This window comes from Diadema antillarum, unplaced genomic scaffold, assembly GCF_040938485.1.
Source record: "Diadema antillarum isolate AM-2024a unplaced genomic scaffold, OU_Dant_1.0 seq00000243_RagTag, whole genome shotgun sequence".
Classification (NCBI taxonomy): domain Eukaryota; kingdom Metazoa; phylum Echinodermata; class Echinoidea; order Diadematoida; family Diadematidae; genus Diadema; species Diadema antillarum.
Window position 1 is genome coordinate 1233084 of NW_027271287.1, and position 118901 is coordinate 1351984.

At 39.0% G+C, this 118901-nt stretch overlaps 5 protein-coding genes across 8 annotated transcripts; 2 read left to right on the forward strand and 3 right to left on the reverse strand.

The window, feature by feature from the left end:
- Window positions 1-6069: 6069 nt before the first annotated feature.
- On the reverse strand, window positions 6070-16261 carry LOC139729466 (V-type proton ATPase subunit E-like). The gene is made up of 7 exons (XM_071640389.1): window positions 16106-16261; window positions 15022-15087; window positions 11045-11154; window positions 10420-10645; window positions 9389-9483; window positions 7786-7873; window positions 6070-6662 (listed from the first exon to the last, which is right to left on the reverse strand). The coding sequence occupies exons 1-7, from the start codon at window positions 16136-16138 to the stop codon at window positions 6600-6602; spliced, it is 681 nt and encodes a 226-aa protein (XP_071496490.1). The 5' UTR covers window positions 16139-16261; the 3' UTR covers window positions 6070-6599.
- Window positions 16262-19600: 3339 nt separating this feature from the next.
- Window positions 19601-24901, forward strand: LOC139729467 (nucleoporin Nup37-like). The gene is made up of 7 exons (XM_071640390.1): window positions 19601-19770; window positions 20467-20591; window positions 21221-21293; window positions 22201-22386; window positions 22840-23021; window positions 23484-23619; window positions 24775-24901. The coding sequence occupies exons 1-7, from the start codon at window positions 19624-19626 to the stop codon at window positions 24886-24888; spliced, it is 963 nt and encodes a 320-aa protein (XP_071496491.1). The 5' UTR covers window positions 19601-19623; the 3' UTR covers window positions 24889-24901.
- Window positions 24902-28380: 3479 nt separating this feature from the next.
- LOC139729468 (large ribosomal subunit protein uL23m-like) lies at window positions 28381-31617 on the reverse strand. Its single transcript, XM_071640391.1, has 4 exons — window positions 31604-31617; window positions 30489-30611; window positions 29861-30017; window positions 28381-29174 (listed from the first exon to the last, which is right to left on the reverse strand). The coding sequence occupies exons 1-4, from the start codon at window positions 31615-31617 to the stop codon at window positions 29022-29024; spliced, it is 447 nt and encodes a 148-aa protein (XP_071496492.1). The 3' UTR covers window positions 28381-29021.
- Window positions 31618-35319: 3702 nt separating this feature from the next.
- On the forward strand, window positions 35320-104000 carry LOC139729480 (uncharacterized). 4 transcript variants are annotated; one of them, XM_071640401.1, is made up of 8 exons: window positions 35320-35444; window positions 68192-68274; window positions 90991-92718; window positions 93803-93982; window positions 94815-95048; window positions 95716-95780; window positions 96335-96598; window positions 102708-104000. In XM_071640401.1, exons 3-8 carry the CDS (start codon window positions 91053-91055, stop codon window positions 102765-102767), a joined length of 2469 nt encoding a protein of 822 aa, XP_071496502.1. In that variant the 5' UTR covers window positions 35320-35444; window positions 68192-68274; window positions 90991-91052; the 3' UTR covers window positions 102768-104000. The 4 variants fall into 4 exon arrangements, with proteins under 4 accessions (XP_071496502.1, XP_071496505.1, XP_071496503.1 ...); XM_071640404.1 differs by lacking the exon at window positions 102708-104000 and adding an exon at window positions 98546-98612; XM_071640402.1 differs by lacking the exon at window positions 35320-35444 and adding an exon at window positions 64443-64548.
- On the reverse strand, window positions 53973-54773 carry LOC139729491 (uncharacterized). The gene has a single exon (XM_071640417.1). It carries the CDS (start codon window positions 54771-54773, stop codon window positions 53973-53975), a length of 801 nt encoding a protein of 266 aa, XP_071496518.1.
- Window positions 104001-118901: the final 14901 nt, after the last annotated feature.

Genomic DNA, 118901 nt, shown 5'->3' on the forward strand with positions numbered 1-118901 from the left:
AACAATTCTGTACTGTTTACTTCAGTGCATTGTTATATGGTATGAATACCAAAGATGTTTATTGTGTAAGTTGTTGTTTTTTTTCTGCAAAGGTGCTTTATGATTGTTTTCAACACATTGATAACATCTCATGTGCTTTATGATTTTTGTTCTTAAAGTTTCAGTGCATTGATTGTGTGTTGTCATAAAGGTACGGAACAGTAGCTGAGCTTATTTCTTTCACATGACCCAAACATTGTGTAAAGGATGCCCAGCAATCGAATCGCTGAAGACCAGCAGAGTGGTATCCAGGGGATCCCCAGGGTACTGACGAGTGTGCGAATGCACCGTTTGCCCTCTGCAGAGATATCTTGGCGAGGGGTAAAGAGAGGCATATCGTAATGAGGTGACTGCCTCCACAATCTGACGTACAAGACCTGGGGGGTGTTTCATCAATTTAGTCAGCGCTGACAAGTTTGTCAGCGCTGACTATTTCAGCAAAATCCTTGGTTTTGATTGGCTGAGATGCTCTGGTCACTGACTGTTACCATGGTGATTGTCAGAGACTGACAACTTGTCAGCGCTGACTAACTTGATGAAATACCCCCCAGTTCCCACAATGCATTGCGGAGGTCAATGAGATGTCTGTCATTGACTTCCTTTCAAAAAGCCCCTTGATTGGAAGAGGAGCACCATTCATTGCAAATACCTTGTCTAGTATTGTGAGACTTGCAAATTCTATATGCATATGTGTGGAGCTATTCTGACAGTCCAAATCTGTCCATTGCACAATTAGACCATACTAAAGACATTTTAAATCCTCATAAATTGCTGACCAAACAGTTTGTACTTTTCAACACTTTTATAAAAACTTTGTCACTCATAACACAATCATTGTTTAGGTAATTAGATTTTAAGTGGACATTGGGTCAAATTATTTCACTTTTTCTCTTGTTTCACTGAACCTAATGAAGATTCCAAGAATTATGAATGCATGTTTTATTGAATATGTCGTCGTACTAAATTTTCACCAATGAATCTGTATTACCAAGGTATCTCTGCATAGAGCATTTGCTGGGCAAAAGGAGAAATGTGGGTCTTGTGGCTTATGTGGCTCAGTAACGCATATACGAAATCACGGTATATTTAGCGCCATGTGATCAATTGTTGTGTACATAAGATGTGTTAAAAGTTATGATATTACTGTAGATAAACACAAAGAGATGTGTAAAACACCAGTTATCGTTATATCGTTATACATAAATGCAATACAAGTACTATAACAGTTAGCAGAGCTTATCAGAGGCCTGCCAAAGTGTTTTGAGATGTTTGCTGAATGTTATCAAGTGAAATGTCTGTTTGCCAGTGTAAATGCAAAGCATGACGCATTGTTGTGATCAGTATTTTTTTGAAATAAAGATGACATTTTATTGTTATATCTGACTGACTGATAAGCGTCCTGACTTGATTGCCAGCTGTATTCCTGCTTACTATCGGGGGTATCTAAATTCACATACATGTATTTGTGTGTGTGCGTGTATGGGTATGGCTCTGTGTGTGTGTGTGTGTGTGTAGCAAATGAAAATTCAATTGTAGCAAATGAAAATTCAATTGTAGCAAATGAAAATTGTTATTTTTTTTCTATTACTTTGAATGGAACAGAATAAACATCGTTGAAAAACAAAAAAAAGTGTGTGTGATATTGTGTTGCTGCTTTGTACAGTCACTGTAGAATCCATCCACATCACATCCATAACACAGCTTTTTGCCTCATACTGTACATGTACATGTATTTCCCTTCTTATGTTCAAATTTTTGATCCAAAACAAAACAAGTATATTTTGCCCTATTTTCTGTTTCTGATTAAAACTATGAGCCTCGGTGCCTCCAATTGTACTGTTTGCAGTCGTATACTATGTACCTGCCCATAGTTTGAACCAGAAAGGCAAAGTATACTTGCATACTATTAAATGATAGAGAACCTTCAAAGTGGTTGACCCCCCTCCTCCTTCCATCCCAAATAACCAACATACATATGTATGTGTGTTGACATCTTTGGGTTTGTTAGGAGTAACTGGTACATTGTGCAAATTGTACTGTAAAAGTGGAAATTTCCTTGTACAGCATAGAAATTTTTGCGGACTTTGTGCGACCAGAACAAGCGTGAAAATAAAAGGCACATGAATATTTTTGTTTCAAAGACCCCGTTTACGGTACGGGGCTGGGCCGAGCCGCGGGCGAGCCCAGCCTCAATTGCGGGGCCGAGCCCCGCAATTTTGTCCGTTAACACTGCTGGGCTCGGCCGCGCTTTTAATTCAAACCTTTCAATATTTTGTCGTAGTGGCGCTCTGCTTGTAAACAAACGCAATTTGGTATAGTCTGGTTTTCAGACCCTTTGCCAACTGGATTCCGTGGCGACAAAGTCGCCGTTCGGGCAAAGGCCTTTGTCGAAGGAAAAATCCTTTGCAGGACAAAACCACCTTAAACTATATTAGTTTTCGACGTTGAGGGGGTTAATATCCTGAATAACGAAATAGTACGGGCAGAGGGTTTGGAAGCCAGACTAAAATTGGCCGCGCATTTGGCCCAATTTGCGTTTACACTGAGAAAAGGCCGGGCGAGACCACGGCGAGACCACTTTCAGAGCGTGGCCACATGCGCGGCCAATTTTGGCCCCGCATTTGGCCTTTTGCGCGTTTACACTGAAATGAAGGTGGGCTAGGCCACGGCCGAGCCTCGCACTGTAAACGGGGTCTTATATGTACCAGCATGTAATGTCTTGATTCTGTGGAATTAAAAACACAGGAAATTCATCTTACTTATAGTGAAAGCGAAAGCGAAAAATTACTCTCATGAAAACATCTATTTTTACATTACATTGTGTAGTTGCGTGATGCCATCAACTATGCTTCTAAGCCAGTTCACAGTTACAATCTGAGCATGTACAGATTAAGGCCATTGTAAACCTTCTCTTGAAACTGATGTGTAACAGACACATAAAAAAAAAACTTGACAGGTTCTTTATGAAAAAACAGCAACTATGGTATAGTACAGTGTCTGTACATGTATAATATATTTAGTTTTAAACAATGTGAACATTAGAATGTACCATTGAATTTGCACTCATTTCAACCAAATTGACAAAAAGTCATTAATGCAGCACTTAAACATGTGAATCACCACTTTTCAGCTTTGCTGTCTACAGTGTATTCTTCTAATCAAAATATTATTTTGAAAATTCTGTGGTTCAATTGCTAACCATGTGAACTAGCTTATTTTGCTTTACAAATTACTGAATGAACACTCCTGTGACAGGCTAGCACTGAACCAATGACTGTACACTTTGTAATACTGTGCATGTCATGCAATTCAAGACAGACACTTGTGTCACTTGAATTGCACATTTTAGCATTTAACACATGAAAATGAAGCAACGTATTTCACACAATTCCAAATCAAAATACAGGAGGGTTTCATCATAGTGAGGTCAGATACGAGGAGAATTTTGTTTTTAACAAGGTATTGAAAAACCTTGTTGACCGATAGGAAGGAATTCAAAGTTTCTTCTATTTTACAAATTTAGGGAGAAAAGGATAAAGAAAAACAAAATGAATACGTAAAAAGGAAAATGTTGGTCCCAAAGCAGACATGAGGCAAAAATTCACACCATGTCAAACCAGCAAATCATTAAATAACAACTCTCTATACAAGTTGTACTTGTCTACATTATCATTACATGCTTGCAGTAATTGACTACATATGTGTTGTAGAGAAAAGCACCACATGTGTGTGCTTCCATATTATCTGATCTCCAATTGGCTTTGTGTATTAGAATGTAACAGAAGGTCCCATGTGCTACATGACTGTTGTCAAGTTTAAAACATTTGATATCATACAAGATTTTTTTTTCTTCTTGAGAACACTTCCAGCACTTTCCTGTCGCATTTCCCGTTTTCCTGTTCATCAATATTGCATCGCACTATGGATATTATTCTATCATAGCAGAACATGTTAATACAGTGTGCATTTGTGGTTATGTTCTAAGTGTGAGGATAGGAGATTCTGGATATGACCAGGTAACCTAACTGGACCCAATGACCTCATTTTAACAGGATGCCCCTGTAATACGATGCAATCTTTTCATACATGCTCTCACTCTAGCAGATGATACCTTCCATGACCAGGGGCGGATCCAGGAATTCTATAAAGGGGGGGGGGCAACTAATATTTCTGGTGCCACTTCCGGGTTTCATTTCATTTTTTTTCCCTTTTATTTCTTTTAAATAAGGGGGGGGGCGTGCACCTCTTACACCCCCTCTGGATCCACCACTGCATGACTAACAATCAAACTCCATAGAGTCAAGACAAAATACACTTTGCTGCACCTGCATCTTCTCTTTGACAAGGAATATATTTCTCACATTCAACACTTCTTACAGCACCAACATAGACAGTCCAACAGTCTTTAAGAAGAAAACAAGCATTACTATATACTACTTCAACATTTCCATTTAAAATGTGACTACACATGGACCATGTGTGTAAACAAGCGATTGTTCGTTCTATCAAATGACCCTACACACAAACTTGATACTAAGCTTAAAAATATGTCCCCTCTATTCTGATATTCGCCTTTACACAAAATTCACATTTCTGCATGATATATACCCATTTATGATATCATCTTCCAATATCTTAGTAGTACTTATATTGCAATAAAATATTTGTATGCATAATATACAACTTCCACGACACTCATCTTATAAGTTGCTGTCATATCCCCATATTGTAATTTAACGTTCGTACCAACACCATACAATCACTGGATAACACACTCTAACCAGCTGATGGTAGTAAAGAGGGCTGGTCTTCTTAAGTCTCCTGTAAGGAAATCAAAGAATGGATACTTGCAAATTGTAGTGCTTTTACTGACAAGCAAACAGCACAGAGGAAATATGGCTTAACCACCTTCCTTGTTCACCTCCAGTGAAATGCCTGCACGCAGTATCTGTGTTAATTTGTGATCACTGGAATGACGGTGAGCTTCGAATAGATTATCACGAGCACTGTGCTTCAATCTATAAAATAGATGATCCGTCCCAGAAATATGCAGCTCAGCAACCCTAAAGGAACCTGTTCTTATACATGTACAGAGACTCCAACCCAAAGCACCTTCTGATCTGGAGATTCTCCCGCCTGAAACCCCTAGCAAACGGGAGACTCCAAGTTGATGTGTGCGAAGCGCGAAGTTCCTAGGGTTCTTGATGCTCTCTGGTGCTATTAAAGGCTTTTTTTTTCAACATACAAAAGCAATAAGTAAGAAATCCTTTCCAACGGGAGACACAGAGCCAGGGCGGGAGAAATTAAATTTCAAGCGGGAGAACGGGAGGTTTTACAAAATTGGTTTTTGACGGGAGATCGGGAGAGTTGGAGTCTCTGCATGTACTGTAAAAGCCTTAATTTTTGCAAGGGTTTAATTTGGGGGAATCACCGTTGGAAGCGAATTTAACAACATGTGAAATATCCCCAACTGATCTTGATCGCATTAAATTTGCGTGATGAACACACATGCATTTGTGAACTATGATAGCATTGGTGTCTAATCGCAAAACATCTTGCAAAAATGTCTGTGACCTCTTAATTCAAGAAAATAATGGCTTTTCCATCAGATAAGACTTTTTAGAGAGATGGGAATATCTAGTGCTCTGTTGTACACATTTGGACTATTTGCCATGCCAGCATCACCTGAGACTCATACACTTCCAAAAAGGCAACATGCTATTGGTATATCTTACCACCAAACTTTGAAAATGACAAAGATATGGATTAATGCCCAGGTCACCGGTTACACATTACTAGCAATAAAACTATGATACGCTGACAGTGTATCACCTCATGATAATGACAAACTTCACTGGGCATGACATTATCAAGCCACCACACATGTCTTTCCACTGTTGATTAAACATCAATTGATTGGGAAAATTGATAAGCTCATCTGGCACATTATGCACAACCTTACACAGAATACTGGTACCAGTGTACTTTTTTTATGAACCTTCTAGAACTTAAGAACAGTTACATTCGCAGATATGGAACGACATGACTACTGTATAAGCTGTTATTTTCGCGTACAGATATTTTCGCGAATGAGTAGGTCACAGACAGTTTTGTGGGATGTTATTTTCGAGAGTTTGTGCACATGACTATCAACTCAAGATATTTTCGAGTGTTGTTAAATTTGCGATCCAACAGTGATTCCCAAAATTTGTGAAAATTAAACCCTCGCGAAAATAACAGCTTATACAGTAGTATTGTACATGCCCTTATATGTCCCAGGCATGTGATGTATGCACTTGCTTTATTTTGTGCACTGCACTCTGTAGTTGCTTATGTTTAAATTATTGCTTTATTTAAACAATGAAAAGATATGATCATATGTCACAAGCAATCTATTCAACTCATTCAAAGGAGTTCAATCTTTATAGTTACTCTAAACTACACATCCACTATCCCATTAAATCCCCACATGTGAATGCATGGCTCGGGCAAATGAGTTTACAAATCTTCAATAATATATATAACTCTATATTGGGATGTCCCTGGGAATATATGAAAAATTAGTCCATGAATTTCCTGTTGTTGTTGGGCCCAAACAGCTTGGTTCGTATTTCAGGAAGCATCTGAAAAAAAGGAAAGCAGACAAAAGTATTGGTCATACTACATGTATGTGTGGGTTACAGTAACTATTCGTACAAAACAAAAACTTCTTCACATTTTCAAACTGTCGAATCAGCAAACACATACACACTTTTCATTTCTTTTGTAAAGGGTTCTTTACCTGTAAAGAAAGAAATATTTGCAACATGAAATTTTTGCAAATTGCCACTAGCCTCCAGTGCATTACAGTGTAGACAAGAACTTTTAATTTTAATTTAAATCAAAATGCACACAAAAATTTCTGGTTTTACAGTATGCCACAGTCTACAGTATTTCTTATTTCAGGTTGCAGGATGGTCCATGGAAAGTTTTAGCATGCAATTGTATTGCAGGACCTTGCCAGAATTTTGGATGCCAGCTTATTCGCTGGATTCAATATTTAATACTGAGGCTACATGAGCACTAGAGTACATCCAGAACTGTGTAAGGGCTGCAACAAAACATTCATGCATAAATATCCAGACTTTTCCCTGCAATATTTCAAAGTTTTGAGTTGTGGAGTGCTTGTGTTGGACTTCTGGCTGTTCAGATCTTTCTGGAGGTATGAATGTGTCAGACTTGGGCATTTGTTGTCATACAGATCTATCACCTGGTAACAATTTCCCCCATGACGTATCATCAGTGGTCAGCCCTCATTTATGTAACTAAGGTGATGACATCTTTTGTGATATTTTTAAAAAGTGTCTGAATTATTCCTAGTCATTTGACCGGGATCATACATTTAATATCCTGAGCCAAGTGCATATACCTCTACTCCATTATTCACCAATAAAATTGAAGAAAAAAAAAAATAGAAGGAACAAAATGTAAAATACCTTTTGAGTTCAGGTTTTATTCTTTTACACAGGGCAATTTTATAGAAACCAAGATTTGAAACTAGTGAAAATGCATTCATATCTTGCTAACATATTACTTTACAAAAAGAGATAAAGAGAGAAAGAATTAGGATAGAAAGACAGATGGATAGATAGATACCTTTAGATAGATAGATAGATAGATAAATAGATACAAAGATAGAGAGAGAGATAGAGGAAGAGAAAGAGAAAAAGAAGGAAAGAAAAATGTGCAATGCCACCTGTAACATACCTGTCTGCTGAGAAGATCTAGTCTCTTCTCCAGGGTATTTTCCACTTTGATCTTCCCATTGGGAGTATACATATCTACACCTCCGCTCCTACAGGCAAAGAGAACCATCAGAGAAGAGAAATTGAGTAGCTGCGTATGGATGCTTTCATCTTGCTAAGTCTACACTCGCTACTGTCTAAGGCATTTGGAAAGGAAACTCCCAAATCATCTGTGTCTGGTGTTTGTGTACCTCATCAGAAACAACTGTCATCTCAGGTGAAATATTTGCATCCCGATCCAAAATTCATCAAGAAATGATTTATCTCTGTAAGACACTTCCCTTTCGAAACAGTGCTACAGGACACATTCATATATTTCTCGGTGGTCTTATTTTGGCAAATTTCACAAGCCAACTGTACATAAGCATACAATGCGCCAAAATATTGCTTCCTGCAACACAGATACACTGCATATATTCTCTAAGTGGGGAAGACCATCAACTCTACTACAGGCGACTCCTATCATAACAGTCTTTGGGACCACCAGTTTTCTTTTGTTATATCAAATGTTTGTCATAGTCTTGCAATAAAGTATATATAATACACAATATAGAGGTATACAAAGAGGGACATGAATTTTCACTTTGCTGGAATGAGATTTTTGTCATTACCATGTTTGCTATAACAGGAGCGCCCTCTATGTCAAAAGACAATATATTCATATTTCATTTCATCCCCATGGTCCTAGATGCAAAGATAACAGATTACAAAATTGCCTTTAAAAGTCATGAAATGTAATGCTTGCAAAAATACTTGGCATACACATAAATGTAATGCACGCCATTGCTCCAGACTCTTACATCACATGACACTTTTCAAGCTAGTTAGCATGTTTCTATGACATCCTACTAGTTTCATGTGAACACTTCATCCTAGGCAATACATTATTCAAATAATTGCAAGAGGCAGATTACAAAGTCAGACAGGCTAGTCAAAGCCAAGCTAGCTACTTCATCTGACTCGTCAAAACAAAAAGTTCTAAGCTTAATCTCAGCAATTTTTTTTAGTTTTGTAAGCCATGCTGAGGATTTATATAATGAGGGTGAGTTTTACCAGGGAGGTGGGAAGATCCCACCTCCCTGGTTTTACACAGGTTTAAATCACTGCAAGAAAAAAAATTGGTGGCTGCTGGCTGTGTTAGCAAGGTGGCCAATATACACAGTGTTTTTAACATGCCATTTCTCCCTGGGGATTTTTCAATGGTAGCATATGGCAGGTAACCGCTAAGGCAGGTTTGACTGCTTTTTTGTTTTGTTTTGTTTTGTTTTTTTGGTATACATACCAATTTATGTATGAGAACATCATATTTTATTCATTTATACATTTTTTTTTTTTCAGTTTGCTTATTATAATAAATATTATACTTTTCTTTTTCTTTTTTTGCAAATGGAGGGCAAATTTCTGTATCTTTCCAGCTGATAAAGAATCTTAATTCTCGAATTACTACCCTGCTCACCTCAGACTAGTTCTTCTTCAATACTTGTAGATGAACAAGCTCAACATAAATTTCATGAAGCAATATTTATCAAAAATTTCCAGCCTGTCCTCTGTGCCTGCATACTTACACTTCAGGGGAAAGGAAGTTCTCTTGGTCTACAACCACATTGCATTCTTTCTTGGTTGCCTCCCTGTAGCTCCTCACTGCATCAGGTACTGCTTCCTGTGGGTGTGAGATGGAACAGAACAGCATATAACAATGGTGAGGAAATATGACAAAAAATGTATGAGAAGATAGACAACAAAATACAGTGAAAAGACAATGTAACACATAATGAGGACAATGGAATAAAGAGAGAAGTGGCTAAGCAATGTGTTTCATTTTAATACACTGTCAAGAAACTCAATGATTCAGTAAAGAAAAAGCTTAAAGAACTCAACATCACTTAAAGGAAGGCTGCACACTGGCACTGGTCCGACAGTCCCTGACCAGTAAAAAGCACTGTTGGACCAGTAACTTTTTCAGGAATGGACCAGTAAAAAATTGAAAAACTGGGTACCTACTGGTTTGAGAGACAGGCTGGACTAGTAGAAAAAAAGTGAGTTAGTGTGCAGCCCTGCTTAAAGATCCAGTATTTTGGGAATACCTTGGAGTAAGAAGGTTGGCCCAGCTTGGATATATCTGAGAACCCCTTTAATGAATTGTGTACAGCTTTGTCACTGATCTATATGTAAGTACACACACTGCTGAAGAATCTTGATTGTAGTTGACCATCACCAATGAGCACACACTACGATGCACATATCTGCTGACCTTTGCTACTTCCGTTTTCTAATGTACCTCGGTGGGCAGTGAATGAATCAAAGCTACTCATGAGTCCCCATACTACTAGATCTTTAATGAATACCTCTTAAAGATCATAAATCAATACAATTTTGTAGTTTTCTTAAGTTTTTCTTTAAGTTTTATGTTTTCTTCTAGTTCTATATTCTTATCTTTGCATTACTAATACCTAAATCACACTCCTAGGATCAAATGGGTACAGAATGACCTCAAACAGAGTTGAATGCTACTGTGACTAGCATAAGGTAGTGGCAGAGGTAGAAAAGCAGTTGCAGTCTGGATGCTGCTCTAACATTCACAAGTTTTAAGACTTGCCTTGACAAGGCTGACATCACACTCCTTACACCTGACGACCACATTTGGTTCCAGGAGCTGGTACAGACCCTGGCTGAGCAGGCCCTTGATCACCTCCTTGTACTGGGACCTGTTCTTGGTCAGTTCCGTCAGCCGCTCCTGGGCCTCATCCAGCACGGCTTGGACGTGGTCTTCGCGGCACTTGAGAACCTTGAGACGAGCCTGATTCAGCATGTTGGACTGCAGGCTGAAGTAACAGAAATAAGACAAAGGCAATCTTGAAGACACATGCTCAAACTTACTGAGTACAGGTCAATATATTGTTCCCTCACTCTCATCAATGTACCTCTTCAACTGCCTTCTTTGATCTCTCTGAAATCATAGTCATCTCCAGCTGACAACATCTTGGGCTTCTGTACTTCTGTACAGTTTACTTTATGAGATGACAAAATTATTGGACAAGAAATAGTTCATATCATCTCCATAATATTGACTTTTGAAAGTGATGCAAACACAGTAACCATGAGGGATCCGTAATAATGTTTTATACTCCTTATGATAAAAACTGGAATAAGTGATAACAAACAAACGAACAAACAACTACTACAACTTGTAGTAAAGCCTTATGTATTCAAACTGCACTTACATTTTCTTTTGCAGATCCAGATTTTTCTCCTTCCTGCCATAGAAATCTGTGATCTTTATCCTCTGCTGCTGAACAAGACGTCCCTTTTCAATTTGGAATTCTTCTTCGGCCTATTTCATGACAAAGTTACAGGATTCAAAGAGAGACAGAAAATGGGAAAAATAAAGAGCAAAATATACACAAGTAGTAAAGGAGGTATGTTGTATACACAATGTAAGATAAAGATAGTGACAGAGAAAATAATAAATAAAGTAAATGGCAATGGAAAGACCACCATACAACCAGTCAGTCCGCAGCGTGAGCGAAAACGCACATATTTATTCAAGTCGTATGCACGGCTGAGCGGTGCTTGCATACGTAATGAGCAGATACATGGTCATGAATAAATCCGTGTAGAACGAGTATTTCTTGTCAGTTTTCGACACTTTTAATATTGACTGAAAGAGAAAACATTAGCAAATATGCTCATGATCAAAATAAAACGGAAAAGAAGAATATAGAATATCAAAATCTCTCTCGAATTCGGTATTGTATTCAAAAATATTCCTTCACGTTTGACGCCAAAAAACTAACCTGAAATCTTTCATGCCCCTCTAAAATATGGTGAAGACAATGTCCGCTAAAGTATATAGTATCACAATAAGGGCAAGTTTTCTCATCTTCACTTCAATACGGGTCAGGAACTAGCAAAATTCAGAGACATGTCTAGCGTCGAGTTTAAAAAGATTATCCTCGCGTTCGCACCGGAATTCTGGGTCTGTGATTGGTCGAAATCTGTCGCAAGACGCGGCGTGTCGCATCGCGTAGTATCCATTGGCTGCTGACTCAATGCTGTGAGTTCAAAAACTATGTATCAGATAGAAGTGTCATTGATATGAGTAATAGCTGAATAGTGTACAATTGAGTTGGAGGTAATTTGAAAATGAAAGCCTATATTAGTTTCATGAAATCCATGATTTTCTTTAATGTTAGGTTCCAGATTGTGATCGAATTTTCACTCTCTATACAAAACTTGAACTTTACACAGAAACCAATGATGTGTATGTGAGTGTGCACTTACAATGACCGTGAACAATGGACCTGGCTACCACCTGTCTCGAGCTCTGCAGCAAGGCACATGAATGCTTTATCAATTATTCATGCGGATTGCCCTGAGCACTGCTAGTCTGAATTCTTGACACAGGGTGAAATGCATGCACATGAAAGAAGTAAGCACATGTTTCCATGTGCTTGCACACACCACATTTCAGAATGAACAAAGACTAGCTGCGATAGTGGAATTCCTCATGAAGCATTCCAATCCTGGTCATTGTCCACGACCATATTGTCTGGGTATCAACAACACACTCCACGCGTGTTCATTCACTACCCCACTTCCGGTAAGAAAACATAATTTGCCTTGTTTTCAACAGCAAAATTCACAACCTTAAAAATGGTGCCCCTCTTCGTTTTTTAATTGATCATACTCGCTCAAGTTTCACGATTGTGAAATCGAAGAAATTACCGAGATCTATTTTCAATACCAGTCAGGAACTAGCAAAACATCAGACTATGATCTAAAAGCTTCTTGAACACTGGCAAAATAATAGTTTACTTTGATGCTAAAGTGGACTACTATATTGAGATGAAAAATAGGGAAATTAGGTATCAAATTAATGGGCATAATCAGCTCTATAACCTACCCAACCATCCTGGGTCAAACAATGCACTGCGAAAGCTATGAAAGCTGTTATTGTGACCTCTGCAAAAACTCTCGCAAAGTATCGCGAAATTTCGTCAGTCTCAAGGGCACAAACTGCGCAAACGTGATTCTGAATAAAATTGTCGTTCGTGCCTCATTATCGCACGCGCTGCGGACTGACTGGATACAGAAGATTTTTATCTGGGGTGGGGGTATCTCCCCTCCCCTACCCAAACTCTTTTTGTTTTTTCAAATAATATTTATTCACTTCCATTCAAATAATACCAGAAACATCAATTCACTTTAGTATCACTGTACGTAAATGTAACAGAATCATTTCTTTAATAAAGGTGACAACATTTTTCAATATAACAAGTAAAATAACAATAGTACAGCTGTACTCCCAACAAATTACTTTCTCCAAAATGCAATTATATTACACTGTATATCTACAATAAAACACATCCCCCAAAACAATTATCCCTTCCTATGTTTCCAAACAATATACAGGGTGTACCTTTGAACTCCCCAAAAACATAAAACCCTTCCATATTGAGATCTCCCCTCCCCTTTAAAATCCAGCCCATTACCAGAATGGCATCAATCTGTCTTCTATCCTTCCTTTCATCCCCTTAATTCCCAGTCAAAAAACAAACAAAACAAAACAAAACACAGACACACACATACAACATGGACAGACAAAACTGTTGCATTTTCGTCTGTCCATGTTGCATACATTTGTTCATTACACACTACTGTATGTCTAGAAATGGTAAGAACAATGTTCAATAGAATTTTAAAGAGCTCTGTTTGTATCTTTTCTGATCAAATAATTACAAATTTTGAAGGCCATTCAGTTGAAAAACAACAAAGTTTGAATAATTTAACCTTCATATGTGCAGATGTCTGTCCAGCATTGCATACACTGTTACGCTGAAATTTTTCATTTTGGCAAAAATTCTGGCACAGTATTACTAGTACATTGGAAACAAAAAAATAAAGCTACATCCCTGAAATGCCCTTTTTACTGTAGAAATGCTCATCTATTTTTGCACACTAGCCCATCACATTATCACACTGACATCAATGAATCATTTCATTTATCACCTTATCATTACATACAGTAACATAGAGAAGATGAAAAAATCACTCTCTTTTCCAAACACCGTGAACTTTACTGGTAAAAGAATACTGAGCGTGGCAAATAGAGCAAAATATGGTTTGAAAGGCCAAACAAATGATGATGTACTTGTATGGGCCACAGTGATAAGTCATTCCTTTTCACATCAACATTATGAAATGAAAGGAAAGAGTGAAACAACTCTTTGCTGTGTTAAAAAATAAAATTGTGGTGTGTACCTGCCTCAACAATACAGTCTGATGCTGTCAGCAGGCCATGCCACCCAACAGTAATGATTGAATCTCATATTCTAAAAACAAAACAACTTCCTAAAACCACTGACTCTATGGATGCATTCTACTACTCCTAACTACTGTACTATGCTAGCATATTCCAAACTGATGATGAGGAATATCAACCTACATGTATCTACATACTGTATGTACAAATTGTAGCTTGGTTGCGACTCCTGGATGGTGTATACTACATTGAGGAAGTGACTGAGAACCATCGTCCCTGGCTTCCTCTGCTTCAGTTTTGATCTGACCGCGTCAGTTGTGCGGCATGTTACATTTCTGATCTAACTCTCTCTCTCACAAAAAATGCATTATCAGACACATAGAGTGCAAAAATAAATGTACATAATGCTTTTATGTACCTGTTTAAAAAGTAGAACTAAAGCCATCCTGAACATCATTCACTTTTTTTTTTTGGTCTAAAACAATAATCTTTGGGTGCATATAATGTACTCATAGTTGAGTGTATGCAAAAAAAAAAAAACTCACCATACCAGTACTCTAGAATTATTAGATTATCAGCATTCATCTCCCAATGACACCACTACATTTATATATTGTAATATCACATTTAACATGCACTGTGGTATGTATCTGGAAAGAATTTCTAAGTAAATATATTTTCTTGCCTTGTAGTAGGTACAGGAATTTACGGCATAAATAGGGGAGTCATCGGATCAGATGACGTCATAATAACATACAGTACTACTATTATCATTTTGTGATCACTGGTTTAATTTCCTATGAGTTTTCACTAATTAGGCATGTTACTCTTGTTAACTGCTAGGGTTAAATCTCTCCTTCACAAATATTCCATTGAGACAGTATCATCTAAATCAAGGATATATTGGTAACTGGATAAACTTAGAACTAAACTTACCTTTGCATCTATTTCTTCTGCTTTCTCCTTGGCCTCCTGATCGATGAAAGCCATCATATGCTGGATCTGCAAGTGATCAGAATGTATCAATGCTGCAGTGAAATTTTAATTTTAAATGTGATATGACAATGGACACAAGTAACGAATCAAAATAAAAACCCTTTTGAAGATACTGTTACATTGTAGAACCTATTTGTCAATTCTGTCAACATGGAGCTGGTTTTAAACTATTTACACAGAGAAAGTCATTGACATTGTACACTATTGCTTGGCACCAAATCATGTGTCCAAAAGTATTGAAAGTGATGTACACATGTAACATGTAGACCTCTTCTGGCTCTAGTACATTTTTGCGGCTACAAAGTTATTTTCATAAACATGCTCATCAAACATCAGTTTTTGCATTTGTCCTTATCCCTACCCTACCTAGTCCGACCAGACGCCGTGCTTCGCACCAGCTCGCGACACTTGTGTACAGCGACAGGGCTGTGTATACTGTAAAAGTGGAAATTTTCGTGGTGTTGAAATTTTCGCACATTTCGCGCAACCAGAAGGTAGCGCGAAAATAAAAACACGCGAAAATTTTTGCATGCCATATGGATAGACTATGTCCCAGAAGTTGATGTCTTGATTCCATGTAATTAAAAACACGCGAAACTCTTCTTACCCGGCCAGGAGCGAAAAATTAGTCGCGCGAAAATATCCACTTTTACAGTATTTAGTTATCCAAACAGTGTAACGTCAGGTAGAATAAGCAAAAAGTGACAAAAAAGGACTGGGCAACATACAGTCTTGTTACAGTTGTATATGATAATGAAGAAAACAACAACAGCAATGATATCCAGATTTCTATACTAAGACTTTTTAGGCCTGATACTATATCCTATACCTCACCACATTTTATTCTAGTTGTGAAATGTGAACTCCAGATCGATTGGCTTCATAAAAACATTGGTACTACTACTAGTAAGCACTGTTCATTCTATTACAGGCGAGGCGCAGGCTCTACCCACAAACAGATTTCTCGAGTTCTTGCACCTGCACAAGTAAAATATTCTACGTCAATGGAATCTTGAACATTTACCTGCTTTTGGACATCTTCGTCACTTAAGGCCATGATGAAACTCAAAATGAGAACAACCTGGGGCGGATACGAGAGATTTTGTGGGATATACACTGCAGAGAGAGAAAACTAGTAGATCTAATTGATGCTTTCGTACGCCACAAAATGCACTTTCGTCACGTAACTTCAGCGGCACACACAGTGTACAGCATCGCAGAGCATAGAGAAACGTAGGGGTATTGTATGGAGGAATGGTAGCCTTTCCATCAAACCGGTCTCGCGTACCGGTCATGTGCTTTCATGCAGCTCGTGAGCGAGAAGCTGTAAGATCGAGAGCACGCCAACGACGCGCGCATGAGTAATTACACAGAAAATTCATATAGACCAATGCGGATACGTGCGTGTACATCCCATCAGGTGACACCGCCACTCACTCTTGTTTCAACCAGGGAGGTGGCACCTTTTAACCAACACCCCACCTAAGCACCCCACCGTCTCCTTTAGCATCGGAGACTATAATGCATTGCAAATAAAATCAAAGAAGCCGACTGGGAGAACTTTCTTTCAAATCGGACCCTAACGTTAGAAGTGAAAAAAAAAATCCCATTGACCTGTGTAGACTCTACAAAAGGTCTTCATTAGGTCTAAATATTTCTTTATGCCAAATATGGAAACAAACACCCACACCATCTTTCGTATCAAAGTATCTATTGTTGCAAGAACCTACTAATGACACCCTTTGTAATACATTGTAGTTGGTAAGACTTCACGCTAAAACATGCACGCATGTACACATGCTACAGCAATATCAAAAATGAGATGGAGTAATGACGTCACAGTTTAAAATTCTAGACTTTTGTATAATGTCTATGATCATTTACCCTCTCTGGAAGAAATAACAACAACAACAACACGAAAATCCTTGTGGTAGGCATGGTACATATTTCTTTTCTTTTGTATACTCAATGTCTTCTTTAATTAGGCGGCTACTATTTGGCTTGTTACATGTTTATCCAATTTGAACGTGCCGTAGTGGCATTGCCTACTTTAATGGTTGCCAATAAACTCGAGCTATTATGCAATGGATTGGCATCATAGTTTGCATGACACTTTCCTAATTCGAAACAGAACTATTTATTGTTACGGATAGTTATCATTCTCTTTTGAGGATGTAGCCTAACCATGGCAGACGGAGATCTTGTGTGTAGGCCTATACCATTACCGTTCCCTCTAAAATAGGCACTGAGTAAGGGGCAAAACACTTTTGAAATTAGTTTTCTTCCGTGTCTCCCTCTGCAAATGAAATTTGTAAGATCGCTACTGCTTATCTAAAATTAGCAAATCATCTGTACAGTTCGAATCCCACTGGTTCCTTTTTCCCAACATGTTTGTTAAAATTATAGATCAGTAGTTGCGATCTTATACATTTCGTTTGTAGAGGGAGACAAAAAATGAAGAAAACTCACACCTTACATGGCCGGCGGAACCGGGGGGGGGGGGGGGGGGGGGGCTCGGCCCCTCCCCCCCCCCCACTTTTTGTGCACCATACAAAGGAATACATAAGCTGTCATCACTTTGAGCCCCCCACTTTTTTTTTAACCCGAAAGTATTACGTGAGTGGCGCTAAAGAGATCTTGAAGTGTGAGAGCGGTAAGGTTATGTTTTTCCGCTGAAGACCCCACCCCCCTTTTTTTTGGCTTGTTAGCTGAAGAAACCTGGAAATGGAAGGGGAGAGATGAACTAGGACTTTTTTGTTGAAGTGCCCCCCCCCCCCCAACTTTTGAAAACGCTCTGCCGACCCTGCCTTAACCTTCACCTCTGCTTAAATCTCTTGCTTTCAACTTTTTTTTTAATTAGGTGTTTAACAACCAACTATAACAATAACAAAAAACAAAGATTGGTAATACAAACTTTTGAAACGTTGCCTAATCTATTGTGCTTAGGAGAAATAACATTGTTATCAGATTTAACAAAAGAAAGAAAAGATTGAAGTACTGGGCTTCTCTTTTCTAAACCTATACATCAGCAATAAATATAAAAGCGGGTACACAAAAGAAAATAGTATAGTTTACACAGAAATAGTTTTGGTGGTCTTTGCTACAACCAAATAATCTTAGGAAAAATGACAGTTGTATTCCTCTCTTAAGTTTTAGGCTCAAATACTTTCCTAACTGGTGACTCTTGGAGTGTCCCTCGGACTCGGAGGACATATCAAAACAGAGGTCCCGTGTGTGAGAGAGTCACAACTCATGCAGAGGTCCCGCTTGCATTCATTCATTGCAAAGAGCAGGGTGCATAACCCGGCGAAGTGGTCCGTCTCACATCCAACTGGATTAGGGCAAATTATTAGGGCTATCCAGCCATCTTCTCAGATGGAAAATGAACTCACCACATCATTATATGGAGCCAGCATGAGCGGAGTTATACGGAATCGTGCAGGTACACATGAGAAATAACACAAATCATTGAAGACGGTCAGATATTTCAGTGGAAGGTGATTTAACAATGTTAGGCCTATGTTGTTCACTTCAAGATTTTGTTGAGGTTTTAGTTAGTTCAATGTTAGTAAAGGGATCTATAGTATTGGTGGATCGAGGTGAGGATTGGGTTTTAGAGTTTTTGCGAGGACCATGAAGGTACTTATGAAATAGAGAGCATACCATTTTAAGAGGAATTCAAAGTTTATTAGATTATCCATTTTTGATAGCCGAGGCATTAAAAACCCCCCAAACAAACAAACAAACAAACAAACAAACAAACAAACAAACAAACAAACAAACCCAAAGTAAAACAAAACGATCCTAATAACGGGTACCGTGGGTCCCATCTTTTCTTAGAATTTCCTCATTTTGGATATCTCGGCCATTTCAAAACCCATTTTCGTCAGACAAACGTTGAATCCCTCTTGGAATTGCGTGCTCTTTTATTTCGCAAGAGGTTTATCATTATCTCACCAAAACATAATTATTATAGAAACCTGAAGTAAGGTGTCAACCAACTACGATGCCTTTGAAATATTGTGAAAATTATTTCAAGAATTCCTTGAGGTTACAATAAATGCGTTGCATCTGCGTTTGGAACAAACCAAATGACTACACATCTATACATATTTGTCATATTTTTTTATAGTTACACATTTCACAGAGTGACGACATTGCTTGTGACATCAAAGCTCATCGATCTTTGGTGACACAATTTCACAAATTTAGTGCACTATTTGGAAAAATCGCCAGAGGAATGTCTTGATCCAAAATACAATAGAGAACTATATAAAAAAAAAAGAAAGTCCTTTGAGTAGGCATCGAGTCTTGTAAGTGAATATGTATACTTATATAGTACAACTTGTATCATGCGATTTGGAAGTGTCACTGCCCTGCGGCGCCTCAACGTTGCCCTGACTTTTTACCACCAGCAACAAACACGGCCACGGGCCACTCACTAGCGGGATATTTGGAAGCTGTTGTTGCGTTTGGAAGGGCGAGGGTAGAACGGATTTGCACGCGCTAATCACTAGCATTCTCTAATCTCTGGAGTGGAAGATGGACACGTCTGTGAAAAAGTGTGACTACACCTTTGATACAAGGGATAGCGTGACTTGTGTTGAATTTTCACCGTTTGAATCGTCATCACCTTTGATTGCATACGGCGGCAATTTGAGAGTAAGCGTGGGAACATGCAGATTTCAGGTATGTTTTGATCGCGTTGCCTTGATGTGGACCCATATACTGAAATCTGTGTAGTGTTGAGGTATTAATGTATTGGGCCGAGTCCATTTATCCAACAATATCCTTCGTCGGGTCTAGCTTCTGTTGATACGGTAGGAAAGCTTCAACTCAACTCAGAAGTTACTATAACTATTCTGCATGGGATTGTTCTGGAAGTCGAAACTTGACCAGTGTATGCTTGCAGGGTATCGGGTGTTTTCTTAAAGGCGATATGCACGAACTCACAAGTCACAAACAAAGGCAAAGCAACCTCTGTTGAACCAGATAACCATGGCATAACACTAACAGTACAATTGACTTGTATATCAATCCCAGCTAACAGTAAGCACCATGTGCTGTGTGTACTAATTGTAGTGCAGTGTGTCCTGATGCAGCGATGGATGAATGCTCTTTTTAATTGGTATAGAAATAGTCTACCACTGTACCAGTGCTAGTAAATTTTTACCAGTTTACAACATGTTCATCCTCACACAGGAAACTCAGTCAATGTCAATGACAATGATTCCAGTCATTTCTCAGTATTAATAATCATAGACCCAGTCTTCCGTGAATGGGCAATCATTGTATTATTGATATTAGATTTGACATGCATTTATTCTAAATTTATTCCTACTATGAGTCTAGTATGATTATGACTGTGCTTATTTTAACATACAGGAGGAAGATAAACTTCTGTCTGGTTGTGAGTACAAGCACATCAGAGACTTTCATCATGGGACACGCGTCACATACATCGCATGGAGTCCTGTGTCATCGCTAGATATCTTGCCAAGATGTCTCAGGTAATGTGAAACAACCTTTGTGTGGAATTCATGATACTGTTACAATATATTTTTGTGACTGATTTTATAGTGCAAGCCTTAGTTTGACTCTAAGAGTCTAAGTTCTACTGTGAATATTCAAACTGCAAGACACCAAAGTAACGTTAATAAGATATTCTCTACTGTTAAAAAACAAAAAAAAAACCATGGAGAAGTAGAGCTAAATCAATGTAATGGCCACCTGATTAGACTGTCAGTGAAATCACTTGTTTGTATCAAATCATACATCATAATATACACAAAGAGACCTTAAACTTGGACAACTTACAAGTTTGTGAGAAAATTGTAAATTCATCCAAGATGTTAGGATCAACTTGACCATAAATCTACTGCATAAATACCATGGTTTTCTTTCTTGTCAACTGGCAATATCTGATAATGTGAGATGACTTTTGTTATCAAATATATATTTCATTTCCTTAAAACTTGAAAGATAATTTCATGTTCCTACTTGCCATTTTTTTTTTATAGATTGTATGTGACACCACCATAAGAGATGTGTTATTTCTTTAAGTGTAGTTTATGCTACCTTAATTGGAATGTTTTGTTTTTTATGAACAGCTAAAACTTATCATTATTCTGCTGTTTAGATTTTGTACAGCTGGAGCAGATAGCAAAATACGGGTGTTCAGCTCAGACTTGAAAGACCAAGACACTGTTCAGGTAGGAAAGATTGTGGAATATAACCTTCATGGCAGTACTTACAATTTCTGTATTTTCATATAATATTATTCTATTGCTGAAATTTGTCAGAGGAAATAGTATCAACTACATCATTCCTTTCCCTCAGTAATGTAGTTATCATTTGAAACTTTAAGTGACACAGTGGACTCCTGTTATAACGAAGTCCTCGGGACCGGCAGTTTTCTTTCGTTACAATCGAAATTTCATTATAACCGATCAAATAAACAATAAGAATACATAAAGTGGATAATGTTACGGCCCAAAGTTTTACTTGGCTATAACCGTGTTCGTTATAATGGGAGTGCACTGTAGTCTACATTTTATCCCCATTGACTTCTTCCTTCAGCTGCACTCATTGTCAATTGTACTGGAATAGTAAAGTTAACTTTTGAATCATGATTTCTTCACAATGAAGATATTCTGTTTGAGTTTGCTTTTTTTTTTTGCTTTTGTTTTGTTTTGTTTTGTTTTTAGAAATTCAGGAAAAGGACAACAACAATGACTGAATGAAATAAATTTTTGTACTTGATCACATGTCACTGAATTCAGTAAAATTGTAACAAAGCTAAAAACTGAAGATAGATGTAGTATACACAATTTTCTGTGAAGTATTGAGAATGCTAAGTTGTTAAGGAATAGCTGACAGTTTCTCTAGTTTCACCATTGGCTACATTAAAGTAGTGAAGTTGACTTAGAACTTGAACATTTGTGGCATGCAGTTAGCACAGAGATTGCTGGATTTTTTTGTTTGTTATTAATATAATTATTTTAGTTTGTTACTAGTGATACTTGAAAAGCATTCAGCTTTGTGGATTGCATCACATTGTTGGCAGATTTGGTATTTCAGTAATGTATGTGATGGAACATGCTTTTTTCCTTTTCCTAGGTAATAAAGGGCCATAAAGACTATGTGAATGCCCTAACCTTTGAACCAATCAAAGGGGAGATCATAGCTAGTGTAAGTGACGATTACTCATGTCGACTGTGGGATCTAGACGGCAGGCAAAGGATGATGTTTCCTCTAAAGTCAGCTGGAATGTCAGTATGCTGGAACCAGAATGATCCAAATAAGGTATTCTTTTCATGATCATTTGTTGGAAGAAATTTATTCACCGTTTATTCAAAATGTCATAATACGGTGTCAGCTATTGCATAATTTATTTTCAAACGAGGAAATATTGCTGGGAAGTAGGAAGTGTATGTAGCAGAGCATTTAAATTGATACAGACCTGTTATAACAGTTGACCTGATATTTCATCGATGCATTGTTTTGCTTTCTTTTGCTTTGTTTTTGCTCTGTATTGAAGCTCAAGAGGTGTAGAGCAGTGGTAAGCTAACATGAAACATTCTAATAGTAATGAATTCATAATATTTTAGAATGAATTTTGATATGAGAATTGATTTGAAATTGGGGGTGAAGATAAAGCTTCACATTTTCACCATTTACATGATTACCACTTATGGGTACTTGAGAAGGATTGGACACATTTAAATTCACTTTGATGTCACTTTCATTTGTCTGCAGCTAATGGTTGCTGAAAAGAATGGTACCCTTCGTTTCTACGATCTGATCAGCGAGCAGCCTTTCATGTCACTGGAGACAGGGCGGCCTAGACTGATGTGTGCTGACTGGAGTCTGTGTGACCCCACCAGGGTGGGTGCCATCGTTGGTGGGGAATGGATGGTTTGGGACATCACACGCTCCAGGTACAATAACAGCAGGAAAAGGAAAATATCAACAATAAGGCTGACAGCCTTTTTCGTGGCATGAAATTTTTGCGAGTTGCCTCTAACATTCAATGTGTATAGTGTAGACAAGAACTTTCATGTGCAGTTTAATCTTGCGAATCTTGGCTCTTGCGAAATTCACGAAATCAAAATGGCCGCAAACATTCCTCGCTTTACAGTATGGTAACTGACTCTCATGTAATGGCATCGTAGTCTTAATGAATGAATCAAAGACCATTTTCTTTGTGAATTCTGAATAGAGCAATTATTTTTAAAATTTAGACCTAACAGTTATGATATCAAATAAGCTGCAAATATTGTATTATGATTGAAGGCTAAACAAAGTTGATTTCATGTACTCGCGTCATAATTTTCTTGATAATGATATGACAATAGGGGAAGACATCTTGATGCTATTGACCATATTCTGTCAATCTGCAGCCAGCCGCAAGACTCTGAACTGGCACATGGGGAAGGCGGAGGCGAGTTCAGGTGGTGTCGGTCTAGTGAGAACCTCTTTGCCACCACAGGCAGGCCCAACAATGAGATCAAGGTCTATCATCTTGGCCATCATCAGGTCTGTAAACCGGCTTCAGATCCTTGGCAGTCATATGGATAAAATATCCCTTCAGCATTTTTGCTGTGTTGTTTTCTGCACAGCACAAAAAACACAACAAAAACAAAACAAAAACAAAACACAAGGAAACAAAGAAAGGCTATACATCTTAAAACTTAAAGAAAATGATTTACTAAATGAAATCAATTTATAAATTTCAAGAGATTTTGTTACAGATGTGCTTTTGGAATCTCAAAATAGAATGCATTCAGAGCAGCATACACTGTATGGGGTCTCAAATTTTTGCCATGTTTTCCATGTAAAGTATTGCTTGTAAAGTATTGCTTGTATATTCTTGTGAGTTTCCTATCCAAAGGATGTTTTATTTCAAAAGAGGCTTGGGAAATACTGATGCAGTTCCCTAATGCTCCTACAGACTTTTATGATCACTCCTGTCTGCCATTTCTTTGGAGTCTTGAGACATTTGTGGCCAATTGTATGATATCCTCAACACTATCTGTATACACTTACATCCAGGTGCCCCTAGAACAGAAAAGATTAAAGGAGACCTCCAGATGATTTTCAGATTTTTACATTTGAACAACTGTAAATTAGTTATACTGAAGACAGAGTTTAAGAATTTATGATAATTGAAATGAAGAATAAGAATATTTTCAAAATTTATAACAAATTGCAATGAACAAGGATGATGACATGGCAGGGTTGCCATAAGAATGTGCGAGTTGGGGCTCAAGGAAGCAGGACAAAAGAAGAAGGCATGCATAGATTGTACACAGGTGAACTTGCAAGCAAGCGGTATTGTAAGGGAATTACACTTCTACATTTCTGAAATATGTGAGCCTCCTATGTCATCATCCTTGTTCAGTGTAATTTGTTCCAAGTTTTTCAAAGTATTGTTTCTCTGCTCAAGAACAACTATAAATTCCACAAATCTATACATGGAGCTGTTGATTTAGGTACTACATGATGTAAAATTATGAAAATCGTTTGGAATGCCCCTTTAATGAGCATTTGCCAATGGTACATGTACTACAGTTTTAACTTGTTTGCTACTTTCCTGTGGTGAAATCAAATTTCAATCAAAAATATCAAAAATAAATATATAAATATCAAAATATCATCTTTTGATACCGGTGTATCATTTTCCAACTCCAGGTACCAGTGAGTGAGAGCCTGCCCATTCTTGGGGGTCTGTCCTGGCACGCCTTCCTGCCTGTGTGTGCCATCGGTGGCGACAAGCGAGTACATCTCTACCCAGCAGAACCTTGATATTTGTAATCCCTTTAATCAATAGGATATATTTTTCTTTCTTTGTATGTATTTAATACCATGTTTTCAAGAGATGTTGACATGTATAGCTGTCTGCATGTATGTAAGAAATTAATTTCACTACGTTACCATTCCTTTTCATACAACCAAATCGCTATTTTGCCCAAAAGTGCTGATGATCTTTTATGCGTGAAGTTGTACTTTTCACTTGTAATTGCAGCTGCAAGCAGTCTTTTGGTCGTAATGGTTCTGTTTTTTTTTTTTAATTTAGCTTGGTAAAGTTGATAATACTTAATTATTGAAAGAAAATATATTTGGACTGGATGATAGACTATTCACATTTTTGTAATAGCCTCTTAATGGCCGGAAAGACGACAAGAATTTTTGAACTACATGATTGCCTTAGGATGCAGCAAATCTGCTTGTCTGTGCTGTTCTCTGTCTGGAGTATACCTTACAAGCAAATCAATGTTGCAAAGGTGTACTGCATTGCTAGTCTCATGAATTGCCTGCTAAAAAACTAGAAAGGCATTACTGCCATTGAAGGTCTGGAGAATAAGATCCTCTCTTCTGATGTGACATTTAATTCATGAGACATTTTGACATTCAATTTCGATTGGAAAATGACTAAATCACTGTAAAGCTTCAATAATAGTTGGTAGTTAGTAAAAGTGGATTAAATCTCACAATGTAAAATGTACTGAATCTCTGCAGAAATGTGTGATTGGCCAGCATGTTCTCTGTGCTGATAATCATACATATGCAGTGCAGTTCAAAATGGCAAGTACCACGGTAGGTATTCTATGCCTCTACACACACAAATGTTGTTGTCTTGTACATGTACAACTCTGTTAAATGTAGAGTAGACAAGCAGCTGTTGGACCAAAGGAGATGCAGTGATTTGTGTAAAGCTCCAACTTTCCTGAAGATGAAATACTGTATACGCCGAATATTTCGCGAGGTTTGTATTTTTGCAAATTTTGAGAGTCAGTTGCTATTTGCAAAATTAAAGACGCGAAAATATTGACTCTGATCCCGATATGAATGTGACGTACACGTATACATTTCTCCATTCAGTTCAGTACTCCATGATCGCGAATTTAACCACTCGCGAAACTGTCGGGAAGTCCTGATTCGCGAAAATGTAGACTCGCTAAATATATGGCGTATACAGTACTTGTTCAGATTACTGGTGGATCTCAGTTGAAACAAGACATGGTGTGTGGGATGAAATCTGACTAACTCTGCTAACCAATGCAGATGAAGTTGTCATGCTGTATTGAGGCTCTTGACATGATAGACTTGCCTTTCGTAATTCAAATCATGAGGACAAGGTCATGCAGTGTCTGAATGAAGAACCTCATGATAAAAAGGACCTGAAAACCATGACACTTACCATAGCAGGTTTCTCAATAGGTCAGGATGCAAAAACAAGAAATAGAAAGAGCTTGGACTGGCAGAATCCCCGACTTATCAGAGGGTTCTTTTGATCCACTCTTAATCACATGGTTCCACTGTACAATATGCATGCAGCGGAGTTCAACCTGTGCATTTTGCATCAATGAAAGATACACACTGTACCATTATATATGTACGTGTACTTGCACTGCATCTGTCCAATAGCTCACACTTGTGCACAACTTGTTTGTACTATGCAAGGTGACTCTGCTTCCCCTGTTTGCTGTGATAATAGAAAAGGTTTCTCAGTAAAATTACTCAAATATTTTCAGGGCATTTAGTGGTGTGCACACCACTGTAGATGCATGAAACCTACTTAATGCTGTGGACTGTAGTTCTACTAGTAAGACATATCTGCCAACAAGGTCTTTCTTGTACAATGACAAAGAGAAATGCAGAAGGCACTTTAATTCGTTTTTCAGACGTAGGAAATGTGTGCCTGGAAAAAATAGCAAAGACATAGCAATTAACCTCAGAGACCAAATACAATTTGTATTAGACCTGAAAGGGAACATTGCATGCATTTTGACAGAGCTACAGTATTTTGCATTCTGTGTTATCAATCTCCTTTCTGCCAATGTGTAAATATTTAGAACGTTTCATTACATGTGAAAATGTACTGTAAAACACCAAAATAAAATCAAAACCAACAGTAAATGGTTTATAAATATTCTACAGATACTTGATGTCAGTCTTCATTCCTGTATGATTTTAGTGAATTTACAGAAATTGAAAGTGCATGGTACTGTATGTAATTGAGAGAGAGAGGACTTAGGAACAGCCAGTATATGACTGGAAGGGTGTGCCTGTGTATTTATGAGTGTGTGTGCATACAAGTAGTATAGGAGAAAAGATAACTGAAACAGTAAGCATTGTACAAGTCCAAAGTAGGCTAATGGGGTCATGTGAAAGTGACTATCCAATGCCTACATAACATACTCTGGGTGAACACACACACACACACACACACGCATTCACATACTAAATGTACTTTTACTAGGTAAACTGCAGTGCTCTTGCCTCATCACCACTGGAAATTTTTACATGAAAAAAAAAAAGTGATTTAATGTTTTCTATTTAGCCTACAAATAGACATGGCTTTGAAAAAGCTTCACAAAGATGTGTCCAAATGGATATGTCGGTGTTTTTCCTCCATTTAGTGGTGCATTGTTTGATCAATGTAAGATGGCTCTGACTTCCCAGGATCTAGTGATATCACACAGTACTGATTCTCAACCAGATTTTACTAATAATAATAATGACAAACACACAATCACATTGGCACACAAGTAACTACACGTAGAGTCATACCTTGACAGGCATGTCGTGAATGTATTTCATTACATATGCCACTGCCATTTGCAACTCGTATGAATATGGTAATCATACTGTCATGTCTGACCCCTCAGACACCAATTAATAAGTGAAATAGAAATCAAACATACATAATAAGAACGCATTTCTAAGATTGGAGCAGTAATGCAATAGAACCGATTTCTAGGTGTGCTCACACAAAAAGATGGGAGAGGAATTCTTTCCGACTTCCAGACACCATTTTTTTACAAATTTTCTGTTGAATGTTGTACATGTACTGTGAGGAGGTTTCCTGCCTGCAGAATCTATACTTACAAATGTTGGTGCAATATGAAGTGATTCTGAATTTTCAATCATTATAGCAATAATAGTTATCAGTAAATGGTCATACACTTTTGAGACTCATAACTGGCTACTCATGCACTCAATATACCTCATTCGTTCCAACTCGAACTCCACTTTGGTGCAGTGTGCCTTCTTGTATGGCCATTTTGTGCTGCTTCAAGCAGAAATTACACATCAAATGTAGTAAACACAGCATTGAAGAGGTGCAAATACCATCTGGAAATAGTATCTTCCAACTACAGCTTTTGCATCAACAATACATGTATACACTTTTGTCTATTTCTGGAAAGGATTTTGTATGACTATGCATAGAGTATGAAAATCATAAAATCAATTTGCCGTTAGCTATTTGATAAACTATTCCCACTGTGAAAGTGTCGGTCCCTGCTGCAGCATTGGACTTTACAGCTGTAAAAAAAACTGCTTCATCTCTTGCCCCATCTGACCATAAGTATGCACTATTCATGGTCTATTCTTCACAGCTGGAGCCCTAAGTTGTCATCCCCAAGAGCCCAGTCTAAGCAAGCAGTATCGTGACTTTTCAAAAGCATATTGAAAATGACACAATGACTTCATTTTGACCTCAACATTCAAAGAATCGTTGCTTACCGGGTAATACTCACTTCTCTAATGCAGAATATCGTACTTTAAGAGGTATATTTCTTTGATATGAATATATGTGTGGCAAATGCTTCTGTACTATTGACTTGCAGACTGATATCAGCAGATAATCATGTTCAAACCATGCACACTTTTACATTGCACATATTGCATCACAGGCTTGAAGTCGCAAGCAGACAGGTCATCTAAAATCCTCTGCCATCTATGACCAGTGACCTTTTCCAGCATATCCGCACTATCGGCATGTCACCTTTTCTTATCACTTTCATAATACTTCTGGTGATAAGTCTTCCTCGTCAAGTGTTCCATGCATGAAACGTCAACAAGGTCGCAAATTTTGCAGCAGGAGATCCAACAGATTGTTTCATGCCCTCAGCACATGTCAGTGTATGATGTCAAATGCTAAACCAGTTAGGAACACCACCTCTCCGTGATAATAACTTGGCGGCTTTCTTCTCCTTATCCTTTAGCTCCTCTGCCATTTCTTCGTTCTTCTTCTCCTCCGTGTCAGGGAACAACTCTGGGAATTCAAATGTCTGTCCTTCAGCCTACGTGACCAAAACATAAAAAGTGTACACAAATGATACACTGCAAGTTTGGAATTTCAAATTTCTGCCAAAGGCACATGTAATCACCTTATCAAGTTAAAAACATATCTACTTTATCTGTGCCTACACTTGACAATACTTGTATATGATTGCATAACTTTTTAAAGTGTCTGAAACTAACATCAACAATCATATCTTATACAAGGAATGTGTCTGAGCAGCAGAGCACTCTTACATAATGTGTCACTTTTATACAACTACACAGTAATAACGAATGATACATGATTTATTTCACACTCTATATTCTTTAGCTGGGGCTTACACAAAATGCTTTGCACAATTTGTATTAGTTTATCTTCCAACAACTTGTCAAAACAAGCTTCTGAAAAAACAATCAAACAAACAAACAGGTGTGATGATTTGATAGATGATAAAACTATGCTTTCATTTGCTTATACCCAATATTCCAAGGCTTCCAACAGTTTAAAAAAATTGTCTGTAGAACAAACATGTGTATGCTTCGTGTTTTAATAGATAAGTCGGGGAAATTATTTGAAGTGATACTGTGCAAATGTTTTATGCCAATTATTCAAGTTATAATTCAGTAATATGATGTATATGTACCATGTATGCCTGCCATAATATTCATCTTTGAAAAGACCAAGACGAAACAAAATGTACTTTACCAGAGTGACATAAGCCAGCTTGTAATCTTCCCGCAGCTTGACCCTCTGGTTCTTGTGGTTCCGGTCGAAGGGCACATAAACTATTCTGGTATTAACTCTGGCCACAGGAACTTTGTAGATGTTTTGAAGGTAGTTCTTGATGTCAAACTTTGTCATCCTGTAGGAGCATGGGAACAAAACAACACAAAACACATCGATGGTTTATTATGGCTAAATGTCACTCCATACAGACAAAGTGGAATGTGGGGTTTAGAAATAAGAGACAAAGTCTTCATCAAATATATCATGAATAACGCCATCACAATGAAAATATGTACAATGCATATAAAGTAAATATTACAGAGGGGGACTAGTCTTCATAACCTTATTTTGTTTGCTTTCTTATTTTACTCAGAGAAACCACATGATTGGCCAATTAAAACAAACACCTTTTGTTGCAGGAAATGACAGAAAACAAAATGGTAGTTAACAAACATTAGAAGGTACTTAATATCAGAACAAGTTTTTACACTTCCTAATTATGTAACAAATACTGACGGTGTTTGGCACTATTCTAATCTTAATGTGGGATGTAACCTAAGACAGTTCGTAACAGCAGGTCGCAATCAAATTTACAATGTGGACTTACTGTAAATCACACTCAAATGTGACCATATTCGGTGGCATTGGTTTTTTGTTCTTTATCAGCTTCATGCAGAAATCTGTGAAGAACACTCTTCGCTGTGGATTTCCAAAGAAGTACAATGGGTATCTGTTTTAGAATTAAGGAAAAGTAAAGAAAAACAAGTAGAGTTTATCACATTTATCAGAAAATAAACAAATTACTTCTGCTTAAACCATACAAATATGAAAACTAAGATTGACTTCATATTAAGTGACCCCTTCTCCTTAAAAAAAAAAAAAAATAATAATTGTTTTTTTTTTTTGGGGGGGGGGGGGACAAAAAACATAATCTGAATCCCTATCTGTAAGTACACAAAAGTGGAAGACTTTCATATGATCAACAACAAAAAAAATCAGCTAAATGACACTGCTTTAAGATATCAACATATTTTCATACTTACTAGGCACAATGCATGATAACATTCTTTAAAAATTCTCTCAGGGCTGTACAAGCAAGCACAAGATTTCACATTCTTTTGAATTTTGTGAATAACAATGCTTGCTTGAAACAATAAAAATATTGAACAAATTCTCATAACTTTAAGCACTTCTAAAGGCAATTTGCATGTGACCAGTAACATGATGAGTGACACTACCCAATATTGTATCTCTTCCTTTTTTCTCCTTTTCTCTATCTCTTTCAGTTAACAGTACACCCCTGAAATGATAACGAGAGTATTTTACTTGCCAGGTACAAATTGATAAAATTATCTGCAGTGGTGTTAGCACTTCCAAAAGTAACTCTATAACAATACTCCATGGCAGTTCTCCCACCTTACTCAAAGCTTCTCTGCTTTTAATTTTGAATAATCTGGACAATATGTTTCACTGCTTTTACTTTAAAGAATCACTATCATCATTTCAAATCAGGTGACAGTTTATCTCTTCATTCATATTCTGCCTGCAGTGTGAATTCTTCCTTACTTCATGAAGTCACCAATACGTCTGGAAGGCAGGCAATGATTACAATTGGTATTCCTTTCTTGTTACATAACACAACTGTTATCCAAGTAAGCATTTAATCTCTTTCACTTGAAATGAATAGGGGTAGTAAAGAGAGAAAAAGATTGAACATCATACCTTGATTTGGACATCTTGACAATTCACAGAATGTGGTAATAATGAAATTGATAAATGCTGTCCTGGAGCGATCTGTAACTTCCAATGTTCCTGATTGGTTTGTGAGTGGATATAAGTTCAGTCACACATGGAGGAATCTTCTGATGTTCAGAGCCTGCAAAAAAAAAGGGGGGGGAGGGGAGGGAAGGGGCATAATGCAATGAGAAAGTTATTAAAACAATTCACTTTTTGTTGTTCTGTGAGGAGATCAACTGCTCCAAAAGTAAAAGCCATATGACATCAGAGTATTACAACAAATACAGTATGTCTCCCATTAACCTGAATGTTAAACATGGCAAGGGGCCCACACTCTCTCTAAGCAGGTAAACTTTTTGGCAAACTTCAACCAACAGCAGTGGTGAGCCTACTTAACTGCAAAACACAGCCCGAACGCCAAAGGCAAAGTGCTCCCACAGTATAACTGTGTGCAAGGAGCGCCCCAGGGTTATGGTGAGCCCAGTGATGACTGTTTCGTGTACACACAAACAAAAACTGCTAATTTAAGTACTCATTTATTCCACGAACTATGACACTCACAACACAGATTGGAATGCACTACCACGACCAGGGCCGGCGGAGCGATTTTAAAAGTGTGGGGGCCCACTTCCGGGTTTCATGAGCAAACAAGCAAAAAAAAAAAGGTCCTCAGCTCATCTCTCCCCTTCCATTTCCGGGTTTCTTCAGCTGACAAGCAAAAAAAAAAAACATAAAAAAAGGGTCTTCACTGGAAAAACATAACATTACCGCGCTCACATTTCAAGGTCTCTATTTCTTTTTAGTGCCACGAATGTACTTCCAGGTTAAAAAAAGTGGTGGGGGGGGGGGCCCAAAGTGATAACATCTTATGTATTCCTCTGTATGGTGCACAACCCTGGTTCCGCCGGTCATGACAACTACCAACAGTACCATGGTGTTAGTCACTGGCAGCACAAACAAGGACTCCTTCAAAACAGCAACCCTCCACTACCAATGACTAGTACATCCAAGACCAAAGCAACTTTTAGATCTAACGTTGGTTTCTAAGCTTCTCTCTCCGCACTATCAACATCAGCGCACCCCCTGTCCGGTTGGCCCCTTAGCCTTACTTAGGGGTGTTACACAGTACATGTATAACATAGTAGAAGAAGGAGGAGGTCACTAACCTGGCAACTCCCTCTTAACTCTCAGAAATGTGAAACCCTTCACACTGGGCATAACAACATACACTGTTCCTACTCAATTGAGAATGTTACATTTGATGATGTCAACTGTGAAAAGGACCTGGGTGTTTTGATTGATAATGTTGATAGTGAGCTCAACTTTCGCCAACACATCTCCTCATCTATCCAGAAGGCTAACCAAATGCTAGGCCTTATTAAACATCTTTCATAAATGTCAAACCAGGTATTTTCCTGCCACTGTACAACTTACAAGGCTTTGGTTCGACCGCATTTGGAATATTGCAGTGTTAGGGGTTCTATATGGAAATCCAGGTTTATGACGGATGACAGAAGGATCGAAGCTGGACTCAGCACCCTTTCTTACAGTGAGAGACTTGTGAAGCTTAATCTTCATTCTTTGCATTACCGGAGGGAAAGAGGGAACATGATCCAGAGGTCTTCAAAATACTATCTGTAAATTACATGGCTAGACCTAGACGGAATCAACCCACACAGTCTTTCTTTGTACAACTACAATCACAGCATCGGGGAACAAGAGAAGAGGCTATCCCTTCAAATAATTTGCCACCCATTGTCGTTTGAAAATCCGCAGCAACTGTTTTAGCAAAAGAGTCATCCAGACATGGAACAGCAATTTGCCTACATAAAGTGCATCACTTGTGACATCCACTAGAGTCTATGTCTATAAGCGTTAGAAGGCGAGTAGTAGTAAAAGTAACCCCGGGACGCTCCGTATACAGTTACAAACTGTGGGAGCGTCCTGAGTCAATAGAGTGCTATATCGGTAAGCTTGAAAAACATACACAGTCTGTCACAGATTTTCGCACCTCCGTAAGTTTCGAATATCATGAGGAAAAAACGTACTTTTATAGTATACATAAGATTCTTATCTAATTAATACCCTTCGTTCACCTTGTTCTTGTTCACACTGGTCCAATGATCTTGAAAAAACGTTTTTTTCACGGCCATATACGGGTCCGTAGTCCTAGCTCCCCATCCCATTCACCATTTTCGAAATCTGTATGCAGTACACTGCGCACGTAAATATTCATGTGCTGGCGGAGTCGCAATGCGTTTAGCCTTCTGACAAGGCCTGCGCGCGCGCACCCACCCAGAAAGCAACGCAATATACAGCGAGAGGGTTTGCCAACAGTATGATAAGGCCTTGCCACAAAGCTACACGACTTGACGGCCAGCGCATGCGCACAAATCTCAAATCCATTGACTGTATAAGATGTAGTTCTCCCGAGTTCTTCTCGACCGAGTCGCATTTAACTCATCAAACCGAGCAGAAAGGGACTATTGCCAGAACCAAAAGTTGAACGCAGTCAGTCTTCAACATTACATCTTCACCTGTAAGTCTTCATATTGCAGAATTTTTGCGATTTCATATTGATTTTTAGGCGCTATACTTCGCCTGTCATGATCATGTCTGCTACAATGCGCAGCCCCAACACTGCGTGTTGGGGCTGGTCGCAGTTATAGTAAAAGTATCTCTACACTGACAGTGACACTGTAGTCTGTACAGATTCTTTCAAACACCGTTTAACGTTACACGCCCACGCCACGCTTGACTGTTACTCATGCCACCAAGCGCTGACGACCGGGAGACTTGACAGGACCTACCTACACTCCCGTACAGATGACGATGATGATGACGAGGAGGAGCTCGCTCATGAGCTGGCCTGGTACTGGAGGAGGGAGGATGTGTCGCAAGTTACAGCTCCCTGTTCGAACTCCACAAACGGGAAATCAAGCACATGGGATTACGCAAAATACTATGGCATAAAACTTACCTCGCTCGCTACCGGTCGACGAGGTCTGATAATATGTTAGGTACCAGTACCGGCGACAGACAAGCGCTACCATCCGCCTCTTGGCTCCTTCGCAGTCCCAAGAGATTGCTAAAACTTGCCGGTATATCACAAACTGACGTGCTTTCCTTGCCTTGAAAGTGTGTAAAGTTGTTGGAAAAGACAGCAGCTTGGTCGGTAAATCGTGCACGGCGTAAAGCCAGCATGCGCGTAATGCACTGTATTGATACGGCTGTTAGAGGGCAGTGTTCATCCTATGCAGAATCTTTTATTCACGAATTCGACATCGGCGACATGCACAACACACACAACAGTTCCGACGACGCGTAGAAGCTCCCATACTCGATACCACGTAAGTAGTGCACGCACGTACCCGAGAAGTTACCCGAAAGTGGAGCCCCAACTTCACCCCAAACCCCCGCGGGGCACGCCTTCAACCTCTTCGCTAGCTACCTAGCCTTCGTGTCAGCTCAATCATCCCTCCCTCCTGAAAGCTCAAAGCTCAACATCTGACTGATTCTGAGCCAGTTTCTTCTGTACCAATAACATTGACTCCAGCGGTCTGGGCATCAGAAAAAACAACAACAAAAGCAAGCAAATCTACAAAAACTTCAACTCAAGTTTATGCATAGAATTAGAAATCAGTGACAGAGCAGATCTGCGTTGCGTAGTAGCCGTCACTTACGGCGTCAGTAAAGAAAGGCGCCTGCTAGCTGCTTGAACCTTTCTATATTTCTACTCTAGACATCTAACGCTAGAACTCTGTAGTGGATACGGCAAGGAAACAAACTTCACTACTCAGTGCTGATTGCAGACGGTTGGACTGTGGTAAGTATACTAGTTTGTTCATAGACCACTTAGACCTAGATCTAATTAAAATAGTAAACCAAGCTTTTTGAGCAAATTTCCAGTATAAAAAGAGGAGTAAATTTTAGACTCAGACTTGGAGTCTGGCATAGTAGTAGAATCTAATTTATCCACTAATTATTTTTATAATAATTATAAGTTACATTGTCACATGTCAAACAGAATAGACTCTTTTCAATTTTAAGAAAGTTGTAGGAGGACTGTCCCAAGTAGAGAACAGTAACCATGGTAACTGCAGAGACTCCAACTCTCCCGTTTTCGACGGGAGATCTCCCGCCGAAAGCCCAATTTTGCAAAATCTCCCGTTCTCCCGTTTGAGATTTGATTTCTCCCGCCCTGGCTCTGTGTCTCCCGGTGGAAAGGATTTCTTACTTATTGCTATCGTATGTTGAAAAAATAAGCCTTAGATAGCACCAGAGAACATCTAGAACCCTAGGAACTTCGCGCTTCGCACACATCAAGTTGGAGTCTCCCGTTTGCCAGGGGTTTCGGGCGGGAGAATCTCCCGATCAGAAGGTGCTTGGGGTTGGAGTCTCTGTAACTGTACATTGTACTCTGCGATTTAACCCCCTGGGCGGAGGTGCTGTAATCAGCAGGCTAAAAAAATGAAACTGACATGAATGTCATGATGTGTTGGGGTTGCTGTAAGTGTAACTGCGACCAGCCCGAACGCAAAGCGTTCGCACACTATCTATAACTGTGTGAAGGAGCGCCCTGGGGTAACTTATGGTTGCCAGTGCGGTAAAATATGTGAGCATAGACAGGGTTGCCGGTGCCGTAAAATATGTGAGCATAGTCTATGCTCACATATTTTACCGCACCGGCAATCATAACCCCAGGGCGCTCCTTCACACAGTTATAGATAGTGTGCAAACGCTTTACCATAGACCTCAATGACCTAACTGATGTTGGGCCATATACCACAGGTATAGATTGTGAGTGAGTGAAAGTGGTTTGCCCTGCCCTATACCAGACTGTAGATCATCAGGACTCGCAAAAATGCTCGTTACCTCATCACTTGCGAAAATATCTGTACGCAAAAGTAACGGCTCGTACTGTAAAAATCATGATTGACTTTGGCTTTGTTTATCAACTTTCCCATTTTTAAAAATGCGTTTCAATACCTAATCAAACCAGATCGTGTTTCTTGAGTTGTTGCATAACTTATCAACATTGCTGTGAGTCGACTGGGCTGGGAGGCCTTGTCACTGCGCAGCTCCATTGCGCAGTTTGACCAAGGAGTGAAGATGTGTGGTTGGCATGGGTGCAGGTCCTAGCTGTAAACGAGTAGAAAGGCCAACAGCACACAGGGATTCCTCCAGAGAAACCTGCATGGCTGCCCCAAGAAAATCAAAGAACAAGCCTATGTGACATACGTCCGCCCGATCCTTGAATATGCCTCAACAGCCTGGGATCCTCACTGCCAAGACCAAATCTGGAAGTTTGAAATGGTTCAAAGGCATGCCGCTCGGTTCACTCTGGGAGATTTTCACCTTCGACACAGTGTCAGTGAAATGCTTCTCTCCTTAAAATGGCAATCTCTTGCAGAAAGAAGGGCCCAGCTGAAAGTCATCATGCTGTACCGCATCTTGCATCAACTGATTGCTTTTCCACTTGAACCACCTTACATTTACCGGTAACACGATCATCTGGACGGAGACCTACTCAATATCGACAGCAATTCTGCAGGACCTCTGGCTTTCAAAACTCCTTCTCGATCTTCCCAAGTGTCATATGCTTCTGGAATCAGCTCCCCATCAGTGTGACAGCTGCTTCTTCCCTCGAACAGTTTAGGAGGCAGCTGGTTGGGGTGACACTGCGTCAAATCTAGTTGGAAGAGGAGCTAATTTTACTTGCACAAAGAGCACTTTTTACTTTTTATAGTGTATATACATTAATTGCAACAAAACAGCATCAAACAATGCAGCATGGCACAGTAGTTTCATCACTGCAAAAAGTACGAAAATACTCTTCCCAGAGGTCAGTACTTCACCTGGAAGAAGAAGAAGAAGAAGAAGAAGTGTTTCAAAACGTCTTTGCATTTATTAATTATTTCTGCAGAATTGGGTTTCTGGCTCAAATGCATTTGCGATCACATTTTTTACAGCATTTCAGAACCGTTACGCATTTCAGAACCGTTTCGCATTTCTAGCCCCATAATCAAAACAGCTTTGCATTATCAACTGCCCAAAACTCCCTGAAAGTTATTTGGAAACCTTCACTCTGTGCCAGATTTGAGTTGATAAAGGCACACTCATACCACACCCTCAGCCGCTCTCTGCCTGGTTCTTAATTGAATTAGTCCTGTATATAGTCTGTGGTAGATCCTAATTTTTGTTTTCATGGGAGAGACCGACTTACAAATGGTAGGAATTACCCAACCACCATACTATGCCGAGTTAATTAACAGGCTCTCCTATACATTGTATGCAAAATGTCACTTTTTTTTTTCCAGAGCCCAGAAGTCTATATATGTTTTACGTGGACAGGGAGGTGGGTGCAAAGAAGAGCTTCCAGGCACTAATGAACACTTTTGTATCCATGAACATAGTTTACATCCACTGAACCATCATTGCACCGAAATCATGGCGAACATTTCATAATTAGCTTTAGATATTTCCAATCACTCTTCATGCATATCGCATGTGCATGAACCAACCAAATCAGCTATTGGGATACATTGATATCACTGCACTGTCAACTTTTATAAATCATGTTGTCACTCCAAACAACTCACTCTTTGCGACCGTTGTGGCATATGTACACTGCCTATACAAATTTAGATTGAAGTTGGCTATCTACCGGTACTTAATTATGCCAATAAAAAGGATATGATGGTCTTGTACGTCCTCTAAGTAACAAAGAGTTACAGCCCGTTCCGTATGGGAACCTGGTGGCCTGTATGCTAAGTCTATGGGGATTTCAGAATTCTGTATTGATGTATGAATGAGTACAGGTAGGTCCATGGCAAGGTGAAAAAAATTCGGTTGAGAAATTTACTAGAGTGCACACAATCAAGTATAAAGTCTACACATATTCTAAATACGGGTATGTACTTAAAGCACACCGAACAGATACATACATGTGTGCAATGTATGACAATGAGCTTATGTGTGCACTAGGAACAGCATAAATTCTCAACCGTCTTCTTTTAACTTATCATTTTATCATTTATGCTTTTAGCTCCTGGGAATACTGGTTAGACATCACATACCCTCAATTTGCATTTTAACAAAATAACTTCATTTTCAGATTGTGTACAGCATAGGCAGGGCAGCATTATGCCACAAAGAGTGGATAAATAACCGTTTGAGCAATGACGTGAAAGTCAAAGTAAATATGATCAATTCACGATTTGTGTCCACTTTGGTTCAAAGTTTCTTGAGTGAGTGGAAATAAACAATCTTTACTGTGATTTTGATGCACTTTACAGTTAACGACAGTAGAATATGAGATACACTGCATATACAGTGTACATGTGTACATGGATTGGATATAAAGTACAGGGCTGTTCATTAATGCCCAACTGTCATCTAGTAGAGCCGTGCTTTGGTAGCGGTATGGGCTTGCGAAATACCCCGCGGTAATTGTGCATTTGTGCAGGTAGTCTAGTCTGATTGGCCTTCCATGAGTCATGAAGAAGGATTGATCATACTGAAATGCCAGTATATTTCTCTTTCTTTCTTTTGCAACTCGGCTGTAGCTGTGTTCTCGTACACCTATACCTGACAAAATGCAACATGTTGCTACAAAATGCATGCATATAGGCTGTTGCTGTGGTCTCAAATTTTCTCCAAGAGACTCAAGGAGGTACAAAGGGGGACATCTCCTTGGTAGTACGACTGCGTTATTAATCACTTGTACAATGGGGAAGGGATGTAACAAGGTATTGCCCTTCTGAGCTAACTTAGCAGAATCTCATTCCCTCAAAATTGATGAATGCAGACTGTTGCTTTACGAACCCATACACCAGGGCTCGACATTAGCAGTGCCCTGGGGCCACTAAAGCTACTAAAAATTGATGTCAGGCCACCAAATTTCCAAAAAGCCTAACTTTGGTGGCCCCTTTTTGGGCATTTCAAAATGGATTATGAGAAATGGTTCCATTTATTATAGGCAACAACTTTTTTCAGGCTACCAAAATTTCAGATCTAAAGATTTCATTGGTCCTAATGGACCATCTCAGAAAAAGTTAAGGTTAGCCCTGTCATAAAACATGATGACACCCCCCTTCCCCCCCCCCCCAACACACACACACACACACACACACACGCACACACGTACACACACATACACACTGGTACTGGCTGGTGGTTTTGAGGAGATTTGGAGAATGGAACATTGATCAGTCATTTGTCAATGAAGAAACATGCACAACATCCCCGTCATACAGTGCAGCACAGCATGCAGTACATGCAGCCAAGTACTCTGTCACACACAGATTCTCAAATGGCAGGTAATGAAATGAACTTGCTTCTACACTGTATTTGACTGGGGCTTTTCTTTTAATGTCAAATTTATTGTGAACATCCTAATGGTTTAATTGGTTTTGCCATTGATCTGCCAACACCTGGAATCCGTAAAAGAAGATGTAGACCACACATGTACATTGACTTCCTGTACTTCCATGACAAAATCTTGTATTTTGTTGCACGGTATCTATAGTAGGTACATGTAGCTTTGTTTTCCAAGACTGGACAAAAATTGATTCAGTTTCACAGAGTCTTAAGATGACAAAACTGGTGAGGTATGATTATGCTGAGTAAAGTGAACTTGTATCAAATGACATGTCACAGTAAGTAAGAAACTGGACCTAAACTTCTCCATCTTTCATCTTTGATATTTCAGACTGTACAAACATCCAGATATAATGAAAATTTGACTTGTTCTCTTGTTAATAGAATGTACAACACACTATCTAAAGTTTCGTCAAAACTCATGATGATCTGTGGGACGTCTTTGCTGGTCTTAAATATTTTGCTGTATACTACACTTGCTATAATTTACTATTCAAAGTTAATCCATGGGAAAAAACAAAGTTTGTTCTGGACAAGGGCAAGTCCAAGATAAGGTCCCCTCAGAAGGCAAAATGTCATCTTTGCTCAATATTGACATGTTTGGTATCATTTTGAAGCTTATGAGTTGAAGTTTTGATTTCCATGGAGGAAAATTATATTATGTAAATTTGTGCAAATTTCAAGGGCTTCATTTGCATAAATGTGAAACACAGCGTTATGTATGGGACATTTATAAAAATTCATATTTATTCAAAGGAAAGCCAATGATATTTGATTAATATATGGACATAAGAAGTTCATCAAATGGTTTAACTTGGTATGAAAATTTAGGGATTATGCAAATGATTATACAAATCAGCTCGTGTCCTATCATGAGATGTCCCATACATAACAAATTGAGGTCATTTTTTAAGGTTTTTTTCTGAAATTGCTAAGGTTATTTGAATGCCCTTTTGGAAAGTTCTAATTTATTGTTTAAAAAAATTAAATACAAGTACCATAGAAAAAAGAAAAAATAGCAAAAGAAATATTTTTTGTTAGGCAATGAAATAATGTTACGTATGGGACAAATGCGTTACATGTACGGGACATCCTCATACATATTGCATGTGAATGCATGTAGCTAGCTGGGAAGGTCTCTCAGTACACAAATGGTCAATCATCCTGAAGGAAGCATCCCAACTGTGTAGCTACTTTTGAGTTATAGACACTTGAAACAATACATGTACTTGACTGAACAATTTTCAGAAAGGGGGAGGGTAAGATGGCAAAGTACACAATGAAAATCAGCATTAAAGGGATGGTATAGTTTTTGTAGAAATGGGGATTCAGTTTTCAACATTTTATGAGATGATTGGAAACCAATTATATGAATTACTAAGGAGCATACAATTCTAAGACAAGAGGAATTCAAAGTTTATTTGATGGAAATCCAATTTGAAATGGCTGTGATATAAAAAAAACAAAAACAAAAAAACTACATACAAAATAAGATGAAGTGGTCCTAATAAAAAAATGTGACCCACCTTTTATCAGGACACCACATTTCTGGATATCTCAGCCATTTCAAAATGGATTTTTGTCATGTTAACTTTGAATTCCTCTTAGAATTGTATGCTATTTAAAAAAGAAGTGCTAATTATCTTGTAAAAGTTGAAATCAGAATTCCCATCTGAACCAGAACTATACAGTCCCTTTAAGTAGAGACCTCTGATTTAAACGGTACTGAAACCGAATACACAAGCAGATTGAAAAATTGCAGTTGAACTACTAGTATATTGGGTATTGTTCACCACACAATGTAGAGCTCTAGCTACGTTGTAGCTGCATTGTATAACACATGTGATGATAATGAAGATGTTACTTCAAATTAGTGTTTTTGTATCATTTTTTTTTTATTGCAAGTGATACACAAATTGTCCTTATTCAGTTTTCAGTAGTAGCCATGACAAAATTCATGGGTATACATGTGACTCAAATCAATAACCTGATTGCTAGACAGACATCATATATCTACTCGATTACTGGGGTTCCACGTTGAGGACGGACTAATTTTGCTACAACACGCATTTCCCATAGACACCTGCCCGAGTATACTCGGGACTCGTCCTCAACGGGTTAAAATTAATATTTCTTGTGTCAAGTTGTTTTTTATTGAAACTGAATGGCATACTGCCCTTCATCAATGACAGTAAACCCTTTAAACTATTCAATTTCTTAGTAGTAACTATCCTGATAAAAATACAGTATAGGGCATGCATACATCTGTACACTGGTTGGTCATCAAAATATAGAATATGATTGAATATGATTATGATGGTAAATATTTGGGGAATATTGTTCCCTTGACAATCTGGATCAGTATTTGAGTAATTTCAACTGATTCTACGTGTACCTCAATGATTATGCAAAAATTTGTTTATGGGTATTTTGCAAAATTATTTTGCAAAATACCCATAAACATGGTTCTCCACACACTAATCGAATGGGGGACAAAGGGCATGTATGCTCAGGTTGGTCATAAGAATATGAAAATATGATTGAATATGATTACGGTAAATATTTGGGGAATATTGTTTTCTTGACAATCTGGATCAGTATTTGAGTAATTTCAACTGCTTTTACTTCAATAATTATGCAAAATACCCATAAACATTGTTCTCCACACACTAAACGAATGGGGGACAAAGTGTCCCATACGTAACTGTCCCATACGTAACACGTTATGTCTGTCTTTAATTAGAACCTGTAACTACAGCTTTTTGCCTCATGACATGAAACTTACCTAGATAATATTGAGTGTTGTGACTTTAATCACAGTGAGTTACAAGTTGTAGAATGAAATACTTTCAGAGAGTTTTGAGGTTGAAAAAAATGTTCAAAAAAACAAAATTTTTCTGGTCCCATACGTAACGGCACATATTTTCTCTTCTAGAATATAATTGTGAAGGTCATTTTTCTCCATTTTTTACATGATTATACTTCTCCTAGATATCAATCACCATGATAAAGTTCAATATGATCAAAGGCCATTAACGCTATTTTTCAGGTCATAAAAGTCTCTGAATGTCCCATATGTAATGCGCGCATTATCTTGGACTTGCCCACAACTACAGCAGAAGTTTTTCCGAGGCTTGCATGACATACTTTGTACAAGTTGTAATGTCAATGAATACAGTAGTATGCAAAATGGATCAATTTGAAATGTGCTGAGTGCAATGTAAATCTGGAGCAAAATGCTCATAACTACACTACAGGTTTTAGAGAAAAGATATTGATCAATTAGAGTTAACCCGTTGAGGACGAGTCCCGAGTATACTCGGGCAGGTGTCTATGGGAAATGCGTGTTGTAGCAAAATCTGTCCGTCCTCAACGGGTTAATTTGCAAACTACAGATAGGTGATTGTCTTCTCCCTACTGTTAACTAATACAGCTGTCAGTCTATTTACGAATTCCCTGGTGACAGCCTTTGTACCAGCTATATAGTCATGCAGAAAAGTTTCTCTTCACAAGAGCTTTTATGTTCACACATTTACTTTCAGTTGTTACACAAACATGTACCATGTACATGCAATACAATATTCTATGTAGAACGCATGCCAAGACTGCATCATGGATTTTATAGTTAAAGCATCTATAGATTCAGTTTAATCATGGAGTTTGATTTGTATTTAATATTTCAGGTGATATGAGTACATGTTTGTAGTATTAAATTCCTACACATGCATTGCACTTTTAGAGTAATTTCTTCTTTTTTTTTTCTAATGAAATAGCTTGCATCAGTTCTTTGGTGATTGCTACACAGATAGGACAGCCAGTAGGACACAATTTCCAGTTGACAGGGAAAATCTGAGAAAACTTCTTGGGTTGTACATGAATGCATCATGAAGTTCAACAATAGTACAATCTTTGGAAGTATTAGACCAGCCTCAACATTTCCATTCAATGCTGAAATCATTAAAAACTTTGTGGATGGGTAGCTGCTTACGAAAGGGAGAAACAAGCAGTCACACAACGAGATAATGAATACGATACCACTGAAGAGGAATACTGTTGTGTTAGGATAAGAATAGAATTTAGAAAGCGTATGTTCTGCTATTGAAAATGAAGTGTTTAATATGATCACGTCACAGCTTCCCGAGAGACCACGGAGACAAGAGACAGATTATGATTGTTGACAGGACAGTACCATAGCCTGGCTGATGGTCTCCGAGGCTCCACATCTTTCATTAGATTGTCTGGATGGACACTAGCTTATGGTGTTGAGCCACCACTTATATCCCCAAATTCTCTGCTTTATCATATTGGGCAGTTGCGTCTGAGTCCTTAATAATAATGGTCGTGCGAGTAATAACAATAGAATACAGTCTCCTGCCCCTTACCCAGTACTAGGCTGCACTCTGGGTTCAGAAGTTCAAATACATGGTGTGTTTCAGCACTGGTGGGGATATTGGCTAGTATTTGTCTGTCTCACTGGTTATCAAAGGCAGCAAAAGAGACCAAAACAAAACAAAACAAAACAAGATCAGGAGACAAATCTCTTGTAATATATTTCAGAAAGCCTCAAGTTGAAATTGATCAATGTCGGTGTTTTGCCATTCAGACATACATTTCTTGCTGTTTCTGTTTGACCTTTTCCTGTGGGGCCAAAGAGCACACTGTGGGTAGAAATACAAGACATCATGAAATACACTTGGAAGTACTATATTGTACTTTTATAGTTCTGTAGAGTGCCAAGATCAGGTAAAATATCTTATAACTTTGCTCATGATCTTTAACCCTGGACACTCATGGGTGCATCAAAGGTTGAGGTGTTGACAAGTGGCACACCATCTCCACAATTTGGATGCAGTCTTTAAGCATTCTTGTATTTAACATCAAGATCATTCATAATAATTATTTATGTGCCATTTTCTGGCAACACACAGCATGAGGCAGAGTATCATGATTATTGTGCCAGCAGTGGAGGGGGAGGGGGGGGGGGGGGAAGGAGGGATGGATGCTTGTGAGCATGATGTGTTCCCTACCAATTTTATCCACGTGTTCATGGTCTATTGCACTTTCAAATTATCTAATTGTTTTACCCTTTCAAATTTGTCTAATTGTTTTACCCTGCAATATTTAGTTCATTGGCAGCCATGACACAAACAATTTCTATTTTGCAATTTTGCTCACAGCCATCCTATTGGTAGTCATTTACATTATGTTTATAGCCATTTCTGCATTACTGTAATGATATGGCAATTTCTGGTAATTGTTATAAAATGAAGACAGTGATGATACAACTCTAGCTCCCTGAACTCATTTTATGTCGGGGAATTGGTTATCTTCATGTTGTGTGTGCTCGTGCATTTTTTTTTTTCATCTAAGTAGTTTCATCAAAAATTATATAAGACTTATGTGAGGAAGGCTTCGTGGATTCTGCAGTTATGAATTTAGAGCGAGGAAGGAAGGTTTGGCTTCTTTTGAAGTTTCCATCAAACTCTTGAGCTGTAGATAGCGTGTTCTTTTACTGCGGTATGAGCATTTGAGGAGCGCGTCTTTCTGCAGAAGTAGTTGAAAGGTCACTGTAAGCTCTGCATCCTGAAAACACGATTCGAGGTCAAAGATGTACGTACACATGGTCCATCGTTTCGCTGCTTAATTTTGGCAAAACGTGATCGGAAAACGCCTCAGGACTGTCATGAGAAACATGATTGGAATTATGTTTCAAATCACCCTCCGCAATTCCAGTTTGCATTCACACAGCAAGAATACTTTTTGAAACATGATTCTAATGATGTGTTATTACAATCGTGCTTCAAATTAGCACTGTCGGCACGTATAAAAGCAAGGTTAATTTCTCCCAGAGCTCCGCCGTTACCCTCTTAAAAGTCGCAAGGCTTTGGGTTCAGGGTTGATGCATGTTTAGAATCTGTTGCAATGCTGTTAAAAACACAGAGCTAGACATTTTTAAATACTTGAAAGTATCCAATCAAATTGTATGTATTCACTCTTCACAATTAGGCAAGATATTGGAAATTTGAGAGTTTGATATTCAAGTATTGGTGCATGAGTACTGTGGCTTGCATGATACATTTATACATGTATACACTGTACATTTGTAGTTGTACATTGTACGTGGAAGGCAAACAGTGTGAATCTTACAAGATTGTTTACGCATATGATATGCCAAGTCAATATGAAATGCACTTAGCAACCTTCTTCGCCTGGGGAGCAGTAGACTGTGTGTGATAGAAGAGGATTAAAATTTCATCGTCAAGAATTTGAGGCTGTATAAATAGAAGAAAAAAAAAACCCCGGTGGAATTATTCATGAGGATGCTGTACGAATTGAGTTTGCACAAAGTTCAAGCACTTGATGATTGAAGGAGAATGTATAATTTGGGCTTTTTGAATAGGAATTTCCTGTTGCTTGTCATGTTTCTATTAAGATTTACTGAGTTTTTTTCAATCTATCAACTTCTGATCATTGACTTTTCAAAGGTTGACATACAATTGTACATGTAGCAAGAGCTTCAATTGTATTTACATGTGTTTGCTGGAGAATATATTAGTAGTATTTACTGCCTGATATTTGAATCATTGGCACAATACAATTTAACCATCATCATTCCCATCCTATATTCTTCTGTTTGTTTGTTTGTTTTTTTCATATTTTCTTGTGTGTCACACCATCTGTCTCACTGGATGCAAGCAAAAAGACTTTCTTTAAAGTTGCTATTCCAGATGTTTGTGAGTCACCTCATCGAAAGCTTAATGTAGCTTGATTGAAGTCAAGTTCCATTATCTGCAATGTATGAGATGTACCTGGGTGTATGATTGTGCCGTATTGGATTATTAAAAGACTCCAGTATGGAACGAAGAACATCGTCTGCGACTCTGACGACTCCTGTAGGTCATTTACCTCCACCCCCCCCCTTTCTCTGGTGCTTTCAGGAGGCTGTGTGGATAAAGAGCATGACTGTGAGTCAAAGACGTATCCATGGGACAGTTCTTGGAAAAATGCAATCTAGAATTAATGCATAATGGGTCTGAATTCAGCCTGTTTCCTTACATTTACAGAAAGCAGAGAAGAGATGGCTCATCTGCCACTGGAGGCATTGCACCCAAGTATGTAGTGATTTATATGTTATCACGTATATATGCACAGAATCAATTTATAGTTAACTTATGATTCATCCTTGAGCTGGGTAGGACAAAGAATCATCTTCTTTTTTTTTTAAAGCAATTCATATTTTGAACTGTCAACTGACTTGATTTTGGAGATTCTCAGTATGCATTTGATACAGCAGAAACACCCCCCCCCCAAAAAAAACCTCTCTTTTATATGTTTATAATTCATATGATAACAGAGACTCCAACCCAAAGCACCTTCTGATCGGGAGATTCTCCCGCCTGAAACCCCTAGCAAACGGGAGACTCCAAGTTGATATGTGCGAAGCGCGAAGTTCCTAGGGTTCTAAATGCTCTCTGGTGCTATCTAAGGCTTATTTTTTTTCAACATACAATAGCAATAAGTAAGAAATCCTTTCCAACGGGAGACACAGAGCCAGGGCGGGAGAAAGTAAATCTCAAGCGGGAGAACGGGAGATTTTGCAAAAATGGGTTTTTGGCGGGAGATCTCCCGTCGAAAACGGGAGAGTTGGAGTCTCTGTGATAAGGCTGAAAGGAACTAAACTGTCTGCACTGATGTTGAAGCAGTGTTGACTGTGGGTATTTTTGTTTATCTTAAAAGGTAAAACAGTTTCCATATATGCCTGCAAACTGTCAATTTTTGCTCAAAAATGGACACACATACACAAAAGAATAATGCTGTAAGAGTGTAATAACACAATGTCAGTTGGGTAACAATGAAAATGTGAAATGTTTGATAGCCACCACTGTATTGGGAGGACTCTTCAGGAATGAAAGTCAAGTGCATATCATAATTTATTTATTTTTTTTTTATTCTTTTAATCTCAAAACACTCCAAAAGAAGTCATTGGTCTGGCAAATCATGTCAGCCATACAAATATCTTGGTAGACTCTTATGATGTATTGCAAGCAAATTCCAAATGGTGGAAGATTAATTTTGAGCCCTTCTGAGAACTATGTTTTACCTTTAAAGGGATGGTACAGTATTGGTGGAGATGAGAATTAGGCTTTTAACTTTTTGCGAGATACCAAGAAAACACTTATGATATACGTAGCACAGAGCATACCATTTTAAGAGGAATTCAAAATTTATTTGATGGAAATCGGGTTTGGAATGACTGAAACATCCAAAAACAAAGTAAAACAAAGTGTAATAAAGTGTGGGTCCCACACTTTATTAGAATCGCTCTATTTTAGATATCTCAGCCATTTCAAAACCGATTTTCATCAAATAAACGTTGAATTCCTCATAGAGTTACGAGCTCTTTCATATTTCATAAGAGGTTTCTCATTATTTCACCAAAAAATGTTAGAAACCTGAAATTAGGTCTCAACCAAAACTATACGATCCCTTCAAATAATACATCCATAAAGGGACTGTTATGAAGGAGGTTTACCGCTGTTCCCATTGACTCTAAATGGGTGTGACAGAATTTGCATTAGCTGGCTGTGTGCAAATAAATAGTGGACAAGAGGTAGCCCTAATCATGTTGGTGCAATTAACTCCCTCCTACATTATTACTGATCTGAAAGGACACACACCAAGTTGTTGGCATAATGTTGTATGAGTGGCTGTATACAGTCTGTACCTGTGTATGCGTGCATTACATGTACATTCAGGTTGTGTACAGCCACAGGTATGTGTATGGAGGCACATCGTGTTAAAATGTCAGCGTCTGCCCTGGTATTTGTCTAGACAGCATCGGGACATTAAGAAATCAATATGCTTATTCAATTCCTAGTTTTGTAAATCAATGAGGTTATTAACTCTTCACTTAATTTTGTCATATTAGAAAGACCCATAGGGCACTAGGCTTTATTCAAGTCTGTGTCATCCTTTATTGAAATTGACTTATCCCAAAGGCCTATATTTTCCAGAGACACATTTCATGACTGTACATAGGTTGCGAATAACTTTAAGATGCATTATGTGTACTCACAATGCTAAAAGTTGCTTTTAAAAAGGTCTTTTTGTAAGATTTGATATGGAGAAGATTGAATTTACACAAAGTTGGAGACATCCCTCCTGTTACCATTGCTGAACATTGTTGGTATCAGTTTGAAGTGAAAATATAAATGATTAGATTTGCAGACACTCCAACTCTCCCGTTTTCGACGGGAGATCTCCCGCCGAAAACCCATTTTTGCGAAATCTCCCATTCTCCCGCTTATGATTTAATTTCTCCTGCCCTGGCTCTGTGTCTCCCATTGGAAAGGATTTCTTACTTATTGCTATTGTATGTTGAAAAATAAGCCTTAGATAGCACCAGAGAGCATCTAGAACCCTGGGAATTTTGCGCTTCGCACACATCAACTTGGAATCTCCCGTTTGCTAGGGGTTTCAGGCGGGAGAATCTCCAGATCAGAAGGTGCTTTGGGTTGGAGTCTCTGGATTTGCTGCAGTAATAATGACTAAAACCCCTCTCCAAACTTTCATCTTTAAATGCCATCAACAGTGTGAAGAAGCTGGACAGTAGTAGTGGCACTGACGGGCATAAAACGAAGTAATGTCACATTTCAAAAACTATGTTACAGTAGGCCTACTAGTAGTTTCTTTGTTTATGTTGTGTGATGGCAGCTGTGATGGTACTAATGCCAAAAGAAGTAAACAGAAAGATACACGTAGGTCATAAAGTGAGTGATTGAAGAGGATATTGGCTTGTTCAGAGAATTTCATCAGACATAATACAAAGAATTAGAGTCTCATTCACAGATGACTTTTGTAGTAGTTTATAATCATAAGATGTTATTTCATTGTTATTCCATTTTAATAGCTTGTTATGTCACACTGATCAAATTTACAAGTTATCAGAAGTCAAATAATGTGGACTTCCTTTATGACAGGGATGAACGGTGCTATTTGATTACCATACGATACGTGAGACTGACGTTCACAAACATTCCAAATGACACCTCCTCATGTTACACAGTCCAAGTTCATCATCCAACTATAGCTTCGTGTGAGCTGCAACAAGGCATTTTTGCATCAAGCAAGCACCATGATATACATGTAACACACTTTATATATTGGACACAGATGTAACATGTATGTTTTTCCTCGTTATATTCTGGATAAAGCATTGATGTTGTCAATGGAAAGAAAAGAAAAAGAATCATAGAATAGAAGTCATAAATTTGATCTGTACATCTCACAAGCACAATGTACACTTTATCCTAGACCCCGTTTACAGTGCGGGGCTGGGCCGAGCCCAGCCTCCATTGAATTGAATTGAATTGAATTTATTTATTCAGCATAAAAACAACAGAGAAAGACAATGATGAGCAATCATGACAGACACAGAGAAAAAAACATAACTTTGGAATACATAAAGCTGAAGGGAAGCAGCCAACGAGGAATTAAATTTCCTTAAAATCTGGCCGACCCAGAAAATCCATTTTAAAAAATGCATTGGTGGTAAATTTTTCATATCTATAAAAAAAAAAAAAAAAATGAGATGAACAGATATACCGTTGCAAGACAAAACATAAAGCAATACAGCATGATATACAATACACTACATTTACATTACAAAGACAATACGAATAAAGTGAGTTACGATCATTAGATAGAATACATGTATTGCCAGCCAAGCATGTCAAAAACTTAGGAATTATAATTTTGTATAAAATTCTCCTTAAGTTTACGTTTGAATACATTAAAAGAGGTAACTTTACGAATATCATCTGGTATTGAGTTCCATATAAGCGGACCTTGATAAAACACAGATTTCTGAAATAATGATGTTCTTACTTTTGGGATATGAAAATTCTTAGCGTTTCTGGTATAATATAAATGAATATTGCAATTTAAGGTGAAATAATGCATCAGAGAATCGGGTAAAAGCTTTCTATGCCATAGAAACATAAGATTGCCTAAAATATATTTATATCTGTCATACAACTTTAAAATCTTTTGGGAATTAAAAATTGGTGAAGTGTGAGCTAAATAAGTTGAATGGTTTATAACCCTTATTGCACGTTTTTGTAGTTTAAAAAGTCTGTCTATGTATATATTTGCAGCACTTCCCCAAACAGAAAGACCATATTCAAAAAAAGGCGCAATAATTGCATTATATATCATTTTAAGAACAACAGTGGGTAAAAAGTTAAGTCGAAAAAGTATCCCAATATTTTTTGAAATTTTGTTGCATATAATATTTATGTGATCTTTCCAAGTCAATTTATTATCAATTGTGATTCCTAAAAATTGCAAAGACACTTCATGCTTAATTTCAGATCCTGCTAAATATATACTTATATCCTTGACATCAACATTTCTATTGGTGAATATCATAAAATGTGTTTTACTTGTATTTACTGATAATTTATTCATATATAACCATTCAGAAATTATACTTAGCTCATTATTGACTATGATTTGTAATGTTTGGGGATCATTATGAGATATAAAAATACTGGTGTCATCAGCAAACAATATATATCTAAAAACCTCAGACGTATTACATAAGTCATTCATATATAAAAGAAACAAAAGAGGTCCCAAGATTGACCCTTGGGGTACTCCACACTTCAATTCTTTAGATTTAGATTGAAAACCATCCACAACAACATATTGCACTCTGTCGGATAAATAACTGCGGAACAAATCTAAAACAACTCCTCTTATGCCATACAAATACATCTTACTAAGTAAAATATCATGATCAAGACTATCAAAAGCCTTACTCAAATCCAAAAATATGCCGATTAAAATTTCCTCATTTTCTATTGCACACATCACATTTTGAATAAAATTGATTAAAGCATGAGAAGTGGAGTGCCTCTCCCTAAAACCATATTGGTTTGAAGTGAATATATTGCACTCTTTGATAAAGGATAATAAACGAACATAAATGCATTTCTCAAAAATCTTTGAAAAAAGAGATAAAACAGATATCGGGCGGTAGTTACTTAAAATCTCTTGAGAACCTTTTTTAAAAACAGGTATTACACGTGCTATTTTCAGTTTATCTGGGAAGACACCAGCATCTAAACACTTGTTGAATATTGCACACAGAGGTTCACATAAATAATCAATAACTCTTTTCAAAACACAAATTGCAATTCCATCTGAACCTGGGCTTGTATCATTCTTAAAATTCTTCACAATGTCAACAATTTCATCAGGAGATATTGGTTTAAAAAATGCAGATTTCTCATTTTTGATGATATATTTTACATTAGGTGACTTCTTATCATCATCGAACTTACGTTTCAAATCATAACCAACATTAACAAAATACTCATTAAAAACATCAGGAATTATATTCTTATCTGAAATCAATTCATTATCAACAATAATCTTATCAACACAGGATTTCTTTTTATGTTTTTCCAAAGCCCTATTAATAACTTTCCACGTTTTACTACTGTCACCATGTGCAGCCTGAAATTGAATCTTATAATACAGTTTTTTTGCCTGCTTAATTTTATTAACAACTTTGTTTCTAATTTTCTTATACACCCTTTTTCTATAATCAGTTGGATTTTTTAAATATAACTTATACAAACGGTTTTTCTTTTTTATAATTTTTCGAATTTCATCATTAAACCAACGTGCACTTTTATTACTTTTGCTTTCCTTTAAATCAATGCGTTTTAAAGGAAAATATACATCATAATAATCTAAAAATACATTTATGAATTCATTATAACAATCATTGGCATTAGGAATTGTGATATTCCATTGGAAACTATTCAGATGCTGCGCGAATCTAATTATATTCATCTCACTGATTTCACGTTTATGAAAACATTTTTCTTTAAAAACAATAGAAATTTTATTACAAATACAATATATGGGAAAATGATCGCTTACATCACATAAAAAAAGCCCCGATGAAGATACATTCACACTATCCTCATTTGTAAATATATTGTCAATTAACGAAACCGAGTCTGGAGTAATCCTTGTAGGATATTTGATAAGAGGAAACATATTATGAACCAACAACATATCAAAAAACTCATTTACGTATTGCTCTCTATCTATTCTTAAGAGGTTAATATTGAAATCACCCATCAAATAAAACACTTTTTTCTCATTTTGCACAATTTGTAATACTTCACTTAAAACTTTCATAAAATCTTCAACACATTGATTAGGTGGTCTATACATAACTCCAAATAAAATTCTTCGATGATTCATTTCAATTTCAGAAAATATACTTTCAATATAATTATTGTTTACATCCAAGTCAGTCCTTCGTTCAAAATTGACATCATTTTTTATATACAAACCAACTCCACCACCCCTCTTAAATCTACGACTATTTGCAAAGAAAGAATAATTATCAAGCCTGTACATATCAAGAGGTGAGTTAGCATTCAGCCATGTTTCAGAAATTCCTATTATAGTTGGTGCAATATCAATTGAAGTTAAAAATGAGTTTAAGTTATCAAAGTTGCGAGACATGCTCCTACAATTAAAATGAATACAAAAAAGGGGAGATTCATTTTCTTTTGCAATCATCTTAGAATGTAAAACGCTGTTAAAATCTTTGGTTGAATAGTAATACTGATCAGAGACATATTCGTTATCGCTAGCAGGAGAAATATATTCATGTAGTTTTTTAAGTTCAGGGTTCACGTGAGAAAACTGGCATTGGTTGACTATATCAGAAAAATACATTGAGCAACAAAACAAGACTCACTACACACAATTAAAATAACTTCAAGAACTAAGAACATACATGTACATAAGAGAGGGTGAGAGCAAAAAGAGAGTCTGCTCCTAAAGAGTGAATGAGGATGCATTAAGTATCAAGAAAATTTGATTAGGTTAACATATCATATGCGTATAGTAGATGTCAGTTTACGAAAATAACATATTTTGTTTAAAGCTTTTTCAATTCACTGACTGACCATATTCTCTTTCTCACAGTGGATCCATTGGTTGCTTTGACCAGCACGATGACTCTGCCATCACTGGACCATGCTGCACACAGTTTGTCGTTTCTTTCCACTTCTTCTTTTGCTTTGGTCAACAGGAGGCGATTTTCTGCTGTGAGATCTTCCTCAATCCCTACATGAGTACCTTTCAGTCTTCTCCGGCTTTTGATGACCGTGTCTCTGGTGCGGTAAGTGGTGAACTTGACTATGATGGCGCGTGGAGGTGGTTGTTTCCTTGCCCCTGGTCTTGAACTGGTGGTACGCGGGGCACCCACACGGTGAGACCTGTCAATCTCATGTCGCTGCAGCTTGATGTTCAGCTTCTCCGAGGCTAGATCAAGCATCACCTGGTCTGTATCCTCCTTTGGGTTTTCCGGGATGCCATATAGCCGCACGCAGTTACGACGCGAGTATTGTTCAGCATCATTCATGTCTCGTTTGAGCTTGGCTATATCGGCTGAGTCAAGCTCGTGTTGTTTTTGCAGTGACGTGATGACTCTCGCCTTTGATTTCACTTCAGCCTCCAATTCGATCACCTTGCCTTCCGCGATTTCAAGCTGTGTTTGAAGCTTTTGCATTTCGTTGCGGACTGCTTCCACAAGGGAAACTTTGAACAGCTCCTTGAACTGCTCACTGCTGAAGAATTCTCTGACCTCTTCACTTATCTGTTCACAGAATTCAGAAGCATCGACACCAGGGGGAGAAACAGATGAACACGATTTCTCTTGACCCCTGGTCCCTGGCATACCGATTGATGAGCAAGGCAATTCACCACACTGTAAACAATGCAAGTTGTTGAATAGCCCCTGAAGTAATCACCCCTTTCAGAAATACTTGGGGAGTCTCGGGATGCCTGGTGCTCTAACACCTTAACAAAAGAAGTGATCAGGAAAGAGTGCATTCACACAACACTGCGTGGGGAGACTGAATAGGTAGACACGTACGTAGTGTGCTGTACAAAGATCAGAGTCCAGTGTTCTATGACATACTGGATGGCAGCTGCTAACACAACTTAGTGAGCACGGGACTGAGGCAAAAAGACAGTGAAACTGAATCCAAATGAGATATAAGAAAACTGAGCAAGTCTTTCCTTTCCTTGAACTTACATCCTCCCAGCTGGTACTACTTCATTCCAGAAGGTTCACCATTCAGTCATACAATACACAAATATCCAGAAGATGGGATTTCACCTCAGAAAATACGCAATTTGTGCCAGTTTGTGCCAGTAGCTCCTGTCTCCTTACTCTCCTCTGAGCCCCGCAATTTTGTCCGTTTACACTGCCGGGCTCGGCCGCGCTTTTGATTCAAACCTTTCAATATTTTGTCGTAGTGGCGCTCTGCTTGTAAACAAACACAATTTGGTATTGACCCTTTGCCAAATGAATTCCGTGGCGACGAAGTCGCCGTTCGGACAAAGGCCTTTGCCGAAGGAAAAATCCTTTGCAGGACAAAACCACCTTAAACTGTATAAGTTTTCAACGTTGAGGGGGTTAATATCCTGAATAGCAAAATAGTACAGGCAGAGGGTTTGGAAGCCAGACTAAAATTGGCCGTGCATTTGGCCCAGTTTGCGTTTACACTGAGAAAAGGCCGGGCTCGGCCGCGGCTCGGCCAGTGGCCGAGACCACAAATACAGAGCGTGGCCAAATACGAGGCCAATTTTGGCCTTGCATTTGGCCTTTTGCGCGTTTACACTGAAATGAAGGTGGGCTCGGCCGCGGCTCAACTGCTGCCGAGCCTCGCACTGTACTCAAGTATTTGTCTGCTGTTCTGGGGGGCGTTTCATCAACGAGTTCGTCGGAGGTTTTCACCGACGAATTTGCTATCAGCCAATCAGACGCAAGGATTTCAGTAGCTTTTAACAGTTGTCAGTGTAAATCACTGACAAAAAGTTTCATGAAACGGTCCCCAGGTATACAATCACGACACGAGTACACTGTACTGTAAAACATGATATATTCGCGGCATGAATTTTTCGCGAATTGGAGCCGAAGGCCTTTTTAGCGGCATGAAATTTTCGCGAACTGGAACTGGTATTCAATGCATATAGTGTAGAAAAGAACTTTCGCGTGCATTTTAATTTCGCGAATCTTCGCGCTCGCGAAATTCGCGAAATTAAAATGCACGCGAACATTTCTCGTTTTACAGTATCCTCTTGTTAGTTGCCAAAAAGGAGGAAACAGTGAAGGTAATTGCAGGGTTCTACGAAGTCACTTGCACGCTTGCCGGGACAGCAGGTCTCGACAATAGCGATTGCCCAGGGCCACTAAAACTTGATGTTGGGCCACCAAATTAGCTTTGGATGGCCAGATCGAGCAACTAAGATTCAGAATATGGATTGTTATGTTTCCATTTATATTAAACCAATACGTTTTTTTTGTTTTTTTTGCAGGTCACCAAAACGTCAAATTTAAAGATTTTAGAAGCCTGAATAGGCTACTGGAGAAAAATATTAATGTTGAATCTTGCAGGGCAATTAAAATGAATGGCAACTTAACATGGAAAATTATTGGCCCTTGCCCTGTGACCATGTGGGCAAATTATTTGTTGTTGTTGATATTTTGCATTAGATTTATCTGTAAAGAGTTTGTAGTATATAGTGTGTTATCAAGTTAGGAATCAGGCGCTGTCAACTTACCCCTGGATGTAGGCATACAAATTTTGTCAAATGAAAGATCATATGATGTGCATTTGGTTCATTGCATTCTTTTTATCAAATATTATTTGTGCAAGATGAATCCATTACCTTTGATAGACTGCTTTTTAAGTCTTGCCTCACTTTCTACAGTATTGTAGTATGGTATCTCTAGTTTATAGATCCTCCATATCTGCAGCTGGTATATTATGTCTGTGTGTACTGCTGCTGGTGTGAATTTATAGGTCTATTGTATTGTTGCAGATTTAGGATTTATCTAATCAAATTTGATTGAGTCATGAATATCTTTATTCGAGAAAATTGGAAGCATACAGTACATCCTGGGGACCATTTCATGAAACTTTTTGTCGGTGACACTGACAACTGTTAAAAGCTACTGAAATCCTTGCGTCTGATTGGCTGATAGCAAATTTGTCGGTGAAAACCTCCGACGAACTCGTTGATGAAACGCCCATCTTAACTGCTACACTGACGGAATTGGTTTACATTACATGTAAACATGAAGTTGATGCATACATGTGTAAAACATAAAAGATTTGAAATTGATAAGTCAATGACTGACACAGGAATTGCTAGTTCTATGTTGAAAGTAAAAAAAGCACAGAAATTCCAGAATATATTTCATGAGTGCCGTAGACAACAGAATTTGATGAATAGTACATAGAAAGTGTAACATTTAATGTTAATTGCTGTTAATTGAATCATACACACAATCTTACACATACCACACACACACAAAATCAAATAAGTTCTACATTATATGGTATACTAGCCTAGGTCTGCTCATGCTCACTGTACAAAAAGGCAGCCTTGACCCATGCACAAACTCACAATAGCAAGATCGGTCTGTAGAATACAATTACCTGGTATACCTCAGGGGCGTTAAATCAAATAATACTAGTGAGTGCTTCATCAGAAATGTTCCAAGATTGAGTCTATTGGCAAATAAAGGCATGGAATCGTATTGTCTAAAACCTGCTGTACTACAGCAAACTGGTCTATTTGTACCTGCATGCTATGAAAGGTGCATACTGTTAGTTGCTGTTGTACATACCATGTAGATTCCTACATTTCAGCTGATCGTACTGTAGCTTTCATAATCTGGTAATTCCATTGCAAAATGTTATTTTCCGTGATGGGTACCATAGGCAAAGTGAAACATAAATGATGTACCATTATATAAAATCTATGATACATACTTTTCAATAGATCAAACAATTCCTGTGAATATTGGATGTTGACACCAAGGTACTATACATTTAAAACATAAAGAAATTTATGAAATGCAGACCTCCTACCCATTCTTGATTTGGAGGAAAGAATGTGAATTTTGACCATTCCCAGCTCATGTTTTAGTTGGAGTTTCCTATTTTTCTTGATCATTTTACTGGAGTATACACTCCTATGGGAACTGCTCTCTCTTTCCTACTTCTAAGTCAGAAAGGCGTGGAGGGATCGAGAAAATTTCGGGCTGATGGAGACGCACCCAAGATAGCGCGCTATCTCACGAATTAGCGCTCTAGTTGACGAACTAGACCAAGATTTTGGGGGAAATTTTACCGATCAAATAGCGCGCTATCTGCGTCTTCACTACACAGATAGCGCGCTATTTTGACATCAGACTAGTTTGGTAACCGCAAGATAACGCGCTATTTTGAAACTTCGGGCTGCCCGAAGTTTCAAAATAGCGCGTTAAGGCATGTCTTCATCAGCCCGAAGTTTCAAAATAGCGCGTTATCTTGCGGTTACCAAACTAGTCTGATGTCAAAATAGCGCGCTATCTAGGCGTGTCTTCATCAGCCCGAAGTTTCAAAATAGCGCGCTATCTTGCGGTTACCAAACTAGTCCGATGTCAAAATAGCGCGCTATCTGTGTGGTGAAGACGCAGATAGCGCGCTATTTGATCGGGAAAATTTCCCCCCAAATCTTGGTCTAGTTCGTCAACTAGAGCGCTAATTCGTGAAATAGCGCGCTATCTTGGGTGCGTCTCCATCAGCCCGAAATTTTCTCGATCCCTCCACGCTTCTGGTTAGCCAGCTGGCAATGGAAAGCGCATGTACAAGCAGCTAGTACATTACACGCACGGTGTATTCAAGGATCACATGTGTGTACTATAGGCCTACTGTTGTTGTCATCTTTAAAACCAGGGAGGTGATTTCTCTCACCTCCCTATTAAAACTCAGTGCCGTGCATGCTAGCTATTCTTTTGTAAACTTCTTCTTCTGGTCCACTCTACCTTAGCTGAAGATTCTCGCAGATTGTGTGCATTTTAGATTTGTTTAAACATTGCAATTCGTTAATTTCATATAAGATGCCTCACTGGACAGAAGAAAGAGCAGCGTTATTAATATCCCTTTGGAGAGAATTTGCTGTACTGCTCACCTCCCTGGTTGTAGAATCGTACATACGGTGATACAGGAGATTTTGAGCGGGGAAATCCACTTTCGAACCGCGAGCCAGGCAGAGTAATATTGCAAAGTGCGCATGCGTCAATTTTCGGACTAATTTCCCGAAGCAGGCTGTTCAAGCTGATGAAGACGCATATTCGCTGTATCGGGCTATTTTCTAAGACCGCAAAATGTCCCGCTAGTTTGAACTTCGGGCTGATGAAGACACTTCTACTGTGTAGTGAAGACGCAGATAGCGCGCTATTTGATCGGTAAAATTTCCCCCAAAATCTTGGTCTAGTTCGTCAACTAGAGCACTAATTCGTGAGATAGCGCGCTATCTTGGGTGCGTCTCCATCAGCCCGAAATTTTCTCGATCCCTCCACGCTTCTGGTTAGCCAGCTGGCAATGGAAAGCGCATGTACAAGCAGCTAGTGATTGTGTATAGCACATTACACGCACGGTGTATTCAAGGATCACATGTGTGTACTATAGGCCTACTGTTGTTGTCATCTTTAAAACCTGGGAGGTGATTTCTCTCACCTCCCTATCAAAACTCAGTGCCGTGCATGCTAGCTGTTCTTTTGTAAACTTCTTCTTCTGGTCCACTCTACCTTAGCTGAAGATTCTTGCAGATTGTGTGCATTTTGGATTTGTTCAAACATTGCAATTCGTTAATTTCATATATAAGATGCCTCACTGGACAGAAGAAAGAGTAGCGTTATCAATATCCCTTTGGAGAGAATTTGCTGTACTGTTCACCTCCCTGGTTGTAGAATCGTACATACGGTGATATAGGAGATTTTGAGCAGGGAAATCCACTTTCGAACCGCGAGCCAGGCAGAGTAATATTGCAAAGTGCGCATGCGTCAATTTTCGGACTAATTTCCCAAAGTGGGCTGTTCGAGCTGATGAAGACGCACATTCGCTGTATCGGGCTATTTTCTAAGACCGCAAAATGTCCCGCTAGTTTGAACTTCGGGCTGATGAAGACGCGCCTTATGAGTAAATACCTTTAGCTCAAATTTCCAAGTGATGTCACAGCCATTCATCGCCATGGAGACTGGTTCAACCACAACCTCACCTGGCCCAAGTGTTTATGTGCACATCTGCATGGGACAAACCAGGTGTAAGCAATGTCATTTGTCAATGAAGAAGGCTCAAAATAACTGAACTGGGAAGTTTTGGCTACCATGTATGCTTATTAGCAATGATGAAATTCTCTGTGTTGATTTGACTGACCACTGAGGTCTCATTTTGTGGTTGTGTTGAATGTATGGATGTATTATCTGCTAGACTTATTTGGAATTGTTCCTTATGCAATCCACAGTGAACATGTGATATTGCCAGCAAGCAAATGTTGACATGTTTGATGTCAGTGCAAACTGTAGGTTTATTCAGAACTCCATGATCATTCCAAAAAGGGAGAGATGAATGAATATTTTTGTTGCAATCCATGTTAGACCATTGACACTGCTCTGAAAAACTACCAAAGTAGGTCATACTGGTAAATTACCACAATGGTGTATGTCTGTTGGTGTGTTTTTTTTTTTCTTTTTTTTTTTTCATTCTTGATATGTTGATATTCTTAAGCTATTGTAAACAATCACAATTCCTGTTATGGATGTATATAGTAGAAAATGCAATTACAATATTTGTTTATGATGGCTTTGTTTACTGAATTATTTAAAGGCAATCAAATAAAGATTTTGGAAAAACAACAAGTGTGTGTGGAGGGCGGGTGTGTTGTGATGCTGAGGGTACGTATGTGTGATATATAGGCTTACTAGCAGCTGTGATGCCTACTGTGAACTGTGTGACTTGATAGGATTCTGCCGCAACTCTGTGGTGAAGTTTTAAAGAGATAAGTTTTCATTGAGTCACACCAGGTAAACTCTGAGTCACCTTTACGTGCAGTCGGTAGAAATTGCTGGAAACTGCAGCAAAATTTAGGGAAGTGAAACATGGATACATGCAGGTTTTCCCAATCAGGGTTTTTTTTTTAACCCCTGCAATGGATGAAAACATGAATGACAGCAAACAAACACAATTGTGTAGACTTTTTTTTGTGTGTGTGACCTCCTCAGAGACAATGAGGCCTCACGGCGAACTCTGTGTGTGCAGTTGTGCATAGAATTTGTGGGGTAACATGGTGTTTTGAATTGCCAATCCTCTCCTGCATCTGGAAATAACCTCATATTCATTATATGCTATCAAATGTCACAGTGGCAGCAGTGACATAATGTTCATTGTACTTCTAAAGATTATGCCCTCTACAACTTCCTCAAGAGTCATTTCTAAACCTCACTTGGGGAATATATCTATGTGTATTATGTAATAGAAATGTTACTCCGTACAACACTCAAAAACATGTGATCTCAAGTGGCTATTTTTACCCATCAGCGCCCAGTCTGACAGCCTTGGACCTCCAAACAAGACTGGAAATAAAAACAATTTTGGAAGTAGTACTTGAACAAAGTACTGCATCAAACCAAGAGATTTACATTGCAAGGCAAACATCTTGCTGCACGGTATAAACAGGTGACTTGTTGAGAAATATTTACATTGTGGTGTTCAGGTCTGATGCTATTTGTAACAAGGGGGAAAAAAGAAATTGCCAGATTTATGACATCACTGCTCTATTTTAATATAGAAAAATACTTGTGACTGAGCGGATGAAAACAAACAAACAAACAAAAGATACTGTACTGCAGCATAATGAGAAGCCCAGTGCAAAAATATGATATACCCTGCTTGTCATGCTAACTGTCATAATAGTCCCTTCTCCCAGATTTAGTTGAAAGCGAAATGGAAAGGGACCGATCTCTTGTCTTTTACTATTAAATGGTATTTTTCTTGATTTCGAAATTGGAGCAATTATGCAACAGTGTCATTACTCCATGGGGGAGTGCATGGAATAGCTGTACATTTATGCAAAATATAGAAACTGGCCTGAAATACCTGTATTAAAAAACAAAACAAAACAAACATGTAATCAGACAGTTATGGCTGTTTGATAAGAGACAGTTGCTGAGAATATCATCCTTCTTTCTTCTTACTGAAGTTAATTTTGTAATGACCATTTAATATTTTGTTTGTAGTATATGATTTTTCTTCTAACCATTTTTAAGGGTTGAAATCTTTCATCAATACTAAATGAAAGGAAATAATACTTGTGTGTTTAGTGTTGTTGTTGTTTTTGTTTTGTTTGTTATTGTTTTTGTTTTTGTTTGTTTTTGTTTTTTGTTTGTTTGTTTGTTTGTTTGTTTGTTTGTTGTTGTTGTTGTTTTTTTTTTTTGGGGGGGGGAGTCCTCAAAAGGTGCAGAAATAAGCCAGATCACATGGTAGCAATGGTCTGCAAGAACCAGAAAATGGCAGTTTACATGTAAATGCTACTTGAATCGCTTTTATTGATTTGGTTGCAGAAAGATTTGTACCAAATGAATATGAATTTATTTCATTGAAAGGATAGTGTATTCTTTGAACTGTTGAGTTTGTGTTGGCAGTTGCTGTCAGTGGTATGTCCAAGAATCCAAGATACATAGGCCAATAAGCCTGATTTGGTCTGCCCACAAAATGAACTGGTACTGGGAGGGTATTCATGCTCACAATGAATGCACGCATACAATCATGATTTAGGCCAATTTAATGTAATTCAGTTCACTTAAACGTTCCCCTGTAAATAGTGTGGGTTACCCACTGTTAGTCGGCGACAACCCATAGCAACCTGCAGAACCATGTAAGGTGAAATTCTCATCCATTTGAAACTAAGACTACTTATCATTGAATCAATTGTCCAGTCTAAATCAAATGAAGTTTATTAGGGCTGTAGATACAGAATTCTCAGTTCTATTAAAAAAAAAAATCAGTTGTGAGATTCTCCAGGAAAAAAAAAAAACATGACAATGAAATATTGATAAACAATACTATAGGAATGGTTTAGAAATTAGTGTTTTCAGAGTTGGATGCTATCACATTGATATTATAAAGATGTATATATGATGTAAGTGGAATATAAAGATGTAGAATTGAAGATTTGATTGAATTGGGCTGTTCAATAATAAAATGTATGATTGAAGTTACATTTATCTTTCTATTCTTTGATGAATTTGCCCTCCAGACAATATGGAGGGGAAAGGGTGGGATATGCCATGCTCCTGATTAAATGCCATGCTTTTACACTGTATAAATGCATATTATGGTCTGATCAGAGTTTTGAGACACATGGAAGCATTTGAGAGAGAAATAGATACAGATTAGAAAACTGGTTAACATGCGGGCATGTTAGGACTGGAATGGGGATGTGCTTGTATCTGCAGACATCACAGTTGACCATGATCCAATTAGATGTTCCCGATGTGTAACAGTCGCGGGAATTACGCAATATAATTAGCGAATTGGCTTATGAATAAAATAGACATCATAACATGGGGATTCCCATTTCCTATTTTCACAAATTTCCTGATTTTTTAAATTTTAGGAAAATGGGGAGGGGGAACAAAGAAAGCTAAACCAAGAGAGATAATGCAAAATATGAAAGAGAGAGAACAGAAAGGGAGAGGGAGTAAGGAGCCTCCGTGAATGCTAACTATTTCATTAGAAAAACGGAGAGCAGTACTAGCATAGTCTTAACGACTGCTTGTAGTAAACAATCAAACAATGAGTTGAGTGCTCAACCCAGTAGGGATGACACATTTTTGTGCAATGAGGTGGGACCTTCTGCCTGCATGCTCCACCGCACACTCACCCTAAATAGACTGCCAACGAGCAAGACAGACTGACGGGCGCATTATGCACACACTCAGTACACACTCGTAGGTCTGCACGTAGGAAGACACAATCCCATTTTGTTATTCCCCCTCCGCCTACTCCTCCTCCTCCTCCTATGAACCGTGTATTTCCCCCCACAGGCTGAATAACTTAGGGCTCATAAACGCACTGGTGGAGGGCCCGCTGTACCCCCCACTGGAGTCGCTTTGATGAATTAGTGGGGATTTCCACATGTGATTGGGTTCCTTATTAACGACTGGTTGTCACTCTGGTGGGTCAGTTGCTTCTCTACTCTACGTACTTGTACTCGAGCCAGCTTCAAGATAACCAGCTCTGTATACGTCCGTTGTCTGCTCTGTCATTATGGTTTGTCACGTAGTTCCTGGATGATGCTTATCATTTTTCACTGAAACTCTACACCGGGTATCATCGAGAGTGGCGGGAAGCTTGGAGATCGTTCATAAAAAAACTAGTCTTAGTGTGGAACGATTGTGGCGTGCCCTCTGCATCAGTTGATCAGAATTGGTATCGTCAAGCAGCGTCATTATACTTTGAGGATAACACTCAAGATAGAGGTGAAAGTGGAATTCCACACGAGGTCACGTGAACGAACACTTTTTGCACAAAAGCGCGCATTTTCCCTCCCATTCCTCCCTCACCTCCCTGGGAAGATTACGTGACATCTGGGCAGAGTCTCAACGAGCTTGTGTGAGTATGGAGCAGAAGTGATGCATCAAGTCTTTTCACAGAGACACTCCACTTGGACAGATCTCACATGTGATGGCTGATAGCATTTACCTCGGTACTCTATCTGCTTTATAGAGCAATTACATGTACGATGCTCTATTTTGACAGTGACAGCGAAACTGTTCTTATGGTTTATAGTGGCCTGTGACTGTGTGTTTGAGGGGTCATATGTATACACCAGACCTTTTATTGAAATTGGTCTCTGTCATGCTGTGGTGCCTTTCTGAGGGGCAGCGTGACATCTAAATTCCTGTGTTTTATATCAACATTCCCCTTTTTTTTTAGGTTGTGGTGTCAAAAGTAGCTGCTAGCTACTTTTTTTCATGTGATGAGAAAGTGTGTATTAATGTCAGTTAATGTATTTATGGTCTGGACATTAATGTTGTTTATTAGCAACCTGCTACAATACAGGTACACTGTATCATCTTTTGTGCCATGATCACCTCTCACCCCCCCTCCCCCCCCCCCAAAAAAAAGAGAAGATATTTGGTGCCAGATAGAGTATTGTCTTTATCTTTTTGATTAGATTTGAGAATCCAAGTGCATGTATAACCAATTCTTAGATTATTTCCCACTAGTAGTTTCATGTTTTATATCATTTCATGACCTGTGCCAGTACCACTGTCCATAGTGACTGCCTGGTATGTGTCCACTTCTTCCCCCCCCCCCCTTCCATGGACTGAACTCCATTAGTCTGCACTAGGGGGGTTCACATGACAGTTTGGGAGAGAGATTTGAATCGCGATCTTGGATTGCGATCCAACCATAATTGTTTGCATCACTATATAAATCTCACTGAATTGTCATGTGAACTCCTGGCAGGCAGATAAATTGTGATTGATCACAATCCATATCTTACTGTTTGTGTGATTTTTCATGTAGGCCTAGTATGTAATCGTGATGATTGCTCCGGGCCGTTTCCCGTCGCATTGGTGATTTGAACATCAGTGGGTTAGTGAGATTTGAGGTCGTTGTGTGAAACCCTGCCAAAAAACATCAGTGTGTCAATCATGACTGTTTGGTAGAGTTTTTGCCTTGTTTGATTGGTGGTCTGAAAAGAGAGATGTGGATCATAATTTGGATCACGCTCAAAATCTCACTCCTCCCATCCTCGAAATGCACCTCATCTTTGTTGCAATCTCACTGAGCAAATATTCATACTGAAAGTGCATAAAACAATCAACTGCTGGAAACAACTACCGAGTATGTTCTGCATTGTTGGTATCTATTGAAATATTTTGCTACTTTTGTCCTTGCTACCTACTCCAAGTCCCCCAACTATTGAATGGCAGGTCTTGGACGAAATTGTGAATTGGCTCCATTCCATGGAAGATTTGTAATGAAAGTGAAAATTAAATAACAAGATTGGCTAAAAAATCAAAAGTTGTCAAATGCAACAACCACTGCTGGGATAGATTATGACATCTCTTCTATTGGACAGTATCATCAGAACATTTCTATGACATAATCCTGTAAAAGTGGAAACTTTGTGCAGTTTGTGTGAAATGTGTAAAAAGAAAAAAAAAAATTTCGGCTTGTTGACTACTGTGCTTAGTGTAATGTTTGGATTCCGCAAAATTCATCTGACCCGGCCAAGCACAAAGGATTACTTGTGCAAAAATTCACTGTTATCACATTAATTAACCAATTAAATGGAGTAAAATTGGTCTCATGAAAAACTTTGTTTTCAGCAAACACTAGTGTATTGTGGATACATTTCATGAATTCATCAAAGAAAGAACATGAAATAAACTGTGCAACAAAATATAGCCTGGGGGTATAAATGAAAAAAACCTGAACACTACTTTGTAGAAAGTACTTGAATGAAGGCTATCAAAGACAACAGAAGCTGTAGAATTAAATGTCAGACAATGCATTATACATGTACCGGTGGTCCACCAGCACGCCGAGTCCAACTTAGCTCTAACACTATCTGTACAGTTCTGTCCTCTCTTATTGGGACAGTTGCTCTATTAGGACATTGGCCCCACTCTCGATTTGTTTCACTTACAAAGCGTTGGCAGCAGTAATGCCTTTGTGAAGATAAAGATCCACTTTAGTTTCATACATACATAAGCTAGAAAGAATATATGAGCTCCTCGGAGAGTACCTGATTCCTTATTTCCTGCTTGCAAAATAATAACAAGCCTGTACATGTTCAGACCTGTATGATATTTCATCATGAGAGCATTTGAAAATAGCAAGGAATAAAAGTGCTCAGTATTCCTGGTTTGCTCTTGAACTGTTATTCTCTGTCCTTTCTGGTGTCTTTGGTTAACAAGGTCAAAGGATGTGTACATCAACTTCTGGCATAGAATTAAGGATTCCAAACAACTTTCAGGAAGATTTGGGCAGATGATATCTATAGGCAAAGCTGTTTTGATTATGGGGTTAGAAACACATATCTGTAATGCTGAAAAGAGTGCACTTGCAAACACGTTTGAGTGAGAAACATGTTTTTGTGGAGTTGATAAACACGAAATCTCTTTGAAATGTGTTAATAGCTCGGACCTGCCCATGGCCAACCACTGCCAAATCGCTACACATTTCCACTCCTTTGGTCAAAATGGATCTGGGCAGTGACAAGGCCTCCCAGTCAACTCACGACTGAGTTGATAAACGCAACAACTCGGGAAACGTGATCCAAAAGGCATTTTCAGCATTTTAGAATTCTTTGCCCGTCTCTAAATCATGTTGCTAGGGAGTGGCATGTGTTTGAGTTTATCCGTTTTGAAAATATCTCTGCTTATCCAGTCTTTTTCTGATAAATATCATGAATAATGTGTACAGTAAATTGCATTTACCTTCATAAGGTCACGTGCCACACCCAGTGCATGGCATGGCTTTCAGCTTGTTGCTTGTAAAATACAACTCATAACTTATTAGTGAAGGTGATATAATCCGTGTTTCAGAGGAAGGAAGGGCATATAATGACAAATTAGTCGTCATAGCAGCATAGTGTAAATGTATCATAACATGTGCATTGTGTGTTTAGAACGAGTTGTTATCACCGTTCTTTGTGTAGAAATAAGTCCATATTCTTCACTGATGATAAAAAAGCAACAGCAGATGATAATTTGCTATGTATGACCTTTCTACCTTCAATTTGATACAATCTTTGAAACAGATAAGGAAATAATATTGTAAACCATGAATCATAGTGTTTAGAAGTACTTTGCCTGTTGATTAATATGTCATGATCTTATGGAGTAATTCATAGTTGAGTTTTCTTTTTAATTTAAATGTAGGGTAATTTCTTGTTCACTGTGGTGTGAATTATGATTTGATTACTTGCAATGTCGTGAAAATAAAACGTAATGATGATGATGATGATGATGACGATGATGATGATGATGATAATAATGATGATTACTATGGTAATAGTTATGATATTGTTTGAGTGATGACTGTTTATCCTGCTTACTGTAAATAGATTCCTGCTCAGAAATATTCATGAGCTGTCAAGTGGGGAAGGGGCATTCCAACCAAAAATGGCATGCCAACTTTCTTCTTTCTTGTGACATTTTCTATCTTTGATAGCATGACACCATGGAATATTACTGAATGTCTGATTGATTTCTTTCTTTTTCTTTTTCTCATCCAGAGCCAATATATAATGGAAATTAAAGACTACCTATCACCTTGCCTACTACTCTTTACTGAACTGACGCAAGTTTACCAAGAATTGTAAGTATTGCTGATATTGTGCACTTCGTGAGATTTACTCATGTACAGTGTATATGTAATGTGAAAAATAACCAAATGTTTTAAAGGAAGAATTTAAATGTTTCTTCTTTTTTTTAAAACATGAAACAGGAAGTCTTTTTGAGGATGCTGATAATGACAGGGAAAGCAGGTAATTAGTGAAATGTGCCCATTTAATGTCATATTTGATGCAGGGAAAGGTTACAACCTTGCGATTATCAGGTAGTTAATTCACTATAATGATGTGCCTTTAGGCCTTCCAAATTACTCTTACGGTAATGTGGCCTAATTTCGTTTGTAGCGTACGCGGAAATGTGGGGAAAATGCTAATAATGATAATGTAGAGAGTAATTGCCTGCAGGTTTGTGATGAGAGATGCATAATGAGATGAATTTTCAGTGGGGCTGGGGGGGGGGGGGAGGACAACATGGTTGTCAAGATACATAGCTCTAAATCAGCAAAAGTAATTAGCACACGGAATGTATTTGTATGGCAACTCAAATTCACCGATTTGCTGGGACACTTTTTTTTCGTTACTCCATCGCTTTACAGTTCAATATTGATCTAGCTTAGGTAGCACTTACTTAATCTTTGATAAGACTGAAAGGAATAGAAGAATGATGTATACAAGTATCAAAAATAAGAATGAGTAAAATCATATGAAAGTATATGTGATAGCAATGTATTCTATGCTAATCCTCACATTGATTTACATAATTTCAAGCTATTTGACTGAACAAGTGAGGGCTTGCGTGAGATGTGATCCTCAATTCAGAAGAGGTCATTGCTAATGCGTGGGAAGGGGCACTTTGACGCCTTGCATGGCTTGCATTGGGAATTCAGCCATTTTTAGCACAGAGCTCATATCCATGATGATGTTGTTTTTTGAGACATTGGTACAAGTTGTGAGAACAAAACACATGAAATCATTGTAAATGACTGAAACGGAGTGAGACATCTTTATTGTGAGCTGCAATCAGCCCACAATAGGCACTTTGATAAAATGCCCCTCTGTTGATATCAATTTACATCAACTGAATAGTGTAGATACAATTTTTTTTTTCCTCTGGGCCCTGTTTTATGAAAAGATAAAATCGATTTTAAATTTTCTTAACACACAGACTGCCATAGACTTATCATAAAAATCAACTTTACAATCAATTTTAACTCTTCATAAAACAGGGCCCTGATCATTGATTGTTTCTCCCTTTTGACTTCAAGATTGCAGTATCCATGATTTTGCTGGAGCCATATAAAATTGGGATGTTTATAGATGCTAAAACTTTAAATGTTATGTACAGTTCATACACAGGAATACTGTGCAAAAGGTACACAATACTTGCCTCTCAATTTCATTTGATTTAAAAAAAAAAATGAAAATTAAGGGTTTGATATGTTAAAATCTCAAGTAAACTTTTTATTGCTGATACTGTTTTTGTCATGTCTATTAGTTAATTAGATGAATCATCATTTTCAGCTGGGCTGTTGAGTTCATGAGCCTATTTTTGTCCAGGATTCCTCCCCTACCCCCCTCCACCCCCAAACCCATAATTAGTCCTGTGCAGATGAGAGCCACCACTACCATTTAAGTCCTACATTCCCAAAGTGGAAATGTGACATCATAAAACAAAGCCTCAGTCTCAGAAAGACAGTCAGTCTGGCATCAAAAGGGTTAATAATCATCATCGAGTGTTTGCTGAGGCCAGTCTGCGATTAATTGGAGACCCCAAACAATGAAAATTCCTCTTGCTTGAGTCAGCCTAAACCTGTTTGTGAAATTTCAACGAGCTGCTGGGTTTACTTCAGGTTAATTAATCCGTATAGCAGCCAGGCAGTGAACTCGAGTGAACTTTTCCGGTTGGAAAATTTCACACTGGGGATTATTCAGGCGCATTGTATGATAATGCATCTGCATATTTGGTATATTGCTTGTATTTGAAATCAATATCTCAGGGCTATTGTATCAATTCATACTGGCCTAGAAGATGACAATAAAACAAGAAATGGAGGGGGAGCCTACTGTAGAAAATTCATAATTGGATATATGATACAGATGACAAAATAAAGAAGTGAAAACTGCCATGCAGCTTTTGTTACTCTGATTACTGGGAAAATGCATAGTCCCACACTAGTCAAATGACTTCAGCATATCATATCAATTATGAATACATAAGATTCAGTTAGCACTGAGAGAATGTGATTTATGTTAGTACCTCATTTATCATTGTCTCATATCAAATGGGCAAAGCAACTGATGCGACAAGATATTCTTGATGAAGTGTCTACTTGAAGAGACAGAGAGAGAGAGAGAGAGAGAGAGATAGGCCTAGAATATTATAGATAGACGGAGAGAGAGAGAACAACACTATGAAACACTTATCATATTTGGATCCTGTGTGAACCAATTTTCATTATTAGCCTCCAAACAAGATCTTAGTGCTACTAGTTGAAACACATGATTCTTTTGCTCGTGGATGAATTCTGTTGGCAGTGTTGTAGAAATACTCTAAGGGAGGACAGTGTGTTTTTCGTACTTTTTTTCCCGTAAACCGTAGAACGTCTGGTGAAGATATGAAAGACACACAGACATGTTTGTACTAAAATGCACTCACTACGCAAAGAACTCCGTCTTCCCCTCTCAGGCACGACAGATTTCTTGGAAATCATTAATCAAAGGCTACCAAGGTATGAATAATGCGGCAGCCAGAAATATGACGGTGAACCCCCAAGCGTGCTTAGGAGTTTGTAGATGAGTGCTGCCCATTGCTGTGGTCATTGACCTTTGACCGTCACAAGGCCGGAGGTTGTACACGGTAATATTACTCACAGCATTGAGGCCTGTGATGGTGTATGGGCAGTTTTTCTGCACTCACCCAGCCAAGAATAATGTTGATGACCGCTACCAAGAATTTGTGCTTAGTAGGACGTCATGATTTCCGCGTAGGAAGGTCACTTAATTTTAAATGAGATATGAACTTGATTCTGCCCACCTTTATCCATTGTTGAAGACTGTTTTATCTATACTAGCTTGTGCCATGAATTACGTCGTAGATTCTGTATCATGGTTGATTAGTCTTGAAGGTCAAAGATGGAAATGGTAAACAACTCTTGTTGCTGAGTTGAATGATCGGCTCTAGGGGAAGAGTTTACCCCAAAATCATGTGAAAAATAAAACATAGTGAATTTTGAATGTAACTTTAACTATGGAATATCAACCTTCTGCTCTTTGATGCAGTAAGTTATTTATAGCCCACCAGAAAATGATGTGGAAAAATAAAACGTAGTGAATTTTTAATGCAATATTGCTCTGTGCTGCAGTATAAAGTTGTTATATGATATCCATTTGGCAACCCCAAAACAGCTGTTTCAGTCTCTCCATTGCTCTGTTGTTTCTTGGCTGCATACTCGATGTGTGACTCATGGACCAGCTTACTGATGTATTCAAATTTTATGCATACCTTCATAATAAGGTTGTCCCAGACAGCAGGATAGCCTGCCTGTGTGTGACTTGCTGTACAGTGTAAGAACAGCTGCATGGAATTAGAGTATTGATTATTTGTTTTTGATACCTGTACAAACAGGTGACTTGAATACCTTGTGTGTAGATCCTTTGTGACAAATACACCTGTATCTCTGAAAGCTGATACAGTTGACCCCTATTGACCTAGGAGTATTGCAAACCTCATGGGTCAGAAATTGAGTCACCGATATTACATCGGCCCTTGTATTAACCACACTGTAAACTTATTGCAGCACATGTACACAAACTTTGTAACTGTACAAACACACTTATGACTGTGTAGCCCTACATGTCACGTATAACGGTGGCCTGACTGTATGGAAGACTTCTATCTTGTCACTTTTGATAACAACTTTTGTTCTTACACGCAAAATGTGGAAAGAGAAAGAAAAGGTGAAAAAACAAAAACTGTTTTTAATAAGTGACAAACTGAAGGTACTTGAATTGATGTGCACAAATGTGTGAAAACTACATACTTCATCAAGGCAGTATAATTAATCTGTGCTTGGATGTGCTGGATAGACTACATTAAATGTATTGTCCATCAGTACATTTTTAGAATTAACCCATGGTGGATCACACTTCCGCATGTACATATACCATTTTTTTTCCATTTTCGTAAAATCTGTTGCATTTTCCTCCATTAGTAAGATGAATTTTATGCAAAGTTTCTGGATTGCACAAATATATTATGCGTTGGAATCCATATGAAGATATCATCTCCTGATAGAGTAGAGTTCCTGTTTATCAACGTCTTCATTAAACCAAGAAGCTACTACACTGTAGTACATGTAGCTCCTTGATTGAACAGTAGTGACTGGATCAATGTTTGGCCCATGTTACTTTTTTTTTTCGAGAGTGAGCAAATGAATTCATATGGATCTCCATTACTCTGTCAAGGTTTCATATCAAATCACAGGCATACTTCTCTGTTGTACTGGTATCGCTGTAGACAAGGGCCATTATTTATTGGATAGGCCTACATAGCCAAGGTTTTGTTTGTTTGTTTATTTTTTCTACCAAAAGGACAAGTAGATGACATTGCCCATGACTTAAATGTTTTACAGATTCTTGAAGAGCTCATGACATACCTTTCTTTTATACGCTCAAAGTAAATCATGGACACTATCACTTTACATTCATCTTCACAGACTCTGGGAGCCTGTAGAATCATTGAAATTCAAGATGTAGGTTCCTACCTCTCTTCAAGGTCCTTAATTCTCACTTTTTTGCAATATGTAGTAGACCTTGCTGATTCATACCATGCCGTCTACATGCCCTGCACTGTCAACTATTCATCTATGGAGCCTGATTCTGTGCAATTTTTTCTAGCATTGAGAGTCAAGACATGAGAGTGCAATGACCTTTTTTGAGATCTTTGAAGGATAAAGTACACTCTTCGATTCTACCTGTAGGAAGAAATGAATGATGCTTTCACTCACTGTGGAGGAGAAGAGAAAATAAGTAAAATGACCATAGATTGTTTGCGTCAGTCTTTACACTGGCTCAAAGGGATTGACGCACGCAGCATGCTTTTTTTTTTCTTCTTCTTCTTTTTTTTTTTTTTTTTTTTTACCTTCGTATAATTTTGTAAATAGCCTTCTAAGAGGTCTTTCATCTCAAAGTCATCCATCGTGTCAAAATAGGTCTGGCCAGGACAACATGGACATGCCAGTGAATACGTTATGTGTGACTAATGAGCACTTTCATGGGCAAGGTACTTGAGCTGAATTATTGGGATCACGTGCATTAAAGTCGATCACAATAACCTACTTCTTGTTTCACCAGCAGTTATTGTCAGACCAGTCAGTACATGTTTAGTATGAAAGTCTACTGTCTCGCTACACAAAAGCCCTCATGATGATAGACTTCTTTCTTCTAGACCCAGTTTTACCATTTCTTATCAAGTATTCCACAGCCAGAATAAAGATCTTGACAGTTTTTACTTGATGGATAGCTACAATTGTACATGAGTCTTTCACAAGACTAACCAAAACCATTCTCTCATTCATTTATTTATTCTTTTTTTTTTTTTGGGGGGGGGGTGGGGTAGGGTGGGGTGAGTGAATCAGCATTTCTATGACATCTTGTCTTTGCAGCATGTCAACATCTGTCTGTTTGCCGGTATGTGTTAATAGACTAAATGAGGAGGTCAGTATGCAAAGGAGACTATCCGAGTCATTCCAGCTGCTTTCACACTGCGACATTAGTGTGATGTCGTAGCTTCCTCAATGACGATTGCACACTACTGTCATTGTTCGCAAGGCATACCACTGTCAACAAAACAAGAAAGTCTGAGACTGACAGCCATGTGTTGATCTGGCGAAACTCTGACCATCACAATCAAATGCTTAGTCACTCACTGGTGGTGGACGTGTTTGCGTGACAACTTTTCATGTTTGTTTGGGTTTTTCTTTTTTCATTTGATATTCACACTATTTGAAGGGCTTGATGGTTTTACTTTCTCTGTTTGCCAGCAAATATCAAAGACATAATAGCAATATTTAACTGTAGGCCTATTACCTGCCAGGGCTTGTTTAATGTGTGTCTTTGGCAATTTAATAAAATAAAGGTACATACAGATGTACCTGCTTCAACCAAAGACCCGCTTTATGAATGCCTGTTTGACGAATGAGAAATAAATAGGCCCTATTTACATGTTTTCCTTTATCAATGAGTGCTCAGCATGCATACAGCATGTCTGCGGGTAAATATTCCTTTTGTGTTCAATGATTCATGTCAATTGTTGTCAGTTTTAGGGCCACCAATTGTGACAAGGATTTTTGATTTATGACAGTAGAGTCATTCAAGTGATAGCATTCTACACAATGAGTGGTTTCCTGCAGCATTATGGAATTGATTGATACGAGTCACCAAAGTGGGAAAGTGCACATTACCACCACATTGTTCGTGATATATTATCAGTGGTGGTGTGATTACCAGTCAAAAATAAATCCAGAGCATGTTCCAGTATAACGTGTCATGCAAAATTTCACTATTAGTTTGCATTGAGTTTTTGTAGAAGCTGATTAACATTTTGGTACCAGAGAGAAATCAATTGTATGGTCAAGGTTGTGGAATATAAACTTAGTTCTCAAGTAGGACTATTTGATCCTGTGGTATGTGGCATCTCGTCACAAGGCAGGCGTAGACCATGACTAGAATATTCATAACCACGTAGGATGCCTCAAACCCTATCACCTGCTTGCTGGGGCCACTGAAAATTACCGTCGGTCAAATAGATTGAACGGACACCTGCCTATTTTAGTATGTGGCCTTTGTTTAAATGCCTTATTTGGGGAAGCCAAAGAAATATATCGTATCCTAGTTCGTGATGCTCTCTCTTTGTGTACGGATGTCGAGAATAACATGTGATGCAGTTGGACACCTCGTCAAGCTAACATTTCAGTGTACGTGCAATCCATGTTCCATGTTCTGCCCAGAAAATGCCGGCTACGTGTTCCCGGCCTTCCGTCCCCCCCTAATTGACTGCTTTCCTGTTACATAACTCCAAGGTCCAGACATTCTGATGAGACGGTGGAGCGCTCAGCACACAATGGCACCTTTGCTGCCTCTGTATTGATTCTAATCCTCCAGTCCATATGAGGCAGAGAGAAAATGTTCTTGAGATTCATCCTTGAATCCTTGCAATGTAATCAATGGACAGTAATTCTCCCACTGTGTGCGTGACAATCCGCCTTCATGGGCTGACAAAGTATAAATTGGGGCCCCGGTTCGCGTATTGCACATAGTTTGTGGGAGGACGGAAAAGAGAGAGGAGCCTCTTGCGAAATTGGAACAACGGAAGTCACATGGTTTTTCATTTCTGTATTATTTGTACATTCACCATGGGAATATTAAGCTGTGAATGTGAAGACCATTTGTAATATCTCTGCTTGCCAGACTCGTGTCATTGCACCAAAGTGGATCAAAGCTTGATCTACATGGCTGGAGAAATGCTGAAGGATCTTCTCTGCTGAAAGGAACCTCTCTCTCTATTGAAGAGATTGTGCGAGTTGTGTGGTGGAAGTTTACCCCCAGCATTAACAAGCCAATGCGTCAATTTGACATTCCATCATTGGATATGATTTGTTGAGCTGATGGGCGCAAGAGAATGTCATCTTTAGTTATGCCGTGTTGGATCATGTGCCAGTGTTGACCAAAGTTTTTAACTGTCTGCATTTCATTTGAAAGATTTCCATGTCAAGTTGATCACTAGATACAGTTAATGTTTCTCTGTGTCCTCACACAAAGGGGAAGTAGATCTTTTTAAAAGTAGTCAAAAGTTGTGCAACATTCCACAGTGGGATTCATCCCCAATTTGCCATTCCTGAGGAGAAATATGAGGGAAACGGGCATTATGACGAACTTGATGTACGTGTACACCACGACTCTGCCGTCTTTGGGCTGCTCGCTCAGCGCCAAAGAGTTGCTGGATGCGACGGCAACCTCGGGATCGTATCTGGGTTTGACTCCGTCAGACCTGCTGCAGTTTCAGCTGCTGGTGCCACGCTCAGAGCCTGAAGGTACCAATGCTTATTGTTTCTTTTGCTTTGTTCTAAATTTGAGGCATGATGTTGAGATTTGACAGACACTTGATGTGTTGATTGATACTTCAGGGTGTTCTGGTCTATTGCAAAGATGAAAACCAGTGCACATTGAATGACCAGTGTTCATTTAGATGAGTTCTCATTCACGAGTAACTCAAGAGTCAGAAATAAAGTGGTAGCTACTCTTACAGCGTTTTCACATCAGCGGATGTTTGGAAATGACGCTCTAATTTCAGAATCTCCGGCTTGGATATTCATGACCCAATGACGAAATTGTGCAATATTTGTATTCGGAATTCAAATTGCCATGCTAATTTTGAAAACTAAGCTCGAGAAAACTTATTGACTCAAACTCGGAAAATTTCCTAATTAGCAGGATGATTTGCAAACTAATGTGTGCTATTTGATATTGTGAATTCACCTCAAGAAATTAACGTATTGCTAGCCATCATGCATATCATGTGTGACCTGATCTACAGTATCAAAGCCACTTGCAAACAAAATGGCGATTGCACAGGTAATTTTTTGAGCGTGCGGGATTTACTGACTCTGTTTGGGCATGCTGTCCTAGTGAATTAGCTCCAAAAAAATTCAGGCTAATTCTCTTCAGGCTGATGTGAATAGGAAATGAAGTAGTGCACTAATTTTCAATCAAAAAAAAAAAATCTTGAGCTTGAATTTTCATCGGGCTGATGTGAAAATGGCTGTATAGAGGACAACATATGAGTTTGAAGTTTGGATAATCCTTCATTGTGCACCAGGACAATCAAACATGAACTCCAAGGCAGACAAATTGATTGCTAATAGATGCGGTATTCTGGGTGCCAGCCCTAAGGCAAAAAAGTGGCAATCTTGTTGTTAAATTGAAAAAAAAAACATGATAAATTGGTTATAATTTGTCAAGTTTGCTGTCACAGTAGTGAATTGACTCCCCATCCTTCCAAAATGTCAGTGTTTACTCAGACATCAGTACATGTTCACACAGAACTGCAGGTATCAAAGCAGCCATTTCAAGTTAATTTACCACAGGTGATTTTTAAGATTGTGAAATATCTTTTTGTTTTTGTAGATGATGTGATTTTTTTGTGTGTGTGTATCGTGTTACAATGTTTTTCAATGTACGAAGGCCCCCCTCTGAAAAATGTTCCGTTGCTAGTACAAATAGGTTCAGTTTTGTGAGAAAATCTAATTTTGTGAGCAGTTGAATCATAGAAATATCTGTTGATAACTTACTTGCCTAGATGCTGTTCAGATGTCATCTTTTATATTTGTGAAAGGGAAGAATAGCCTATGAAGTCATATTTATTTCCCATTTTTTCACTTTTGAGAGCCACTTTCAAGCACTATCATTTTTTTTTTCTTTGGCATAGCGTTGCACATGTTTTGATGCAAAATCACTAGACAGAGGGATTTCAGACTACGGAATACCTCAATTTTACTTGGGTCTGTGTATATGGTCGCTGTGTGCAGACACTGTGTATGGGCAGGGAGGTGATTTCGTCTCACTTCCCTGATATGGATCTCCTCCACTACTACTAGCTAACTACAAATCATGCTCCATATCACAGCTGTGCCACAAAACCCCAAGGCCTGTTAATTAAACATGCAAATCCTGATTACCCTTACGTACAAGAGGACATGCATACATGTAGATGCACACACCATAGTAAAAGTTAATAGAAAGTCAAGCAATTAACCTTCTCCAGAACTGCCGTCTTAAAATGCCAACGACATTTATGCACAAAGAGGTTACCAGCGGACACAAAACGGTTGCCGGCAGTATACGAAAGCTGTAGAGCTCCGCCTCCTGCATCGTGTTCTTGAGGCCAAACTGTTCAGGTTGCAGAAAGACGCTCCAAGAAGTCATCAGAAATTACTTCCAAACCGAGATTGGCTACAACGCTTGGTGTGAGAAACTTGAAATAAAGCATCATGATTGAAAAATGTGATTTTGAAGGTTGCCTTTGTATATGTATGAGAATAACTCAGTGAGCATGAAGTATGTTTCATGATATTTTACAAACAAGTTCTTCTGTAAGTCTGAAACTCCTTGTGATTACTGACAGGTCGCATACTCTCTTAGTGCCGTAATATGTTTACAAGTTCACTTTACATCCATTCCTTATCTGGACCTTCTCTGATTGCAGTATCGCAGTATGTATGAAATTGCAGGTGAGGTCTAGGAAGTAATACTTCCTGGAGTGTTTTCTTTTGGAAGTCGTTGCCAATAGCCAAAGTGCCATGCTGGCTCTACAGTGTACATGTATGTTCTTATCTTTGATTGAATCGAGTGGCATTATTTTTAGCTTTTTCAGCATGAGAGATGTCAATAATCCTTTGTTGACTTCATCCAGAGAGAAACTTGAGCCAGCACATTTAATGGTATCAATTTCAGATCTTCATTCACAAACAATCCCCTCCCTTTACAGCAGTTTAGGCGGTACCCGCACATATCAGAGGAAATAACATGTCACTTCCTATATTTGTATTTTGACAGCCATTGTTTCTGTTTATGCCTATGGTATCATTATCGGATATAAGGGTGTTATGTTTGCTCTGTTTTTACTCAAGAGAAAAGAGAAGAAGATTCCGGAAACCTGATTTATTCTACTCCTGTTCCGACCTTGAATTTTCAACCTTGCCGCCCACGCATTGCAGTGCGTTCTTGGCATGCGTGATGTTGCTCCTAAGAAATTGGATCCAATTTTTTGTAAACACTGCTCATCCAAGATGCTTCTTGGTTTCTTTTCACCTGAGATGAAAAACAAAAATGATGTGACTAATTCACATTCACAATGTATGGCTGGCTGCTACATGTGGGACACATCAGTTAAAGACCATATTACACTCATCTTTTACCTAGTGCAATATGATCCAAAGTCAGGAAAGTACATCTTATTTCGATGTCCTGCGGACTCTGGGCTCTGGCATTATTTCTAGAGAAGGTACATGTAAGATGTGAAGCACACAAGACACATGCAGACTGTGGATCATTTGCTAGGTGTAATTTGAGATGACAATATATTGCAAGTGATGTCTGTTGCTTTTGAAGTAAAATCAAAACTCCCCCCACCCCCATCTGTTACTCTTGAATAATATACAATTGTATGACTTGTCTTGTATCTTTGTATCTATACTCTTCCTTGTACTACTGAAGCAATCTGCATGCATACAAGCATCTCAATATTTTCTGCTCACACAAGTCTGCCCTGTCGTAATGTTGGCAATGATGTTTTGCTTGTACATGTTCAATGATGTACATGTGACTAGATTGACAAAGCCATTGCTCAATTTGTTGACCATGAGCAGCTGAGTGAGTGACCTATTTTGCAATCGTGGGCAGCTTACACACTACTACAGTTTTAACGACCATAGGAAGTATGTTGGCTCTTTATAGGCATTTGATACGTGACTATGCCTGGTCTTTATTTCAGTACTTACCTGTTTATAATAATATCACACAGTTGAACAAACTTGCGGGTATGTGTACAAGTTTATGACTTGTTCCGAGTCACACATGCTACATGGCCCAGATTTCATGTTTCATGTGGGATATCTTATTTTGTATTTCACAAAGGTTTTGCTTGGCCATGTTTTGAGAAACCAAGCAAGTCCATAGCAAAATTTATGACTTTTTGCTATAATCTGTTAAAGGTAAATGAGTGAAATCCCATTCCCATGTAATGATGGAATTTATAATTAATTACACACATGTAATTAGTCGAACTTCTATCATGATTATGTAATGCCATTATGGTTAATACCATTATGATTTTACCATTACATACATGTAATTATAATCTTTCTTTTTTTAATCTCGCAATGTAGGCTATATTTTCCGTTGCCACTTTCGCTGGTTATTTCATGAACAACAATTTATCATTCTTGAAAAGGTCAGGTTTTTCACGGCACTTTAACACAGTCAGAGCAAATTGTCTGCCAGTGATAATCCAGTGTCAACAAAAGTAGCAGTTTTTGCAAGTAAATGCATTGTGAACAGATGAAGTGGTCACAGCCAAGTGAAAGTATTTAAAAGTTTTAAGAATAAGATTGTATTTTCTGTTTTTACTTGTTTTCCTCTGTTCTACAAATCGATATGGAGGATATTTCTCACAGTGTTGTGCAGTATATGTGGCTCATGCCTGTCACTTTTAACAACTGTTCGCACCCTTCCAAACGTATCTGACAGAACTATATAATCGCATTGGAAGTTGTAGAGCTGAAATGCGATTCATTTAATTTGATTTAGGCAGGGGGACAGACATTGAATAGACGCTTTGATGGTTTGCAGGCGGCTATTGGGCTTGTGCGTGTCTGCTTTCCATTTTTAGTGATCATACTCTGTAGACTGTAGTATCTGAGGAAGGCCTCCGCTAACATGGGTCTGTTAGCAGGGTATATTTTCATTTTGCTTTGACGTATCACTTTAAATCTATCCTGGAGTCATTGTAATGTAGAATGTTTGAAATGTTGAAGTCAAAATGGTATGTTTGATGTATGGTACACTGTAGGTTGGTTTGATTCTAAAGATAAATGTAGCAAGAGATCAGTTACGTCATACAGTGTACGTCAAGAGAAATTTAGTTTATATTTAAAGAATTTGGTGTGATACAAGTGACATTTTGATGTGAATACGCAAATATGATGAAAGTTATTACCATTCAGTTGGCAAGTTACAATCTTTTGTATCTGTTTGTGTTATAGCCACTACCAAGAAGTGTTTTGGTCATAAGGACTAATTCAATGTTAGTACAATACTTCTGATCAGTCTTGAGATAAGTTACTTCTATATTTCCCAAAAAAAAATGTGTTTTCTCTCTTTTTAAAGATATGTATCAAGGAAATTGTATTATTTCTTACACATCTTTTGAGACAGACAGTGATTTCCTTTTCAATGAAAAGAAAAATAAAGATCAATTACCTTGTTTTAATAGAGTGAATATCTCTGCAAGTATGAAACATTCCATGGATTTTAAACAACAAGTAGCTCCTTTTAAGTTTCACTTGGAAGTTAGAAGTAGTGATTGACTGACCAACATTCAAACTTCTTTACTGGCCTCAATGTTTCCATTTTTAAAAAAATTATTATTATTTGCTGATCTTTTCATATAATCATTTCTTATATTGTTCACAGTGACTTTTTAGTTTTTTTTTTTTTTTTTCATTTCTGTCATAAATGTGAATTACTCAGGATTTCATTCAAAATGATTATGCCAACCAGTCAATGATGTCAGATTATGAAAACGAAGAATGGAAATGACAATGGAGGTTTTTCCCAAACATTTTGCCACTTTGAAGTTAAAAGACAGACTTTGCCCTCCAAATGTCCATTTTAATGACATCAAAGTAAAATTTGGAGCTCTATAGGCCTACAGCAAAATCCTGTTTTCGCATGTGACTCACACAGTATTTGAATTGACAGTCTACGTGTTCATGTCTACGTGCGCTTGACATTTTTCGATATTCAAAACTTGTGTGACTGATTGTGATCTGTCTTTAAACATACGGCGAGGTGACAAATTCTCGTTTCACTGTGTGGCAGTTGTGACGTCACAACTCTAGCTGATCACGACTACACAGAAGTCATGCCTATCTAATTTTCGTGGAACAGTGGACTTTGGTGCACAGATCTGAATGAGATTGTTTGCGAAGTCAGAATCCCTTTGTCTACCTAAGGAAACAAGTCTCACATGGTATTTCCCCTGTTCTTTAGTACATTTTGTTGACAACGGGTATCCTCTTTCATTTCATGTAGTATAAAATAGCATACCTTTAGTAGTCAACTGTCAGTCTCGTGGACAGTAGCAGACTACACTATCCTCAACTTGACACTATTTTGTCATTAATCTAGTTAGAAGAGCTGGAAATAGAAATTGCACATTTTCCTGCATGTATATGGAGAGGAAACTCTGAGTGTTCATGGAAGTTCATATTGCAGAGAGTTTCATCGCACTACACGCTTATTTATTGATGGGCATAGGTAAGAATTGGTTCTTACTTCTTTGCAGTGGACTAAGCTGTAAGTTCCACTTGTTTCTTGATGTCTGCCCAAGTCTGAGTGAGTGTGACTTGAATTGCATTGTGTTGATTTCTGTCCCCGCGTTCACATTGGTCCCCGCGTTCACATTGGTACCCGCGACGCGGGGAAAGTCCCGAGTATCTCCTCCAAAACCATAATGTGAATGCTTGCTGGGACTTGTCCCCTCGTCCCCGCCAAGCAAGTCGGTACGGGGACAAGATTTGGAGGGGAGAGTGACCTTGGGGCGAAATTGATAGCGTCCAGCTGTGGTCATCAAATGTGCGCATGCGCTATGCCTGGTTTCAAGTGGCAGAGCTCACCCCAAGCTCCAATTGCCCCCACAGCTCGGGGACAGATGAGATAGCAGTGTGGACGGTCAGTCGTAAAAAAGATCAGATCTCTTGTGGCTGTCCCCGCGTCGCGGGGACTAATGTGAACGCGGGGTCTATGTGTAAAATAATATAGTAATGTACTAGTACATTGTATCAGTGTTTGTCTTCATTGGTAGACTATATTTTCATTCATTTCTACACATGTTCATAGTTCTACAAAGTGTTTCATTCAGTGTAAGTTTTAATGAACATTGAAAAAAAAAGTAGTATTACAGTGTATATGAGAAAAGCAGTCAGCTTATATTATGTTGATATAACATATACAGATATTTCATTATATACATGGCATTAGTGAATGGATTGATATAGTGTAGATGGCTTCATATCACAAGAAATTAATTTCTGCTGCCCAAAGATTAGATAGTTGGTAAGAGTGCTCCAAAAATTTGTGCAACTAAATTTTCATCTGTAAATGTGCAATCAACATTACATGTATATTTGACAAATGATTTTGTATGGAAATTTCCCTCATTTCCCCATGAATTACACGGCTTTGATATATTGGTTTGTTTGTTTGTTTGTTTTTTCTGCCATTGATCTGTAAATGTTTGATTTTTCTAGAAAAGGTTAGCTTTATGAGAGTATGAAAGTCCCTACCTTTCTGTTCGTTGCTTGTGGAAGTGACGTTAAAGAATTTGTCAATTTCATCCACCTGCCAAGTTGGCAGCTCAGTCCCTTGCCCCTTGTAGCATGGTGATAATTAATTTTGTAAAAATGTAGGTAATTACGTTTCCCGACAGCAGGTTGTTCTCGTGGGATGAAGTAGTTGCTATCAAAACAATTTAACCTTGTTAAGAGGAAGTAGGAGCAGTGTATGCAGTGTATGAGGTGAATTGGGGGGCTTTTAAAATAGTTTAACCTCGTTAAAGGAAGACCGGGCAAAGAATAGACGAAAATCTGTTTCTGCCAAAGTGCGCAGTGCGTCCGGTGATGGACTGTGAGATGCAGTAAATTAATCTGGAGCGCGATACTTCCATCTGGCAGGCCTGAAATGTATAGAAAGCCTGTTACCAGGAAAAATGAACCTTACGCTCGTCCGTCATCATTCCGCGGCTGGGACCGTGCAGTTAGCAGTATGACTCATCCCTTAGTCATTCCGTCGGCAGCCCGCTCTTGAAAATTGCTGCCTGCGTATGACGGCATCGCCATAGCAACACCAGGGTATAGCTGTTAATATCAACTCTTACGTAAATGTGTGTGTGTGGGGGGGGGGTCCATGTGTGTGTGTGTGTGTGTGTGTGTGTGTGTATGTGACATGATAAGTTGGGATGAAAGCTTGACATTCCTAGAATAAGCAATAATTTGATATCATTAGCAATATTGTAAATTTACAAAGTGTCTAGTATTTGTTTTCAGTCACAGGGTATGAGAATGACAAACATACATTGTTTAGATATGAAGTCTATCGACCAAATTCTTATCTGGAAATTTATATCTCCCAAATCAAACATGTTCCTCTTGTGTATTCTTAAACAAACGCATAACGCCTAATACAATTGCAAAGGTAAATTCATTATCTTTTTGATGATGGATATATTTTTAAAGAATAAGATCGTATCTCTTGATCTTGATAGGCTATGTCACCAGTAATACTTGGTGCAATACCCAGGAGCATGGAGTGTAATATTGTGTGTATAGTAATACATTTATTTCATGAGATGTTTATATATTGTATTTAAAAAGCAAATTTTGAAAGAATCTGGGTATTTTCTCCAACATTTCTATGACTCTGGCAGTCCATATTGGTATGTTTTCTAAATAACTGTCAACCTAACTACACGCAGCCGCTGTCGCTTTGCGACAGCGGCTGCACCTCTATTCCTTCGCAGACGTTGTCATTTTTCAGTGTGGTTGTGCGACTCCTTCATGAATATCTTTATTAATCGTGGAAAACTAAAATACAAGGAATTATCGTAATCTATGACAATCATTCAATAATCGGTATGCGATTTTTTGTTTAATTACGTCAAAAACTCACCGAAATCTGTGGCTGAAATCAGGTCTGTAAACGTCCTTATTGCTTCACTCCTCATCTGCGTGTTATTAGCTCACCTGAGCCAAAGGCTCAAGTGAGCTATTGCGATCGCCCTTCGTCCGGCGTCCGTCGTGCGTCGTGCGTCGTGCGTCGTGCGTCGTCCGTCGTCCGTCGTCCGTCGTCCGTCGTCCGTCGTGCGTCGTCCGTCGTGCGTCGTGCGTAAACTTTTTACATTTTCATCTTCTTCTTGAAAACCCCAAGACCGATTTTCATCAAACTTGGCAGGTAGCATCCCTAGGGGGTTAGGAACTCAATTTGTTAAAATGGGCACCATGCCCCACCCAGGGGGCCCCCAGGGGGGCCCAAACCCCCCAAAATTAAGGAATCTGTAAAAATCTTCTTCTCTAGAACCAGAAGTGATAGAGCTAAGTTAATACTATGAGTTAGTACATTGATGACTGTAGTTTCAAGTTTGTTCATGGCAGAATCAGGGGTGCCCCCCTTGGGACCCAGGGGAGGGGGGTGGGGAAGGGTTCTAATGGGGCCTAAATTGTACATTTTCATCATCTTCTTGAGAACCCCATGACCCATTTTCACCAAACTTGGTAGGTAGCATCCCTAGGGGGTTAGGAACTCAATTTGTTAAAATGGGCACCATGCCCCACCCAGGGGGCCCCCAGGGGGGCCCAAACCCCCAAAATTAAGGAATCTGTAAAAATCTTCTTCTCTAGAACCAGAAGTGATAGAGCTAAGTTAATACTATGAGTTAGTACATTGATGACTGTAGTTTCAAGTTTGTTCATGGCAGAATCAGGGGTGCCCCCCTTGGGACCCAGGGGAGGGGGGTGGGGAAGGGTTCTAATGGGGCCTAAATTGTACATTTTCATCATCTTCTTGAGAACCCCATGACCCATTTTCACCAAACTTGGTAGGTAGCATCCCTAGGGGGTAAGGAAATCAATTTATGAAAATGGGCACCATGCCCCACCCAGGGGGCCCCCAGGGGGCCCAAACCCCCCAAAATTAAGGAATATCTGCAAAAATCTTCTTCTCTAGAACCAGAAGTGATAGAGCTAAGTTAATACTATGAGTTAGTACATTGATGACTGTAGTTTCAAGTTTGTTCATGGCAGAATTAGGGGTGCCCCCCTTGGGACCCAGGGGAGGGGGTGAGGAGGGGTCCTAATGGGGCCTAAATTGTACATTTTTATCTTCTTCTTGAGAACCCCATGACCTATTTTCACCAAACTTGGCAGGTAGCATCCCAAGGGGGTTAGGATCTCAATTTGTTAAAATGGGCACCATGCCCCACCCAGGGGGCCCCAGGGGTCCCAAATCCCCCAAATGAAGGAATCTTTATAAATCTTCTCTCGAATCAGAAGTTATATATAGAGCTGAGATAATACTATGAGTGAGTACATTAATGACTGTAGTTTCAAGTTTGTTCATAGGAGATCCAGGGGTGCCCCTCTTGGGTAGGGGGGGGGGGGGTGGTGGTTGGAAGGGTCCAAATGGGGGCCTGAATTGTACATTTTCATCTTCTTCCTGAAAACCTCATGATGGATTTTTGTCAAACTTGGCAGGTAGCATCCCTAGGGGGTCAGGATCTCAATTTATCAAAATGGGCACCATGCCCCACCCAGAGGGCCCCAGGGGGCCCCAATCCCCCGAAATTAAGGAATCTTAAAAAAATTGGGCCCTTATTGTACATTTTCATCTTCTACTTGAGAATGCCTGGTCAAATTTTGGTAGAGCTGTGAATAATTTAGATTAGTGACTGCGTGAAAGGTGAACTTGCGATACTCAGGTGAGCGCTAGACCCGCGGGTCTCTTGTTTGAATGGCATTCACTCTCGTATACTACAACGTAGGTAGTCGGAGACGTACCTCTCCGACTACCTACGTTGTAGTATACGAGAGTGAATGCCATTCAAATAACACGCAGATGAGGAGTGAAGCAATAAGGACGTTTACAGACCTGATTTCAGCCACAGATTTCGGTGAGTTTTTGATGTAATTAAACAAAAAATCGCATACCGATTATTGAATGATTATCATAGATTACGATAATTCCTTGTATTTTAGTTTTCCACGATTAATAAAGATATTCATGAAGGAGTGGCACAACCACACTGAAAAATGACAACGTCTGCGAAGGAATAGAGGTGCAGCCGCGTTTGTCGCGGCTGCGTGTAGTTACTGTCAACCAATTGTTGTTAGTCACTTGACTGAAGGAGGTATATGCCTCATTAAGCATTTAGCTGATTATGAATGGATCATAAATTTTCTTGTGACAATAAGTGCAAAGCAAATCTCCCTCTTAGTCTAAGCATTCCTTGTTTTATCAACCTCTTGCTGTATTGAGACGAAAAAAAAAATCTGACAGAGCCTGGAAGGTAAGCTATTAGTCAAGCACGTACAGTGAGTGAATAGATGTGCATTGCATAAATGTGGTGTCTGCATTGTAGGTCCAGTGTAAATGTATGAATGAGTTCAAGTGCACAGATGTTCAATCCATTGATGAATTGCACTCAAAACATAAATGTCCATTCAGTGAGCGAATGTGTATGAATGGAAGCCAGCAGATTCCCTCGGGCTGTGCCGGGCAAACTGCCAGCAGAGAAGAACAGTTATAATTATGAGGGTGGTACTTTCCTACATTTTGTAGATTTGTACATTTGCTCATTCTTGCATTACATTGTACGATATTCTACAGTCAGTTAATATTACCTCACATTGAAAGGGAATTCGATAAAAATTCATTTTTCATGAAAATAACACATTCTATCAACTTGATACTGACATATCATGTTAGGGGTAGCACTTATTCCCCCTGCTTTCTGAAAGCGGTTAGTCAAGTACTCTTTCATTTTGCTAGAAAAGTGAATTTTTGTGGAATTTCTTTTATATTTTCTTTATATTGTTGTCCACTCATACGTCATAACCTCTAGTAGTCTCCTCATCCAGCAGTTCCAACACCAAAACTTTAAAAATTCATAACTTTTGCAGCGATTGACCGATTTTCCTCAAACTTTAACTTATGTGTTCTACTAATGTTAATGCTTTTAGTCAATCCACATTGATCTTTGGGTTTGCGTTCCCTTTAATACCCAGGGTCTGTCTGTCTTGATCCTTTTATTTTTACCAGTAATTTGACCCTTCTATGTAAAGATGGCCCTACACGTATTCTATTGTTTGAAGACCACAATCTAGGAAATTATGTGGCAATCAATCGCGATATTTTTCCAACAAAAAGAAGAACGCTTTTGGTGTAGGCTACTGTCTGACACATTTTTGTGTACACAGGTACAGTCAGTATGCTTTTGCATACCCTGTGTACATTGTCTTTGGCCAATTTTAGTCATCAGGCTTATAATTATGCGGAATGGTTCGTCCAATACAATACGTCCAACTTATAATTGTTATGTTTTTCATCCCTTCAAGAAAAGTACAGCTTAAATGGTTTTCTCGCAAGAAACATTTTATCACCAAAATAGAGCTGGCACTATGATGTATTTGTTATGTTAATATAGGTCTGTTTGTTTTCCAATTCATTGATTGTTCAAAATCTATACAGAGTAGTGAGAATTCAGCAAATGGGCTAGTCGAAAGAAGGTTAAGATGTTATCAACCGTAATGTTGAGTGCTTCATATCAGGCTTCAGTAATACCATGATGTCATATGAATAGAACTCTTTGTTTTTTTATTAGTTTGTTTGTTTGTTTGTCTTTATTGTTCCATATGGTGAGCATTTTTTTTCCATAGCATAAAGATGCATTTTTCTGCATGCTTGTAAGCAGGATTTTGATGATTTTATGCAGCAACTTGGATGCTATAGACCTGTCACATCACACCAATTCAAGTTGAGTCCTCGTCTGGATTTATGTGTGACACCATTCCTGAATATCAATTTGGTGGATTGTAGATTGTAAGCTCAGAGGGGATTTTGTAACCTTTTCTTCCCTGTGCAACAGCCCGTGCTGCAACATCCATTTTCGGAGAAATAATGATATTGTTTTGACCGCAGTTCAGGATCACTTAGCTCACTGTCGCAGTTCATCATTGTTGTTCTGTCACGCTAACATGTCCATTGCCCCTGCCTTCGCATAACGGCGCTCTTGTCATACTGGTATCTGAATAGTCCTTTCAGATATTGAGAAAGGTTAGTATTGTGGTCAAATTTATGTCATGGCTGTTGGATTGTTTGTCAGAACAATTTTTTTCCCCTCCAAACCTTTCAGTGTTGCTTGGGAAAGAGAGAGGGAGAGAAGGAAACAGAAGAAAATTACCTTGTGTTGGTGTGAGCAGCTTGATAAACTTATTGTAACATCGATCTTCAGTGTAATTGCATGTTAGTTTATAAAATACTTCATGCAAATGTCCATCAGTACTGGGTATTGCATAGCTAACATTTGTCTCGATAAAAAGAAACACAGTTTTTAAAAAAAAGATGAATTAGATACCAATCAGTTATTCATTTGCCCCTCATTTCAAATCAACTACACTACACCACCATGCTACGATATGCTACACTTACACTGCCAGCCCTTCCATCATAGGCATTCTACACTGGTATATTTGCATATATCAATGAAGAATATCTTCATCAATGTTGGGTAATGTAATGTAGGCAGTATAGAAGTATTCACATCTATTATTTGAGATGATACTCAAACTTGATGGTCACCTTGATTGCATCAACGAAGCAAAATTCTGTGAAATGGGGGAAAAAAATTGGTATGATCATGATCAGCTGTAGTATTTCCTGCTTGAGATTCCTTTCTCCCATCTTTGCTTCTTTGCATTTTCCCATTCTTCTGTTTCTATGTGTCCTATTCAGATTGGTCTGATATGACCCTTGAAGATGATCATCTGTCAAGTAATTGATATTGAATCTTGGGATTACCTTGACCCGCCTGTACTATTCATCACTCAAATACATACACCTACTTCCAGCATTTTGTTGTATGTGTTTTCTCATGCCTCTTTTTGTGATTATCCGGGGTAGATTAGTATGATGTGACCCTTTAAGATATTAATGTGTTAACCTTCTCAAGCTGTTAGACCCATTGAGTATGATAAATACACAGATGACTCATATTACAGTGTCTTACAGGCAGCACACCACGGAGTAAACCTTTTCCTCGATAGTCTAGAGTGCAGACCTTGTTTGTGGCTCTCCAGATGTTGAGATGTTAAGAGAGCGGCAATGCCTTGTGTTCAGGACGTTCTGTGCGAAGCATGAGTAGATATCCTCTGACTTGTAGATGGCAGGTGTTTTCTGATGCTAATCGAAAACTCAGCAGGGTGCCACATGCTCTGAGAGTGACAGTTCAGGCAAGTCTATTTGTGAAACCAGTTGGTGCTACTCGATGGCCTAAGGAAGTGGAGGGATTTTAAATCCAGGAGGTCTGCGAAAGAAAGGCTGCTTAGTGGGCGCCTTGTTGAGAATGCAGAAATATGATTTACGACATGTCCCAGTACACCCTCCTGTATGTTTGTGTACATGTGTGTGTGTATGTGTGTGTGATTCCAAACAAGTGTGCCCAGCATCTATGCAAATGAATGTGTATGTATGTGCGTATGTGTATGTGTGTGTGTGTGTGTTTGGACCCTTTGGGCTGTTTTGCCTCCCCCATGAGAGGACTGTAGGGGTATTATGTCAGTGGCTGTGATACTAACATGGTGTGGATGTCAGCATGAAGTCATGTTATGCTTCTGTGTCTGATCAGACTCACCGCCAGAGCCGATGACCAGCTGTCTGACGATTCGAACGAAGCATTCTACAATCTCTAATTCCCTTTTTGATTTTGACGTGAATTGTTCAGAATTGCTCAACATTTTAACCCATTGTGTGCTGGGTCAAAATTTCCATGTCTTGTCAACTCCATGAGGAATTATCATGTGTTGCACAGAAGATGTCAATTCATGTGCTACTGGTATTAAGCTGATGCTTTTGAATGCAGTAAGGTGGGTAATCATTTTTTATTTTTTTTTTATGATCTCATCTTGGAATGTAGGGGCCCCTCTTTGCGAACCCAAAATTGTTTCATAGTGATGTCATTTTTTTTTTTTTTTTTTTTTTGCCATTCTCTCTTCAAGTATTCAGGTTGTGAATGTGACTGATAGGTTTCTTCAAAGAGAACATAAATCATGATCATTGCTAGTATATGTCAGCCATTTCTGTTTATCTCCTGGCATTATTAAAGGTTCCTGTGTGTTTTCTCTTTCTTACCATCCCAGCCCTTGCTAAGATCAACAAGGTGCGGCGGAGTCTGAAGCGATCTTCGAGGAAGGGCTGCCAGATGACTCGGGACGACTCGCCCAGGAAGGAGGTCGCCATGGAAACGCACAACTTTAATCAGAAGGCGCCTCTCGCCACCTTTGCAACAACTCCAATTGACGATGAAATCATATACGAGGACACCAGGGAGAAAAAGAGAGGGGGCACTTTTCCGAGGATGGCGCGTTTCAACGTTCCAGAGACTCCCCCAGAATCCCAAAATGGAACCCTTAAAGCGAAGGAGACCCACAAGCCACAGCGGCAAAATGGTAGCCTGAAAGGGCCTTGGAATAGCAGGAGAAAGGGCGTTCCTGCAATGAAAGCAGACACTGCCAAAGTATTGGAAATTTATTTGAAAAGGCGAAGTAAGAGCCTGAACGATGCGGTCCTCACGAGGGAGTACTTTGCGCAAGAGAAGAAGCAAAAGAGGAGATCAGCGAGGAACAACACGATATCCGTTTGTTCAACAATTAGCACAGACTCCTATGTAAGTGAGGGGGCAGTACAGCCTGAATCAGCAGCAGAAACAATGTCAGATGTTGACAAGACTGTGTTCTCGCGCGAGAAGGGCACGCAGAAAAGTTTTCATGAAGCTATGAAGTGCCCCATTATGGAGGACAGCTCCACCATGGAGCAGAGTGCAGATGACGAGCTGTCATCGTCCGACGAAACATCTCCGCGATCACGGTCGGCACCGTCCACACTGAGAATGCAAGTCAAAAGGGATGACATGGACACGTTGAAACTGCGGGATCGGGAAAATGGAACGGCAACCCTTACCCGCGATGGCTACAAACGTGACAGTAAGAAGGAGCCAAAGCGAAAGCGCAGTTTCCTTGATAAAGCGAAACAAATAATCAGGTCACCCAGTACAACACGGAAGATTGAAAGGACTCCCAGTGCCTCCCAAAGACTAGAAGAGATGAAAGAAGAAAAGGAGAAGGAGAAGGAAAGACAAAAGAAGGAGAAGGAAGAAAAGGAAAAACTCGAGAAGAGGTTAAAAGAGGAAAGAGAGAGGAAGGAAAGGGAGAAAGAGTTAAGAGAGAAGAAGGAAAAGGAAAAAGAGTTGCAAAGGGAGCAGATGGAAAGAGAAGTGCGCCACGCTAGGAACGAAGCACGTAGTGAGGTGCACTGTGAAATGAAAAAGACTGGATTCACTGCCAGACTCAAGCAGACCTTCCGTCGTTCCTCCCGCGACAAACACCGCGACAAGGAACATTCCAAGTCAAAGGGGGGTGATGCCGCAATAACCATAGAGGCACAAGGAGGCAAAGAAGTCAAAACTAAAAGGTGGCCGAGCTTCCAGTTCAAGCGCAAGTCGCGGAAAAGCGCATCTACTCCGACCGACGAGAGCGGAGCATGTGCGACGACTCCCTCCGATACAGCTTCCATGGACTTTGAGTACTTCTCAACCCGCCCCGACCACACGAGATCCCTGAATGATGCGGAGCGGCGGAAGCTCATCGTTGAGATGAGGCGGGGTGCCACGCGAGAAACCTCAGGAAATGCCAGTGATTCACAACTCCTGGATAACACGCAGGCGCGGCACCCGCCCCTTGGACCGGCCATGTCAAATGACTCCTTCGCCTCATTTGCATCATCTGAGGGTTCTGAACAGAGACCTGAGAGACCCCGCACTCTAGCCTTCAGGAGGACCAGAGCAGAGAGGGCTCAGAGGGGACTTAATGGTAATGCTTGCCTTCCATATTGTATTATCTCGCTGAGATTGATAACTTGAGATGTTCCATGGGTTGTATTCAAATTTTCAAGCCCCCAGATTCTTCTGTCACCTCCATCCTTGTGCTGAATGAAAGATGTTTCTAAGGGATGGTATAGTATTGGTTGACGTGAGAATTCAGCTTTTAACATTTTGCGAGATACTTAGAAACCACTTCTTGAAATGTTGAAAAGCATACAATTCTAAAAGGAATTAAAAGTGTAATTGATGAAAATCAGTTCTGAATTGGCTGAGATATCCAAAAACAAAGTAACACAAAGTGATCCTAATAAAAAGTGTGTCCCACCTTTTATTAGGATTGCTTTGTTTTGGATATCTTAGCCAATCTTAGCCATTTCAAAACCAATTTTCATCGAACAAACTTTAAATTCCTCTTAGAATATTACATGCTCTTTCATATTTCATAAGAGATTTTTCATAATTTAAAAAAAAATATAATCATAAAAAAATGTTGGAAACCTCAAGCCCCATCTCAACCAAAAGTGTACCATCCCTTTAAGAGAAGGATTAGGGAAAGAGCATTCATTTCTCCCCTGTTACCTTGCCTTCAAGCATGTGTATATATTACAGAAATAACACTTTGTGGAGTGTTGCTAGGTATCACTCTCAATTTAGCTTTCTTGCAGTAAACATCAGCAGTAATGAAATATTGCCTGAACTGCCTGATGTCACTCATATAATATCAATCTGCCATTTGTCATGATTACATACATTTGCCAATGAATACTTATATGCTGTCAAAAATGCAAAGTATTAATACCATTGGCACTGCCAGGTTATATTTTCTTCCTTGATTGTTGATGAAAACTATCAACTTTCAGTATTATAAGGCTGTAGTGGTATTGATTGAGGTAAGAAATAAGTGCTTCCATGACTAATCTAGTGCTTTCTATAATGCGCAAATGAGATGCATCAGAATTTGATTTGATGTGGACCAAGACTATTGCTTTCTTACATGGTGGTCATACTCTGGACTGAGTGTTCTTGATCATATTAAAGCCAACAGTGCTTGTCTAACAAATCTTACTTTGTAGATGTGATTCGGCTGGAAGACACGACCCCAGGCCACGTGAGACGAGACGTGGACACATCAGCTCCGGTCCTTCCTTTCCCGGCTGCCCTACTGGCCGATGACGTGGTCAGGGACTGCGGACCCAACGGCCACCAGGGAGCAGCCGGTGGTGGGGCAACAGACTCGTGGACAGAGAGTGGTGGTATGTCCCTACTGGGTTCATGAATTTTCCCCTTAATTTTCCCTGTCTCGTCACTTTTTAGTTTCTTTTCATTCCGCTCCCCGGCATCTAAATGTTTGGAGCATTAAAATGTGGTCAACATCTCTGACAGTTTGGATTTACTTTGCAACTCACAGAGCATATGACTACTGTTGTATTCAATTAATGTTAAGAGTTAATGTGAGAGACATGTGGGTGCAGGGAGATCTGTTGCCAAACCTGTAGGCAGTTTTGTATCGTCAGCTTAGAATCAGAAAGGCCCTGTCACATTCTAAGATTTGAGCATGAATTAAAATGAAACAATCAATTTTCATGAAATGAAAAGTGCACTTAAGCAAAAGTGGGTAGATTTGTAAGCGTGTTCCAAATATAGTCCCTTGTGGTTGTGATTTTAACATTTTACTGAAAATGAAAATAATGAAAGATTAACACCATGATGCAGAAAAGATCAAACTCTACAGTGTGATACCAATGACTCAATACCCCCTTAGTTGTGACAACACCCGTCTGGTTCTCAAACGATGATATATGATGTTTGTCCGGAACTAGAGAGATACTCTTTCCAGACATATCAACTTCGCTATTGGCAGCAGAAGTGGCCTGGAGACCAGGGAGTGTGAGTAGTTCATGTAACCAAATCTGTTGTTAGGAAGTGAATCTTTAGTTTAGTTTGAGGATAAGTGCTTAAAGATATTGAACTCTGTAATCAAGTATGAGCTGAAATGAGACCTGAGTGCATTTGTGCCAGTCTTCATCGACATTAAGGCAAGACGGATGACCACAACATTTCATGATTATTATGTGATGCATTCAGATGGCAGCGACATTCCGTTTGACCAGCGCAACCAGGCTGACCAGGAGCAGTTTTTCAAGCGCATAGCTGACCGACTGGCTCTCATTGGTGACCAGGCACTGGCTGAATACAACTTCGCCGAGGCAGGGGGAGCAGTTGGAGGGCAACAGAGGGCGCCACAACTTCCCATTTGTGCAGAACCCACGCCGAGCTGTTCGGCAGCAGTTGCTGGAGCATCAGGGTCCACCACAAGAGGTCTGTATTACAATGGGTGGGGGGGGGGGGAGATGTCCAGGGATGTTGAACCACTAGACACTTGCTTTTGCACATTGCAGGCACACAGGATGTATTCAGGCTAAGGGAACTAGACAAAATATATTAAAAGTTCTAAGGTTGCTTGATGGGTAGTATGCACTTGTTCAACTGCAAATTGTATATTGTACTTTTAGAGCTGTGAGAGAGGTTATGTGATCATAAATTCTTTGAATAGTATGATAAAAATGTTAAAGTTGAGTGATAGAGTAGACATGTTGATGTAGTTTTTCCACTTGCACTTGCTACAAAGATTAATCATCAAATGTGTAGAGCTAGTTCAAAAACAGGTAACTTCATTCACAAAATTCTACTTCTTACGTCAGTGCTCTTTTCTCATCATTTAGAAGAGTTTTTCATTTAACAGAGTAAAGAATATAGGGTGTGTAATAATACTACTGTCTCTGTGACAGGAATGGCTACAAAGTTTGAAGCTACGGTGTACATGTACATTCGAAGTGTGGTGACAAGTGCAGCAAAGACTCAAGTGAGCTATTGTGATCATTCCTTGTCCGGCGTCAAGCGTCCGGCGTCCAACGTGCGTTGTATGTCATCCAGCATGTGTAAAGTTTTTACATTTCCAGCTTCTTCTTGTTTGGCTTCCTTGTAGATCACCAGGCAGAGTACAATGATATAGGGGAAAGAATTCGAACAGATGTCGACGGTATTCAAATGGTAAGTGGTATCAGTAGTATGAGAGCAATTTACCTCATAAGTCTTCTTGTGGCTGACAAAAGAGCATATAAAAAAGAAGACAAGAAATTTTACTTGTCAAAAAAATGTATATGTGTTGCCTCAAGCATATCAAATGCATAACGCACGTACAGGAGGGAAAAGTGGCATGCGATAAAGCTTACATGCAAATTCCATAGGTCAAATGGGAGGTGCGGTTTAAAAGAGTACTCTTGGTGTTTGCTTCAGAACTTCAAATGCAGTTCAACAAAATACTAAAATTCAAACTTTTTTTAATGCTTTTGGCAGGTAGTTGTATCTATATGAAGTTATCAGGAGATGTGCATATTTAGTAAGTACTTAGGAAGCATGGGGCCTTTGAGAGGCTATTTAGTAGTGATTTTCAGCTTGATTATGGATGAAACTTACAATGGAGATGCACAATGAGACAAAAAAAAACCACTTTTGTGAATGGTTTGTTGTCCTATTTGATTGATGTGATGTATTGTAAACTGTATTAAGTGTACAAACTGTATTTTGTATTGCCAAATCCACAGAGACGTCGCAGCATGGCCGTGTTCCCAGCGCCGACAGTGATGGGCGTGATCGTCAACGACACCTACCAGGTTTTCTGTGATGCCATGCAGTCCATCGTCGGGCAGGACGTCGGCTGGGAGCAGCTGGCCATCGTGTTCAAGTTCACCAAGGTGGCGGTCAAGGCCGCTCAGTCCATGGGGAAGCGGGCCAACGGGATCAAGGACAACAGCATCCGCTTCATCGGTGACCGCTTCGCCGTCTGGCTAGACAGCCAGGGGGGCTATGTAGGTTTCATGTGATCTTTACTGTTTATCCGTGTTGACTTATAGTGGGGGTTGTGTTGTCCCATGTCTAGCAGCCATCTTTGCCAGTATGAAGAGCTCAAATTTGGAGTGGAAATTCATCAGGATTGTGCTAGAATATGTCTTTAACGTGAAGAGGCATAGAATATTTGCTGATGTTTTAACGGGTGAACATACAATTCTGTCATTTTTTACAGTTAATGCAATTTGTCAGAAATCTATTTAATAGGATTGTCTTCAATATATATAGCAAATATTAACAGACGGCAGAAGCAGGATATATCGTGATGTCCTCTATCAAAGGACCCCAGAGTAGTTGATTTGGAGCAAAACTGTCTGAATTTTTATTTTTCATGCTGATTTGCTGTGCAATGCATACAAATTCCTTTGTTTAGTTGGCTGTCATAAACTATGTGTAATAGTGAAACAGAGCTACCAAAATTTCCTCAACTGCCATAAAAGATTTGAATTCTGTTCACCAGTTTCCCTATCAAAGATATTTGGTTGATGCTAAATATTTATGATTAATGGGAGTGTGTACAAGTTCTTGTATCACTGCTTCTCCCACTCCTGTCACATTGAGCTCTTCATACTTGGGTACATTCTAACTGCATTGTGTCGTTTGTGTGGTTGGAATTAATGTATAGCTGGCACCAGTTTTGTGTAGTTTCATGTGACATTTATGTTCGTCATCTCAACAGTCTTTTAGCTTTGTTCGAGTGTCTGTCCCAAACCAGGAAGAACCAAGATACCTCAACGGTGAAAAAAAGTTTATAGAGTGAATGGATGCATTGTTTCTTCTCTTTGTTTTGTTTAAGTTTTTGTGGTCACCTTATAAACATTCATCATTGCTGTAACTGTTCTGTTTTAAAAAGATGATGATCTGTTGTTGAGCTAGTGAGAATGATTCTCATTTGGAACAAGAGAGTTTGCATAGTGAACACTTGGCACACACACAGGGTCTTTTCTCACACAGGAGGCTTTCTTTAATAGAGGAAATGAAACTGCCTATTAATGCCCGTATTGGCTGGGATCAGGACTTTGTACCAAGTTTCAAGTTGAGTTGAATTTCTCACTTGCCCATGGAAACATGCCTGCATGTCATGCTGTCTCTCTAAAATTCTAGCAGTCAGAGTTTCAAAAGTCTCAGAAATCAACATATTTTGGTATAAAGGGTGGATTGTCGACATTCACGATGTATGGTTAATCGTCCAAGTAAAAGTGAAAGGGGAGAATTGTGTCTTTGGAAGTAGGAAGTAAATATGTTGTCCATACTTGGACAGCACATTAGAGCATTGTTTTATAGTAGGTTACACTACTCCATGTATGACTGACATGTAACAATCAAATTTCAGCTCTTGGGCATTGCACATTTTGACAGGCGAATGAAAGACAGTTCACGAGCTATAATAAGCTATATAGATGACGTCATCATCCAAGCCATTTTTGCTATGGATTATCCGGTAGGATGGCGTTTGCGCGAACTAAGGGATATCCCGTAGATCGGCGGATATGGGTTAAGTTTATGACTGTCACGCTGTGGTTGACCTTCTGTAAGATTATGACTGTCATACTGTGTCTGACATTCTGTAGCATGATCCTTTTGAAACAAAGAGCAACATACATGTGTATGGCTTTGTGTGTGTGTTGTGCAGAAACATAATAGTGTGCTTGAATTGATATCATTTTTTCCTCTTGCAAATCAGGCGAAAAAAAACAGTGCTTGCAACAGAGAGGAGAGCAGTTTCATTTCACCTTCAAATCCTTCTTATATTTTAACCTGTTGAGGACGGTTTGATTTGCTACAACGCACTTTTCCCATAGACACCTGTCTGAGTATACTCGGGACTCGTCCTCAATGGGTTAATAGCAAGGTTTAATCAAACTTTTGTGATGATTGTATGTATTACTTTACGTTTGAATCCACAGAGCGATATTGAGTTAGAGGAGGATTACAAAGAAACAGACCTGTGAAAGAGAGTGGTGTATCGCTTGGTATGGCATTATTTTTGGCTCCAACATGCACCAACCTGTAGGGAGTGTGGGGAAAGTCATGGCAAATACTAATGCTTTCTGGTACTCAGTATCATGCTTTTTATTAACCATACTGCACTACTGATTTTTTTTTTTGGGTACATCTATACACCTGGGTCTCATTTCATGAAAAGATGTTAGGATAGCAATTCTTACTAGAATGGCAACTTCCTGTAGCAACAGCCAATCAGGAAGTGGGATTCATGTTGTTACCATGACACCTGCCATTGCAGCAAGAGCTGCTGTCATAGCAACTTTCTGTGAAACGGAGCCCAGTATTAACATTGAATGACTGCTGTAGTGTGACATACTCTCTTACTCCCACATTGTGATACAAACACATCTTTAATATATACTTCTGACACCAAAAACTGATACACTTTCATCTAGTATTAGCCAACTTAATTCTATTTACATTTTCTATGTGAGGGCAAGACTACAATCCATGTAGTGAAAGGTGTTGGTTTTTTCTTCTTTCTTGAGCATATATTTTACCAGTTCACCCGTTTCAATCTCTCAGCCACCCTGTCAGTAGCCATCTTTGATTTTAGGAAGACAGTGCACGGTGTATCCCAGAGAGGAGGGCTTGTTATCACTGTCGGATTATGTTATCATTTCAATCTGCTGGACTGTAATACACTTACGCTCATCTGCATGTGGCAGGGTGGAGGTTGTAGCTTGCAGGTTGTAGATTGTAGGTAGTTATGCCTGTTGTCTCCTTGTTGCTGGATGTATACTCGTTCTACGTTAGAGGAGCTGTGACAACTCAGCATTTGCCTGGTTGTCCGAGATTGCCAAAAATGTCAAGTTCTAGGGAAACAGTTTTTCAGTTGAGTGCTTTATCACATTTGATATGTTAACCCTTGCAAGATTTACTCCTGAATTATCTGTTCTTGATAAAGGTCTTTTAAAACACACTCTACAAGGAGTAAAATCCAAACAATCCAAGATGCACTTGAGATTTTCTGTGACTGAAGATATGAACATGCTTTGTCGGTAATTGGCAAGATTTTTTTTCAGAGCTGAGAGAGGGTGGCATTTTACCTGGTGTGCTTGTCGAATCGGCCGTCAAATCATTCCCCACATTTGTGTGTGTGTGTGTCTGTGGGGGGGGGGGGGGGGGGGAGGATATATCGTGGATGGGCTTTGTCCTTGAATCGTGCGATCTGGAATTTATGATGAGACTGGATTACGTATACATTGGCTTTACCCTTGCATCCAGAACACTTGGCACGGCCTAGATTTTTGGCCCTCTATTCATGCACATTTATGTCAGGAAATTTTTATACATGGTACAATGTAGCTTGTGGATACTATTGCCATTTCAAAATTCATCTGAAAGAAGAGTGATAATATTTAGACTCTCAGAATTACACATGGATTTGTTGAGTGGTCTTGCAGTTTGCAGTTTGGGTTAGTAGTTTCTTTTTTGAATATTATTTGGCTATAAGCAGTTTTCCTTCTTCTTTTATTCAAACAAATTGTTGGACAATTTTTCAGTATCAATAATAGTAAATGTTGAAAATGGTATCATAGTTGCTAATTCCATTTCAAACTTTTATAATTACAGAAGGATGATTAGACTTTACAGCAGGTTTGTTTGTGTGCTCATGTGTTTGTGTGTGTGTGCGTGTGTGTGTTCACAGTTATTTCTACCTTAACTCATGCGTAGAGTTCACTAATTTGCTTCTTGTGTTTCTTTGTTATACTTGTCATGGCACCACAGTTTTTCTTTTTTTCTTTTTTTCTCCCAAACTTTTCCAGCAGTTACCAGACATCTTTTACTATCATTTGCAACCAAATCATCTTAGAAATTATATACTGTCATGCATACTTATATGCATGTATAGATTTGTAGTGTTGCAATACATATCTGGTATATATTTATGTATAGTTTTTCATCTTTACTATTGTGTTAATCTTAGAATACAAGATTGACATTTTCTGTTTCTTATACATATTATGTATGAATATGGTAATGATATCTTCTAGGATGCGGTCAGCTAGAAAAGTCTTCCCTGCGGGATGAAAATATTTTCAGAGAATGGAATATTGCTGTGAAGTGAATATATGCAAAGTTGTTAGGCCTAAAAGATACCAGTCTCTCGAAAACTGATGATCATGGTACCCTTTTATTTTACCCCCACCAAGGAAGGGGGCAATGTTTTCATTGGCATTTGTTTGCTTGTTTGTCTGTGTGCAAAATAACTTGAAAAGTTGTGAACAGATTTGGACATAACTTGTGAACAGATTTGGACATAACTTGCAGGAAAAATTAATATTGACACAAGGAACAGTTGATCGAATTTTAGTAGTGATTCAAGAATTTTCATGGATTTTTGAGGGATTTTTAATGTTTTGGCAGATAGGGTCAATGGATTTGGGAGATCAAGCTGCGCATATTTGAGGTTTGCATGTGCGCTCTAAAGCATGTGCTCTGCTCGGTGGAGGCACTGCACAGCTGGAAGCTGATGACATAAAGAAAACACTTCTTCATTGGGAAATTGGGCGATTTTCAGCATGCATGTATGGGTGGAAATGAGCTGCTTGGCAGAGGTCTGAGCTCTCCGAGTGCTTTTCTAGTTAGTTCTGTGGCCATCACGAGCTATGAATGGTTCATTAGATGAAACCCGTGCATGACAACCGCTTGAGGGAGACATGAAAGATGACCCTTGTAGACAGGTGGCCATTATAGACAGGTTGGGGCCTGCAGGATTTGATCGCAAAGAGTGTACAATACATGGCATAGGCATGTCCAATATGCACATTATCAATTCAAAAGGCCATGGGGTTTTCTGATTGTTTTGCAGAAGCAAAATTATGAATCTTCAGTATATTTTACGATATGGTTGGCCAATTTTATAATTAGGTTGGCTTTGATGGACAATAAGTGAAGGAATAGTAACCAATTACTATACTGACAGACAATGGCTAAACAGGAGTGAGTGCTGCAGCACTCAGTAAAATGTTACTTAACTAAGACATTAGGTCCTGCTATGTGTAAAATCTGTAAATTCTCTTTAGGTGCGGTCAGACTGGCAAAAGATCTAGAAGTTTAAGATCGCGAAGTTTGGGCCATTGGTACGCGCGCAAGCAAGAGTACGCCGTCCAATGGCTAGTGATTGTGACGTAACAACACACATCTGTACATGACAATGGCCTTGTGGGAAGTTTGCGGTCACACTGGCAAAACTGCGAGATCTTAAATATCGCGATCTTTAACTTCTCGATCTTTTGCCAGTCTGACCGTGCCTTATGGGGAGTTTTGTAGTGGCCTCAAATAGATAGGTGACCACTTTAATACACAGGTTTTGACTGCATTTGGATGTATGGGGGAGGGAGGTGTAGTGGGTGTTTCACATGGAACTTGGTCATATTGAAATTGAATAGGAAAGCTTGTGGGTAGACACAACACTGGAGTGACTGGTTATATGCCAATATTATATTTATGTGAGGAAGTCATACCTCATACTGTGATGCACTGAAGACAGTATGACTGTGTTGATGCATTCATATCTTTGGCCCAAACTAGAGTGCATTTTGAACTAGTTGCTCATGGTTTGTGTTGAGCGGAAAATACCCTCAGTCTTGATTAAGTTAAAAAAAAAAGATAATGATATGAGGAAAACAAAGAGTCTGTTTGTTGAATCAAAGCTGACCTCATTAGTTGTCATGCTGAATTTCTGCACAAGCAGATATAAAGCTGAATGTTTTCTTTGTCATAGAGCAATGGACAGTGGGGAAAACTTTCCCAATGAAGACTTGTTTTTTTGAGGTCATAAGTTTGACCTTAGCTACTTGATTACACATATTATAAATTGCCTGTCTGGCATCCTTTAGTCCATCATCTGGAAAAAACAAACAACTGCTGCTGTATGAAATTAATGGTACACTGTGCATACATGGGAGAAATGTAGATTTTGTGGAACCTTTGTAGTAACGTCAATGCATGATATTACAGTGATGTGTGCCGAGATCATTTTTGTTTAAGCAATGTTAACTATTTTAGTTCTTTCTATTTTTCCTTTTTCTCCCCCCCCCCCCCAATTTATTACAGGGTTCAGTGGTGACCAGTGAAGACTCGGATTCCTTGCATGAAGAATCAGAAATAGACTGAGGGGTTAGAAGAAACGACGCCATGGAGTCATCCAGGGAGACCAAGAGATTGGTTGTCAAGGAGACAGGAGTCTAACAGTGACACGCCCTTTGCACATGATTTTTACGAGCACCATCACCATCGTCATCATCATCATCATCATCTTCATCATCACCATCATCATCATCATAGATACCACTGCCACCTGTGAACTTCACCTCAAGATGTCAAGCGATGTGCAGCCTGTGGTTGCCTGGCAACGGAGCAGGACTGTGGACAGTGCAACCGACTTCATGTGTATCCACCCACGATGCAAAATGGCTCCCCTGCAAATGTCCAAATGATGGCAATCAAAACTCCAGATCAGCTTAAAGCTGTTGTACCTGCTACAAAGCGTTTAAAGATATTTGTCCATAGCCTCTTTAAGTGAACCATTTACCAGAGATGACCACAATTTGGGTTTTATTTTCCACATTGCATGTTATAATCACTATTTTAAAGCTCTTCACATGCTGTAAGTAAAGCTCGTATATCTGTCATTAAAAGAAATCCTTCCACCTTTATATACGTGCATACATGTAAAGATGCAGTAATCATGGGTACTAGTAATAATGATCAGAATTCATTCCGAGAGAGCATTGTGTTGAATTCTATTGAACTGTATGATGAAAATGTCACAAGTTCCACCCAAAGTACTCACGCACAAGTAAGAGATAATATATATGTTTTGTTAGCATTGTTGGTGATCCTGTATACCTTGGTCAGTGTATTTTTTATTTTCTAAATCATGACACCTGTACATGAAAGTAAGAAAGTACATGTAGAAGTTAAAAGTCAGAGGATTTGTAGTAGAGGCTTGATGCACTTCATATCCTGTGAAAAGCATCAGTTATCAGCGGTTTAGTTACTTGAGCATGCAGTTTGTTACTTATCCTGTTCACACTTAAAATTCTTTAGCTGTTTGGTATATTTGCTCACACAGTTTACCCAAACAGCTATTCACAAGAAATTTCATGATGACTGGGAATATTTTGATATTTTCTTCTGTTCTCCCAGTATCACACAGGAAGAATGTATCTGCAAGAATGTTGTATATTTTAAGGGGGGCTATGAACCTGTTCTATACCAGAACCGGAGGTGCCCTTTAATAGTTCGATTCACCGTATCGAGATTTATCAAACTGAAATGCAGGACTCTTCTTGAAGAACAGTAGAGCTGTTCATTACAAGGAAGATGTTGATGTGGTTTCTTCCTTTTTGGCCTTATCTGTGTTTCCTTATTTCACAGTTTGACCACTCAGTTCAACTTGTTTCACTTCTCTCCCCCCCCCCCCCAACCCTCTTCTTTCTGTCATATTTACAAGTGCATTTTTTACGCCTCTTCACGGCAGTTGAAGTGCTATCTTATCTTCGCATCTGCATGGTGCTGTATTTCATATTGTTTTTATACTTTTGAACTGTTCTGCGACTACACCGTGTCATAAACAGACTCTTAGTATCGTTTTGACTGAATGCTGCAGTGGTGTGTTGAGAATACATGGCCTTCCTTTCTGTTACTCTTTTTAACCGTTTTCTTCGCTCGCTCAAATTTTTCTTGATTCACACAAAGTGTGGGCAGCGTGGGCCTTTCACAGTTGGTCACGACTCGGTAGGAGGCAAGGGGTAGAGTGGATGTAAAGAAGAACAGCCTCAACAAGATGTGTTGTATATCTGAGATACTTAACACGTTGCCAGTCATCCGATAATAGCTGTGCCAGATTTACATGTTTTAGAATTCAAATTGCACACACTATTAAGATCTGTACAGTTTTATTAATTTGTCTATTTATTTATCTATTTAATATTTCTGCGCAGCACACCTGATGTGTAAGCATGGCAAAACTCTTTCCCTCTCTGATGTTTCATACGCCTCACTTTGATGGATTTTAAAGACAGCAAAACAATGGTGAAAAATGAAGTTATGACATAAGTTCTACAAGTCAAAGCATACTTGAGCACGTCACTAGCTGTCGTATTGAAAGATTGGTGTTGGCTTTGTGCTCTTGAAGGAAAGAAACACTTTTCCTTGTCTTCCACTAAAAGCTAAATCTTCCGCAGAAAATTCAGAACCTCATTGTTCTCAAATGACAGCTAGTGTCTTGAAGTGGAAGCTGTTCATAGCAACTTAACATCACCCATTTTAAGTGTGTTGTCATCCTACAATCCTGTTTAATAGCAAAGCAAAGAGAACCTCCATTAAGTAGTAAGTCTGACAGGACCTTGTAGAGATTGCAATTTTTGATATATGAGGATTTTCCAGTCCCTCTGAAAGATATTGTTGTGGAAGCTTGTCAGCCCCCTGGGTCAAAAGGGCCAAAATAATGCACCTGTGCTCTTCTTGTGGCAAGAACGTACAATGTATATCTACATCACTGATTGGCGTGTAGGCCTTGAATAAATCTGACCAACAAACCAGTTCTGCACATATTAACATGTTTACAAGAGTTATCCAATTTTTTTTTTCTTCTTTTTTGATCGGATAAAGTAAGAGTTTTGTGTACCTATCAAAAGGAAAACACAAGTAGTGGGTTTAGACAGAGATTTGAAGCGAGATTCTTTGTCGTTTTTGCTTGTCTCGTTCACTTGTCACAAGATACATTGAGGGTTATTCAGGAAGTTTGCAACAGAGTCAAAACTTAGTGTCGACATGGATTCAAATCTTATCATCGCCATAGTGATGATGACGACTTCCCATTTCGTAAACGGCTGTTTGTTTGGCTGTTTTGATGTAAGCAGTCAATGGCTGCTGGTTGGATGTTTACCTTGGCACTTAAAACTTGCGATAAAAGGAAGAGGGCGCTCTCAGAAAGGAAGCTGGGCTGTGGAAAATGTATTCTTTAATTCTGTTGGTGATGGATGATATTGTCGTTACACACACAGCCAAGCTGTATCTAATATACGCCGGATTTTCATTTCCATGGCAACATGTGTAGCACATGTTGAATATGATTTGCTTGTGGATGTGCTCAATGATAAAGGAATGTTATCATTTTCAGCATCTGTCTTGTACAATGTATATAATATGAATCTTCTATCTGCGATATCTCGTGTTCTCTCAGTTGAAGTCTGACTGTAGTTTTATTATGGGGATACAAATTTCTGCGGCTGGCTCAATTTTCTGGAAAAGCAAATGATGGAAAATCTTGTTGACGCATTAACCATCGTGTGATGTCAGTCATCGTCAGAGTAAACTATACTATGTCTTTCTTGAGTGTTTCTGAGTTTGTACTTAAAAAAGAGATACGTGTCGATATCGTTGTATGCCTGATGATATGATAAGTGCATGTTGTAATCAATGAGTGATTGAACGTCCATTGTTGTTCATTCCACTTAATTTCCTGCAATGTAGCTGTAAGTCACCTTGTGCAAGTGAAGAACTATTCAGAATGATGCCACAATGCAATTGGGAATTGATTATGTGTGTGAGTACTGTGTAATCTTCGAGCGGGGAGTCGGGATGTTGCACATCAGTGAGTGGTATATTAATGTATGCGGGATAAATGTTCATTTACTAAAAGAAAGCAACAGAGTCCATTTCAGTACCATGTGTATGACATCTTTGGCTTTTCCCCCATCTTGTTTCTGAATAATTTCTGCATTAGGGGCCCACAGCAATGTATCTGTTCCCATGGCTTTACAACTCTTGCATTGCAACGGCTCAAGAAGTAAAATTGGTTAGACATTTTGACATTCGTCCACATGCAACACTTTGCATGTTAAAGATGCATATCAACAAGGGGTGAGAGCATTTTGAAAGACTGCAAATGATTATAAAGAAGAATTACCATGTGAAATATATGAGCCTGATCTGTATCCTTATTTTATTCGCCTACTTTTGGAGATCTGCCCATTTTGTTGTTGTTGTTGTTGTTGTTGCAGATAATGATATCTTTTTTTAAAGCAACCAGGATTTTGTAGGAGTTAGGCTTTGTGTGAAGGAAAGGAAAAGAAATGAAAGCAGATGAAATATGCGCAATAATGTTTGAAGTATTCTTGATGGGGAGTGTTAGAACAGGAAGTGAAAAGGAGATGTTGGAGCTAGACTTTTGTCTCACATGTATTCAAATTGCAAACTGGAGCCAGCTTAAAAATGTGCAAAAAAACAAACAAACCAAAAACACAATGCACAAGCAGACATACACAGTACTCGACTAAAGTATATTCAAATTTTTTCAGCTTGCATGTTATTACCTGCCTTGTATTACTTCTTTCATGGCAAGACTCGCTGTCAACCCCTGGGCTCTGTCAGTCATTTCACAGACATCTTTTTAACTCTTTCACCACCATGTGCAACCTGCTCGTTAACGATGTTAAAACCACATTGATGGTTGTTAGAGGGTTAAGGATGATCTATGTAGCAGGGAGCATGACAGGGCAATTCTGACCAGTCTCTGTGCATGAAGACAGAACTTCACAAAATTACCTCTGGGTTAGCTTCTACTTCTCCCTGTGTGAAGTTATAATTCCAGTGCCTAGTGGGTAATCTAGGGGTATCTGGGGTAATCTGTTCAGTAATATCAGGGAGGTGAGGCAAAATATCTACTTGTTTCATACTCACCTGCAAATTGCTTTTTTTTTCTTTTTTTCTTTTCTCCTTTTTGAAAAATCCAATCCACTACCTTTGCTTGACTCCTTCTGTTTGTAGTGCTTTGCAATCATACTTTATGCAGGGAAATCCAGTTTGATATCGTCAGATGGCAGCAATAAAGTGGAAAGTTTATATTGCACAAGTAGTTTAGATGATGTATGAATTACAGTGAAATTGTTGTGTGATCTTGCGCTTCATTGCTTGAGGCAAACATTACCCCATTGTAAGTATGAGGATAATCAGAGTGAAGTTTTAGTTACTCCCCCCCCCCACCCCCACCATCTGATCTATTTTGTCATTTAAAAGTTTGACAGTGTACAAGTCATGATTTGCGTGGTGGGTTTGAAGTAACTGTGCTGGAGAGAAAGAAATACATATCATGCATAAGTGTATTGTCTTATGAATGTAACTTCAAGTCATACAAATACTTTATGATGAAAATGGCAAGTTTTTTTTTTCTGTGTTTGGATGAAATGTCTTTTACGGTCCTGCCTCGTTTCTGCAGAAGACTACAACTGCATACGGTTTCTTGAAATGCACAGTGGCAATGTAGGCGTATCTGATAACTCTGGAAGCAAAGAAAATGAATCTTTTACGCAATCATCTTTGAACGATGTCTACATAATGTCAGGGTTAGTTGAAGATAAACTGAAAGACTTCAAATGAGAATGAGAGGAAAATTCAGGGAACATTTAAAAGCTTTGAGTGCAAAACTTGATTGGAAAGTAGCTAGATGTGTATTCTGACATATACCCTTCTGACTTTTCTCTATCTCAATACCAGTAGCCAGCTTCTGTAGAAATCAAGAGGGACTAGAGAACGGTTGCCGTCATAAAGCTACAGCTGTCATGTCAGCAGTTCAGATGAAATGTTCACCTCATGCAAAACATGTTCGCAGATTCAAAGTGTTGTATCAGTGGTTGCTAGCCGTCAGTAATAATCACCTTGGTTTTAGTTGTAGGTAGCATATTCTTAGTCTCGTTTGAGTAATTCTATAATCATTTTGAAGTCATTGTCCTGCTTGTTGTTGTTTTTTTTTGTATGCTTGACTTTCCACTATTTGTTTAAAAGTTGAGTCAGAATTCTCTCCACTTAATGCCTGTAAGTGTGCTAGACTTCGATTTTATGGTTCATATACTAATTTTGATGTAGAATACAAATGATTTCTTTCAGCTGGTCTGAAATGCTACATAATTATTTTTGTTCCCGTTTTACCCATTAGTACTGATAGTCAAGATGGAAATGGAAGATGTCGATTATGGTATTTAATCTTGTCATTGTGTTTGGTGATGTTTGAATTTAGAGAGTTGGTGATTACAAAGTCACTTTTATTACTTTATTCTGAAATAATGTGAATATGTTTTGTATTCTGAAATTTTGTGTACTTACCTCTGATCACATCACATAATTATTATCAACAATATTGTACCCAATGGTTGTCCAGTACCATTTAATACAACACAGTTCAGGAGGCATGGGCCAGTCGTTATGCAAATGACGTCACGTCAGCAATTTTCCCTCATTTACCTTGATGGGTCTCAGTTTGTCATGCATTCAAGGCTGTGCAATTACATTAAAAGAAAGTCAGTGAACGTGAGTGAGTGTGTGTGTGTGCTAAATGTGTTATATTCTATTGTTTTCCCTACACAGGGATAAGAAGCTGAACTGCTGGGCACCTTTCCCTGTTCCTTTGTAGTTTCCTGTAAATCATACTCATTTTGACAATGACAAACAAAGCCTTTTAGGTCCAACTATGTTTTGCCATCTCCTGCTGAATTTACATGTATGTAATACCAGAGGTATGTTTGTACAAATAGAAAAAAAAAAGAAAAATCCAAGCAAATGTCTCATCCAATCACATCATGGGGCACAATGCCCTTTATGCCCTTACTGAATGATAGATGTTTATTGTCACTCAGGAGAAGCAGAAGGTCATTAATCGTGCTTCTCAAGCGGTTTATACTAAAGAGGCCTATTTGCCCTAACCGGGGAATTCACTTTTAAAACTCAGTCGTGGTGTCATAGAATACTTGTAAGTACTGCATGGCATGAATGTTGTCTGTGTTGTGTCAACACTGTGGGGCAGATACTGTTCTTTCCCACTGTGTTCATCTGTCCGTTAAGTACAATTTATTGAAATTATATGATGGATGTATTTAAATGATTTTAGAGTACTTACAAGGAAAAAAAAATGAGAGCAACAAAGAAGAGGGAGAAGAAACAGCCACTAGTATTTATTCCTGTATTTGACAAAGAATAATGTGATCGGTACTTTTGTAGTAGATGATTATCAAAATAAAATTATTGAAGACTTCAAATGAGAGAATGTGTAGTTGTTTTCATATGTACGGTAGTAAGTACTGTATATTTTGATATGGAAATGCGTGCTTGGTACTTCTGCTGTTGTAGTGATACCACATAATATGCTCAGGTTGTTGAACAGATAGCCTAGGTGGACAATTCAATGTTCTTTGTGCCATTATGACTACTGTACTTTGCTGTGTGCACATGACCGCACTGTTTGTGTGTGTGTGTGTGTGTGTGTGTGTGTGTGTGTGTGTGTGTGTGTGTATCTTTCAACATTTATCTTGCAAAGGGTCGAGTATGATGTGGTGCCACGAATGAACATTGAATTATATCAATATCTGGTGTGATGTTTTCACAGTGAGGCATATAATATTTCATGAACGTTACACTGTTGCACACAGAAAGAAAGTAAGAAAGTAAGGTGTGTGTGTGTGTGTGTATGTGAGTGTGTGTATGTGGCCTTTGACAGGAAGGATGGTGGGTATTTAAAGAGGAAACCCAGTCCAAATATAAGTTAGTCTGATAAAAAGAAATAAAATCTTACGAGTTCAATGGTACAGATTTGACTGAAATCGGATGAAAAATAAGGAAGTTATGACATATTGAAGTTTGCTCATTTCTCCAAAACAGTTCTTGTACAGTGGATATGAATATGCAAATGAGTGAGATAACCATGTCATACCCTCACAATTTTCCATTTATGCATTGTGTACAAAAAAAAAGTCAATGTTTCTGTCATTGAATTCTGAAACATGATGTTATTCTTGGTTGAACAACTTCAGAATATTGATCACTGATTTACAAGGATTTGAGCTTCGGGCATAATTGCGTTTGAATAAAAAACTGGAAATTTCAAAATTTTATGTACAAACCACTAGTACAATGTGTATATGGTAAGTTGTGAGGGAATGACATGCTCACTTTGCTATTTGCATATTCATATTGACGGTTCAGGAAGTGTCCCCCAAAAATTGCAAAACTTCCAAATGTCATAACTTCCTTATTTTTCATCTGATTTGATCAAATTTATGCTGTTGAAGACGTAATATTTTATGCTTTCCTATTAGACTAAGTTATATTTGGACTGAATTTCCCTTTAATTGTGGTACAGGTTTATTTTTGTAATGGGGGATCAGATTTTTAATTTTTGCGAGATAATTAGTGATTACTCATGAAATATGAAAGAGCATACAATTCTATGAGGATTTCAAAGTTTATTGATGAAAATTGGTTTTAGAATGTGTACGATATCCAAAAACAAAGTAAAACAAAGTGGTCCAAATAAAACGGGGTCCCGCCTTTAATTAGGACCTCTATTGATATCCCGGCCATTTCAATACCAATTTTCACCAAATAAACTTCTAATTCCTCTTAGAATCGTCAGCTCTTTCGTATTTCGTAAGAGGTTTCTCATAACTAGTATGTCACAAAAAAAAAAGTTGGAAACCTGAAGCCCCATCTCAACCAAAACTACATCATCCCTTTATAAAGGTTAATTAATGCCAGTGACAAATGCCTTACGTGATGACAGCTCTAAATTGATAAAGATGTATGCAGTGTGAGTGAAATCTTATCGCTTTGAGAAGATATACGTAGAAGTAATCATCCCCCTTATTTCGACGTCTATCTGGTATCCGTTTCTTTCTCTCTCTCTCACACACACACACACACACACAAGCACAGGCACATACACGCACACCCACACACGCTTTTTGTCGCTTTCTCCTCGCCTTGTTCTACCCATCAATATCTCGTTACATTCATCCTTCCACCTACTTTCATCTATTATATTTCATCGACACAACGGGGTTATTTTTGTATTCTCTCCACCGTTGTAACAGAACACAGTCCTTTGCCACCGTGCCACTCAAGAACAGCAGCAGCAGCAACAACAGCACTTGCAACAACAACTACTACTACTACTATACTACTACTACTACTACTACTACTACTACTACTACTACTACTACTACCACTACTACTAATACTACTACTACTACTACTACTACTACTACTACTTCTACTACTACTACTACTACTACTACTACTACTATAAAAACAAAAATGAAACAAAAGCCCCATCACGGTTATGTGCCATTGGATGAAATGCATCATCAGAACAGAATAATGTCAAGTTATATGACTATCATGACAACATCTGAGCACTTGGGGACATTCACATTATGTGCTATGCATTATATAAGCTTTGTTAAATATTATCATGAAATGGGCTTTAGAATCTGCAATTTGTTTGGTCAATCAGTATAATCTATATTGATTTTTATTGATCCACTCTGAACCATGCGTCCGGTAGAATCCGAATGCATGGCTCAGGCCTTATGTTGTAGGTGCACCAGACGCTTGATTGGGGAAAAAATATATATGTTTCGTGAATTTACGGGCCCATTTTATTAAATGAATGATGTGCAGGCCTGTGGAGCCGGGAAATGTGCAAACGCCGGGAAATGTGCAAACGCCTGGAAATGTGCAAACGTCTCGCCGGGAAATGTGCAAACGCCGGGAAATGTGCAAACGTCTTGCCGGGAAATGCGCAAATCTCTAAATTTCATCAACGGGAAATGTGCAAACGTGACGCCGGGAAATGTGCAAATGTTCAATTTTGCCGGGAAATGTGCAAAACGTCGCCGGGAAATGTGCAAACCATTCATTTCACCTATCTTATGTAGAGATGGAAGAGAAACTCTCAATCAAAGCTGCGCACGAACCATTACCATCTTTACCACCTGTCTTAGCGACCATCTGTCTTTTTATGCCTCCGCCACGAAGTGGTGCTGGAGGCATTATGTTTTCGGGTTGTCCTTCCGTCCGTACGTACGTCCGTCCGCTTTCGTTTACGCGATAACTTGAGTAATATTGACAGGAATTTTACCAAACTGGGTCCAAGTATAAAGTATGATGGGGCAATTATTTGATAAGATTTTGGGTGAAATCGGCCTAAGGTCAGAGGTCAAAGGTCAAGGTCAAATCATGAAATTGTATCCGTTTACGCGATAACTCAAGACTGCATGGATCGAGCAAATTTCACCAAACTTTGTCGGAGGATGATGTATGATGGGGCAATTACTTGAGTACTTCAGTTTTCTAGTGAAATCGGACAGAGGTCAAAGGTCAGAGATCAAGGTCAAATCCTAAAATTTATCTGTTTACGTGATAACTCAAAACTGGATGAAGCATCTTTCACCAAACTTGGTCCAAGGATGATGTATGATAGGACAATTAGTTGATTAGATTTTAGTGACGTTGGCAAGAGGTCAAAGGTCAAAAGGTCAAGGTCAAATGCTAAAAATGTTGCTATTTCCCCCATATCTATGCAATGCCCAAAGGTATTTTCTTGAAACTTATTAGTGTAGACATGTACTACTACTGCGTAAAGATTCTCCAAAGAGTTTCATGTCTTACGGACAAAGGTCAAAAGGTCAAAGGTTAGGTGAAAATGTTGCATTATCACTTCTCTCGCAAATGGTTCAATGTATCTTCATGGAACTTGGTGCATACGCATGTACTGACTGGCAGGGATTATCTAGGGAATTTAGGGGTCGTGGGTCAATAGTCAGGGGGGTCAAAGGTCAAGGTCAACTCCTCAAAATTTTACTATTTCCCTCATATACTAGTATATGCAATGCTTGCATTATTAGTTTTAAAACTTAATATATACGTGCATTACCTAGTGGAGATTCTCCGGGAAATTTCCAGCCAGAAGGTCAAAGGTCAAAGGTTAAGGGTCAAGGGCCAGGTTTCTATGCCCCCCCCCCAAAAAAAAAAAATTGTATTGTAATTACATTCTTTTTTCATACCTTGGAAATTACTCAATGCATAAACTTATAAAAGGGTCCGTCAGAAGTCAAGTAAAAAGTCTCAATTCCCTAAATATATGTACCTGCACTCTTAGACAATTATAGCAAACCCAGTTCAAGGAAAGTGAACATTCAAGATATTTCTGACAAACCTGTCATTTCAATATTTTGCCAGTTATGTGAAACTGCCATCACACATTGTGAAGACATTGTACTATACACCTATTGGGAGAATCATGCATTATTGCGGAGTTTTTTATTACATTTTCAGCATTTTCAACGATTTTTCACCAGATTAAGCAGATTACATCTTAATGGTGATATGATCGTAATTTGTCAAAATGAGCCCCCCCCCCCCCACAAACACACACCAGTCCTAAGGAGGGGGGGGGGGGGAGGTGGGAGTTGAAGCCTCAGAGTCCCTATACCATGCATAAACACTTGATTTTTTTTTTCTTCATCTGTCGAACCGAAAAAGAAAGAGCTAAGTTAGTGCTATGAAGACATTAATGACTAAAATTTCATGTTTGATTATGGCGGACCCAGGGGTGCCCTGATCGGGGGTGAGGGGGAGGAGGGGGATTTTCCACATTTTCAGCACATTCTCGAAAAATCTAGGACGGATTTTCACCCAACTTGTGAAATACAGTCATATTTATGGTAATATAATCTTGATTTGTTAAAATGCCCGGGGGGGGGGGGGAGACTGCGGGGGGTTGAAGCTTCAACGTCCCTTAACTCTGGAATTTAATCTTCTTCTGTCAAACCGATAAAGATAGAGCTAAGTTAGTGCTATGAAGACACAGCGTTAATGAATGAAATTTCATGTTTGGTTATGGCGCGGATCAAGGGGTCTCCAGATCGAAGGGGTGAGGGCAAAGAGAGGAATTTTCCACATTTTCAGCATCTTCTTGAAAAATCTACGACAGATGTTCACCAAAACTGGCAGATTGCCTCTTTACGGTGATATGCATTTAATTTGTGAAAATGAGCCTACCTCCCAGTTACACACACACACACACACACACACACACACACACACTGCTTATGGGGGGGGGGGGGTTGAAGCCTCGGCGTCCCTAAACTCAATTTTTATCTTCTTCTGTCAAACCGGAAAAGAGAGCTTAGTTAGTGCTATGAAGACATTAATGGCTGAAATTTTATTTCACGTTTGATTGTGGCGGATCGAGGGGTGTCTTTAATCGGGGGGGGGGGGGAATTGAGGGGGGGGGGGCAAGGGGGATTTTCTCATATTTTGCATCCTCTTGAGAAATCTTTGACGGATTTCCACTGAACGTGGGAGGTAGCATCTCTAGGGTAATAGAATCCCACTTTGTTCGAAGGGGCAACAAGTCCAAGTTGTTCCCCTTCCCCAAAGCTAGGGATAAGACCAGGATAGCCCCCACGTCATTTAGTAAGCAGAAGTGAAATTTCATCAAAGTATAGATCTACCTTCTAAAAATGTGATAAGATTGTGTTCTATTACTCTTGGTTGTATAGAAAATCTCTGTAAAAAGTATGTATTCCGGTTTTTTTTTTCATATGTATAGGGTTTTCAATAAAATTCTGAATTCCACCCGAACGACCCCACCCCCCTCGTGTTGGTCCCTTTCAAGTTCAAGGGGCGGAGATGAGGTGTGTGTGTGTGTGGGGGGGGGGGGCTACATCTCCTCCCACTTTAGGGGTTGGGGCAGTGCTCATTTAGACAAATTGAGGTCATATCACCAGATAAATACGCTACGCTACGTTTCAAGCTTGGCAAATATCTATTCAAGGGTTTTAAGAAGAAGCTGAATATGTGAAAAATCCGCCTCCATCGCACTTAACACTAATATTCATGAATTAACTTACCATAACAGGCACCAGCACTCTATTAGCTCCATCATTTTTGTATATAAGTTTTTTTTTTGTTTTTTTTTAAAGCTGATATATAATTTTATTATCCGAGGGATGCGTCTTGAGTTTTCATGCATTAACTGTATTTACAGTATTATCACCATAAAGATGCAGAGCTACCAAGTCTCACGCATTGTGAGTGAGACTCAAGCATTTAGGGTCTGTCTCACGATCTCACCCATGACACCCATTTCTCTCACGCATTGGGAGCATAGCTTAAAGGATTAAAGTGAGAGATGCAATTGAAGGCATATTTCCCTTTTGTCTTTCAAAATAAGTAAAAAATAGTCACTTAAGTATGCACCAGCTTGCACCATTAAAAGCTAAAAATTGAAAAAGCTCCCTACCGTGGGAGGGCGGACACCTCCCTCCCACACCCTCCCCTTGCTCAGTCGCTTCGCTCCCTCGCTCGAGCACATGTGCGCGTGCCGAGATGCTGAGTCATAAAAATCTCACTCATAAAAATGTTTTGAACTTGACATCTATGAAAGATGCTATGGCCAAGTTTGGTTAAAATTCGTCATAGATTTTTCAACATCAAGATGGAGAAAATTTTGAAAATCCCCTTACTCCCCCTGGTTACAGCTCGTTATTCCGAAGGTTCGTTATTCCGAAGACTGGTTAATCCGTAAATGAAATTCAGAACAATGAACCTTCGGAATAATGAATCTTAAGAATAAAGAGCCTTCAGAATAACGAACCTCATTTAGACAAATTGAGGTCATATCACCAGATAAATACGCTACGCTACGTTTCAAGCCAGAATATAGCCACAAATTTTCGGATTAACGAACCCTTTTTCATTTTCGGATTAACGAACCTCTAGGTATAGGGACTTTGCGTATTTCGGATTAACGACCCTTTGGAATAACGTACCTTCGGAACAGCGAACCTTCGGAATAACGAACAGCACCCCCTCCCCCTCACCCTCACCTGCCCCCGATCAGAGCACGCTTATACCCGCCATAATCAAACATGAGATTTCGGTCATTAATGTCTTTACAGTACTAACTTTTTCGGTTTGACAGAAGTAAAAAAAAAAAAAAAATCAAGAGAATAGGGACTCTGAGGGTTCAACCCCCCCCCCCTCCTCGCCGGCGGGGGGAGGGGGGGGGGGAGGGGGATTCAATTAAAAAAATTAAGATCGAATCACCATAAATATACTATCTGCTAAGTTTGGTAAAAATCCGTCATAATAATTTACAAGACTATGCAGAAAATGTGGAAAATCCCCCTCACACTCCTTATCAGCGCACTCCTGGACCCGTCATAATCAAACCTGAAATTTTAGTAACTGTAGTGTCTTCATATAACGTAGTTCCATATTCTTCGGTTCAACAGAAGAAGATTACAGATTCCAGAGTTTAGGGACCTAAAACTTCAACTCCTCCTCCCCCCCCCCCCCCCTTTGCGGTGGGAGGGGGTGGAGCTCATTTTACCATATAGACCATATCACCGTAAAGATGGTATCTGCCAAGTTTGGTGAAAATCCTTCTTGGGATTTATCAAGAAGATGCAGTAAATGTGGACAATCCCCCTCCTCTCCATCACTTCCCCTCCCCCTACCCCCAATCAGGGCACCCCTGGATCTGCCATATAATTGAACATGAAATTTCAGTCATACAAGGCACTAACTTAGCTCTATCTTTTTTTGCGTGTTCGACAGAAAAGATTTTTAAAAATCAAGAGTTTAGGGACTCTGAGGCTTCAACCCCCTCCCCCCTTTTCGGCCGGGGGTGGGGGGGGGGGAGGATTGGGGGCTAATTTCAATGCATAAAGATCATATCACCGTAATGAGGCTATCTGACAAGTTTCGTGAAAATCTGTCCTAGACTTTTCAAGAAGATACTGACAATGTAGAAAATCCTTCTCCTCCCCTCACTCCCTCCCCCGCGATACGGACACCCCTGGATCCGTCATAATCAATCATGCAATTTCAGTCATTAATGTCTTCATAGCACTAGTTTAGGGACTCTAAGGCTTCAATTTAAAGACTCCTCCCCACTTATGGCCCCGTGCCCTGCATCCCTGGATCTGCCATTAAACGTGAACTCCTGTCATCAATATCTTTAACCCCAAAAGGGCCGGGGGCGGAATCTGCTCCCCCTCCCCCCCCCCCCCCCCCCCTCGACGTTTCGCGCTATAAATCTGTAACGCGAGAAGGCCTCGTCGCGAGGCTTCTTGACTTTCTTTGTTCAAGTCTCGCGCAACTTTTGAGATCAAATTTGCAACGTCCGCGCATACTTTTGCGAAGCCACGCCCATTTTTGTAACGGAATGTCGCCCCAAAACGGGCACAATTTTGTGATTTTGTGTACATTTCCTACGGAAAACAATGTTCTGTCATGAAAGTCATAAAAACCTAATTATTTTTACAATTAATCATTTTCATTTATTAATTTTGTGCTAATTACGGTAGAAGAGTGGTCAGTGACAATTTCCAATGAAAAAACAAAGAAAAAACAAATGCTTAAAAACAAAGAAATACATAAGAAATTCTGAAAACAATGAAATACATAAGAATTGAAATGAGTTTTGGAAGTTTTTGTTATGTACAATTGTTGAATATGCAAACACAGATTTACAGATCAAAAATTAGACTCAATGCTTTTAATTAGGCTTAAATATCATCTTGAGCTTAATTTGCATAATTAATGAATTAAAATCAGAAATTGATCGTTTCAAAAAATGTAATGACACATTCTTGTAGATTATGATGTGGGTCTCACGCATGCGAAATTTCATCGCGATCGCACCACCAATGGCTGAGAATACATTCCCCCCGGTCTGAGCATAGCCAAAAAAGCCCGGCCCCTTTAGGGTCAAAGAACCATCCTAGCTCATTCTTATTTGGTTATATAGTACAAGAAGAATTTCGATAATACCGTAGTTCTGGGACTTAATTGAGCCCCCCTCCCCTTTTTTCGGGGGGGGGGGTGGCTACTATATAAACAAATTGAGATCCATTGCCATAATCGTGCTACCTGCCAATTTTGTTGAAAATCTGTCAAGGATTTCATTAAGAAAATCTAAATGGTGGAAGTTCATGGGCAGTTTTGATATGGAGTTTATCTACTATCTTTATACCCAATATCGCTACAGTAAATGATTTGCACATTTCCCGGCGACGTTTTGCACATTTCCCGGCAAAATTGAACTTTTGCACAATTCCCGGCGTCATGTTTGCACATTTCCCGTTGATGAAATTTGCACATTTCCCGGCGAGACGTTTGCACATTTCCCGGCGTTTGCACATTTCCTGGCAAGACGTTTGCACATTTCCCGGCGTTTGCACATTTCCCGGCGAGACGTTTGCACAATTCCCGGCGTTTGCACATTTCCCGGCGTTTGCACATTTCCCGGCTCCACAAGGCCTATTTTGTGGATAGGCGAAAATTGGATGCTCTCGTTTATCTTTTAGAATAGGCTATAAAAACCATCTCCTGCTGTCGTGGAGTTCCAAAGTTAAACTTGCACATCCAATTCTCACCGATCCACTCTGTCCTGTGCAT

Coding starts and splice junctions, on each gene's coding strand:
- LOC139729468 (XM_071640391.1), bottom strand. Junction 30,018..30,488: donor ACATTTGAGTGTGATTTACA/GTAAGTCCACAT, acceptor ATGCTCCTACAG/GATGACAAAGTTTGACATCA. Junction 29,175..29,860: donor AGCTGGCTTATGTCACTCTG/GTAAAGTACATT, acceptor TTGGTCACGTAG/GCTGAAGGACAGACATTTGA.
- LOC139729466 (XM_071640389.1), bottom strand. CDS start 16,138: ATGGCCTTAAGTGACGAAGATGTCCAAAAGCAG. Junction 9,484..10,419: donor GTGATGTCAGCCTTGTCAAG/GCAAGTCTTAAA, acceptor TCACACCCACAG/GAAGCAGTACCTGATGCAGT. Junction 7,874..9,388: donor AACTTCCTTTCCCCTGAAGT/GTAAGTATGCAG, acceptor CTTTGCCTGTAG/GAGCGGAGGTGTAGATATGT.
- LOC139729480 (XM_071640405.1), top strand. CDS start 76,155: ATGAGGGAAACGGGCATTATGACGAACTTGATGTACGTGTACACCACG. Junction 76,339..90,990: donor GCCACGCTCAGAGCCTGAAG/GTACCAATGCTT, acceptor TTACCATCCCAG/CCCTTGCTAAGATCAACAAG. Junction 92,719..93,802: donor GGCTCAGAGGGGACTTAATG/GTAATGCTTGCC, acceptor CTTACTTTGTAG/ATGTGATTCGGCTGGAAGAC.
- LOC139729491 (XM_071640417.1), bottom strand. CDS start 54,773: ATGCCAGGGACCAGGGGTCAAGAGAAATCGTGTTCATCTGTTTCTCCC.
- LOC139729467 (XM_071640390.1), top strand. CDS start 19,624: ATGGACACGTCTGTGAAAAAGTGTGACTACACCTTTGATACAAGGGAT. Junction 20,592..21,220: donor ATCTTGCCAAGATGTCTCAG/GTAATGTGAAAC, acceptor TCTGCTGTTTAG/ATTTTGTACAGCTGGAGCAG. Junction 23,620..24,774: donor ATCATCTTGGCCATCATCAG/GTCTGTAAACCG, acceptor TTCCAACTCCAG/GTACCAGTGAGTGAGAGCCT.